The sequence below is a fragment of the Quercus robur genome, chromosome 5 (assembly GCF_932294415.1).
Source record: "Quercus robur chromosome 5, dhQueRobu3.1, whole genome shotgun sequence".
NCBI lineage: Eukaryota > Viridiplantae > Streptophyta > Magnoliopsida > Fagales > Fagaceae > Quercus > Quercus robur.
Genome location: NC_065538.1, coordinates 75,084,902 through 75,229,080, shown reverse-complemented (window position 1 = coordinate 75,229,080; position 144,179 = coordinate 75,084,902). Strand labels below are relative to the sequence as shown.

At 34.7% G+C, this 144,179-nt stretch overlaps 6 protein-coding genes and 1 long non-coding RNA gene across 19 annotated transcripts; 5 read left to right on the top strand and 2 right to left on the bottom strand.

Annotated features, from left to right (window-relative positions):
- Positions 1–29,878: 29,878 nt before the first annotated feature.
- On the top strand, positions 29,879–38,292 carry LOC126727088 (arogenate dehydratase/prephenate dehydratase 1, chloroplastic). The gene is made up of 11 exons (XM_050432578.1): positions 29,879–30,623; positions 30,916–30,983; positions 31,063–31,155; positions 31,282–31,482; positions 32,355–32,435; positions 32,529–32,624; positions 36,462–36,539; positions 36,615–36,704; positions 36,787–36,854; positions 37,282–37,363; positions 37,759–38,292. Exons 1-11 carry the CDS (start codon positions 30,335–30,337, stop codon positions 37,813–37,815), a joined length of 1,203 nt encoding a protein of 400 aa, XP_050288535.1. The 5' UTR covers positions 29,879–30,334; the 3' UTR covers positions 37,816–38,292.
- A 1,015-nt stretch (positions 38,293–39,307) lies between these two features.
- Positions 39,308–44,501, bottom strand: LOC126727089 (lactoylglutathione lyase GLX1). Its single transcript, XM_050432580.1, has 9 exons — positions 44,341–44,501; positions 42,527–42,656; positions 42,304–42,428; positions 41,462–41,526; positions 41,160–41,372; positions 40,695–40,742; positions 40,489–40,596; positions 40,207–40,359; positions 39,308–39,542 (listed from the first exon to the last, which is right to left on the bottom strand). The coding sequence occupies exons 2-9, from the start codon at positions 42,637–42,639 to the stop codon at positions 39,495–39,497; spliced, it is 873 nt and encodes a 290-aa protein (XP_050288537.1). The 5' UTR covers positions 42,640–42,656; positions 44,341–44,501; the 3' UTR covers positions 39,308–39,494.
- Positions 44,502–65,368: 20,867 nt separating this feature from the next.
- On the top strand, positions 65,369–68,335 carry LOC126727085 (5'-adenylylsulfate reductase 3, chloroplastic-like). The gene is made up of 5 exons (XM_050432576.1): positions 65,369–65,544; positions 65,632–65,790; positions 65,981–66,128; positions 66,825–67,629; positions 67,730–68,335. The coding sequence occupies exons 1-5, from the start codon at positions 65,493–65,495 to the stop codon at positions 67,958–67,960; spliced, it is 1,395 nt and encodes a 464-aa protein (XP_050288533.1). The 5' UTR covers positions 65,369–65,492; the 3' UTR covers positions 67,961–68,335.
- Positions 67,447–84,798, bottom strand: LOC126727087 (uncharacterized). Its single transcript, XR_007656143.1, has 2 exons — positions 84,691–84,798; positions 67,447–67,668 (listed from the first exon to the last, which is right to left on the bottom strand). It is a non-coding gene; the product is annotated as an uncharacterized LOC126727087 (long non-coding RNA).
- On the top strand, positions 83,898–85,374 carry LOC126727086 (5'-adenylylsulfate reductase 3, chloroplastic-like). The gene is made up of 2 exons (XM_050432577.1): positions 83,898–84,654; positions 84,749–85,374. The coding sequence occupies exons 1-2, from the start codon at positions 84,220–84,222 to the stop codon at positions 84,974–84,976; spliced, it is 663 nt and encodes a 220-aa protein (XP_050288534.1). The 5' UTR covers positions 83,898–84,219; the 3' UTR covers positions 84,977–85,374.
- A 25,465-nt stretch (positions 85,375–110,839) lies between these two features.
- Positions 110,840–113,001, top strand: LOC126727084 (putative disease resistance RPP13-like protein 1). The gene has a single exon (XM_050432574.1). It carries the CDS (start codon positions 111,445–111,447, stop codon positions 112,999–113,001), a length of 1,557 nt encoding a protein of 518 aa, XP_050288531.1. The 5' UTR covers positions 110,840–111,444.
- Positions 111,632–118,762, top strand: LOC126727083 (putative disease resistance protein At3g14460). 13 transcript variants are annotated; one of them, XM_050432573.1, is made up of 7 exons: positions 111,632–111,744; positions 113,336–115,164; positions 116,242–116,463; positions 116,583–116,973; positions 117,062–117,118; positions 117,546–118,131; positions 118,442–118,762. In XM_050432573.1, the coding sequence occupies exon 2, from the start codon at positions 113,350–113,352 to the stop codon at positions 115,132–115,134; it is 1,785 nt and encodes a 594-aa protein (XP_050288530.1). In that variant the 5' UTR covers positions 111,632–111,744; positions 113,336–113,349; the 3' UTR covers positions 115,135–115,164; positions 116,242–116,463; positions 116,583–116,973; positions 117,062–117,118; positions 117,546–118,131; positions 118,442–118,762. The 13 variants fall into 13 exon arrangements, with proteins under 13 accessions (XP_050288530.1, XP_050288525.1, XP_050288524.1 ...); XM_050432568.1 differs by lacking the exon at positions 111,632–111,744 and having other exon boundaries at positions 113,119–115,164; positions 117,584–117,633; positions 117,911–118,131; XM_050432567.1 differs by lacking the exon at positions 111,632–111,744 and having other exon boundaries at positions 113,119–115,164; positions 117,546–117,633; positions 117,911–118,131.
- The last annotated feature ends 25,417 nt before the right edge of the window (positions 118,763–144,179 follow it).

The window sequence follows — 144,179 nt, the reverse complement described above, 5'->3', positions numbered from 1 at the left end:
CGGCCGACCAACCAGCCCCCGCCTACTCAGGGTCGGGGTCCAGTGTCTCAGCCTCCTCCCCCTCCGCAGTCCGGACGGGCCCGTAAGAAGCAGAAAGTAACCGAGCAACCTTCAACGGGCCCGGGGGATGCCGCTGTCCAGACTCCTCCCCGACCAACAGGGGGAATTATTATCCGCGAGCCGCCAACCGAAGCTGGCACGGGGGGCGCATCCTCCTCCCAAGTGGCTCGAGCGTGGGAGCCAAAGTTCCTTCTGGACGGCAAGCCATTGCCCTCAACCGCCTCTGTTCGGATGTGGGATAAGGGCGAGGGCGGCCGTATTGCCCAAACCTTGGCCGGAGCTCTCCAACTTCCCGAGGACGTGCACGCCTTTGATGATGGGTCCGAGGAGTCCGTGGGGCGCCGGTTAGAGTGGCACGCCATTGCGGTAATTCTTTTGTCTATTTACTCCATGTAGATTTCCTTTTGTCTCTTTGCTAACCTTCGTGCTTGCTAGGCCGCTCAACTGGCTCACATTGTGGCTGCCCGGGCACGGGAGCTTGATGAGGAAAATGAGCGCGAGAAGGGGGCGCGGGAGTCAGCAGTAAAAAGGGCTAAGGAAAAGGTGAAGATTGCTGAGGCTGCTGAGAAGAAGGCTGCTGCCGCGGAGAAGTTCCGGGCATTGGCCGAAAAAAGGAATGCAGAGCTCCTGGCCAAGCAAAATGAGACGGAACTCAAACTAGCCGAAGCCCTCAGCCTCAACACTTCCCATGCCGACGAGATAGCCGATCTCAGGGCAGGCTTGGCGGCCGCGGAGCAAAAGTGGTATGACGTAGGCTTTGTCGACGCCGAGAACTCCGCAGAGCCGGTGGTGGCTCGGGCTCGGCATATGGGTTTCGAGGCTGGGTGGTTTGCCGCTCTTCAGGCAATGGGAGTTCCTGAAGATTCGCCGCTAAGAGACCCCAACCAGATTCCATTTCCGAACCCTGTACCTGCCGTCCAGAACGCCCCGGCTGCTTTTGACGAGGAGGAGACGGCCAGTATGAGGGAGTTGGTTGAGCAAATCGATTCTCATGCTGAGCCCGAGGACATGGAGGCCACGAGCATACCTACCGTGCAGGAGCTTCTTGATGAGGGCCAGCCTTTTCCCCTGACCGTCCAGCAGGAAGTGCCACCACCGACTCAACCTCCCAGCTGATTTTATTTTTACCTGTTAGCTTATTTTTATTTTACTTTTATTTGCCCATGTCACCGGGATATGGTGATTGAACAATTGCTTTAACTTGTCGGTTTTATTAGCCCATGTCACCGGGATGTGGTGATTGAACAATTGCTTTTATCTGTTTAATTAGTAGTCCGTTTTCTTTTTCCGTTTCAATTTGTTGAATAAAATTATCTCTATTTGTGTTTTGCTTGAATTATACCAGTGCTATGGCCGCTTAATAGAATGGTACCCCCGAAAACCTGTTGTGCGGCGCTGTGGGTAATTTGAGAGCGCTATTGGACTTAGTTTTTGCAAAAGGGTTAGGTTTTTATCAGGTTTTGGTTTAACCGAGAATTGTGTTTTCGTTCTTATAGATTTGATTGTAAGGTTCTCACCTGCTCGGCGATATTGATTGAGCCGAGGGTCAGGTTTCCGTCCTTAAGATTTATTTGTAAGGTTTTAACCTGCTCGGCGATATTGATCGAGCCGAGGGTCAGGTCTCTGTCCTTAAGATTTACTCGTAAGGTTTTCACCTGTTCGGCGATATTGATAGAGCCGAGGGTCAGGTTTCTGTCCTTAGGATTTATTCGTAAGGTTTTCACCTGCTCGGCGATATTGATCGAGCCGAGGGTCAGGTTTCTGTCCTTAAGATTTACTCGTAAGGTTTTCACCTGCTCGGCGATATTGATCGAGCCGAGGGTCAGGTTTCTGTCCTTAGGATTTATTCGTAAGGTTTTCACCTGCTCGACGATATTGATCGAGCCGAGGGTCAGGTTTCTGTCCTTAAGATTTATTTGTAAGGTTTTCACCTGCTCGGCGATATTGATCGAGCCGAGGGTCAGGTTTCTGTCCTTAGGATTTATTCGTAAGGTTTTCACCTGCTCGGCGATATTGATCGAGCCGAGGGTCAGGTTTCTGTCCTTAAGATTTATTCGTAAGGTTTTCACCTGCTCGGCGATATTGATCGAGCCGAGGGTCAGGTTTCTGTCCTTAAGATTTATTGGCGATTCTCTTGGTGTGTGGTTACAGGGTCAAAAACAGCACAGAAAAAAAAGTTCATCATGCTCTTAATCTTAATAGAATACAAGTTTTGGCTTACATCGATGGTTACGCGTAGAATTTCTTCAGGTTGTTGGCGTTCCATGGTCGGGGGAGCGGCCTCTCGTCCAAGTCCTCCAAGTAGTAGGCCCCTGCACCTGCGACGGCTGTGACTCTGTATGGTCCCTCCCAACTCTGAGCAAGCTTCCCTGCAGCCATGTCCCGCATGTTCCCCACTACCCTTCTTAACACTAATTCCCCGGCACTGAATTCCCTGGTCTTTACATTTCGGTTGTACCTTTGCGCCAGCTTCTGCTGATACTCGGCAAGACGTACGGTCGCGGCTTCCCTGCATTCTTCTAGCCAATCCAAATGCTCCATCATAAGGTCGGCGTTCTGTACAGGGTCAAACCCGGCGACCCGTGCACTGCATAAGCTTACCTCGGTTGGTATCACTACTTCTGCTCCGTATGCCAGAGAAAATGGGGTTTCCCCCGTGGATCTCCTGGGGGTCGTGCGGTAGGCCCATAAAACACTGGGTAGTTCTTCTGCCCATCTTCCTTTCGCTTCATCCAACCTTCTCTTGAGCCCGTTCAAAATAGTCTTGTTTACTGCTTCAGCTTGGCCGTTGCTCTGGGGGTATGCCGGGGTTGAATACTTGTTCTTGATGCCGAGCTCGCTGCAAAAGGTCTGAAAAGCGTTGCTATCGAACTGTAACCCGTTGTCTGTTACTAGTGAATTCGGCACCCCAAACCTTGTAACTATGTTTTTCCACACAAATTTTTTCACGTCAGTATCCCGGATATTGGCCAAGGCTTCAGCTTCAGCCCACTTTGTGAAGTAATCCACAGCCACCAGTACAAAACGGCGGTTCCCCGTTGCTCGGGGGAATGGCCCGAGGATGTCAAGCCCCCATTGTGCAAATGGCCACGGGCTGCTGACAGGATTTAGATGTCCTGCCGGCTGATGGATCATTGGGGCGTGCTTTTGACATTGTTCGCAACTCCGAACGTATTCAGCGGCGTCCTTCTGCATCTGTGGCCACCAAAACCCCTGCGTCATTGCTCTGTGTGCTAAAGATCGTCCCCCAGCATGCCCGCCACACACTCCTTCATGCAGCTCGGTTAGAAGCTCCTTGACTCTTTCAGGATGCAGGCACAAGAGGTAGGGGCCCGCGAAGGACCTTCTGTACAACTTTCGGTCCGAAGACAACCAGTACCTGGGAGCCATTCGTCGAATCTTGTTGGCCTCGGCCTCATCCTCTGGAACTTTATCTTCGGCAAGAAAGTCTATGATCGGGCTTATCCAGCATGGTCCGGCCACCGCCACCTGCGCAACCTCTACTCCGGCCTGGTCGAGAGCAGTCTTCACACAGATGCTTGGCTCCCTTATAAGTTCTATCGTGATAAGCCTCGGCGTGTCCTCGGTAGCCGATGAGGCTAACGTGGCAAGAGAGTCAGCATGCTTGTTTTGTGACCGGGCTATCTGGGATATCTTTACCGTTCCAAACTGACCGATAATTTGCTTTGCCGTACTTAGATAAGCTTTCATTCGGGGATCCCGAGCCTTGAAGTCCCCAGTGATCTGATAAACAACCAGCCGAGAGTCCGAGTAGATTTCCACGTCCTTTGCGCCCAGATGCAATACTGCCCTCAATCTGGCCAACAGGGCTTCATATTCGGCTTCGTTGTTCGAGGCTTTGAACCCCAATCTGAAGGAGTGTTCCAGTCGCATACCTTCAGGGGTGAGGATGACAATACCAGCCCCGGCCCCCATAGCATTTGATGCGCCGTCCACAAATAACCTCCACGGGCGAATCTCCGCACTACAGATTACCTTGCCTTCATTCTTAGGTGTAAATTCCGCGATGAAATCAGCGAGAACCTGCCCCTTCACCGAGCTTCTAGGTCGGTATCTAATGTCAAACGATCCCAACCGAGTCCCCCATTTAGCAATCCGTCCTGTGAAGTCGGATCTCTTCAATAGTGATTGCAATGGATATTCGGTCAGGACAAACACTGTGTGTGCCTGGAAATAGTGTGGTAACTTCCTCGTGGCGTGCACCAAGGCCAAAACCAACTTTTCAAAAGGCAGGTACCTTGTCTCGGCATCGACCAAGGTCTTGCTCACGTAATACACCGGCATTTGCACTCCCCGGTCCCTTAGTAACACAGCACTTACGGCATGATCGGTGACTGCAAGGTACATAAACAGATCCTCCCCGGGCTCCGGGGCCATCAGCCTCGGCGCCTTTGCCAAATATTCCTTTAGTTCTCGAAAAGCTTCATCGCAGCTCTCGTCCCACTGAAACCCCTTCCACTTCTTCAGAAGTTGATAGAATGGCCGGCAGCGATCGGCAAACTTGGAGATGAATCGGTTCAGGGCGGCCAACATCCCAGTGAGCACTTGCACCTCCTTAGGATTGCTCGGTGGTTTGAGGCGATTGACGGCCTCTATTTGGTCGGGGTTAGCCTCTATTCCCCGAGTGGAGATCAGATAACCCAGGAACTTGCCAGCCCCCACTCCGAAAGTGCACTTTTCGGCATTGAGGCGCAGCCTGTGTCGTCGTAGTATCTCGAATACTCCCTGAAGGTCTTCAGTATGCAGCGACTCTTTTCTGCTTTTTACCACCATGTCGTCGATATAAACTTCAACCGTGCACCCAATTTTTTCTCGGAACATCCTTGTCATCATACGCTGGTAGGTGGCCCCGGCATTCTTCAATCCAAACGGCATGACCTCGTAGTGATAGTTTGCGTTCGGGGATATAAATGCTGTCTTCTCTCGGTCCTCGAGCGCCAAGGCAATCTGGTGGTAGTCTTGGAAGGCGTCCAGGAAACTCATTCTCGGGTGCCCGTACGTGGCATCCACTAGCTGATCAATCTTGGGCATCGGGAATGGATCCTTGGGACACGCTCTGTTCAAATCGGTGAAGTTCACACAAACTCTCCATTTACCGCTCTTCTTCTTCACTACGACAGTGTTTGCTAGCCATCTCGGGAAGAATATTTCTTTTATGACCCCGGCTTCCTTCAGTCGCTGGACCTCCAAGTTTACTGCATCGACGTGTTCCTTTGATGCTCTTCTCGGCTTCTGCTTTTTCGGGGGAAATGATGGGTCCACATTGAGTTTGTGAACAATGAACTCGGGGTCTACGCCGGGCACTTCATACGGGTTTCACGCGAAGACATCTATGTTCTGCAACAGGAACAACAACATCTCTACCCTTTCCCGGTCATTCATGCTTGTACCTATCTGAAAGTATTTGTCACTATCTGGGAGAATTCTTACCTTCAGCACCTCCTCGGCAACGTCCGCCCCAGTTTCTCGGGGTATCTGTAATTGCTATGCAGTCTCTTTCTCGGCGTGCTCAGCTTGGCCGAGCTGTTCCTTTTCCCACCGGACCGCGGCTACGAGGCATTGCTTCGCCACCTGTTGATTCCCCCTTACCTCTACAACTCCGTACTCAGTAGGGAATTTTACTTTCACGTGAAGGGTGGACGGAACAGCCCCCATGGCGTGAATCCACAGCCTCCCCAGGATTGCGGTGTAGGGTGCGAATGATCGGACTACTATGAACGTAACTATAACTTCCTTGCCCTCCATGTCCACTGGGAGAGAGATTTGCCCCTCGGGAATCACAATTCTCCCGTCAAACGAGACCAATGGCGTGTCATACTTCGCCAAATCCTGGGTTTTTAACCCGAGCCCTTCGAAGAGGTCCGGGTACATAACGTCAGCCCCGCTACCCTGATCAATCATCACCCTTTTCACCAAGAATCCGCCTATCCGGGCTGTCACCACCAAAGCGTCGTCGTGAGGTTGGATGGTTCCTTCAAAATCATCTTCTCCGAACGAGATGTCCAGCCGTCCAACTTTCTTTTGCTTCTTGGATGATTCTCCCTCCGTGCAAGCCACTGTCATTACCCTTCTTGCTGCTGCTCCTCTTCTCGGTGCGGCATGAATGACGTTGATTACCCCCAGGGGTGGTGGAAGGGGATTCCTTTTCTGTTGGGCGCCCTGCCCGGTCTCCCGGTCAGTGGAATCTGCTACAAACTCTTTCAGGTGCCCTGCCTTCACCAACTGCCCGAGATGGTCTTTCAATACCCTACACTGCTCGGTGGTGTGCCCCTTGTCTCTGTGATAGGTGCAGTATAGGCTTTGGTTCCTCCGAGATGGGTCCCCCCCCATTTTGTTCGGCCATCTGAAGAATGGCTCGTTCCTTATCTGTTCCAGTATCTTGTGCACGGGCTCTTTAAACAACACATTAACCCCTTCGATCTGCACCTCTAGTTCCTGCATTCTGAAGTCCCTTTTCGGCTTTGGCGGCAAGATGCTTTGCCGAGATCTCCCCGTAAAAGGAGCTTTCCCCCTGCTTTGCAGCCGGTCATCCTCCAGGCGTTTGTACTCCTCTATGCGTCTCATCAGTTGCCTCATATCCTCCGGTGGTCTTCTTGTCAGTGACTCCCGCAGTTCAGAATCCTCGGGGAGCCCCATCCTGAAGGTGCTAGCCGCAATTTTCTCGTTTCCCCCACCAATCTCATTGTAGAGTTCCCAGTATCGGCTGGCATAACTCCGAAGGGTTTCCCCGACCCTCATTTTCATGGAAAGCAACGCGTCGACCGGTTGTTGCACTCGACTGCATGTTACGAACCTGCTGCCGAACTCCTGAATCAGCTCGGCGAAGCTGTGTATAGAACCTTTCCGCAACCCATTGAACCATCTCAGTGCGGTAGAGCCGAGACTAGAGGGGAATACTTTACACATCAATGCATCGTTGTGCGCATGCAAAGACATCATGTGGATGTAATGACTGACATGCTCCACGGGGTCTGTCCTCCCCTCGTAGGAATTGAATGGTGGACGCGTGAATCTGCTCGGCATGGGCGCCCGTTCAATCTCATCAGAGAATGGAGACCGGGCTGCCATCCGCAAGGCCCTGCTCATGGCGTCCATCGCGGCGTTGTGGTGCCGCCGCTCCTCTGGCGACTCTGACCCTTGGTTATCATATCCATGCGACCGGGAACGGTCCCGTCTACGACGCGTCTCCCGGGAGTGTCGATGTGACTCTTAAGAACGTGATCGGTCTCGGTGTTGTTGTGTAACAGATCGGCTGGAACCTTCCTCGCCACGGTTTCTCCTGGGCTGGGGGTTATGGTTCCTTTCGTGGCGCCGACCCCTTGCTTCCAACTCCAAGTCCATTACCAATCTGCGTAACCGCTCCAGCTCCCGGTCTCTATCATCATGTTGCCGATGTGCTGAGACGCTTGAAATCGTCCGGTGTGTCTGGGCCGATCCTTCTCCCAATCCGGACCTTTCCTCTCCTCTTGGATGCTCCCTATCCTCGAGCCCTTTCTGCCTTCTCTCCCTCCACGTCGATCCCCGAGAAGATCCTGCGGAATTGCTCGGAACGTGCCCTCCTGAACGCTCCTCAGACATCTCCCTTACTTGAGTCTCACTCAAACCACAGCTTCGTAGGAGAGCCCCACGGTGGGCGCCAATTGTAAGAACCAAGTGCAAGACTTCTGGACCTTAGGTCACTTGGACTCACAATTTATTTGTAGTGGGCTTAAGTATTTCCTACAATGGGTCGTTCTCGGCAGAGAGACTCAAAGTGACACCCAGTTAGCACCCTCTCCTTGACTGTTTTCTCTCAATTTTTCTGAACCCCTTCTTCTCCCAACTTTCTTCTATTTATAGCCAAGGTTAGTGGGAAGATCATGATTACAGTCACCGTTAGTGCTATTGAAGGTCCAGTATTATCTGGTTAAAGTGGTTGTTCAGGTGAAAGGGCGGTGCAGCATTTATGATCTTGGAACTTGGTTCCATTTTCACCGATTATGTTCGGCAACTCATGTTCCCGTGCATATCATGACCTTCCCGGATATGACTCATGCGCTCTACCGGGAAAGATTAACCGGTCAACTCTGGGAACTTAATACCCAAAACTTGTTTTTACTCTGAGGCAGTTTCAAGAAGGGCATAAGGTAACTGGAACTTTCTGCTGGGCCTGCGCCCAAGGCCGGTATGGGCTTAGGCCCGGGGCCTAGATGGGTCTGGGCCCAAGGCCAGTATGGGCTTTGGAAGCTCAGTGCCGTACAATATCCAATCTCTCTCCCTCAAACGGTTTTGCTTCTCTGCTTGTCCAGCTGCAAGCAAATTGACAAAACCTTCATGGTCATGCTCAATTCTTCTATCAAGTGTCCCATACTTGTAAAATTTTGCCGACAAACGCAATCTTGAATGATGGTAAAACACTCCCTAACGTGTAAACAAGCATTTTGTCCACATCGAAAAAAGCAGGGCATAAAGCAAAGAGATGTATAAATCGCAAAATGGCAAATTTGAAACTTTTGTGGGTAGTAGAAACAATAAGTACACTATACACCAATTAACAAGCTTTAGAAATTGCAGAAAATAATAGGGAATGGGGTAGTTCTTGGGGAAATTACAGAGCTTTGATAATACTTGTAGTTTTTTTTAATCCTAAAATTTAGCCATTTACGTTGGAAAAGGAATAAGGATTACAAAGCTTTTGATAAGTAATATTTAATTTTCATTTTAAATAATATTGAAGGCATTTAACTATAAAAAATTAATATTTTTTCAAAATATTTTTGTGTACAATAAATAAGAGTTGATGTATAATATATGGTATAGTACGTGTAGTTCACTTGCTATGGTATTGAACACAAAAAGTTGATGATGTTTCGCATAATGAATACATTTCCCAAATTTTTTATGAAATAAACTGCATTTATAATATTTGATAGTGCTATATAAGTTTTGGTTTTGTGTATTTTTCATATGGATTTTGATTAATTTACATTTAATAGTATTCATACTCTTTCATATCACGTATAATATGTGAACATCTTATGTAAAAATGTAAATATTGTGTGAAACATTAACCTTTTCATATAATGAATTTTACAATTTTTTTTAAAATTTTATTTTCTAGAGCCAAAATGAGAATTCCAAAATCTAAGGATTTTCATTTTAATTCTCATTCTCTATTAAAAAAAAAAAGTCTTTTCTCTTTCATTATTTCTTCTTTCACTCTTTTTTCTCTCTTCTATTTTGATTCTCTTTACAATCTCCCTCCTCTCCCTTTTTTCCCCCAATTATTTGGTATACATGATTTACATTGCAAAATTTTAATTTGTATTCCATTTTATCCATGGACAATGACAAAATATATTTGCAATGACCTGATATTAGTGCAACTATGCTCAACGTCGGTCCTTCCCTTGATGTTTCAGTGTGCATCATAAATGACCAATTCTGCTGTTCTTGTCTCTTTTGAATTTTCAACCGCGCTAACTGCCAATCATGCATGGCCCAGATATACTGTCCAGCACTATACTTACCAGTTCCCTGAAGGCAATTCCAATCTCAATTCATGCGTTGTCATTCTCGCACGGTTCCATGGAAGTGACTCATTTGGTCTAGAGCTAGCTCTCCAAGATGCTTCTTGGAACTTCTTGAATATTATAATCAGCTTCAATTTCCTTGAGACTTGGCAGTCTATAAATAGAGGAAGAGCAAGCAATTATGTTTAAGAACCCAAGTAAAAAAAATAACCAGTTCTCACCTAAGAACTCATTTTTGACAACTTCAAGAGCTAGCCTGCTTTATTTCCATGGCTTTCTTCTCAAGCTTATTTACTTGCTTCTCTGATTCTGGCAGCAGAATTGGATGTGAAGGAGAGGATTGGGCACATAGCAAACGTAGTAGTAGCAAAGCTGAAGCTGTCAATGAAGCCAAATCGAAGAACAAGTCTAAGAGAAGCTCCCCTCCAATTCCTGTATCTTACTTCCCTGTTGGGACACAATTTTCTCGCTTATGAGTCAGAGTCACAGAACATTCATCAGGAACCCCATGCACCGGTGTACACAGCTCAATTACTTTTGAATCTTTGATCGTGTCTTTTAGTTTTTTAATCAAATTCCTTATCTTATATATTTGGTAGAGAGATGTAATTGTTATTGCTATGGTTTTTGAATTCTTTTGAGAAAAGATGAAAGCTGGGATTATTTCATTTGTTATTTGTTAATTGTTACACCTATTCTCTATTATTGATGGTAACGCTAAGATCTTACTGTAATGCATTTTGCAAATACCTTTGCTTGTATTTTTTTTTCTCTTAAAATGAAAATCCCATTTATCACAAGGAAAAAAAAAAAAAAAAATTGCTTGACCCGACTGGAAAGATAGGAAATAGTTTTTGTTTTTGTTTTTGTCTTTTTTTTTTTTGGGTGATGTGGCTCGGACTTATACACCAAGAATACTTGGTTAACATCGGAGACGGAAACAGTCTTGAAGATAAGATACAAATAGATGAGGAATTAATCACACATTCACACCTCAAGAAACATATGTAGGTTTGTATATGTTTGGAAATTAATTACCCATACTATTTATGAAAAAACACCAATAAATTTCTACTTGGTGTATCCGGAATTCAATCTCGTGTTCATTATTCGATAACAAGAGATTATCAACAACCAAATTAGCTAATTAGAATTCATGAATAATTTTTTAAAGAAAAAAAATCTAGAATCCAATATAGATATACTATTTTCCAAAAATTCTGCGACCAACATTTACCACCAACATCATGTCACTAGTCAGGCAAATAATCAAATTCCTTTGTCCTTGAGCCATAGAACAAAGAAGTATATACACACTTAGTCTCATTTGGTATATGTGTTTAAACAATAGTTTTCATTTTTTTTAGAAATACGTATAAGTGAAAAAATATGTGAAAATGTATATAATATTATTTAAAAATTGAAAACAAGTATTTAAAAACATGTACCGGGCCCTTAAACGTTAAAACACAGGTTTTTCATCCACATTGGCCATTGTAGGAGACAGCATAGTATAAGGTATGTAACTCAGTTGTAAGATTGGTATGTTATGTCCTGTCCTGTCTATGACACAATCGGGACCTCAAATCTACTTAATGCTTCAAACTAAATGAGCCCAATGAGAAAGGAGACTTTGTATCGGGCTTATTTAGTGGAGTACCAGAGGGGGTGATCCAAAGTTACCATGACCCCAACATAGTAGCGGCTTGGGTAAATATTTTAGGAGGTCAGTAAGAAGATGCATTTTGGATAAAAATGTGAATCTTGTAGTCTACATGATTTCTTTATTACAAAATTTTTCATAATATGTACTAGTAAGAGAATAAAAGAAGAGAAGTGTTACATTTACAACATTTTCACAATACTTTTCTAACAAATTTTAGGTTATAAGTTGTTATTAGTTTTAATTTAAATTCATTATTGAAATTTTTTTTTTCCCATTAATAACAGTTAGTAACAATCTGCCACTTTAGCGTTGTTGTGAGTGTATTATAACCATAGCGTTTCTCATATAAACTATTAAACGTATGAATTATTGTTGTTAAGTGAACTCCAAGCAAGATCTATATAAAATAAACTTTTATGTATTAGTTTATTTCAAATTTGTTAAGATCTAAATGATTTTTTTTAGATTTAAGATAAATAAATTTATACTATTGTTGTTAGGCTTACTATTTTTTTCAGCATATTGTTGTTATTGGGGTTTTTTTTTTTTTTTTTTTTTGTTTGTTTTGTTTAAACAGACCAAGATATTGCCAAGATGATCATATTAGGCTTAATAAATAAATAAAAAATAGAAGAGGGTCTAGGGGGTTCAAAGTTTATTTTAGTACGGTCAAATAAAAAAAACTATATATAATTTATGTTTTGGGCCCAGCTCACGGGTTCATTTGAACCCGTGGACTGTACCTGGAGCCGGCCAGGCCCCAACAACCGGACTTGACTTTTAACCCGCTAATAAAAAATGTTTATCAAATGTGGGTCTAGCTTGTCTTGGTCCAATTGGGTTTATTCTATTGTTGCACTGACATGTTAGTTTCAAAGTCTACTTCATTAAAATAATTTTAAAAAAAAAGGGTTTACTTCATTATTACTCACTCATTTACTCTTTAACTATATGGAACATAGCCAACCTATCGTTGCAATTTTGTATCCTAATTAATGCTTTTGCCCATTATCTATGGCTCGACTGCCTTTTTTGATTGTATATGGAGAATTTGAGATTAAGTTTTAGAGGTATTAAACTTTGCCTATATCCTATGCTTCACTAGCGACTGATCCGATGTTTATAATTATTGTTTTTTTTTTTTTTTTTTTAACTGTAAAATGAAAGTTTTGAAATGGAGACATAGTGTATAGGTCCCAGTTCCTTTTTCTTTTTCTTTTGGCATGTAATTGATAATAGCAATAGCAGTGTATATGTGCATATCCAGAATGTGCAAACTATATATGGTTGCAACATCAATTTGTGCATTTTGGTGTCTAGATTCTTTAGCTATTTGTAGTGGTGTGGTGTGGTGTGGTAGCTCTTCTTCTCTTCTGGAAAAGGATTATTCAACCCATATTTAATACTATTACTAGGTAGTCCAAAAACCTTTGCCAAAATTTCTAAGGAAGCCTGTACCCGGGCCCACTGGGATTGTTGGTCACTTTGTTGCATGGCCCACCTTACCATACTCCCTGTAAACTCACATTTTTAGTAACATTAAATTCGATTCACAGCTACTTATCCAATTCCTTGCTTCAATGTGTGTGTATATATATATATATATTAAATTCCATAGCTTTCTTGTTGATTGTCTGCAAGGCTGCAACGGTGGGAAGAGCAGCAGTTTAGCTTGAGCAATAGGATGTTGGGTATACATGTAAGCGGAGATCTTACAAGTAGAAAAAAATAAAGAATTTGAGAATAATAATAATAATAATAATTGGACCAGATCCATAGATTTAAAATTTTGTACTAACTTATGTTCATATTTGTTATTAAGGCTTGAATTGGAGTTTCCTCAAAATGTTATCTCCCTACAAGTGGTTTAAGAGCTTTGGGTGGGGTGCAACAAGATTATCAAAAGTCTCTTTCACAATTGCAACTGGGACAAGGTGGATGTACTTAAAGTTCACACTAGTGTGCATCATACAAGGTGTTAGGGTCATATTTTTCATGTGTTGGTATATCCTCTGACAAAAACCTTTACTTGTAATTGGGTAGTTCTAAGTGGTTTCTAGAATATCATGAAGTATGTCTTAGAACTTAATCAAGTGGTATTATTGAAGACAAAAAGACTGCACCAAAAAACAAGTGACGAAAAAGCTGAAAAAGTGAACCTCAACACTAGTTTCGATACTAGGTCGACGCTAACATCTATCGAGAATAAATGAAGGGCCTTGATACTAGTCTCGATACTTCTCGATCTATCAAACTATGTAGATCCAAAATTCTCAGATCAAATTTTCGGCCCATGATGACATGGATTACTAGGGTTTCATAGAAGGTATAAAAGCTTTATTTTAAAGTCATCACAAATACAGAGACTAAATTGGAGAACTCACACTTTTGGAGAAGCTACTGTGTTCTTATGCGTCTTAGAGTTTTGTAACCAAGTACTTCCAGATCTTTAACTTGTATTAAAGTGAAAAACTTTGCATTCAACAACAAACATCAGTTGCTAGAAAGTTAGTTACGTACTAGGATCGATGCAAAGGAAGAAATCTCTACAAGATCAAGTCCAATTGGAGATTGATGCAAAGGTTCAACTGTAGGTTAGCACTTTAGGATAGTCTAGGATAGTGGTAAAATTCCTTATATTTGTAATCGCTTGTTTCTTGATTAGTTATTCTTGAGAATGGTGACCTGAAAATCACTCAGTGAGGCTTTTGCCTTATAAGAGGTTTTCCTCATTAGTCAATAAACCACCATGTCAAATTTAATTTCCGCTACACTCTAGTTTATTTGGTGATTTGTGTGTGCCTCCATGATTTGCATGTAATTTGACCTAATTAATCAACTTGGGTAATTGAATTAATTAACCGAAGTCAAACTATAACCCAACACAAGGCATAGAAGAACGACATAGTTCGAGGTTCCAATGGAGGTGGATGTACAAGATTCTCGTTGATGAGTGTATAGGGGTGAAATCTTATTCCCATGGATTGTGTGAGAGACCTTTGGATGACGTGCAGGAGAAGGAAGAATCCATAGGTAAGGGGTAGCTAGTAGGAACTTGTTGTCCATGGTCCATAGAGAGGCAATGACTTATACGTGAAGAGAAGATTGCTGGGTAGTGGGTATACATGTGTGCATGACTAGAACTCTGGAAGTCTCACATGGAGAAAGAGTAAAGAATTTAAGGAATTAATATAACATAATTTGATCAAAACTTATAAACTCAAACTTTTGAGTTAAATTGTATATATATATATTTTTTTTATGTTATATTAATGCCCGAATTAGGGTCTCCTTAAGATGCTCTCTCAAACATAGTCACCTCTCATTATATTTTATATCTACAATTGCTTAGATCATAAAGAATGCAGAATACTTTTTCTTTTCATATCTTACAAGAAACCTAACTTCGGATAATACGGGATGCAAACAAAGAAAGAAAGAGCATAAAAGGTTAGCACGCATACACAAACTTTATATTTACGTTGTTCAAATATATATACATATACACACCACCTTATTGCTTGGACTATACGCATGTAAGAAATTACAGTAAACAAAAACCTAAGGTATCTCAAGTGAATTCAAATATTGAAAATAATATACACTAAATAATTGTACGAACACCAAATTTATTCCATCTAGACTCTAGAGCCTCCTCTTGGGGGATGGTAACCAAAACAGTAAAATAGGCTCCACACATATCCCATCAATATGTTTCTAACAAGACCATCATGATTATAGTTCACAAGAACCATTCATGCACGAGTTAGTACAACGGTGGGAAGAGCAGCAGTTTAGCTTGAGCAATATGATGTTGGGTATATACATGTAAGCGGAGATCTTACAAGTAGAAAAAAATAAAAAATTTGAGTAATAATAATAATAATAATAATTGGACCAGATCCATAGATTTAAAATTTTGGACTAATTTATGTTCATATTTGTTATTAAGATCTTACAAGTAGAAAAAAAATAAAAAATTTGAGTAATAATAATAATAATTGGACCAGATCCATAGATTTAAAATTTTGGACTAATTTATGTTCATATTTGTTATTAAGGCTTGAATTGAAATCTCCTCAAAATGTTATCACCTTACAAGTGTTTTAAAAGTTCTAGGTGGTGTGTAACCAGTTTATTAAAAGTCTCTTTCACAATTGCAACTGGGACAAGGTGCATGTACGTACTTAAAGTTTACACAAGTGTGCATCACAGAAGGCATAGAAGAACGACGTAATTCGAGGTCCCAACGAAGGCGGACGTATAGTATTTTTATTTATAAGCGTATAGGGGTGACATGCATTTTATTCAAGAGACCTATGGATGACGTGCAGGAGAAGGAAAAATTCATAGGTTGGGGGTAGCTAGCTAATAGCAACTTGTTGTCCATTGTCCATAGAGAGACAATGACTTATACGTGAAGAGAAGATTATCAAGTATAAACATATACATGACTGGAACTCTTAGAAGTCTCACACAGAAAAAAAGGCAAAGGATTTGAGAAATTAATATAATATAATTTGACCCAAACTCATAATTGAACTTGAACTTTTGAATTAAGTTATGTTTTTATATGCTATATTAACTAGCATGTAACCCATGCAAATGCATGGATGCATTTAAAATTAAACGCAATTTTCATTATAGAAATATAAATTATTAGTCAAATTATTAGGAAAAAAAAAAGCCTGTAACACATATATACATATGGATACATTTAAATTAAACGCAATTTTTATCATAATAATATAAATAATTAGTCATATTTTTTTTTAAGTAAACGTAATTAGTCATATATTAAAATTCTTACTCAAATTTAATACTACTTATGATAATTTTTTTTTTAATTTTTTTAATAAGATAGAATGTGTGTTGATTTTTATTGAGTATGTGTGATTAGTTTTTTTTTTTTTAATAGTTTATTAATATTAGATTCTTAGTATTTTGTACTCATTAACTCACTTGACGCAAAAATTTAATTTAAATTTTTTTTTTTTGAGAAAGAAGATTAAAAAAATTTAAGTGGACATATGATAAAAACTTAAGTGGATAATTAATTATAGTGTGGTCCCTAGATAAATTTAGATACATGGCACAAAATTGGATTTTAATTTCAAATTCTAATTGAACTTTCTCTAAGTTTTGCCTAGGAGTATCCACATGAGTTTGTTGAGGTGTCTACACAAGAATAAAAACCTCTTTTATATTCTGTCGAGAGTTCGGATTGCTCCACCTAAGGTTTTTAGAGCTAGTTATATATCCAGTTACAGAAGCAACCCCATAGGTTTTTGCTTTCACATCTCTCTAAAATTGCAATCATGATAATATATACACACACACACCACCTTATTGCTTGGACTATACGCATGTAAGAAATCACAATAAACAACAACCTAAGAGAACTAGCAATAGTGGTGCTAAATAGCTATATAGATATTTTTAGCACCATCAAAACTCAAAATGTACCCTACAATAATGGAGGCAGAGCAATATTTTTTTGCTCCACAGCTACAGTGCACAGCCAAAAATGGTTGTGCACTGTAGCTGAAAGGTAAAAAAAAAAAAATTTATTTTGCGTTCACACTACTTTTCCTCTCTCCATGTCTCTGTGCAGTGATTTGATGGTAGTAGTTGTGTTTTGGTAGTTGAATGAATATTATTTTATTATAATATTTATATTATTTTATTGTGTTAAAAGCTAAAATAAAACCATTGCTGTTGAATGTGAGATTGTAAAATAGATAAAATGGCTTTTTGTGGTGCTAAAAAGCTAAAAATTTGGTTTCACTGTTGTGGATGCTCTAAACTATCTAAAGTGAATTCAAATATTGAAAATAATATACACTAAATAATTGTAAGAACACCAACATTACAATATTATATATATTTTTACACATTTTTTCATCCACACATATTTCCAAAAAATATAAATAACGTTACTAGAACAATGTTATCAAATAGCCGCCAAATTTATTCCATCTAGAGCCTCCTCTAGGGGATGGTAACCAAAACAATAAAATAGGCTCCACACATATCCCATCAATATGTTTCTAACAAGACCGCCATCATGACTACAGTTTACAAGAAACATTCATGCAAGAGTTAATTAGTACAATATTGACCCACCCCAACAACAGCGATCAAATTGGTTAGGTAAGTTCTAATCACAAACATATTAGCTACCAAGTGATAAGTGTGCAGTGCCCAATATAAGAAAAACCAGAAATGCAGACAATTCTCCGTTTTACGTATAGGGTTGAAACTCTCTCTTATGGGTTTGTTGAAATGTAGAATAGTTTCTATGGACAAAACGTAGGTACTTATTTTTAGATGTTGTTTTTCAGGTTTACTTTTTAAAATTCAGCTATATGGCTAATTAATTAAAGAATATACTTTTATCTTATAAGAAAAAATCTACATGACAAAATTTTAAGAGGGGAATCGAAGAAACATTATCTAATTACTATATATGTAAATAGAAGGTCTAATTACGTTTTCAAGTATAATTACGGCATAAGTTTCAACAATTAAAGTCGATAAAATATGGTCAAACATTCATGCACTATCAAAAAAGTATCAACCTAACATCAACAACAACAACAACAACAACAACAAAAGTGGTTTTTTTTTTTTTTTTTTTTTTTTTTAAGTTTGGATTTGGTGTCACAAACACCTTTAGTTAGGTGAAAAACGTGCAGTCATCATCATAAGAAAAATGAGGACAAAATGATGATGTAATTCAAAGATGCTGAAATTTCTTCTATATATGTATGTAAGAGTGGTCATTTAATCTTTGTTCTCCTCCAATAACAAAATATGTACTTTCTTTAATTTCTTTAAAAAACAGGTCTTGATTGTCATCATATATATATGTTTAATGCTAACCTTATTATGGATTTCTCTATGCATTAATGGGTGATTCCTAAAGTCTAAAGCTAAAATCTCAACACCTAATTAATACAGCCAATGAGAATGAGTAAGTGGAACAAACCTAGAGAAAAAAATAATTAAAGTTAGTTGGGGTCAAATTAAGGTATCATTCTCGGTGATCTTCCATGTTTCGTGATGAGTTAAAAGAGAATTAAATGACGCATTTCTGGGTAAATATTAATCAAAGTAAAACTAGTATATATATGGGAATTTATTACTTCTAGATCAACAATAATTTCTCACAGGAATTATGGGTAGACCAATAAGTTAATACCCTTTTTTTTTCCAATCGAATGGTGTACACTTGCATTAAGTCTATTAAACATCATTCTCAAAAAAAAAGTCTATTAAACATCATTTCTTTTTTTAAAGATATTAAAAACTATTTCATTCATTCACTTACTTGTTACTTTACTTGAAAACACAATTAAAAATTGAAAGAAAAAAAAACTAAATATTAAAAATACTTAATTAGTTGACTAAATTAAATTGTAAATATGTTACTAAATTGGAATATAATTAAAAAAAAAAAAGAATCTATGTCGTTCTTTTAATTTTGAATTTTTCATCCAAATTTGTAATACACCCATATCTGTCTATTTGTGTTTTCTTTTTCTTTTTCATTTCCATTTATATACTGATTTTTTTTAAAAGTATTAAAATTAAATGCACATAGATTTTGTACTGTACCATATTACACCGAACTTTTTTTTTTTTTTGAGAATATTAATTATTTTAATATATACACGGGGAAAGGGAAAAAATTTTAAAGAAATTTACAGTGATATATATACAAAAAGAGTCTAACTCTTAGATACAGAGTACAAGTTTTAAATCTCTTCAACTCAATATTCTTTTAAAAAAAATAAATAAATAAACTATGCACCGAACTAGTTAGTTGATATTGGAGATTTTTAACTAATTAAATCTCCACCAAGCTTGCCAAAACATGCCAACCCCACAAAATGAGAGCATTCACTTTCAGGAGAAGCTCTGCATGTCTAAAAAGTAAAAGATCTCCTCCATACCATCTCATTCCTTCATTGGTTATCATTAAATTCGAGCCTAAAATATCAGTTTTTTTTTTTTTTGGATGAAAAGTGAAGCATGGTTAATATACAGAAGAAAAGAAAATATATTACCTCGTTCCTATATCTATTAATAGGGTAATTAAACCTCAAATAATTTGTGGTTAGATGTTCTTTTTGTAGTTAGGAAAGGTATCTCATTAACATGCAGGCTGTTACTGATTTTCCATTACCAAATTTTTTGTTGCCTATAGGGAGAGGGAGAGCAAAATTAAGAATGTTACTAATTTAATTTGCATTAACTTACAGCTAGGGTTGCCTAAATCACTAAGTATATTTATAATTTATTCTATGCTATTATTCACAAAAATATAATTACTCAAACCAATAATATTGTTGGGTTTTCACCATTTGGAATTGGAAAGGGAGCATAATGTAGCGATAGGATATTCTTCTTTTTTGGCTGAATGTAGTGAGACATATTCATTGATTTTAAATCGTTACCATTTTTCTGCCAAATTGTCTCTAATTCTATTATTAGCAACAAAACAAGTCGTCAGGAGCAACTCACTAGTGCATGTGCCAATTTTACTTGAGCAAGAAATCAAAATTCTTCTTAAGTTTTTTTTTTTGAGAAAAAAATTCTTCTTAGTTATTCAATAGATAAGAAGAACAAAACAACAAAAAATGTCAATTTTACTTGAGCTGGAAAGAATAGACAAAATTTCGCGTGACATGACATGAATTGTAAATCTATGGATGAAAGAAACAAAAAGTTTGAGATTTTTTTGATTAGTATTGCACATGAAAGATTTTTACTTGTTTTCGGATTTTTGTTTGGAATAGCTTATTATATACTTAAAAAATAAAAAATGAAAAAAGAAAAAGAAAGAAAGAAAAGAAGTTAGATAAAAGCACATTTGCATTGTGTTTGGTTATCTTTGACTTCTCTGTTTTGTTAAACAATTATCTTTGATTTCTAATTATTGTTTGAGGGAATATTCTTCTCTTTGAAGGGCAAGTTGAATTTGCTTGATGAGATGGTGACATATCTAATCTTTGTTTTGTCCATATAACAAATCTCAACATTAAGCATCATTATTAAATTAATATAGCTTAGTTGGTGAAGATAATTCACAATTCGATGCATCTAATCATGACTCATGAGTTATGACATCCAATATTGATGTGAAACTGTAGGATAAACCGTTTCCTTTTATAACATGACATGAAGATGAAGATGAATTTCAAATGATAGTTTAATAATAATGGCATCTTCTATAATGTCTTATGTATATGATTCGAATCTCACCTCCCCCTCCCCTAATATCTACCCGACTACTTATTTGAAAAACATATATAGAACATGAAAATAAAATAGTTCCTTAGCCATAGTTTGGAAAGAGGGAAATAAATGGAATGGAATGGAAAGAAATTAAAAGAATAATTTTGAAATATTCCCCCCTTCCCTTCTCTTATTTGAGAGTTTTAATGGAGGAATAAAAAGTTCATTCTATTGTTTGGGAATTTAAGTGGGAGGGAATGGAATGGATATGGGGGAATACTCATTCCTCTCTAGTCCCTCAAATTTTCATTCCCCCCAAAATTAGGAGATTTTAGAGGGAATAGAATCTGAATTAATGAATTTTTTTTACTAAAACTCCCAAAATGCACCTATATATTTAGCCATTTATTTTAAAATATGGCTCTAATAGTAATATTGTTATAAACGATTTCATTCATTTCCCTTTATGTTATTCCAAACAAAGTTATTTATCTTTCATTCGTTTTTCATTCTTTTATTTTAAAACATCCAAACAATGTTACTTAATTCTATTCTATTTATTTCTTTTTCCCCTTTTTTTTAATGAAACATTTATTTCCTTTATTTAAATACACTTCATTCTATTCTGTTCCTTTCAATTTCATTCCCTTATAAATCGTTTCCTTATACATACATATATATATATATATATATATATATATAAAACAGGACATAAAGATGGATTTCAAGTGATAGTTCAGTAATAATGACATCTTTTATAATGTCTTATATATGTGATTCAAATCTCACCTCTCCACTCTCCTATTATCAACTTGACAACCTATTTAAAAAGCATATATAGAACATGAAAATAAAATAATTCCTTAAATTTCCATAGATTCTTGTAGATACAAAGATCGTTGTATGTTTCGGAATCCTTGCCTCTTCAACGTGAATTATTAACAAAAGCACAACCTTAAAATGATATAAAAACACATAAATATAAGAGCTAGGCATATAGCAAATTGTAATGGTAAAAGTTATATATATCTTCTTCTTTTTTTAATTTTAGATTGTACTAAAATTTATACTAAGTAATATATATAAATATATATATATATATATATATATATTATAGAAACAAACACATACAAAGAAGAGAAAAATGAATTCTAACACAAAAGCACACAACAAACTAAGTAATAATTTTTTTTTTTTGAAAGCCACAAACTAAGTAATAATTAGATACTTTCTTTCCTATAAAAAAAATTAAGTCATATCTTTTTCTTCTTTTTTTTTTTAATTATTATTAACTAAAGCGCAAATTAATCCCACAATGACAAAATTTAGCTACAAAATTAGTTGTAACTTAAGATTACAATCTTACTTAATATCTTTTTCTTGGAGGTGAATTTATACAAATCCACTATTGGATTACATTTTCTTCTTATATCCTCTATGCTTGCAAAATTTCTAGAAAATTAAAAATCAATAAATATGTGTTGATGCAAACACAATAATAATGGAAATAACACAACGAGAAACTAAATAATACTTTTGAATATTATTAATTTAAAGAGAAAAATTACACAACACTATTTAGACTTAGGCGCGGCACTCGCTCTCTTTAAGGAGATTCAAGTTCTTGGTTGGCTATTCATTTCCATTTTTTATATCTTTATCCTTCATCTCCCCCTTGCGCACGTATCTAGCCCAATATCCGATTCAATTCATATTAGCTCATTAATCACCACAATTAAAAAGAATAAAATAGTCTCTCTCATTTTCAATATAGGATTAAACATTTCACTAACTCCTCATTTTCCATATTCACTCTTACATCTTTACATTTATGTTATAATATTTATTGTTTCTCAAAAAAAAAATGTTATAATATTTATTCATTTTAATTAATTAATATTAAAATATTCCAACATTATGTCATCAATAACTTGTTTAAATTGTAAATTTTTGTAATTTAATATTATTCATAAAATATAATCTTATAAATCATATAGTAAATAATATCTTATTGACACAAAAATTTAACACGCGTATTAAGAGTATAAAAAACATACTATTCAATAGTTAGATTTTTAAATATATAATAATATTAATAATATAAAGTAAAGTCATAACTTTAAATTAATACCAAAATGTTGCAACTAAACTTTATTCATCCAATAATGAGAATTGGTGGAAAGCAACAACCACCACTGACAGAGCAATCTTAACGGGAAAAACTGTCCGTATGTATTTGGAAGTTTTGATTCGTTAACAGTTAGTCACAAAGAGATGAGAACGGAAATGACTGTAGAGATAGGTGGCGACAAAATTTGCCAAGTGGACTGGCTCCACCAAAGCTTGCCCTTTATATAAATTTTTTTTTTCTCACTTTTAGTTTTACACGATCTTTATATAAATAAATAAATATATATATATATATATATCCTATCTGGCAAGTTTCATTGAAAAAATATATATAAAGAAATATTTTTTATTATATCAATGTTTCTTAAGGTTCAAAAGTTATAAAAGAAAAATAAGGATAGAATAAAAGAGGGAAATAAAGAAGCAAAAGTTTTTATTTTCTGTTAATTTATATATGAAAACTTTATGTAAAGATAATTTTTCACCTTTCTAAATGTTTGATAGCACTAAAAAATATAGGATAACGATAGAAAATATATCTTTAATCAATGAAAACTCTACTATAAATAAGACATTTTTTAGAGGTAGTTTCCATTAAATTTTTTTGGAAAATAAAAACAATTCTATCTCATTACAGCTAAGGATGTCAATACCGTACCGGTTTGGCCACCGGTACGATATATTTCGGATACCGATCAATACCGGTGTACCGTTTCGGGTTTACTGCTATTTTATATATTTAATATATATATACACACACACAAAATCTTTATTTACCATAAAACAATACCTCAAAAATTCATGTTTACCATAAAACATTACTTCAATTAAGAACAAATAATTCATAGTTTTAAACTTTAACATCAACTAAAAAAAAAAAAAACACAATAGAGATTTTTTCCGGTACCCGGTACGATGCCAGTACGGCCGGTATTTTTTCCGGTACGAAATAGGAGAGTCGAGTGTACCGGATTGTTGGCCGGTACAGTATATTCCGACTGTACCGACCGGTACGGTACGAAATTGATAACCTTGATTACAATACGAAACAAATGAATAAAATAATATCTTTATGTGGCTTGAAACATGCTCAGTTTCTATTTATTCTTGTTGTTGACTTCTTTAATACCAATGATATTATAACTTTATGACAAATGGTTAGAACTTTCTCTCTCTCTCACTTACTTAAGCTACTAAAAATAAATACTATATACTTGATAGATGTTTAATCTTCACTATTAATAGAATACCAAATGTATTGTGTGTTTTGTTTTGAAATATCTCAATATTTTCTTTTGAGTCATATGAAGATGTGAGCTAAATATTCAAGCCAGTAGTTTACATTAGATTTTGTAGTAACAAAAGAAAACTAATATGATTTAGGCTTAGAAAACGTAATTATAGTGTCTTCTTTTTTAACCAAAACGTAATTATAGAGCCTAATAGAAGTTTTGATATGTCAAATATATGCTTAGTGGGAATCAAAAAAAAAAAAAAAAAAAAAATATATATATATATATATATATGCTTAGTATGAGAAATCTAAAGCACACCCAACAAAGCTTTAATCCCAACTAAATTTATATGTGGTTTTTAAATTTAGTTTGATTACATTAGTTAATTTATAAAGTATACAATTTTTTTATGATATGTAACCTTATTAAGGTAGGGCCCTTTGTACTTACCCTTGAAAGGTAAACCATGAATTCTTGTTTTGAATTATACAAAAAATGTTAATAATTTTTTGTGCATACCACACACCAGGAAATGTTTTCCTGCTTATTTTCAAGTTTGCTACTAAACATAGAAAAATATAATAGTTTTCCAAAAAATAGTTTTTAGAAAATCACTCATTAATTTTCTATAAAACTTTAATGTCGAAAAAAAAAAGAGAATAGAGAAAAAAATACAAAAAAACAATATTATTACCTTGCAAAAGTGTTATGAGTTTAAACTCTTTATGTGGTAACATATTATTAATTTATTATTAATAAAAAATGTGAAGAAGTAATAAAATTTGGAAATAATTATCTAATGATGTTCATAAATTGATAATGTTTTCAAGTTGAACTATAAAAAAATTTAAGTGCACAAATGGTTACTATATAGTTTAGAATTGTTATAGTTTAATCAATTTATGAGCTCAACAAAAACCGATATAAGCTTTACTTAATGTTTATCTAATTACAAAAAATCATTATATGAGATTTTTTTTTTTTTTTTGAGAAACCCATTATATGAGAATTAAAAGTGCAAATTTGACAATGAAAAATTACAACTTAGTTTATTTAGATAGATCAAACCAAGCAAGTTAATACAATATAATGAACATATATCCTTTTGTGGTTTTTAACATTAAAAAGCCATTTAATATTCACACAGGTGGCATTTGATTGTAAATATTGGTCTTTAAGTATTGTGTATGTGTGTGTTGTGATCGTACATGATGCGTATAAATCTAGGAATGTCTGTGAGTGTATAGAGATAAATGTATATTAGTTATAAATTTTGCTCCTAAAGTTAAATTCCAATTCCACCTCTTGATTAAAGGACTTCGACATCACACCCTCTTCCACCACATTAAACTTGAGGGCAATTTCATAGCTCATACCTTTATATATGCATGCAATAAGTATGTTGTCTTGCAAGAAGAGAACCCATAGTGGATTAATGCTATAGTTGAACACAATGTAATACAATTTTCAAGTGAATGATTTTTTTTTCTCTAAAAATAATGGTTTTTCTAATGTAGTCATCTATGGTTCAAATTCCTACACCCACAACTATCAAAATAAAATAAAATTCATGTTTTTGTTACTATTGGAGTTGGGTAAATGATAAAATATTGCTAGGTTTGTTAATTTAGTCTATTTAAACCTTATATATTAGAAACTTATAAACCTTATATAGTTGCAATAGATAAGGAAGTACTTCTTTTTTAATGTAAATCTTGTGTTTATCTTATAGAGTGATAGTAAAAATTACATAGACTTTAAAATTAATGTGTTAACTTTTAAAAACAATACAAATAATTATAAATTTATAAATTATGTAATCGGTGGCAATTAAACTTATTACCACGTAAGTTGGTAAACTTTTTATAATAAAATTGATAATAATTTTTTATTTTTCTATTTATATGGCTTGATATTGAATAAAAAAAGAGGTTGAAAAATCTATTATAATTGAGTGATTTTTTTTTTTTAAGTAAACAGTAATACTTATTAAAAAACGTATGAAAATAGTAATTGTGGGAGCATTTTTTGCTCTAAGGAAACTCATGTTTATCCTTAGGCAATTTTTGCTTGTCCCACATTGGAAAGATCTCATTCCTCTTCTACCTTATAAGGGATGAGCCAATGAGAAAGAGTACCATTAGTTTGGTTAAAATGCTCCAAGGAAACTCATGTTTATCCTTAGCTAATGGTACTCTTTCTCATTGGTTTATCCCTTATAAGGTAGAAAGAGGAATGAGATCTTTCCAATGTGGGACAAGCAAAAATTGCCTAAAGGATAAACATGAGTTTCCTTAGAGCAAAAAATGCTCCCACAATAAATGGATCCTTTTATTGTGGGACAAGCAAAAATTGCCTAAGGATAAACATGAGTTTCCTTAGAGCAAAAAATGCTCCCACAATAATAATAGTGTTTTAAATTGGGTTTAAGTCTGGCGAGAATAATATTCTACAACTAGCAATTCATTTATTTTCAAACTGACCCATTTACTATCTATTATTTGATTGACCAATCCTTTATATTGGAATGGGTGAAAAGCCAAATGTTTTGGTAATTCCTCATCACGAGGGAATGAATCAAGACCATTTTGAATTAGAGCTCTAGATTTTTGTTCATCCCTTATTGTAATAATATAGTGGGTTTTGCAACGATAACTTGGTATATCTACCATACAACCATTAACTAAAATATGTCCATGGTTAACTAATTGGCGGGCCTGGGGAATAGTCGAGGCCATACCCAATTGTAAAAGGATGTTATCCAAATGCATTTCAAGTAATTTTAGTAAAACCCGACCTGTTGACCCTTTGGCTTTTCCGGCAATACGAATGTATTTAAGTAATTGTTATTCTGTAAGACCATAATGAAAACGTAATTTTTGTTTTTCTTCTAAACGAATACGATATTGAGATTTTTTTTACTGAAATGTGATTGGTTTCTAAGATTGCTTTTGGCTTTAGGACATATATAGTTGCAATAGATAAGGAAGTACTTCTTTTTTGTGTAAATCTTGGGTTTATCTTATAGAGTGATAGTAAAAATTACATAGACTTTAAAATTAATGTGTTAACTTTTAAAAACAATACAAAAAATTATAAAATTATAAATTATGTTATTGGTGTCAATTAAACTTATTACCATGTAAGTTGGTAAAATTTTTATAATAAAATTGATAATAATTTTTTGTTTTTCTATTTATATGGCTTGATATTGAATAAAAAAAGAGGTTGAAAAATCTATTATAATTGAGTGAACTTTTTAGTAAACAGTAATATTTATTAGAGCACACATGAAAATAGTAATTATAGTGTTTTAAACTGAGTTTATAATACATCACATAACCAGAGTACAACTACAAAAAGGCATAACCTTTGTAATTGTAGACTAGGATTATAAACAACGAACACTAGACACACACAACCAATGTGGAAAAATTGAGTGAACTTTCATTTTGAATGTTAGTTTCTATTAAAAAAAAAACCAATTACTTCTTTCTTATTATGGTTTCTATTAAAAAAAAATACCAATTATTTCTTTCTATGTGATTTTGTACATTCATTAGTTGTCACGCATGACACAATGTAAATCAAGAAATATAAATATGCAATACAGCTTGAACTGTTAAACCCAAACCTGAAGAGCACTTTGCAATCTCCCTTTGTTATTAAAAAATAGAAAAAGAAAAAAAAAAGACTTTCTCACTTAGGGTTCGTTTGGTTGGGAGGATGGAAAAGTGAGAGGATAGAAAATTGAGAGAGGATGGAAAAGTTGGGAGATAGAAGAGATTTTTATTTCTCTCATTTGTGTTTAGTTGGAGGGTGAAAAAGTAGAAATATAGAAAATAGAGTTTGTATAAATTTACTCTCATGCCCTTATTACATAACTTATTTTATATAAATATTTTATAAAGGAAAAATAAAAAGAAAAAACTGGTTCTATGTAAATGTGAGTAGCAAAGAACCCAGGAAGAAAAAGGTTCAATGAAACCTAAGACAAAGCCAAAAAAAAAAAAAAGATTTTAAACAAAAAGAAAAAAGAAGCAAGGCTCAACGTCAGACAAAGAACCCATAAAAGGGAAAAAAAATAATAATAATAACGCAGCAAAGGAAAAAAGAAAAAAAGAAAAAAAATGTTAATGTTGAATTTACTTTAGAAGAGTAGAAGGAGGTAGAAATGTCATTTTTATTAAATCACTTCCCCTTTCCATTTTCTCTCCAATTTGGGGGAGCTGAAAAATGGTGGGTCATGAGAGAAAATAGGTGGGTCCCACCATTTTCTCTCCTCCAAAATCACTCCAACCAAACACCCTTTTCACCTAAAATCTCTTATATTTTCTCTCCTCTATTTTCCTTCCTCCCTATTTTCACTCCAACCAAACATAGTCTTAAGCTTAGTTTGTTTTAATTTATGGAACTTGAATAATTTTTTAAATAACATTTTCTAGAAAATTATCTAATTTTCTTATGTTTGATAGCTTCCTTTATTTATTTATTTTTTTTAATAATCATATTTGATAGTTACCTTAAAATGAGTTGAAAAACTATTTCTTATTGATTTTCCTTATTTAGTTTGACATAAAATAGAGTTATTTTTCAGAATTTTTTTTAAGAAAAATAACTTTATATCATATCAAGTTAAATAAAGAAAATCAATAGATAGTTTTCCTTTCTTCCAAAAAAAAAAAAAAAAAAAAAAGAAAGAAAGAGAAGACCTTACAAGGCTGTAACTTGTGACTTCTCCTTTTTTGCTGTCTATAAGAGCATCCATAACAGATGTGTTAAATGCTATAATATTTGGCATTTGGCACACCAAACACCAAAAACAGAACTTTATCAGATATGTTAAATGTGTCAAATATTGCAACATGCTATAGTACCGTTGCATTTTTGACACGGTACGAACAAGAATGGCATATGAGTTTATTATTTTTTTTATTCATCTTTCTCTCTCCTCTCACTTTTTTATTTGATTTTTCTCTCTTCTTAGAATCTATCTCTCTCTCCCAACCTGTGTTCTTCCTCTTCTCACAATCAGACACGAGCAAGAAGAAGGCGGCCACGGCGGTGGCCAAGAGAGGAGGAAAGGTAGCCGCAACTTCGTCGAAATCGACGGCGACAATGTCGGATTCGTAGAACGGAGCAGAGAAGTTGGCAAATGGGGTTGAGGCGCTTCTGATTTCTGATCTCTCTCTTTAGGTTGAAATTGGGTTGTGGGTTCACAGTTGTATGATGATGGTGACTACTTGGCTTGATTTGTTGGGTTTGCCATGGTGGTGAACAGCTAAGATTGCCTCTCTTTTGGGTTCATTGATGGTGGTAGATGGGTTTTAACAGCGGCTAGTGGTTGGTGGATTTGGTGGTTGAAGGTGGTGCTTGGCAGGTGATCTCACCCTGAGGCCATCGTTGATCTCACCGTCTTCCCTCTCCTCTCTATCCACCTTTCACTCTACCTCTCTCTAGTTGTGGGGGTTTTTTTTTTTGGCTTCAATTTAGGTTGATCTGATATTGGTGAGTGATTGTGGTGGTTGGTTTGCAATAAAGGTGTTGTTGCGGCCGTGGATATTGGTGGCTGGTGGTTATGCCGTTGATGTTGTTGTGGTTGTTGATGATAATGGGGAGGAGATAATATATTATTTTAATGTATAGAATTGAATAATAAAACATCTGATAAATGAGATATTGTAAAATGAAATGATAAAATAATAAAATAGACTTTTAGTATGTCAAAATGACATTTTTACGAAACATTTTCTACGGATGCTCTAAAAGTGCTTTCCCTTCTGCCTTTTTTCTTGCTGCACATGCTCTTTTTAGCTCTTGCCTTTTTATCCTTTACATTTTTCTTTTGCTAGAATTGGAAAACACTTTTGGCCAAAATTCATCTCGCTTCAAGTCTCTCACTCTCTCTCCATGCCTCCTCTCTGCTAAGCTGTAGATTACGCGTGTATACAGCCTCCAATACTGTAATAATAAAAAAACAATAAATAATTCTTTTCAGTTTCCTCTCTTTCTCTCTCACTTTCAGTCAGAGACGTCACCAGCATTTTGCTCACCTACCTCTCTCTCTCTCTCTCATATTTTACATTTTTTCTTTTTCTTTTTTCCTTTCTCAGTGATTTGGTCACTCTCTCAGAATGTTGAATCAAAGTATCAAACTCTCTCTCAAAGTCATACACCAAAAAAATTGAAAAAAAAAAAAAAAAACTCCATTTTCAATTGAGCAAAGTGCATAGTGGAAAGTACAGGCTGAATATAACATTTATTTTCTGTGGGGTCCAGACCCCACCACCATTCTCGTCCACCTCCTTGACAATGCTGCTACTGGGTTTCACCCAACTCCCCCAACAAACTCCCCCTCCTCACCAACCACAAAGCCTTTGCATTTTTGTCTAAATAAGCCTTTCTGTTCCTTTGTTTCCCAGATTGGTTTCTTCTTTCTATGTTTGTTTGTATTTGTGTTTTTTTTTATGGCTCTCAAAGCTTCTCCTATCTGGGTTTGTCCCAGAACCCCTTGTTCTGATTTGGGGTCCTCAGATTTGTGGTCTAGGAATTCTGGGTCAGCTTTCAATTTGAGGTTCGATTTGGAAAAGTCTCGCAAATGGGAATGTTGTTGTTTGGCTGTTTTGGCTCAGAGAGCTATTACTTCTGTGGAAGATGAGAAGCCAAACGTGTCTGGTGTTGAACCTTCTTGGGGCATTGAAAGGACTCAGGGCAATGAGTCCAGAGGATTTCACAAGGATTTGAACCTTCTTCCTAGTAAGTCAACTCAATCTCACATTTGTTTTTTAATTGAAGGTTCTTTGCTTTATCAATGTTTTATGTTTATTTTTTATTAGGTAGACAACATAGAATGGTTTTTTTTTTTTTAAATGTTTTCCAATCATTGAGACTTGTACTCTGTATGAAAGAACAGATTTTTGCCTATAATTGATTTGATAGATCATATGATTAGTTATTGGACAATGTAGATTGATATGATGTGATGTGATCTTTTCTTTTCTTTTTTTTGCAATCTGATGATGGCTTTGAATTTATGAATAAATTGCAGAACCTTTGTCTGCAAATGACTTATCTTCTTGTTCAAAAGATGGTTCAAAAGTGCGGGTTGCCTATCAGGTACAGTTCTTTATTATTATTCTTCAACATGCCCATGGCATTCTTGTTATTCTCATGTTGGTTTTATTGCTTTATGTAGGGGTTACCAGGAGCATATAGTGAGGCTGCAGCTCTTAAGGCATACCCCAAGTGTGAGACTGTCCCATGTGACCAGTTTGAAGAAGCATTCAAGGTTCATATAGTTGTTATTACTTACTTTATTGGTATTGAATTTTAAGATTTTATTGTTGTATGTTTGTCGGTATTGAATTTATTTTCCCATTATTGTTACCTTGATGTAGCTGGATTCATTTCACAGGCTGTTGAACTGTGGTTGGTGGATAAAGCAGTTCTTCCAATTGAGAATTCTGTGGGTGGGAGCATTCACCGTAATTATGACTTGCTCCTTCGCCATAGGCTGAACATAGTCGGGGAGGTGCAGTTGCAAGTTAATCATTGCCTTTTAGGGTTGCCCGGTGTAAGAAAGGAGGAGATAAAAAAAGTTTTGAGCCATCCTCAGGTCAGTTTCTGGTTTATATTTCAATATCATTCTTTGTCGTATTGTTGGGAAAGAGGACATATGTAATGTGGTCTGTGAACTGTTCCGTACTAAAGATAGGCACTCATCAATGTACTGTTAAAATGTTAGGCAACTTTGATTATGGCAATAGCTTTAGGATATGTCTCAATAAGGTAATCTTATTGTAATATGGTTAATCACATTTTACCTGTTGATTTGGGTTGAGTTCAATTTGCCAACCAACTGTTTAAAAAGTTGTATTTTAGTCTCCTAAGGTCACAGCCTTTAGTATTTTTTTCAACCCCAAATTGTTAAAATTTCATGTGTAAATCATGTGCCTTGGAAATAAAAAGACCAGAAAACATGATGGCAATTTCATTAGAACTGGAATACATTAAACTTATGAACCAAAACCAAAAGTGAATACAATTATATCTCAAGTATGTAAATTGTGAATTGTAAACCACTAGTTGGCAATTTGAACTAGACCCAAATAACAAAATGGGTATGATGGAATTTTCTGGTGGTAAAACTATCAAGGTTTTCTTTGGTAAGTAAACTGTTTATGGTTAGTTGAAAAGGTTTTGATACGACCCAACTGCAATATTGCATGTATATGATCTTTTTTTACATTTTAAACATTGGTTACTTTATAAGGGGAATAAAAGGGACGTGTGCTAGGTTGTAATTGGTGGAACATAAAGTGAAACGCTTAGAGTGAGACAGAGGATTTGTATTCATTTGGGTTCACAAGCCACACGCTTTTTGGAATAAAGCTGACTGTATTACACACATATAAACCTCATTAGATAGAAGACATGGGTCCCCAAAAGTCTTTCTTTTGCTGTTTTTAACAATATTCTTCGTTGCAGGCTCTTGCTCAATGTGACATAATGCTTAGCAATTTAGGTGTTGTCAGAATAAATACTGATGATACTGCCGGTGCTGCTCAGGTTATCCATGCAACTTTGGTTTATTCCATGTGTATTTTATTGTGAGTTACACTAGAAGCGGTATATATGTGAATGATTAAAACATTTGGACAGATGGTGGCGTCAACTGGCCTAAGAGATACTGGAGCTGTTGCAAGTGCTAGAGCTGCAGAAATATATGGGCTTGATGTACTTGCTGAAAAAATCCAGGTAACATTTCCCTTTCATTTTTGTATGAGCCAGGCATAATGGCATATATCAAATGTCACATGGGGTAAACATGTTCGGTTGAATTCTTGGGAGTTATTGATTACTTTTGATATGCTTCAATTTTTTTTTTTTGATAAGTAATAAGATATATTCATAAAAAGGAACACCCAAGTGCACCGGAAGTGAACAAGGGATAGGAAATCAAATACAAAAATTACAAGAGTCTAGGAAAACAATAAAAGAAGGGAAAGATTTATTTTGCAAAGCAAACAACCAATCCCTTAAAGTTCTAAAAAAGAGAAGCTTGAGGTCCGGAATAGATCTCTCAGAATCTTCAAAACATCTACTATTCCTCTCCCTCCAAAGGCACCACAATAAGCAATGAGGAATGATAGACCAAATAAAACCATTACGATGACGACCAAAGCTGCCTTGCCAACAACGCAGTAGCCCCAAAACAGAGTGTGGCATAACCCAAGAAACTCCAAAAAGACCCAAAACCATAGACCATAGATCCGAAGCAAAAGGACAATGAAGGAATAGATGGTCAATCGATTCACCATTTCTCTTACACATGTAGCACCAATCCAAAATCCATACCTTCCTTTTACGTAAATTATCAATCGTCAAGCATTTCCCTAAGGCAGCAGTCCAAACAAAGAAAGCAACTCTAGAGGGAATCTTCTGCTTCCAAATACTTTTCCAAGGAAAACCAAAGAAGGCGGAGCCAGCTAAAATTCTATAATAATCACTAACCAAGAAACCCTTAACTTTGCTAGGAATCCAACACAATTTATCCTCACCTAGCCCCCTTATAGAAGAACCATAAATGGTTTCCAAGAAATCAGACATAGCCTCTAGATCCCGAGCATGCACACCCCTAACGAATCTCACATCCCAAAAGCGGACACCATTGGTGGACATCATAAGCTCAGCCACACTAGCATCCTTATTCCTGCAAAATCTGAACAAGTCCGGATAACTAACAGCAAGAGAAGTCTCTCCACACCACCGGTCCTGCCAAAACTTCACTCTAGACCCATCACCAATATCATATAGAATATGGCGAGAGAAGGAAGGCCATCCCTGATGGATATTTTTCCATAAACCAACACCATGAGGGCCAATCACAGCTCTGGTACACCAGCCCCCCCACATACATCCATATTTTATCTCTATCACTTCCCTCCAAAGGGCATCTTCCTCAATCCCGAATCTCCAAAGCCACTTCCCAAGCAAAGCTTCATTGAAGAGTCTAATCTTCCTTATCCCTAAGCCACCCGAAGAAATAGGAGAACAAACAGTAGCCCATTTAACCAAATGAATTTTAGGATCATCTCCAAAACTGCCCCATAAGAAATTCCGCTGGAGCCTCTCAATTCTACATTGTTTTCCTTTATTAATTGATATACCATAGACTTACTATAAACTTCCAATTCTGCCTATTTTTCCCTCTTAATTGAGAATTAATGCTGTGCCTGTTCAGAATTATCTCTCCGCCCCTTTTTGTTGGCTCCTTTTCATTTTGGGATGTCCCAAAATATGGTCTTCTTAAGGGGCTCCAATGCTCCTTTCCTTGGAAAGGCAATTGGGGTGTGAGAGCATCTCAGAGGGTTTCCTTTTCTGTGATAATCTTGGGGGAAGATTCTCACTTGTGATAATCTCGTTAAGAGAGGTTACACTTTTGTAGGGTGATGTTGCATGTGACGGTGTAGTGGGGAGACAGTGGACCACTTTTTACTTCATTGTACGGTTGCATATAATCTTTGGAATCCATTGGGTCCTTCTGGGGAAGGTGATGGATGTCATGCTTGGTTTTGAGGAATTGGGTGGTAAGCATTCTTTGGCTATTGGAAATATGGTCCCTTTGAGTTTGATTTGGACTATTTAGAGGGAACAAAATCAGCGAACATTTGAAGATGTGGAATGTACAGGGAGTCAGTTGTTAGCAACTTTTTCTAGCTCTTTATTTCATTGGTCTTCTGCATGGGGCTTTACAGATTGTGATTCTATTGCAACATTTTAAGACTCAGTTATCTTTTGGTACATAATTCTCTTTCTGTAATTCTTTTGGCTCCTTCATGTCCTTTGCTTATGAAGTAGTCTTTTTTTAATAGAATTTTCTTATTCATAAAAAAAAAATGGTCCTCTTTGACAATTCAATGGACATAATCTAATTTACCATGTACTTAATTTGAAAGTTAGTACCCCTTTTTCATTTGCTTTATTTAAAGAGTGTAGTTTTGGAAACATGCTTATTTGATAGATAATGAATGAATTAATGTTCCTTAAAATGTAAATTTTAAAATAGGATAAAAAAGGGACAGAGAGAGTTTATATTATGTCATTATGGTTTGGGTGCCTGGAATTTAATTTGATAGGTATTCATCCAACAATTTCTTCACTCAGCATTTACCCTACTATCACATCTGTCTAATCTTCTTTCTTGCTTGTAGAAGATTGTCTGATTACATACTTTTAGTACATATTGCTAGGATGTATCCCTAAAGAAGAATAGGAACAGCCTCAGATTTTATTCATTGTGTCAGGTGGTATGGCACAAATTTTGGGAAATATGATAACAAATGATTATTTCTAAATGAAATCAGACATCTTTTACAAATGTATTTGAAACTTTTGGGAAAATAGAATTTAGGAAGATGGCGTTAATCTTGTTGTTGTTGTTGTTGTTGTTGTTGGAGTATCATTAAATATAGTCCAGCAAAAAGACTATATTTAGAAAAATTTTGAGAGTTGAACTAAACACACAGCTTGCACCAACACCAGGGGCCTTGTAGCTCAACTGGCAGTTCCTTGTGTTTCTAATGGAGACGTATAAAGTTCAAATCCCCCCTCTCCCAACTATCGAATTATCAAAAAAAAAAAACAGGGCGACTTGCATCATCTAATTTTTTGGCTGAAAACAATACATTGTATGAAAACAACCACATTAAAAGTGGACCTGTATCTTTTATCTCATTTAATCTTGGAAGTTAATTTGATGTTAGATTATTTTCCTCTTCCAAAAATTTTCTATGTTTTTTTTTTTTTTTACTATAAATGTCTTCTATAACAACAGGAATTAATTTTTATTTTTATTAGTTATATAAATTCATATAAGACAGATGAAAAAGATATAATAAACAGATGAAGAATTTGAATCACTAATTTGTAACTTTTTACACCATTGCTAATTAAATAATAGTTGGTATTTCGTTGAAATGGAGGGCTTGACACCAGGATCACTATCGGATGATTCGTGTGTTTAGAAATATGGTCAAAGATTAACCTGCAAGCTGTTTCTGAAGTGGTCTGGCATTCGAGAACAGTTAGAGGCTGTGTGTTGGGACACATTAATTTAGTGGTTACAGGGTTTGCTGTCTAAATGTCCTTAAATGAAAAAATCTTACCCTCTCTCAAGATCTGCCGATGTCAGATGCATGGCTGCTGCAGCCCTTACATGCATGGAATCTACATTGTTTTAAAAATAAATAAAAAAGCCTTGACCTGTGACACATGCAAACGCTTTACTAGTTTACACATCATTGATCGAATGTACTAAAGGCCAGTATTGTTCCACCCGAACTTGTTTATCTATAAGTATAAAATATGGATTCTGTCATCCCCAGTCCTCTCGTCCCCGAAAGAACAAGTGGAAATGATGTTGACATGTAATTGCATTATAGCAATAAATACTTTAACATCTTTAAGGCTTGTGTTTAATTCCCTATCTGATTTCTATTTTCCCATTGTGATTGTTAAGTATATAGAATGCTAGTTATTATGAATTATGGCAACAGCAACCTAACTAAATTGTTCCCGCCTTGTACTGGCCAGGATGATGACGATAATATTACTCGTTTTCTGGTGCTTGCAAGAGAACATATAATTCCAGGAACTGACAGGCCCTATAAGGTATATATTTTGTTATATATTTTTATGTCTTATCTGTAATCCTCCTAAAGAAGTATTTGTGAATTTTCTTCCTAGACAAGCATTGTTTTTACATTAGAAGAAGGTGCTGGTGTACTATTCAAAGCTTTGGCAGTGTTTGCTCTCAGGGACATTAATTTGACAAAGGTAAAGTCAGCTGTTGGTTGTTTTACTTTTATCAATGTATCAATAGACTTTGTTGCTATCATCTCCTTCCAACACATTTCAGATTGAGAGTCGCCCACAGAAACAGCGTCCTTTAAGAGTTGTTGACGATTCCAATGAAGGGAGCGCCAAGTGAGTAATATTATCTTTTGAATTGTGCTTTGCAACTGTGTAATCTGATATCTAAGCTATCGTAGAGTTTATATGCATATTAACTGGTGGTAAAGCTTATGTATACGTGATAATTATTTTCTTCTTCTTTTTCTTCTTTTTTAAATAATTTTAATGAAAATTAGACCAGGTAGAGATAAGAAACATCAATTAGCCACCAAAAAATTCATAAAAGAGGAAAAAAGAAGGACTAATGATGGCAACTTGATTAGTGTGGCAACATAATGAAAATTTTAAATTGACATCAGTTATTCAGACTTTGATACGTTCATTTAAGTGCTGTAAGTGGTTCTAAAGGAGTTTTCAAGATCATATTAAAAAACAGCCCTAGGATTTCAGGAATAGTAGTACATGTACATGTATACTAAATTTTTTATGCTGGTGGCAGGTATTTTGACTACATGTTCTACATCGATTTTGAAGCTTCTATGGCAGAGCCTCGCGCCCAATATGCTTTAGAACATCTGCAGGTCAGTATATATTTCATGATTTGTTCAGAGAATTCAGCAACCATCTGATTTCTTTATCTGATTTTTTAGTCTTTATTTCCTTTAGTTCTTGATTATACTGTATTTGTTTCTTGTTCATAGTGTTCACCATCGTGAGCATGCTGTTCAATTTTTTCAATAAAAGTCTTATTACCTAAAAAAAAAAAAAAAGAAAAAAAAAAGAAAGAAAGAGAATTCAGCAACTATCATTGTGCTTTTGACTTGTAAAATCTCTCCACTCATCCCAACACCAACACCACCCCCCCCCCGCCCCCCCCCCCCCAAAAAAAAAAAAAAAAAAAAAGGACCAAAAAAGACAGCTACCAAACAGGTGAAAAGGATCCAAGGATGTCTTACTTGTTCATTTGTTTGGGCAGGAATTTGCAACATTTCTTCGTGTACTTGGTTGCTATCCGATGGATACTGGTCTATAAAAGATCCTCTCTTGAGTCTATTATACTTGGGATGGCCAATTCTTCAATGCAGAAGTTCAACCATCGATGTTGTACATATATTTGATCCCTTCTGAAGCCAACGCCTGGAAGAGGTTCTTCTTGAATTAGAGCCAAGTTTCTGATCAGGAGGACATTTTCTTCTGCAGGATCATTCTCTTTCTCTTTCAGAATTCTTTCCATCTCCTAATGGAGGTGTTGTGGGATATCACAATTTCAGGCATAACACACAAAGGCATAACCTTATGTGGTTTATACGCACTTGTGCAGGGATTTTAGGATGTATTGAACTAATAATTCATTAGATTTTTTTTTTTTTGAATTTTTTTATTCTTATCTGCAAGACATTTTGCTTATCATGGTTTGTAAGCATTTACATTTCTTTTCTAGAGGCTCAGAGAAATTGACTTAATTGACCTATATTCTTCTTTTGAAAAGAAAAGAAATCACTTATCATCATTGTTGGCATAATGCTGTGGTTGAGTTGTGAAGCAAGATGCTCAAATAAAGTGCTGCCAGTGCCATCCATCATAATCAATTCCCAACTCTTTTTTCAGTTAAAAAAGAAAATGAAGTTACCTTCATATACGGCATACTGTTGTGGTACTCGGGACAAATGAACTCTAATTTATCAATTCCCAAGCGAACTTAGCAAATGACTTTCCAGCATTGCGTTGATAAAGATTAAATATTAATTTGATTTATATTTCAACTTTTAAGAAATGCATGTTAAGAATGATAAAATTATAATAACTTAAATTTAAGGATTTCCTGTACACCATCTAATTATTTATTGTTTTTATATTTATCACATCAAATTTTTTCAAAATAAGCATGTAGGTAGTCTATTGATGATAGTCCCTACAAGACTAACTACATTCTTATTGCAAGACCATCAACAATTGGAGTGAAAAAAGGTTGAATCATCCATGCATGTCTGAGAGTATTATCAGAATCCCATCATGCTTGCATGTTGGTGGAATTTGATCCTTTCAGTCAAGAATTCAAGGACATTCTTGTCCGAATGGTTCTATCACTTCTATGTCTCAGTGTCTTTTTTCTCGCATGCGCCGCCCCAGTTTGGGGGGGAGGGTGTTGGTGTAGGGTAAAAGGTCTAACGACTCTCATAGGTACCAGTTTGGGCTGTTTCTTCCGTTCAAGGCTTTTCTTATATAAAATATGATGTAAATATACATGATTAGATGGTAAAAACATGAGATTTTATACGGACTCCTAGTTTTTTAAGTACAAGGTATTAATCAAACCTTACTCATCCTCATCCCTGGCAACAGGTTCGTGAAGCAAAGAAAACTCTGGAAGAGAAACAATGGTTAGCCCTCAATACGATGGAGCAATGCTTAAGCCCTTATTTTATTGATCTGGCCATCAACACTCAATGAAGCTACTTAAGGGCATGTCAGCGAACTCTGAAATTGTAAACACACTTCCACAAAAACTACAGACAATAGTCAAATTGCCTACCACATAAACACCAGTAGATGCATTAATTAAATATGGTTGAAGTCACACATAAAACCATAAGACACATAGTTACCGTGCATATTTAAAGCGGCCTGATCGACTGATCGATGCTACACACTAACTTATTCAAAGGAAAGTAATAAGACATTTTAAGCGCTTAATCATATCCATTTACGAGATTATTCTTTATGCAGTTCCTTCAGAAAATCTTCATTGTCAACGAGGACCTACAAATACAAAAGAAAAACAATGGCTTGTTAAAAATGAACCAAATATATTATATATGAGCAAAGACTTAGGTACAATACTTAGGTGCTGTTCTTAGGTTCTTCCTTTAAAATTCTGTCATGTGGATTTTTTTCTTATTCGGAAGTATATTTTTTAATTAAGTAACCACATGACTGAATCTTAAGAGAGAAACCTAAGGAGCAATACCTAGAGTATTGTATCTAAGTTTTGTCCATTATATATTACCTTGAAAGTATGAAAAACCATTTTAAGCTGAGGCATTTTCATTTCTGACTCATAAATCCTATTAGCCACAGACAAAGATTTTAATTTTAAAAACCTCGAGAGATTGTTGCCTATATAACAGATAAATACTCCCAAGTGCATAAAAACTGAATATATTCCACAATTTATTCTAAATTTCACTTGGATTTTGAGCCCATTTCCGTTTTATCTGAGCTATACTTATACGAATATTAACCATCCCACCTCTTTCATGCAAACTTCTAAATTTATATCCCCTAAACTATAGTAACACATCATATACATAGAGGTCTCTCACATTATCTTAAAATGGCCAAATGTGAATATTGATAACCAATGGACAAACTATTCAAATAATCAAAAAAAGGCATCAAGTTATTAGTACTAAAGAAAACTTACAGTTTTCCAGCCATCGGGATCCAGGAAAGAGGTAATCTTGGTGTTGAGTCCGGGAATTGGCCCTGGTTGTCGAGTAATCTTTCCTCCAAGCTCTTGTGTGACCAGGTTGACAACCTCAGCACTTTTGTATACATCATCAGTGCCAATAGCAATCTGGAATGGATACCACAATAACCAAAAAGGGTTGAAAATGTTTCCAAATTGAAGAAACTTCAAGAAAGTTTTCTAACGAAGTTTCCAAATTGCTATATATATATATATATATATATCTCATAAACTGACCTGTGCATATGCATTCCCCTTGGTATATTCAGTCACACCATAATTGTATGTCAACTCAAGAACAGTTGTCTCATGTTCCTCTGCATAACCCAGCATGGCTAAGGTGTACTGTGACAAATATCAAGGAATTTCATAAGCTGTGTCACTTAAAAGACTACTAATACGCTTCTGCTAAATATGTTGAGTTAAATCACAGGAAAAGATACCTTGTACTCAGGTCTATCAACCTTCTTAACTACCCTCATTCCTAAGGCCTGCATGAAAGGGAATCCAATTCAGGAACAAAATATGGAAGAAAATAGCTGGATTTAATGAATACTGTTACATTAAGAATGGCATGGCTTTAACATGCTTACATAGTATACAACATGAAGATTCAAAAACTACAACCTACATAAAGATTTTAAAGCCTTCATCCCCATAGGCTGAGACTTACATTCTTCTTTCTTTCTTTATTTTATTTTTATTTAATTAAATTTTAGCACTAATTGAAACAATAATATTTCTAGATAGCATTACAATCTCTATAAACACGTATTGAAGAGAGTAAGTTTTGGATTTTTTTTTTTTTTAAAAAAAAAAAAAAATCAAACCTTTCAAATACACAACAAATGTTTTTAAACAAATATTGGCAGTATGTTCAATTAGAATGGAGAGGAACAGCTAATCACCTGTTCATAAAACTTGATTGAGCGATCCAAATCGCCAACACGAAGCATTACTTGACAGAGTGGCTCAGGAGTTGGACCTCTTTGGATAAGCTCAAAAACATAACCATCAGGATCCTTCACAAAGGCAATAACAGATTGTCCGCCTTTAACAGGACCAGGCTCTCTAGTGACAACACCACCCTTGGCCCGGATGTCTTCAACCAATTTGTAAACCTAAATGTTCAAGGAATGCATAATTCAGCCTCAACACCAAAACAGAAATTACATCAACAATCTTCCAAGAATATAAAAATGAAACTTACATCTGGAGTTGCAATAGCAAAATGACCAAAACCAGTTCCAATATCATATGAAGACACACCATAATCTGTGAAATCAATATCAAAGTAATTTTTCAGAAACCATACAGTAGTCATAATTAAAGTAACATTATCACCGAATTTGTCATTTTCAATATGTCTCAACTCTGTCACAAAATACCCTATGCATATTATCATGAAATACACACAATCTCTCTCCAAAGCCTCTTTCTGTGTCTGTGTGTTCCTTTTCCCCTTTTTTTAACTAGGACCACCAAAACAAGTTTACTTACTTGTGAGATTACATCCCTAAATCAACCCTCAAGGAGAAAAAAAAAATTAAAAAGGTTAACATTCTCTTTTTCTTTGCTTATCTCTTCATATTATATGTGCAAATCCATCTTTATTCCATTGCTGCATCTAATTTTCTTAGGCCAAGCTTCTTTACTGTATCAAATTGAACTTAAATATGCATAATCCACATAGCCTCTAAGGTCCTTGTGTATGATTGAATTTAGAAGCTAACTAAAATGTACTTAGTCTAAACAAAAAGCATATACACCTAAACTAGTTCAAAATCAAATAAAGTAATTTTAAAAATTGTTTAAAAACCAAACTAAACCATTTTTTTACTTTTTTAATCAAACGCCTCACATTTAAGCCCCCCCCCCCCCCCCACCCCCACAAAAAACACACACAAAAAAAAAAAGACCCTAAGGTCCTATCTCCGCCATGGAAAGAGCGGCACAAGACTGAATTAACAAAGTCCATCATGAGTTGAACTACTCAATCTATCATAATTCTTAAGCTATAGAGATCAAAATTATAAGTCTAGGCAAACTCACTGTATGTCAACTCCACAACAAAATTAGTCTCTTCTGAGCCAAAACCAAGAAAGGCATTGGAGTATTTCTCTTCAGGAATGTCTCTTTTCCTCAGCAACTTCATCCCAAAACATTCAGTATAAAACCTGGACCCAGAACAAGTTTACAGCACAATAAGAAAATTCTAGCATGCCCAATATATAAATTCGTCAAAAACTTCAAAAACAATGTCCTCAACACATACTTGATGGTACGATCAAGATCACCAACACGGTACACAACATGAAGGAATCTACGCTTGTCCTTCTTAGGCCATTCCAATAACTCAGCATTAGGAGCAGCATGTGCCTCGGCCATATTGAAATGAGATTTCTCTGTCCAATTTAATAAAAAGTGAGTAAGCCTTTAAAAAAATCTTGCATATACACATACTTTGGGACATATACCTTAAAATTATTAGAAATCACATCTTAGTTAAATATTTCTTGGAACCCAAGCAGTGTCCTTAGTCCTTACACACACACGTGACCAAAAAAAAAAAAAAAGGTTGCCCAAAAAGAAAATAATCATACTACACCAACAAAGACTTAGAACATTCACATTAGCTCATGCAAAAACTTCTGTCTATTTTAGCAGTAGAATCTACTTTTTCTATTTTATATACTCACTTTTCAAAACAACTCACATCAAATTATCTATTTTATACTACATTTCATTAAAATATCAATTTTTATTGATTTTTTTAATTGTCCATCCTTTTTCCACACAAAATCTACCACCCATTTTCTTCCTTCATTCTTGGGATACATAAAGAAATAATAAAACACTAATAATCCGTTTGGATACAGCTTATTTTGCTGAAAATTGAAAATGAAAAACTGAAAATACTGTGGTAAAATAATTTTTAAAGGTGTAAATAGTACCATGGGACCAATTTTTAATATATTTTTTCTGAATAAAGTGGTTGTAGATTCTGTGAATGGTACATAAACAGTGATGAACAGTGCTATTTGTCTCCAAAATGCAGAAAACGAGTGAAAAAAGAGAAAAAGAGAGAGAGAAAAACGCAAACGCAAAAACATAAAACGCCAGATCCAAACACCCACTAAGTGTACGTTTGGATTGGGATGAAAAATTATTTTACTATTCAGTTTATTTTTGGTGCTATTTATGAGTTAACTGCACTTTTTGATACTATTCTAATGCCCATGGTACTCTTTCAACTAAATTTTACATTTATATATAGTAATTTCACTGATAAGTTTTCAGTTTCAACAAAATAAACGGTATCCAAACACAACCTAAATGCAAAATGAAGCGTAAATTTACACAGTTACAATTTACAAACACTACGGATGTAAGTCATTTTTAAGCAAATCTATATAAATTTTACATATTTATCAGTGAGTGCTCTTAGTATCGACTCTGTTACACAACATTAACATATACTTTTTATTTTTGGCATCCATGGATCTAGATCTCACGCAATACCTTGGATATTGCATGGGATGCAATACTCATGACTCTCAGCTGTCCGATCATTGAAGAAAAGGTAAGTTCTTAAGTTCTAAATTTTTTTACTTTTTTTAAGATTTTGCCTTATCTGATCGGAAAGTTTTCAACTTTTCATCTTGACCATCCATATATACAGGAACTTGGTCCTCCTATCAATGTTATTTTATATTTAAAACAAATATAAAAAATAAAATAAACCAACAACAACTTTTTGAAGTGCTTTAACATTAAAAAAAACTGCGATCTTCTTCTTTTCCCAGCAATTTTAGGCAATCAAAGACATCATTTTGAATTCTCAAAAAAAAAAAAAAAAGACATCATTTTGAAGACACGGGAAAACAACATTCTTGAAACCCATATACATTGTTACAAACAATCATAGGAATTCGAAACACAAATGATCAATCAGAAGTCAGAACCATAAACAAGTAAACCTTGTACAACTAAAATTTTCCATACAACAACAAACTCAAAATCTTCAAAATCCTACACTTTCAGACACTCACAGAGACAGAGAGAAAGACAGAGAGAGAGAGAGCTTACAGAGAGTGACGAGGAAATGTGAGGAATGACCTAGAATGATCGTGTAGAGACAACGCAACAACGCTATCAGATTTATATTATCTTCTTCGGCCAGGCAATCCTAAAGTAACAGTCCTTGCTGGTTTTCGAAAATGACAGTCCAACCAGTTGTATTCGTTGTCGAAAAACGACGGGTCGTTTAGTCTCTGGGAGAGGAGATTAACCAATGAGAGATGACAGACAGTCAGTCAGTTTAGCTCAACTATTTTTTGGAATTTGACCTACGGTTGTGTTTTCTCTGTAGTCTGTAAGTCCAAAGTCCAAACCTTTGTAACGGACAGTTTAATATAATATTGTACACGTGGCATTTAATTAATCTGCCACGTCAACTAATATTCTTTGTCTTTTTTACCGCCACGTTTTTTGTTCATGAAGTCTAGCTGGGGTTATATATGTCTTTTAATCTGCTAAGTTAAGGGTGTTTTAGGTAACTTGCAAAAAAAGTGAATTTTTTTTTTGAGAGTAACTATCATAGTACATATCATGATTAAAGACACTTTAATTGTAGGGTCGTTTTTGTGGTAAAAAGTTGTGGTTATTAGGAAGCCACTTTTGAGTTTTGACTTGCATTTTGATTTTTTGCACCTGGACCTCTCTTTACTCTTGACAAATAAGCTAATGAATATGGATCATATTTCTATTACCATCAAAATCCTAAAACAACACCAACACCACAATATTCCTACAAAATGCAATGCATCTTCTCATGAAATTGTTATTCATGAAAGGAAACTCCAATTGCACTAGGAAAAAAAATAAAACAAAATAACAAGAGCAAAAGAAATCTTGATTGAATATTCTCCAATCACCATTGCTTATAAGATATTTCCATATTAGAAAATTGTAATATGCCACTAATTAAGGTTTAGGGCTTTAAGAATCTCTTTACTCATAATCATAAGTTAGAGGCATATTCTCTAACCCGAGTGTTAGGATAAGTACACATTGAACAACATCAAAGAGAGGCATTTAGTTGGCGATCATGGTAGCATTCAAAGGCCACCTTTTGGGGTGCTCACAATTAGGCCTAAAAAAACAATATATACATACAATATAAGTGTGCTTTAATGTATTTTATTTTCTAATATGTACAATTTTTAAAATTTTTTATTATAAATGGACTGATTAATTCTAACTTCTTGTTTAATTTTCATACAAAACTAGTATATAACCCCATGTATATGCATGGGTACATTTAAAAACAATCACAATTACACACATTTATGAGTTCAAATTATACCTGGTGTAAAAATTACAACTTACACATTTTTTAACTCATGAATTTCTAAAATATGTAATTGTTTCTCATTACATATATATATATATATATATATATATTTTAGAATCTAATTAGATTTAGACTCTTCAATTTTTGCATTGAATAATTCACTTATTATAAAAATTAAAAAATTAGATGGAACACGTGACACAAAATTAAATTCCAATTGAAATTCAATTTAAAATCTAATTGAATTTAGACTCTTTGATTTTTGCATCTAATAATTCACTTCACACAAAATTTTAAAAATTAAATGGGTACGTGGTGCAAAATTGGACTCCAATTTAAAATCTAATAGGATTTTCTCCCAACTTTGACTTTAATATATATATTGTTGGATTTTTTATAAAAAATATTATATTTATTTTAATACTCATTTATGTGTATAAACTATCTCTTAATGTCAGGTACGTTGATTGCTAAATTTTGAAATTCAAATATAATTCAAAATTTGAATAGCTTTTGTCAATGGTTTTAATCAGGAAATTTATGAACATTAACATGATATTAATACCATAATTGCCAGCATATTTGGTTTTATTACATATATATACTTTCTATTCTAAACGTTTTGTATTCAAACGTTCTTATTTGAATATAACATAATAATGTCATATATGGAAGATATTTCAGCACTTAAATGTACAACTATATATTACTGAATTATTTTATATTATAATAAGTTACCATATATACACAAGTGTTTACTATTTGGTTTAAAGAAAGTAAAAAACAAATGGCAATATTTATGCATATTTTGAAATTGTACTACATGGTTTGGCTTCTAATCTTCAGCCACTTTATGGGACATTTAATGTCATAGCATCATGATTCTTTCTTTTTTTGTTCTCAACGTACGGAAGGTTTTGACCGGTTTATATATATTAATTTTAATAACTTTATGACTATTTAATTGATATCAAACGTTTTATTTTTTGGCTAAGGATAAGCAACATGTCTGGTTCTATATATATGGAAAGAAATAAAAGTTTCATATACACACATTTTTTATTTTTGAATTAAAAAGTTGTAGACTTTTCAAAAACAATTTTTTATTGTCTTAAACATTTACCATCTATTGTTTCTTACTACTCACAAAAATATTCTATCTTTTACAAAATTTTATGGGAAAAGAAAGTACTATAGAGAGCTTATATCCTACGAGCAGTGTAGGTTTGCAAGGATAATCAGCAAAGGTGGCTGGGCTATTGTATCCTGAGGGCAACATGCAGAAAATATTTGTCTAACTACATCGAATATACCATAGACGGCACGATTTGTCTTAAGACAGTGACTTAGTCCACGCCTCATCTCTGCCACCTCTTTTTGGTAAAATCAAATTGTGTAATTTCCAAGGAAAATTCAAGTATTATCTCTCCTTTATTTCCAACATATATATATATATATATATGTGTGTGTGTGTGTGTGTGTGTGTATATATATATGTATATATATATATATATATATATCCGCTCCTGATGATAACTCTTTATCATCAAATCAAGATATCAATCGGTTTTTGGTAGAATTGAACCCTAGATCTCTTATTCAACCATCAGTTGTTGACATCCCATTTTGCAACTTGCATTTAACCTCACATGGAGGGTAAAAGGGTAATTTCACATTGAAAATAGGCATATTAATTGTGGCCATTAGATCCTTAATTTCATTTCATTAAAATGAACTTGATGTTGTAATGATGAAATCGACTTGTCATAAGTCCTAATTGGACCATCAGATTGAAAGTTATTATCAAATCAAGTTTTAATGACCCAGATGCACTATCACAAATTGAGTCCGATTATATGTGATTATGAACAATTGATTCTAATTCGTTATAATTATAATCAATTTGAGATTAATGACGTGTCATAATTTGATTGGTTAGGACTGCATTTTATGGTAAAGTTGCACACACTTAATTAATTAGATAGTTAAACATTAATTATTCAACAAGTAATTTGTGCAATTATCTCTTTAATTATGGTAAATTTGAAACTAATTAAGTTTGAAATGAGAGTGATTGGAGTCTATTAATATTAATTGGAAACTAATTTGGAACATATTAATGTTAATTGTGCTGAAATTATTTTCTAACAAATGACATCTGCTCACCATTTCATTAATATCTCTCATAATATTTTGTATGTGAATGAGGTTAATTTTCTCAGAAACTAGACATTCGGGACTTCAATTTAAGTACCAGAACAAGACAATTCCGATCAGAATTGAGTAAGATATGATTTTTTTTGAATTTGGCTCTTCAAGCTGTTAGAGTAGCTACAGGAAAACTGAATTTTGCTTGTTTATCACTCCTACTAATCTCTACATTTAATGCACCAACTTTCCCCAAAGTCTGAAATAGGGTCTAGGTTCATGATTCTTTTTGAACATTTGTTAACTCTCATTAAATGACCTTCCATTCATATTTTCTCCACCATTACTATATAAACTCTCCCTCTCCTCCATTCCAACACAGAAACACCGTCTTTTTTCCTCTCTTGAGTTCTAGTGAAATTGAGTAGTTTTATCATATCTTGGTCTTCTTGAGACTCAAGATTTTGAGTGAAACTTATTCTCTCTCTCCTAGTTCTTCTTTTCTGCTCCACCCTTAGGACTTCCACCAAGAGCCTCCTCCTCCATCGTGTGGATCTTGCATGCAAGTATAATCTCCATTCTTAACTCGTTTTTCATGTTACCATAATGTAAATTTAAGATTAAAGCATGCTAGTGTTTATTTAAATTTCTTGAATATGTTTGAATGTTCTTAAATGTTCTTATGTGTTCTTCACATGTTCTTGGTTGTTCATCACATGTTCATGCATAACACTAGTTTGGATCTTAAATCCACATAAAAAATATGAAAATGATGTTTGTTTCATAATTTTTTCAAATCCTTGTATCTAAGATATCACCATCCACACACATTCACTAGAATTTACTTTTCAATCCAAATACAATACTTAATAAATTGAATTAGGGTTTACCATATGCACACACATTAAGTTCAACATGCAAATTGTTTGACATATTGAATGATATGATACGAATGTTGGTCACCATAGTCTAGAAGACCGGTTTCACTGGACAAGGTGGGTGCCTAACACCTTCCCACCTTGTAACATAGCCTTTGAGATCAAGGGTTGATAGATTAATATTTATTTATGTAATTTTCAATTTCTGGATTGTAACTAAGAAACAAAGCCACGTACTTTATCTTAGATTGTATTTAGGACCCAAAACCATGCAAATTTCTATGATCAATGTAAATTCAATTTCAAATTTATAAAATTATGAATTTTTCAATTATGGTTTTCTTATTTTTTCCAATAATTAAATAAGTAGCGACTTTATTGTAAAACTCTTAATCTAAAGGGGAAAATATAATTAGTCAAACCTCCATTTTGAGAGGCAATAACACGACTCCACCCGTTCACATGAGTTTCACCCAACATCCAAAAAACGGGCCGGGGTTGCGGTCTCTCACACAATGACTTTACCAGTTGAGCTAATTGGAACTCATACTTTGACTTTACTGGTTGAGCTAACTGGAACCCATACTTTAATATATATATATATATATATTGAATGTTTTAAAAATTAAATATTATTTTTTAATTAATACTTATTAAAAAAAATCATAATCATAATCATAAACATAAACATAAAAATATGGTGTTTGTTTTATTTTGAGTCCATATAAATATTTCAATCTTTATTCAAATTTGAGAATCGGGAAATTGAAATGTCTACATATTTTGCACCCATAGAGGTATTAGCCTATTTATTCCTCTTCATCCTTTATTTTTAAAATTCAAATCAATTTTGATTACAGAGCATGGTTTTAAAAATCAGACTAGACCATCCAGTTCAACCGGTTTGACCGTGAATCGGTGCTAATATTAGTCAGAATATGTATGAAAACCAAAAATTCACAAAAACTGCTCAAACCCAAAGAATCGACGGTTGAATCGACGAAATAGGCAACTGGAATGGTTGAACTGGTTCTGCGTGTGGAGAGATATTTCAGATCTGAGATCTTTGGCCAACGATTTGAATGGCTGAAGTGGTCTAGAAGAACGCAAATATAAGGAGAAGCTGAATTTTGAATCTGAAACTGCAAACGATTTCACTGGATAGGAATCTCAAGCCGTGGATTTAAATGTATGCAAAACAAGTAGCATTGAGAACCGAGTCTACTGACCAAATATCCTCACCTAGTGCTAGTATTATTCTTTAAGACTTATTTTGTTAGGTTCTAGACTTTAGATGGCCCTATAAAATATTATTTTTGTGTGGCTTTCATTTTTTAGCATTTTTTTAAAATTAATTTTTTTGTTATTTATTCTTTTGTACGGTTCTCTTTCTACTTATTGTTGAGGGAGAAAATTTTGATATTCCCAAATAGAATATGGGGTAGCCAAGCCGAAACTCGACGATGAGCTCTTGAAATAAAGCCCAAAGGTTATCGGTGTGGTGTAAGTCCGCCCAAGCAAGAGATAGAGGTTGCACCCTAACAAGAAGACAACAATAAAGTCCAATAAACACATTAGTGTTGTTAGTTTGTTATATTATTAGTCTTTTTACAGCGTTATAGTTCAAATCAGTCCTCTAGCGGTACGATATTATCTCCAGCGGTAGGGGTGAAATTATACTTAGAGTCCAGCAGTCAGTGATTAAATAAATTTAGGAAAGTGTTCACTTTTGGGGGTCCTTGTGTGTATTGGTCAGGGGAATTTATAGTACTTTCAGCCATCATTACATCAATGTGAGGGAAAAATTCTATTATTACAAATACATTATATTCTTCATTATAATAATAATAAACAATGATTAAAGGCTCCATAGTTACAAATAAAAGAGGAAAAATAGGATGGAATGAAGGGAGAGAAAGATCCCCAACTCAGTGCAACAAGTATTAAACTAAGATCTTGGTGAATGTATAATTATAAGGCATGAATGTGGTGAATGTGGGCTATTTTGAGTGAGTGAGATGGGATTAACACTGAGATTGAAGCTTTTTGTGAGTAATGGGCTGTTTATGTCTAGTTGGAGGACATTTTTGAGCTGTGGTTGTGTAGATGGGTGGGAAGAATATCTGGGATTAGATGAGTGTAGGCTGAAAATGATGAGTGGTGAGCTTAAAGTAAGCTAAACCACGAGCAAAGTAGTAAATAAACCAAGGGTTTTAGAGGGAGTGGCTGTCCTAGTCAGTTATGGGACGTTTATGAAGTAGGAAGGTGTAAGCAAGGTGGTGAATGTTGGTGTTATGGTGACTATAGGCTGAGAAAAGTTGTGAGTGAGCTCAAGAGAGCTTAGGGAAGTTTAAAGAAAGAAAATAGGGATTGAATTTCTGCAGAGTGTAGTTAATGACAGAAATTTTTAGAGAGGCTTCCCCTTCTTGTGAGCTGAGGTGTGTATGTTTTTATAATGGTGCTTAGGGAAGCATTGATTGATAAGAATCCAAAAACGCATGACTCATTAGGGGTGATGAATCAAGGTTTAACTTTCCTGGGATCTTTGATCAGAAGTAGGAAAATCCACTTTGAGGGGTTGTCTTGCTTCTTTGGGTAATGATGGGATTTTAGAACTTTTTGCATTAAATGCTAAGATTGCTGAGATTGTGTTCAGCCAATGGGATTAAGGCAAGTATCAAGAACGAATCCTAATGCTGCAACTGAGATTTGGACTCCCAAGAAGTAAGATTTCAACACTCCAAGCCAGGTGTCAAGCTCTAAGTTCACTTCAGGGGGTTCCGCTGGAGATCCCTTTATGCCTTCCAAACCACATGTTCCCAATTTTTCCCCTTTAAGATTCATGGGCTTGGCACATGAATCACGTCTTGAATGTTTTTAATATTTATAGCATAAATTTGTTGAAATTTGGTTTCAGCTCCCCTTCCGCTGGAGGTGCAGTCTTGAGGAAGATGATAGAGTCCCTTCATCCTTTTGACTTCAGCTGATATGACAGCCCTTGTGTATTGTTCACGTCAGGTTGGGGGTGGCAAAAAACTGATGGGACAGCCCTTAGTCCATTCTCAAAGGCTTGGTTCCCTTGTATAAGTACCTAGTTGCTCTTTTTGGTTATAAATGAACAAGGGCTGGTTGCTCACTTTCAAGCCTCTTGTTGGGGGACCTTTTTGGGCTGAAACTCTTCTCCATTTCAGCACTTTTAGTTGGGGCACATGGCCCTTTCTTTGCTTTGGCTTATTCCCTACTTCATGAGATTCTTGAGCCTACAAAATGGGCATTAAAGACATGCTTTACCATGGGTTTTTTACTCCTTATGGGCTTTAGTTTTTAGTAGAAATAAAATGAATCCATGAGCTTTTATGAAATATTTATGATATATTTTGGGTATTAATTTTCATGGGCTTTAAATAACAACTTGTATAGTTTCTCTATAGATAATCATAATGGACATGTAGGATGAATAATTACCATGAGTTTTGGTAATAAATATTATGAATGTTGTGATGTAAGATAAATAGTGACCATTAGTTCTTATATAAATTCCATGGGTTTATATTATGGTTGAAATAAATAAATGTCATAGGTCCAAAATAAATAATCATAACTTTCCATGAGCTTTTATATTAGTAACACAAATTCATAATTCTCCATGGGCTTGATATTTGTTTGCCATGGGTTTTGGAAAAATAAATAGTGTTACGTAACATAAATACTTACCATGGGTTTATAATAAGGTATGAAATAAATAAATATTATGGGTTTAAAATAAATCATAACTTTCCATGGGTTTTTATATTAGTAATACAAATTCATAATTCTCCATGGGCTTGATGTATGTTTGCCATGGGTTTTAGGAAAATGAATAGTGTCATGTAACATAAATGGTTACCATGGGTTTTGTAAGATAGATTTCATAGGCTTGTAATATTGTAGTAATAGGTTTAAGAACTTAAAACATTGTTGATCATTGGACTTTTAAGTGAAATAATTATGATATAGTATTTTGTCAAGTATTAATAACCTTGGGCTTTTGATAGAATAGTGCAAAGTAATTAGCTTGGGATTTTAAATATTACTAGTGAGAACTGGGCTTTGATATTGCCAATGGGAATTGGGCTTTTTTGTGATGTTTTATATCATAACCCAATTTTAGATAATGAGATATGAAACATTTGTGATTAACATAATAATAGAACAAAAAATATTTGAGAAAATCCAATAACTTATTAGTGGTGTTTGAAAATAAATAAGTGGTACTCAAATAAAATTAGGTGTAAAAAAAAAGTATCCTAACACTTATAACACTGTACAAATAGTAACACGATGTACAAACTAACTATTAGGTTCTTCTCCCACATCTAATATTATATTATTATCCCAATATATTGTTATATATATATATATATATTGTTCAAATAGTCCTAAAAAATATTTTTATTTTTATTTTTATATTTCTTTGTTTAAACATTTTCAATAGTTTAGGGACGGAAGATAGACTTTTCAATAGTTAGGGATGAAAATGAATTTTTTAAAGTTTAGAGAAGAAAAATAAACTTTTGGTAAAGTTTAAGCACCAAAATAGTATTTTATCCTAAATTTTATTTATTATTTTTTTAATTGGTAGCTAATGAATTATAACTTATCGTTTTTATTTCATATATATAATTTTTTATTAAAAAAACTGAGAGTGTTGCAAATATATCAAAGTAATAATAATTTTCTAAAATATAATATTCAACATTATAGACATAAACATAAAAATTAACATAACAATATCTGTTATTTTTTATTCATATAAATATGACATTATATGAAAAATTATGTCAATTAGTGAATTTATTAGGGTCTTTGCACCTATGGGTTCTAGTTAGCTCAATGGATAAAGTCTTTGATGGTTGAATAAGAGATTTGATTGGTGTCTTGCTTTGATGATAAAAAAGCTAGGTTGAAACTATCTTTAAAAAAAAGAAGTTGTTTGCACCTCCTCCTCAATTGTTTTTAATATATAAAATAATTTTAAACTGTATTTATGAAAGGTGCTTAAGAATAAAATTATTCAAGCTCCAAACAAGTTTCAACACCTAAAGATAATTTGGCCTTGAAACTATCTTAAAAAAAAAAAAAGTTGTTTGCCTCTCCTCCTCAATTGTTTTTAATATATAGAATAATTGTTAACTATATTTATGAGAGATGCTTAAGAATAAAATTATTCAAGCTCCGAACAAGTTTCAACACCTAAAGATAATTTGGCCTCACTTTAGAGTATCATTCTTTGTATAGCTTTCATTGATTGAGGTAAAACTTGTGGCATTAGAAAGATAATTCAAAATAATTTTTTTTTTCCTAATTTGGACATTTACTATCCCAAAATTGTCTCACAATAAGAGTGAAAACAAATTTTTTTTCCCTTCCTTTCACTATTTTGACAAATTTCTAATATTTTGAGTTTCATCTGACTCTAGGATCTAAAGTTTAGACATTTTAGGACTAGAGAGTAGAGAGTGCTAATGGATATTTAGGATATGATTTATTTTAGGGTATAATATAATACTATTTTGGATTCTAAAATTTACCAACAGATTTTCTTTGTCGCTAAACTTTAAAAAGTTTTTTTTTTTTTTTCATCCTTAAAATTTGTAAAGAGTTTATTCAATATTTTTGAGACAAAAATAGGGATGAAAAAGAAATTTTTTTTTCAATAGTTTGAGGATGAAAAAATAAAAATCTTTTTAAAGTTTTAGAGCATAAATAAAAACATTTTCAATAGTTTAGGAATGAAAGACTAACTTTTAATAGTTTAGGAACCAAAAAATAGATTTCTTAAGGTTTAGTGATGAAAATCAATTTTTTAGAAAAGTTTAAAGACTAAAATAGTATTTTGCCATTTATTTTAATTCAATCTGTATCTTTGAGTGATTTACTTAAACTATCATGTATGATGGTGCACCCCTATCCTATGTCTAAACCATTGAGATTATGACACATCAATAATCATAACTAATTCTTTAAAAGACCAATCATAATTTATTGACTATAATTGCACATGTCTAGTCTTAATTATAGGGATGCGTATTACGTGCTACAACTTGATTTGGTTATAACCTTTTAATTTTGTGTTCCGATTAAAGCATGTGTATGTCAAAGCCTAATGTATAAATAGGAAAACACGTGCACACATAGGACTTGTATGATTATCTATCAAAACTAGGTGACATTGATTCTCTATTGTTCTCGAAATCCAGAAGTGTCACTTCGTACTTGTAAGTGCATCAGATTCACCTCACATGAAAGTTTTATTAAATTGGGTAATGTGCTTAGCGTGTTCCCTATATGAGCTTCGGTACAATTGCTAAAAAAGTTCCTCATTTAATATATTATTTGCTCTTTAATTTTTCGTTACAGGAATCAAATTTACAATTGGAGGAACCCTACCAATGCGATCTCCTACAACAAAGAAGATTGGGTTGAATTTGATTGGGTTTCACTAATATTTGTAGAGTTACATTCATAAAGCCATTTAGTTGATTGTTTCTGTCGGGGTTAACTAGCTCACTTGGGGGGAAATTGGGCTTTTGCCCTTATTTTGCAAAAAATCCAACTATATGTCCTTGTTTTGAAACTATTTAGGTCCGTGTCCCTGTTTTGGAACTCGATTTTAAAAAAATCGAATTCCAGGAATAACTCGATTTCATGATTGTCGAGTTATGCAAATTTTTTGCCATGGTGGATACTCTAAAATGGCTTTTCCCATATAAAAATTCCAACTGGAACTCGATTTTAAGAAAATCGATTCCCATTCAAACTTGCAACCAAGTTTTGTGTTATAAAAAAAATATTGTTATATATATATATATAAAAGATTTGAAAGTCTAACTCGATATTGCAGCCCCAAGGTCCACTCTCTGCTTTAGTCGCTTTTCTCCCCCTCTGTCTCCTTCAGTCGCATCGAAACTCTGCTATCTCCCCGAAATCCCTAGACCGAAACTGAAATCCCAAGCCCTCTGTTCACTCTCCCTTGCTTAAGGTAATGTATTTTACGATATTGTTTTTATTTTGTTTTTGTGTGTTCTGCGATATATGTTTGCTGTTCTTGTCTAGGTGTGACTCTTTTTCCTAGTTTTTACTCTGAGTTTTCTGGATTGGTTTTGGTTGTTTTGCTTTGAATGTTAGGGTTTCGTGGGATTTGTGTATTTGATTATGGGTTTCATGGTGCTTGGATGATGGTTCCAATGTAATTGATATGAGTTTCTTGTATTTGATTATGCTTTTGACATATTGGATGATGGATCTGATTATGATGGTTCTGAATAGCTTGATAGTGCTATTGATTTTGGTGTTTTGGTTCTAAGATCAGATCATAGCAATAGAAAGCCAAAACTGTTTTCTATATATTGTTTTTATTTTGTTTTTGTGTGTTCTGGACATGAGATAAAAGTCCAGTATAACTTGATATTTAAATATCGAGTTTCACATCAAAAATTGTGAACAACTTGGCCTTTTTAATATCAAGTTCTGATTTGAAAATTTTCTGAGTAACTCGATTTATTTTGGTCCAACGTGGCAAAAAATAGCATGTAACTCGACAATAGAAAAATTGAGTTTTATGGGAAACTTGTTTTTCAAAAAACCAAGTTCCAAAAGAGGGACACAATGCTTAATAGTTTGAAAACATGAACATTGTGCTAGATATTTTAAATATTAAGGGCAAAAGCCCAATTTCCCCGCTCACTTGGTAGTAGTGAAATTTGTAATTTCCTTATGTGTCTCAAGCAAATCCGTGCACAATGTAATTATGTTTTGAGGATTAATTAAGCCTTTCAATTTTGGTTTTTCATTTGCAACTTAGAGTGCATGTGGATATGTTGTTGAAGAAGGAAGGACAGTGGATCCTTAATGTTCCCTCTTATGTCTCCTGCTCTTTTTTATTTTATTTTATTTATTTAATATTTGAATATATAAATATATATCTATATATATCTACATATATATTAATGTTCCCTCTTATGTCTCCTGCTCTTTTTTATTTTATTTTATTTTATTTAATATTTGAATATATATATATATATATATATATGGGCAAAACTTAGGTACAGTACATTAGGTTCCTTACTTAAAATTTTGACATTTGTCCAATTTAATAACCCAAACAAACGGCATTAAAACTATTTTTTTTCCCTTCTTCCTTCTTTTTCCTATATTGCAACTGCAATAGAACCCACTAGCTTAAAATCTCCAAAGAAGAAGAAAGAATCATAGATCAGAAAAGAAGAAGGAAATAGATACATATACATACACACACCAAGAGAGAGAAAAAGAATCATAGATCAGAAAAGAAGAATCATAGATCAGAAACGAAGAAAGCCTCATAGATCAGAGAAGAAGAAGGAAACATATACACATACATACACACACCAAGAGAGAGAGAGAGAGAGAGAGAGAGAGAGAGAGAGAGAGAGAGAGAGAGAATCATAGATTAGAAAAGAAGAATCATAGATCAGAATCATATATCAGAAACGAAGAATCATAGATCAGAATCATAGATCCAAAACGAAGAAAGCCTCATTGATCAGAGAAGAAGAAGGAAATAGATACACACACGCATATCGAGAAAGAGGGAAAGAATCATAGATCAGAAATGAAGAAAGCCTCATAGATCAAAGAAGAAGAAGAAGGAAACAGATACACATACATACACACACCAGACAGAAAGAGAGAATCATAGATTAGAAAAGAAGAAAGGAAGCAGATACTCACCGAGAGAGATATGAGATATTCTTTTCTTTTCTTTTTGTAATGTTGTTTGCTTAAGGTGTTAAATTGGACAGATGTCAAAATTTTAAGTAGGAAACCTAAGGTACTGTACCTAAGTTTTGCCCTATATATATTTGTATAAACAATAAAAACTAACTAAATGATAAAGATAGAATTCCACTTCATTAAAGATTAGAAAGGCTTCCAGTACATACGATAGATTTAGATGCATCTTGACTAAATAATTTACTTATAAATTAGTCCTGTAGATTCTTGCAATAAATATTAACGAACTATGAATTATTTGTCAAATTTTAATCCTTTTGTAAAGTTGTGATTTACAACTATATTTTATGTTGACTTTATTTTATGATAAAAAGTGTTGTAATTGCATTAATTTATTTCCTTATATTTTGTGGGATTTTATTATATTGGGTTTAGTATTAAGTTGGTGAAGAATCAAGCATGCAATGAAGATCATTGCAATTTCACGACTAGCTCACAAGAAGTTCGCAAGTAAAGGTTCCTACGAAAAAGCCACATGAGAAGCATATGCTGAAAATTGAAGAGTCAAGTGCTAGGTTGCATTTCGCGAGTACTTTGCGAGACAGGCCATCTCGCGAGGTACTCGTAAAACTCTTTGCCTGAAGGATTTTAAGTGTAACTTTCTTACCTTTCACCCATACTATATATATCCTCATTACCCACAAAAGTAAACAAGAGGCTATTCAAAGAGAAAACCCTAAATAGATTTCTACAACATAACACACCCACCTTTTAGAGAGAGAGCTACTCATCCTTAGTGAGAAATTCTTGTAGTCTCTTTTTCTTTCTCTTTCCCATTGTTATAGCTTGAGAGGAGATTTGTACCCAAACATAATCCACACTTTTTCAGAGTGTAGAGAGTATTTTGGAACTTAGAAAGTTTTGGAGATTTGCCAAAAGAAGCCAGTGTCGCTTGGCGGATGCAATCAGGCGCATTGCGGGATCCGGATAGCTAGTGAAGACAAGACTCCGAGAAGTCCATTGGTAGCAGGAGCTTGGAGGGCTTAAGTACATTGGGTAGATTAGGCTTGGAGGGTCTTTTGTTATTTGTGTACTCTAACTTATTCACTAGTAGATCGATTTCGACTTGGAGGGTCACGAAAAGGTTTTTCGCTAAGTTCTTTGGTTTCTTCTTTGATAATATGTCTTGGTATTATCTTGTGTTTGCATCTCTCTTCCCTACTTTTTAAGCTTTTATTTTATTGTCAATTGTGGATGGATATGGCTTAGAGTAGTGTTATCGGTTTATTGTACATATTTACTCTTGTTCCACACTTTGATTAAGTAAGAGTAAAAGTAATATAGCCGTAATTTTTAATTAGGAGTATAAACAAGCTTGTGTGTTTTCACACAAATCTGAGCTTTCACCTTATCTAAATGAAAGTTTAAAAAAAAATTTATATTAATAAAATCATATCCAAGAACTGCAAAAGTGACACCTTTTTTGCTTGAAAAGGCAAGAAGAATTGCTTGACACATTTTCCATTCATCCCAATTTGAGATTTATGTGTTTCTTCAATAATATTATACATTTGCAAACTACTGGTACAATTAGAATTGTCATGAGACTAATTCCAAAAAATGAACACTAAATAGCATTGAAATCATTTTCAGAGTTAACCTCATGACACTCCTGGCTATATTAGTAGTTAGCAAATGAGTAATATTATGAAAAAATGTGTAAATCTTAATTTGAGATGAATGAAAAATTATGACATATCTGAAAGTTCAAAAACGTGTACAAAAACACTTTTGAACGTTTAGACCCCCAAAAACCAATTTAATCAACACACGCAATATGTTAAACAATAGTGTGCGGAAACTTAACATATGCTATAACATGGTATTGATTAAACAACTATCTAAGCCACAACAAAATAAACCACAGCAGATAATGTAAAGGCAGAGATAGAGAGGAAGGAAGATGCAAACACAGCGATAACACCAGATATGTTATCGAAGAGGAAACCGAAGACCTCGGCGAAAAACCTCTCCGCCGCCCTCCAAGCGGTAATCAATCCACTAGAAAATACAGTTGGGATACAAGGACAGCAATAGACCCTCCAAGCCTAATCTACCCAATGCACCTAAGCCCTCCAAGCTTCTTGCTCCAACGAGGTTGCGCCGAACCTTTTTCTTTTCTAGCTTTCCGGATTCCGCTACTTCACCGTAGCATCAACCAATAAAGATTGGCTCCTTCCTAACTGCTTCCCAGAACTCCAAACGACTGTCTCACAGAGATGATAATGGTGAGAACCAGGTTTGGTATAAAGGCCTCTCAAGGATTTGACAATGGAGAGGAAGAGAGTGAGGGATTTTGATGAGACTCTAAGGTAGAGATTGTGGGTAAAACAATCTGGTTTTTCTTTAGGGTTTCTCTCTCAAAATTCTCTCTGGAAGCCCTCTTTCAATCGTGGGTTAAAAGGGTATTTATACTGAAGAGGAGTGGAATGCGAAACGTCAGGTTTTTCCAAAACAGGGGTGGCTCGCGGCTTGACCTCGCGGCTTGACTAAGTCGCGAGTTCCAGTCGCGAGTTAACCGTATGGCCAGTTGTCCTGTTTTGTCCTGTAGTGCTCCAGCTAGCATGACTGTTCATCTTCCAGCATGCTTGGCACGTGTGCAGATTCTGGCGGGTTGAAGCCGCGAGTCCAGTCGCGAGTCCCAGCCGCGACTCTCTGTTTTCTTGCACACTCTTGAGCAATCTTCACACTATCTCACTCACTACCCTTACAACAATCCCACCTAAATACAGGGTTACTAAATGCTGAATTACAAGCAAATTTGGCACGGAATAAAGCCAATTAGATGGTTGAATAAATTCAACCTTACAATATCTCTAAGTGATTTAATTAAAATATAAAAGTAAGACTATTATCCATTAGAATTAAACTATCCTACGAATGATGGTGCACCCCTATCCTAGGTCTAGACCATTGAGATTATGACACATCATTAATCATTACTAATTCTTTAAAGGACCAATCATAATTAATTGACTATAATTGCATATGTCTAGTTTTAATTATAGGGATTCGTATTAAGCGCTAAAACTTGACTTGATAATAATTTTTAACTAGTGTGCAACCCCGTATAATGCATGAGTACAATTAAAAAAATCATAATTACATAGTTCAAATTATACATTGGACTCTAATTGAAATTCAATTTAAAATCTAATTGAATTTAAACTCTTCGATTTTTACATTCGATAATTCATTTTGCACAAAAACTAAAAATTATATAGGACACGTGGTACAAAATTGAGAATCTAATTGAAATATAATTGGATTTTCTTTGAGTTTTAGTTTTTAATATATATATATATATATATATATATATATTTGTGTTCCAATTGAAGTATGTAAATGTCGTTTTAGTCCTTAGAACTTCTAAATTTGTTTTAAATGAAGAATTTGGAAGTACAATAGTCGAAACTACATTTTTTTTTTCTTTATAATATTGTTCCTTTTTGGCCTTTTGCATGTTCTTATATTGGTAAACATATAAAAGAGCATCCCAAGGCAAGCCCAGACCTTGGGTGTGAGACATTGATTAAGTTTGAAAATTTTGGGCTTAAGTGTTATTGTGCCTCGTTTGAGATCGATTCAGTGTAAGGAGCACGTGACAAGAACAAAAACAATTACTACAAAACGGTTTCTAGATGAATATCAGGCAAAGTTCGTGGGAAATAAGGCAATTACAATACGACACATGTCAATGGAAATGAAGATAACAATTAAAGCCTAATGTATAAATAGAAAAACACGCTCACACACAAGACATGTATAATCATCTATTAATACTAGAGACATTGATTCTTCAGGAGGGAGATTCATACACATATACACTTAAATTAGGTTATTATAGAATTCTACCTTGTATCCAAAAAAACAAAAAAATAACTTAGGTTTTTTGTAACTTAGGCATTGTAATTTTTTCTATTACTATTATTATTATCAATAAAATATCTTTTAATTTCTTTATTATCAATTTTAACTTTAGCATTTCACAAATAAGTTCTATGAACCAAACCCATTCCTCTTTGTGCGAAGTAAGTTTACACAAATGTTATTGCCTCATATAATATATATATATATATATATATATATATGTGTGTGTGTGTGTGTGTGTGTGTGTGTGTGTGATGGGCAAAAAGTATAGCTAACGGATTAAATGAATTTTAACATACTATCTTCTGCTCACACAATTAATTTTAGAGATGGGATGCAAGGTCAATCTACAAATACTTGCGATAAGATAAATAATAATAGTCAGATAAATCTCACGTGTGATTGAATGTATTCAATTAGAAAAAGTCTAGAAATGGATGAATGTTCGTACTCAGGTTCAATTCAAGGAAAATGTTACAATTGGATAATCTCTCTCTTTCTCCCAAATCCGTCTTTCCTTGTTCCAGGTGCTTCTTGGTTTTATATAATTAGCCAAAATGCATATGGACATTACATTTGGAGGGTTAGGATCAGACTTCCTTGATACTTATCCCATTAAGACCTTGTTAGAAGATTTTACACTAACATGTGAGTTGTATGGGTACTATTTATGGTCATTTCCCCATTAATGTGGCTAGCTAAGTGGCTGCTTTGTCCTTTTTTTTTTTCCCCCCTCTTCCTTGTTCTATGCTAAGTTACCCTTTTCTACTTTCGGGTTGCCCTGTGCTCCTTTTAACTATGACTCTCGACTTTCTGAGGTTAGGTGGATGTCCTTTGTGCCTTCACCAACTATGGCCGCTCAACCTCTATATAAGTTAGGGGAGTACTTTCCAAAGACATCCCACCAATACTCCCCAAGGTCTACCTCCTCGAAAATTCCCTCACCCCCTTTATCAGCTATCTTGGGATCCTTGTCACCCCAAAATATATATATATATATATATATATATATATAAACCTTCGCCCATCATTTTCTACATGCATCATCTTGCATTTTGCAACTCGATTGTTGGGTTATTATTATTATTATTATTATTATCATCATTTTGATAAAAGATTGCTGGGTTTCATCTGTTGCTTAAATTAATCAAATAATTTTTTTTTTTTAAAATGACAAAAGCAAAAAGGTAATCATGACTTCATGTAAGACATATATATACATATGTATGTATGTATGCATTTTATTTAACTTAGTGAAAGGTGCTTTATCTCTCAAAATGTTGTGGTTATAACACGAAGTACCATGGAAGATGGAACCGTTGAGGGACCAATAAAGAATATGCCAATGACAAAGAGAGCCATTATGAGAATTGATTGCGATATTGTGGGGTTCACTGGTCAAGTCAAGTATCGTACAATAAGTGCTATAATTGAAAAGTGCTAGCTTTAAGACCACAGAACAGGGGAAGTGTTTCTTAAACTTATATTTGAGCCTAGATTGACCAACATTTTTTTTTCATCATACCTGACCTCATTTGGCAACAAATACAGTGACTTTAATAACAGGGGCGGCTCCACTTGGAGCCCGGGGGTTCAAACCCCTGCTCTGAAAATATATAAATATAAATATAAATATAAATATATATATATATATAGTAGTTACGGTATTTAAGTGTTTTTCTTTAAGTTTTCTTTTTAAAATTTTGTTATGTGAATTTTTACTCATGAAATAAAAGTGTATGTTTTAGTTAAGTAGCCATATGGTTGAATCTTAAAAGGAAACCTAAGAAATAGCACTTAAAGTACTGTACCTAAGTTTTGTCTATATATATATATATATATATATATAAATAAAATATGTTTTTTTTTATTCCTAAAATAAAAATTTGAACACCCTGATCCCAGATTTTTTTAAGCCCAGTTGAAATAAATTTGAATATGATTTTCTTAACAATATCTTGGTCTTTTTAAATACAAAAAAAAAAAAAAAAAAGAAAACCAATCACAAACCAATTTGATATAAAATCTAAAAAAAATATTAATAAGCCCAACAATAAAAGTAGAAATTTATTAGTCTTGAACCTTAGAAAAAACTCATTTAGAACTTAATAAATTTGAAATAAAATCAATCAAGTGGGAGTTCAATTGATGAATGATTGTTTGACTGTGTACATTGAAAGAGATGTATTTTGTAAGATTGATAATGAAAATATCATACAACAATTTCAAAATATGAAACATCATAAAAGACAATTGTAAGATTTTATATATTTCAATTTTTTTTTCAATGTTGATATATTCAAATTTTCTTCTATTTAAAATTTTATATAATTTATGTTTCTTATTCACCTTCCTAACAAATAATCCTAAAGCCATCCTAGGAGAAAGAGCCACGAAAGTTGGAAGAATTATAATATTGATTTCCTTTGAGAAGTTGCAATGCCAATAATAGTTGGGAAAGTATATTCTATTTTACTGCACGGAAAGAAAAGGTTCATTTCAGTGGCTTATTTCGTTGCTTTTTTTTTTTTTTTTTTTTTTTTTTTTTTTTTTAATTTTATTGATAATTTTTAAATTTTGTATTCCTTGTAACTTGTAAGTGATCTATATAGCAACGAATTCCAAAAAAAAAAAAAAAGTGTAGTTTGTGACGTGAGATATTAAATATAAGTGTAGTTTGTGTTTCTGGAATTATTTTTCAAAATAACAAAAAAATAGTGTTTTGAGATTATTTTTTTTCACAACTGATTTCTACAGTTTCTCTTCAAAATATTTGGCAACTTAATACTGATTTTTTTTTAAAAAAAAAATTTTTAGAATCAAAGTCTTACCTTATCAAATGAAAATAATTTGTATGGATAAATTACGATTTTGGACTCTAATGTTTGTCTTGTATCAAAATAGTTTCTAACGTTTCAAATGTTTTAGTTTAGCCACTAATGTTAAGCGGTGAATATAAAAAACTGACATAGCTAACTATGATATTAAAATATTACATTTATGCCATCTAAGTTGTCACATGTTTTTAATTGAAAAAATTAAATATTTTCAGGTTTGATTTGAGGGTTTAAATTGATTCGATTTTTAAAAAGTTAAAAAGGTTCAATGTGAAAAACTAATAAAATTTTAGGCTTCAATTTAAAATTTTTAAAGATAAGAAGCTTTACTTTAAAATAAAGTAATAATTTATGATTATCTTAAGAGTTAAATAATAAGCTTTACTTTAAAATATAGTAATAATTTATGATTATCTTAAGAGTTGCCAAGGATCTTAATCATAATCATAATTATAAATTGCTGACAAGGTTCATCTAGGTTGAAGTGGTTCATGTGTATAGAGAAGGCAATCGTTGCGCGGATGCAATTGTGAGATGGGGTAGCACCATGGCGGAAGTTTTTGATAACCCGCCAAGTCTTGATGTTGTGCATTTAGTTAATATGGATAATGTTGGCATGTTTGTTAATAGAATGACTGAACTTGATCTCACCGCTACTATGAGATAGTTTGTTATTTGTATTTCCTCTTAACCAAAAAAAAAAAAAAAATCATAATCATAATCATAAATAAATTCATGATGATCTCTTTCCATTTATTTTGTGCCACATATGTGAAGTACAAAAATGGGAGGCCAAGAAAATCCAACCCATCAAATTCAAAAAGTTCAAATAAGAGACCCACACTTATTGCAAATTGAATCAAAATTTTCCAACCACAAAGAAAAGAAAAGAAAAAAAATAAAAAGGAAAGAAATACTGAAATAGTAGTGAGTAAAAGAAAAACAGCTAGAAGAATGTGAGAAAATTGACCACGAGAGCCGTGGTCCAATTCTCAATCAACCACACAAATGGTAGTAGTATTTAATAGCTCTCTTTTTATTTGCACGCGACGTGACGAAATTGCTGAGCGACACGATTGGGGTCTCTTCAAATAAGAACCAGCCACGTAAGCAAAAAAAACAAAGGCTGCACATATACGAAATAGCGTCTAGGTTCAATGTACCACGAAACACGCCTTTCCCCCCTCTTTGGTTCCTTATTTAATCCGAATTCATTGTTTCACAATCTTCACCACACTGAAAATTTTTAGAACTCAAATCGAAACAGAAAAATCTAAAACCCCACAAACCCAATTCCTTAAACTAAGTTTGTTAGAGAAAAATTTTCTCGAAATCCAAATGGCTCTCGCTGTAACTTCTTCTTCTTCTTCATCTACTGCAATTTCTAAAGGTAGTTCTTTGTTTTTTTGTTTGAATGGAATTGTTGTGTTTTTAAGGTTGTTTGTTTGTTCTGATTAACGTTGTTTGGTTTTTTAAGGTTTACAACACGGTTCGTTTAGGCTATTATCGGATCGGCCTAAACCTCGGACTCATGGTTTGAATTATTCACAAAGACGGTTCTCGGTGAAGGCTTTACACGCAGAGCCCAAACGTAACGATTCGATTGTGCCTCTTGCTGCTACTATCGTTGCTCCTGGTGAGTGAGAAGTGAGAGTTTCGAAAATATTTGAAATTTTTTTTTCAAAAAGTTGTAATCTTTTTCTGTTTTTTGTTATGGGTAATTTTGAAAACTGATTAATTGTTTAATTTAAAAAGATTATGCATTAAACGACACAGTTTTTGAAAAGTTTGGGTTTTTTTTCTTTTCTTTTTTTTGGGTGTTTTAGAAAGTGCAGAAGTGGTGGAGAAAGTGGAGGTGGAGGTGGAGGAGGAGAACTTTGAGCAATTAGCTAAAGAGCTTGAGAATGCATCTCCTCTTGAAGTTATGGATAAAGCTCTTGAAAAGTTTGGCAATGACATTGCAATTGCGTTCAGGTATTATATCTTTTTTTTTTATATTTAGTTATTCAATTATGATTTAATTTTCATTTGTTAATGGGTTATTGATTAATATAGATTTTGTTGATGTTGGTTACTATTTGGGATTGAATGGGAATATACTATTGATACCTTGAGATGAGGAATATACTTCGGATTCCAATTCGCTCGATTAGTAAATTTTTTTGTGGCCAAATAGTCTAAGTTTAACAAAAAGTAATCATCATAAAACATATGGCCTAAGTCAAATTCCATAGTATTTATACTTTCTTTTATTAAAAAAAAAAAAATTATTAAATCGAGTATTTTATTTATTTTTGTGAAGGAATGTTGGAGAATAAAACAAGTCAAAATATGTTTATGATGCTGATGGGAATCATACTCTTAATAAACAACTCCTGTTAATTATCTTAATAGCGACGAGTGACTGTAAAATTTTAAAATTTTCACCATCTTTACTAGCACCCCTTGTGTTTCAAGAATCTTTTAGTTGTTCTCTTCTCTTGGCTATACCATTAGTAAATTCTCATTGTTTAGGAGAATGGTGAAGTGGATTTAAGGCGAACTAGGAAATAGGAAATAATCGTTATTTATTTTTTATATATAGTTCTTCTATTGTATGACTTTGTATTTTTGGTAGAATTACTGAATTGGACATTTTACAATCTGTTAACCAAATATCTATTCCTGCAGTGGTGCTGAAGATGTTGCTTTGATCGAGTATGCACATTTAACTGGTCGACCCTTTAGAGTGTTCAGCCTGGATACAGGGAGGCTGAACCCAGAAACATATCAATTTTTTGACACAGTTGAGAAGCATTATGGCATCCGCATCGAGTACATGTTTCCTGATGCTGTTGAAGTACAGGCATTAGTAAGGAGCAAGGGTCTGTTCTCTTTCTATGAAGATGGGCACCAGGAGTGCTGCCGTGTGAGGAAGGTTAGACCCCTGAGGAGGGCGCTTAAGGGGCTTCGCGCCTGGATCACTGGCCAAAGGAAAGATCAGTCTCCAGGTACTAGGTCTGAGATTCCTGTTGTCCAAGTGGACCCAGTTTTTGAGGGGATGGATGGTGGGATTGGCAGCTTGGTGAAGTGGAATCCGGTGGCAAATGTTCAGGGTCAAGACATATGGAAATTCCTTCGTGCGATGGATGTGCCTGTGAATACATTGCACTCACAAGGTTACATCTCAATTGGTTGTGAGCCATGCACTAGATCGGTCCTACCAGGGCAACATGAGAGAGAGGGAAGGTGGTGGTGGGAGGATGCCAAGGCAAAGGAGTGTGGCCTACACAAAGGAAATATTAAGGAGGAAAATGTAGATGGTAATGGAAATGGGGCAGTCCATGCTAATGGAACTGCCATAGTTCCTGATATATTCAACACCCAGAACTTGGTTACCTTGAATAGGACTGGAATTGAGAATTTAGCGAGGTTGGAGGACCGAAAAGAACCATGGATTGTTGTGCTCTATGCACCATGGTGCCAGTTTTGCCAGGTAAACAATGTTGCAGGCAATTCAGAATTCTTATTATATCTTTTTTTTCTGGATTTCTCTAAATGGATTTTTCTTTTCTTTTTTTTTGAATTTTGAACAGGCAATGGAAGCATCATATGTTGAATTGGCTGAGAAGTTGGCAGGGAGTGGCGTGAAGGTGGGAAAGTTCAGAGCAGATGGTGATCAGAAGGAGTATGCCCAGAGAGAACTGCAACTAGGAAGCTTTCCCACTATACTTTTCTTCCCAAAACACTCGTCTCGGCCAATAAAGTATCCCTCTGAGAATAGGGATGTTGATTCCTTGATGGCTTTTGTGAATGCTCTCCGGTGATAGGAATTGAAAATCATTTATGGTGTTGAACACTGCAACTCATTCAAGAGGAAAGTCCAAGACTAAAGTTTGGTTTCACCGAGTCCATTACTTTTAGGGGAAGGTAAATAAAACAATTGAGTAGTCAAAGAATGATTGTGAATCAGCCCAGCCGAATTGGTACTTAAATGTGCCAATGGTATTTCTCAGACTCAAGAGTGTACGAGTTTTTGGTTTAGTGTCAGTTTTCATGTTTTTCTTGTAAGAGTTCCTTTAGATGTAGGAACTTGCTTTGATGTTTTGTAGGGAAGAGATTGTATGCAATTGGTGGAACTTAAGGTGTATATAGTCTTTGTAATTTGCGATTTTGGAAATTTATTGCCTACTTTGTATTCATCTGGTGCTTTATTAGAAGACAAATATTCAGACTATTCAGACATTTTTTTAGAGAAATAAGGACCATCCAAATGTTGAGCTTGTTATGCAAAGCAATCAACAACTTAGTCATGTTTGGTTTGACGTAGAAAGCATTGACTATAAAATATTTTTATTGAAAAGAAATGTTTTTCAAGTGTTTGATTGCATTATAAAAAATGCTCTAGAAAAAATTTGAAGAGATTGGGTTGTGTTTCTAAAAATGCTCTAGAAAACACGTTTTCTATTAGTTTCCCACATTTTTCTCAACTTCCAAACAAATATTATAATAGAAAAATTCCAAACCAGATTGAGAGAGAGAGAGAGAGAGAGAGAGAGAGAGAGATCCGTTAATGTGTGGGTTGATGGCTCTATCTAGAGGTGATGTCAAAGAGGTTGGTTCTAGGGGTGGGTGGTCACGGTTGTCGATGTTACTAGCTGGGTGGTCCAATTGGTTCATGGATAGGTCACTTGACTGGGTCATGGTGGTCCATTAGGAAATGGGTGGGTAGTTCGACTAGTTTGATTGGCTTTGTTCTCTCTCATTGGTTTGTGTTTTTCCGAAAAATTGAGATAATGAAAATAGAAATGTAAAACAATTTACCCGAAAACCAGCCTTATTTTATGACCAAAGAGAAATCAATTTCAAGTTGACGGGATTTTCAATCCATTCAAACACCTGTAAATGTGTAAAATATTTTTCTTAAAACATTTTTTAATTGAACCAAACACAGCCTAAAAGCATTTTTGGCAGTTAGTTATGTTGATTGGAACATTTTAATCAAAGTATTAGAACTGTGTTGATGCTCATTTTGGAAGCCCAATAGCAAGAAGAAGCCCAAAAATATGGGCAGAAAAGAGTTAGTAGATTGATATAAAAAACCATTAAGCCCGAATGGTAGAAACAATGGATCATAGGCCTATAAAGTGAATAAATGGGCTTTGAGGAAAGCAAATGGGCCTAGAGGAGCCAAGAGAAAGAAGTAGTAAGCTCATAGGTATTATGTGATGTACAAAAGTAAGAATGGGCCACAGCAAGGTCGAAGTAATGAAGTAAGGAAGTAAGGGGTTGATGGAAAGTTCATGAGCCTCAAGGATAAAGGATAAGGTAATTGGGCCAGGGAAGCCCAAAAGAGTTAGTAAAAGCCCAAGGAAATGCAGAATTAGAAAATGGGCCGAGGATGCCCAACGAAAGCAAATGGGTTGAAGATGCCCAAGGAGAAAGAAATGGGCCAAAGGAGCCCATAAGCAATGTAATGGGTCAAGAAAGCCCAAAGTAGCATGAGTATAAATCCAATGATCATACTGGGTCATTGTGACCAATTGAGAGAAAAACATGCAATAGGCTCAAAAGAGGCCTAGCAAGCGCAGGTCAAATAACACTACAACAGGAATAACAGAGTGTTATGGCAAGAATGTCAACAAGATTACGGAAGGAGCAAAGAATGGGCTAAAGAGAGAAAAGCCCACAATCAAGTAAGACCCAGCCCTTGAAAGGAGCAAGCCAATAAAGAATGGAAAATCAGAAGACAGTTCACGCCATAAGAGGTCAAGGATGAGTCGCAAGGAGCACGTGCAAGGCCTTGAAAGGAGCACGCGCAAGGTCTAGGTACTACCAACCTGTACCCAGCTAATACAGGAGTGGTGGGTCATGGGTCAGAGGTAAGAAAGGGTATGGTTTGGCGGTGGGGAGAAGGGAAAGCCTATTTTGGGGTTCATGCTTAGATTCTTTTGGGGGAGATGTCTTGCTGAAATGACATACCACCCAAAAGAAGGAATGATGAATTGAAACTACTAGGTGCATGCCATGAGGGATAGCAAGAGAGAATACCCACATTGTGGTGGATGAGAATGCCATGGTGAACAAGCAAACAAAACAGTCTTCTTTATCTGGTAATGGGGAGTGGCACAGCCAGCACAGGTAAGTGGTGGTGGTTGGGAAACTGACAAATCAGTGGGTGGTTAGGAAGGACACCATAATCCAGACAAAAGTAGTTAAAGGATAAAATGGTAAAAAACAGTCACAACATGTAGTATATAAAGGGTCCTTGTTGTGCATAAAAAACATCGCAATAGTAGTAACCACTAAGAGAGAATCACAGCACCACCATTACTCTATATGAGTAAGCACTAAAAAAGAAAGAAAAGAAGGGGAAAGAATTAAAGTAGCAAAAACAGAGCGAAAGAAGCAGAGGATTAGGAGGTGAAAGAGAGAGTGTAGAATGGTAGACATGCACCAATAGACTATTTCCTTCTCTCCCTCTAAAAGCCTATCCTCTGTTAAGGATAAATGATTTGTTTGGGCATAAACCATTTAGGTCTGTTCCCTCAAAGTGGATAATTTCTATAGCAAGATTCCCTTGTGAGGTTGTCCACGTTGAGGCAGTGGTTCCCTCTTTGGTCTTAATCTTGTAGCGCAACTGAACACGGCAGACTAATCTTCTTTCTTTGATCTGATTATTATTTCTTTTCTTGTCTTTGCAATTTTACTTATGATACGAAGTCTGTTGTTTTGTTGTTCTTTTCATTAAGAATCCTTTATTTGTCTTTCCTGGCAATAAACACATCCCTTTCATTATTGTTTTATTACATTTATCTGCTGTAACTTTTTGCAAGAGTTTCATTTTGTCTAACAGCAAGTGTGTCGCCTTTACTGTTGCCCTATTGTATCGGTCTGCCATAACTCAGTTGTAACAGCTACGTCTGTTATGAGCATGTGATCAAAGTTTCAACAAAGAGGGGCATAGTTGTCGGACCAAGTGAGTTGCAATTGGACCGGTTCTGACTCTCCTACCTAAAACACTTGGGCCTCCGTGCAACGGGAGGCAGCCTAGCCCAACATCTTAAAAAGGCCCACCACAAATTGTTTCCACTTAGCAAGAGTTATTATTTACCTAGGTTGGGGAAAGATCAAATTGTTTCCAATTTGTATTTTTTGTTTTGTTTTCCAAACTGGACATAGGCCATCAGATTGAATTATGTAACTCTCTCTCTCTCTCTCAACAACCAACATATGTTAAGGCCAACATACACTCAAAATCTGTTCATGCATTTTTGGCTCTCATCTTAATGACATACTAGTCGCGGATCCGCATGTTGCGCGTGATCATATTTTTAGGATGATCTCATTAAATTTATTTTTTGCAATTTGAACTAATTTAATAAATAGTAATGTGTTTTATAATCATATTTTTATTTATTATAGGAACAATCACAAATGTAATATATATATATATATATATATATTTTTATATATAATTTTTGTCATACTAAAATGAAAACAATACAATTTTTCTCAAGAATTCAAAAGGTAGCAAAAATATTAATTTTTAGTAAAAATTATTTATAACATTTTGTGTATCATTAAAAAGTATATAAAATTTGAAAATTATTTTTTTTAGTTTTTTTTTTTAAAAAACTTTTTCAAATCCAATTGTATCTACCGTACAATCAAAAACACCAAAAAACATTATAATAAAAAAAAAAAACTACAATTCAAAAAAAGAAAGGAAAAAATAAAAATCACATCAAAGTCAAACTTATTCTTCTAAATATGTAAAACATTTCAAACGTGATGTGATCAAGCCAAATATTCAATTCATAATCAAATTCAAAATTTTTAATAAGTTATAACTTTATATATAATGATTGTAACCAAGAGTACAAAGGGAAAATTTAGAGAAATTATTTCGTAAAAATAAGAAGTATTGTGTTAATACTATCATAATATAATCTAACACCTAATCCAAGATATGAAAAATGAATGGAAAAATAAATAATTTTAAAAATTGAATTTTTTTCTTAAAAATCTCAAAGAATACACAAATGAGATAAGATTGTGAGGATACAAAATATTCGTTGTAAGGACTCAATTTGTAACGACCCAAAATGATATTGGGTTCGCACATAAAAAGGCCCAAACAATATCATTTGTAGAGCGTGGGTTTGAAAGGCTAGGCCTTGGTCACCGGACGGTGGTTAGTCGTGGTGTTCATACAGAATTAAACTGTGTTCGCTCGAGGAGTCTTTCTCCTTGAGGCGGTCTGGGAGGCTCTGATTCTTGGCCTTTTTTCCCAGTCTCTTTTTCCGGATTGCTTGCTTCTCCTTTTATATTAGCTTGTATTCCTTACCCTACGTCCACGTGTAGGTTCGACTTTCCAGGACTGATACTTGTCCCATCAGCCTATACCCAAAGTGGTTGAGGGTGGTTGTAAAAGCTGAAGAGTATGGCTCTGTCAGGTGCAGAGTATTCAATGGCAGTAATAGCAGCTTTCCCTTTGTCTTTGATCGTTATACTATCCAACATCCCTTTCTCTATTAACATAGATATTTTAGGTTTTTCCCAAAACTGTTCCTCTACCGTTCTTGCCATTTCTTTCAGGGGGACCTCGGATATGCCGAGGACAGAATTATCCTCGGCTATGTCTCAAGACTACTTGGACTTTTATTACACGTCTTTGGCTATACCCCTCCTCAGCTCGGGCCTTGGGCCCCAATGTAAAAATGGGCCAGGGCCACAAATTCTTGGGCCCCACAATAGCCCCTCAAAATCCTGCTGTCCGACCTCTTAGTCGGAGAGGAGGGTTTTGGTGATGCCAAGCCTTTATTACAGCTCGTTTAGCTCTGACCTTCATTAATGTTGGTGTCCCTTCATCTATTTAGGAAATGCGCCGGGTTACGAGACATTCGTCCAGATTTTCACACGGGGCGCTCCTGCCGTTTCAGTGTATGAGGCGCATCTTTAATAGATTTACATTACAAGGCCGATCAAATCTGTCGGTTATAGATGATATTGGGGAGTTGAACAGACGCTACCTCATTTGCAGATCTTCTTGGAAATCTGTACGGATTAAATGCCACTGAACTTACCTTCCATATAAGAAGCCAGACGAGAGGGCATTCCCTTCGCGTAAAGACCCTTTATCCTTTCTAAAGTCTTAAACCTCAAGCTATGCTCAAAGTTTTCCTTATCAGCACAGTCAAAGCTTATAGTGTGACACGTTTGAGGTAGAAGCGGGGATGAAAAGATCACATCCTTCTCCGAAGCGTTATGTCCCTCCGAAGCTTAAAATGGCTCGGTCAGGGCAGGGTTGGCAAAGACTCAAGATACTTCCCACCCTCCTTTAGCCAAAATCCGAAGTAGGTGCTAGTCGCATCAAGCTTTTGGTGCGATTGAGCTGGGGTTATCCATTATCAGTACTAGATGCTCTCCTATGAGTATAGCTAATATGACACCCGCGTGTTAGGAGTCAGGGCTGACGCAGGGATTAAGTATCCCTGCTTCTTCCTCTGTTCCTTCACTGGTGCCTCCTTTTGCCTCCCCTTCTTCTTCTTTCCCATCACCAGATTCATCCTGGTGCTTTTACTTCTTCCTCTTCTTCTCCTCTTCCATCAAAATGGGTCTTCCTCTCAATATGGTGGCTACTAGAGCAGAATTTAAAAAGACTTCTTATTGTTGTTTGTTTTGTTTTGTTTTTTTTTTTTTTTTTTTTTTGTTTTTTTTGTAATTTGTTTCCTATATAGTCTTGTTTAAGCCCTTCATTGTACGCTGTACTACTTCTTTACATTAATAAAAGTTGCCATTGTTTTATTCTATGTATTCTTTCTTTCCTGCAATGGTTATGCCGTGAATGGACGTACTACTGTATGACTTCTTTTCATTTTTATACTCTAAACAATGCTTAGGGCCGAAATCCCTGTTAATAAAAAGACCTTACTCTGCGCTTACTGAAATTATCCAGCACAATAATGCCGACTTGAACAAATGATACTTAGGGCAGAAACCCTTACAAAGAAAAAAGATGTTATTATGAACTTATTAGAGCTGTCCGGCATAATAATGCCGACCTGAGAAAGCGATACTTAGGGCCGAAACCCTTATAAAAGATGTTATTATGAATTTATTAGAGCTGTCCGGCATAATAATGCCGACCTGAGAAAACGATACTTAGGGCCGAAACCTCTATAAAAGATGTTATCATGAACTTATTAAAGCTGTATGGCATAATAAGGCCGACCTGAAAAAGCGATACTTAGGGCCGAAACCCTTATAAAAGATGTTATTATGAATTTATTAGAGCTGTCCGGTATAATAATGCCGACCTGAGAAAACGATACTTAGGGCCGAAACCCTTATAAAAGATGTTATTATGAACTTATTAAAGCTGTATGGCATAATAAGGCCGACCTGAAAAAGGGTTGTATACCCCAAACTGAACGAGATGATGGCTGAATGCTCGGTACTGTGCAGGAGGTAATCATCTGAGGATATGTAACCCAAAATGAACAGCCCATGCGGATCGTCGAGTACTAAGGTGTTTCGCCATCTTCCTAATGACCTTCATAGCCTTAGTCTTTTCTGGTACTTGGTCCGAGGACTGAGCGACTTAGAATTCTCCTTAAGTGGCTGATTTTTCTATAGGTTTGAGTCCGAGGACTATGCAATATCTTGGTTCTGTCCAAAACTCGGTTTTTAAGTAGTTGGTTTCCCCATAGGTTTGAGTCCGAGGACCATACAATACCTTAGTTCTGTCCAAAACTTGATTTTTAAGTAGTTGGTTTCCCCATAGGTTTGAGTCTGAGGACTATGCAATACCTTGGTTCTGTCCAAAAATTGATTTTTAAGTAGTTGGTTTTCCCATAGGTTTGAGTCTGAGGACCATACAATACCTTGGTTCTGTCCAAAACTCGGTTTTTAAGTAGTTGGTTTCCACATAGGTTTGGGTCCGAGGACCATGCAATACCTTGGTTCTGTCCAAAACTCGGTTTTTAAGTAGTTGGTTTCCCCATAGGTTTGAGTCCGAGGACCATGCAATACCTTGGTTCTGTCCAAAACTCGGTTTTTAAGTAGTTGGTTTCCCCATAGGTTTGAGTCCGAGGACCATGCAATACCTTGGTTCTGTCAAAAACTCGGTTTTTAAGTAGTTGGTTTCCCCATAGGTTTGAGTCCGAGGACCATGCAATACCTTGGTTCTGTCAAAAACTCGGTTTTTAAGTAGTTAGTTTCCTCATAGGTTTGAGTCCAAGGACCATACAATACCTTGGTTCTGTCAAAAACTTGATTTTTAAGTAGTTGGGCGAATTAACCCCTCGGCTATGGCGTGGGGCATTGGTTTAGAGGGATTAGCTCCTCAGCCAAGCCCCTAGAACCATCCGTGCTACTGACGCTTCGAAGCGTAGCCCCTATTGAAGAAACGTAGCCCCTAGTAGAACTTTATGCTAGAACACTACAACCGGCTATTGGAAATGATGGGAGGACTGTCTCAACCCACCGCCTGTGCCAACACACAAGCCTTCCCCACAGACGGCGCCAATTGTAAGGACTCAATTTGTAACGACCCAAAATGATATTGGGTTCGCACATAAAAAGGCCCAAACAATATCATTTGTAGAGCGTGGGTTTGAAATGCTAGGCCTTGATCACCGGATGGTGGTTAGTCGTGGTGTTCATACAGAATTAAACCGTGTTCGCTCGAGGAGTCTTTCTCCTTGAGGCGGTCTGGGAGGCTCTGGTTCTTGGCCTTTTTTCCCAGCCTCTTTTTCCAGATTGTTTGCTTCTCCTTTTATATTAGCCTGTATCCCTTACCCTACGTCCACGTGTAGGTTCGACTTTCCAGGACTGATACTTGTCCCATCAGCCCATACCCAAAGTGGTTGGGAGTGGTTGTAAAAGCTGAAGAGTATGGCTCTGTCAGGTGCAGAGTATTCAATGGTAGTAATGACAGCTTTCCCTTTGTCTTTGGTCGTTATACTATCCAACGTCCCTTTTTCTATTAACATAGATATTTTAGGTTTTTCCCAAAACTATTCCTATACCGTTCTTGTCCTTTCTTTCAGGGGGACCTCGGATATGCCGAGGACAAAATTATCCTCGGCTATGTCTCAAGACTACTTGGACTTTTATTACACGTCCTCGGCTATACCCCTCCTCGGCTCGGGCCTTGGGCCCCAATGTAAAAATGGGCCAAGGCCACAAATTCTTGGGCCCCACATTCGTAAATGCTTAAAACAATTATTCAAGCATCTAAAAATATCATATAATAAAGACATAACAATTTCTTGCTAATTTGTTCAACAAAATATTTATAAATAATGAAAGGAAACTACACAAATACCATTTTCTTCAATTGCATTAATTGTTCATCGTCGTATTGTCCAAATAAACAAAAACCTGATAACAACACAAAATATGGACATATTATAATATGATTTTCCCCTAAATCTGGTCAACAATATTAAAACTATTTTGTGTTTTAAATAAAATGATAAAAAAATACTTGCATCACGTAACGCATAAATTAGTCAATAATAAGACAATGGGAGTATAAACCTCATAAAAAATCCAACCAAAAAAAAAAAAAAAAAAATGAGAGAAAGGGCGAGAAATAACCTTTCTGTGTGGGAAAAATATGCATAAAATGGAAGAGAGTGACACATTTATAGTAAGAGGATGAGAATAAGAAAAGTCAAAATAAAAGAAGATAAAGGGACAAAATTATATATAAAGTTAAAACCGTCTAAGAGGAATATGTATAGACGATACTTAGTTATAACATCAAAATTAAAGTAAGTGAATATGTAAAGTTAACCCCTTATGATGAATTTGTAAAGCCAATGTGTTTATATATTTAATATTGTTAAAAAAATTATAGGTAAAAAATAAATATGAAAAATAGTAAATGACATGGCAATGACATGGAGGATGAGGTGGCTTAATACGAGTGTAGCAATAATAAATGCTACACTTTAACTTTTAGATATATATAGATTCTTGTTGTTCTACCATATCCTAATTTGTACTCAACTTATATTCTGGTTACTTTGAACCATAGTATGCACCAAAAAATTTGATATGAACTGAACTTCTTACAACATTCTTATTAAGACTGGAGTTATTGGCCATTAGGATTGCGGGATTGATGATGTATTAATTGTAAATGGTAGTTTTTGTCTTTTAATTAGGGGTAAAAATCAAAATTCTTTCTTGAGGTTTAAGTTAATATAAGGTAGACCAAGAATTTTTAAAAATGTCAAATTTACTCAATTAGCACAAAGAGTGATTAATTTTACTGTCTTTGTATTACGACAATTATAAGTGTGAGGGAGTGTCTAACAATTATATTATAGTTTTTAAAAAAAAAAAAAAATCCTTATTTGATGATTTCTAAATTTATAAAATATAATTTAGATTTGAACTTTTCAAAAGTGTAATATATATTTAGTCAATTTTAAGCCCAATGAAATTGGTATTTCCTTTGTCAATTTTGTTACTATTCTTTATTTTCCCCTTTAATTTAGAAGGATAAAATTCAAAAAAACTTATGAAATGGTATTATTTTACCAAAAACCTCATGTGGTTACATATGTTTAATTAACTTTTTATGAGAACATAGGTTTTAATAAATAGTGGTTGTAGGGCCACGTTTCGGGGCCCAGACCCAACAGGTATGGGGTTCTGGCCCAAGGAGCCCTAGACAATGAATTTGTAGAGAGCGGGTTACAGAACTAGGCCCTAACAAAGTGAGTGTTAGTTAACTTTGGGTCATGCAACAATTGAGCATAAGAAAATCCCCTTCATGTCCATTGGATATTTGGTCCGAGGAGACGTATGGGGTGCATCTCTGTTTCTTTATCAAAGGCTATGGTCTTTTTCTCCTTCTTCTGTTCTAAGTTCTTCTTTTTTCCGGTGTCCTTTTTCGTAGGGAGTCCCCTCTCTTATATAGCCCCTTTGAAGTCATCAGAACCTTACACTTGTTGATCATTTGGACCTTCACTTGAGTGCTCGTCCCATCGGACATCTCCCCCATCTTTCTGTGAGTTGTATTGGCCAAGGTAACACTGTTCGCCAGTCCTCTTCACATTAATGCGGCCAGAAAAGTAGCTGCTATGCATTTAATGTGGCAGCTGCAGTCTTTCCCTTGACATCATATATTCTCTTCCCTCTCATAGGCTTGTGAGACTCATCCCTGCCACTAATATTCGTTGGAGTGATTCTTTATTGCTGGTAGGGTGCATGTTTGAGCCATACTTGGTACGTCCGAGGAGACATTTCTCCTCGGACCGCCTTTTGAACAAGTTTGGGCTCATAAGAATTGGGCCGGGAGCCTTTTTGGCACCCACACCTTCTCCTCGAACGTGGTCAAACTTCCATATGGGGCCCAAGGCCCTTTGTTTGATCTGGGGACTTTACCCCTATAGTGGTAACATATGATAATGCATTTCTCATTTATAAGTGTAAGGGAGTTTCTAACAATTAATTATTAATTATATGATAAATTTTTTTATCCTTGATTGGATGATTTTTGAATTTATAATATGTAGAATTTTTGAAAATGTAATATATATTCGGTAAATTTTAAGCCCAATGAAAATTTTATTTTCTTTGTCAATTTTGTGACTATTCTTTATTTACCCATTTAATTTAAAGAGATAAAAATCCAACAAACTTATGGAATGGAATTATTTTACTAAAAAATGTCATGTGATAACATATGTTTTAATATATTGTGGTAACATATGTTTTTAATGAAATCTTGACTAGAACAATAATGTATTTTCTACATCAGAAATAAGTATCAAAATTTTCTACCATTTCCATCACATTAAGGTCCCGTTGGAAAGAGAAGTTACCTAGAGTTAGATTCGATGAAGATTTAGTTGAAGATACTGTTAATATCAAATTAAACAATATCAAAGTGCCTCAAATTTGAAGTTGCAATTTTCCCTCAGCATATGTATGGTAAGTAGTTTTTTGCTCACCTTACTCAATGAATACATTGGCCATAGTAAGGGTTCATAATACTTATAAACACCCCATGAACCGTATCACATAAAAAATTAATATGCAAAATATTGTATGATTTCCATTGCGTCGATTATTAGAGTCTATATATTTGGCATGCAAGATGCAACGATTACCAGAGTCTTGCTGGCTGTGCCAAACCTGGACAAGCTACGATTATTCTCATCCTCCTTCATGCATAAATTCTACAAAATTAAAAAAAGAAAGAAATAGAAAAATGAGTTGTAATTGTAAAAATGTCAAATTTAGGAAGTTGTTGTAATCACAAGTAATGCCTTTTGACTTTTAATTAAGGGTTCAAATAAAAAATCTTCCTTCAGGTTTGGGTTAATATAAGTTAATACCAAGACTTTTTTAAAATGTCAAATTTAATCTTTATTTTCCCATTTAATTTTGAGGGATAAAAATATAAAAAAAACTTATGAAATGTTATCATTTTACCAAAAAAACCTTAGGGTAACATATTTTTCAATAAATGGTGGTAATATATGTTTCAATAAATATTGGTAACATATGTTTTTAATGAATTTTTTACTAGAATTATAATGTATTTCTCATTCATCTTTATGTTAAACAAATAGGAAAATTTTTGGGCATTTCATGAATGAATTGGCAAGTTTATGACAAATGTTATATAGAATCCAATTCGTTGTCAAATTTCTAAAGTTTCCAACGGTGTAAGAAAGGGGAGCAACCCCAAATGGTGGGTTCAGTTTTGCCATCATTGTATGTGTACATTGGTATGGATTTATACTCTAGGTGTACCTCACCTGGGATTCAAATTTTTTAAATTGCTCAGAATCTCAACCCTTTTTCTAAAGTATCATTTGTTTTGCTAGGTCAATCAAACGGGAAAAGTTTGGCTAACAAAAAAATAAATAAAAATCAGGTGGTTTTAATAAATCAAATATTTTTAAAAAGAATTTAGCATGGCCCTGCATTCTTTGTCATTCTTTGGGCATATTACCAGTTTGGCAGTGTCGTTGAGGAAACTAGTGGAGTGGTTGATCAGCATTATGTAAATTTATTTCAAACAATTGAAAAATGCAACATAATGTAAAATTCGAGGTTCATATAGTTCTTTATCACAATATTTTCTTCTTCTTCTCTGTATATAGTATATCTCCCATGACAGAACCTTATGACTTATGAGGGAATGAGGGAAGGAGGTATTTATTTTTGGGTAGGGGGAGGTTTGGGTCTTTTGTTTTTATTCGAGGATAAAATGAAGAGAAAATTATCAAGAGTTTGTAGGTTGTGGCGTTTGGAAGGAAATTGTTTAGGGGTTTAAATTATCTCTCCTCAATTATTGAATTATAAAAAAATAAAGATAAAAAGTATTTTTATTTATTCTAATTTAGTTTGTTTTTTCTTTATAATATATGTGCAACATTCTCCAAAACCGTCTTTCATAAAATACCACAAAATAATATGTGCATCGCACGTGTAATTTACTATAATAATTAATTTAGAATATGACATTCTTACTCATGTTTAGATGCTTTGACAATATTTGACACAAAAACCATAAAAATTAAATATTTGTGAATTTACACAATCAAGAATGTAAAAAAAGAAAAGAAAAGAAAAAAGAATAATATATGCATTTTTTTAGTAAGCATGAAACATGCTTATCGATATCAACCACTATATCATGCAATTTTCAATTTGCGAACACATATATAATGTGATCAAATCACTACACTACTCTTAGTGTCTTTCTATTTTGTCTATAAAATAACTAAATATTACAATTTTTTACAAGGAAATTCATTGAATTTTTTTAATACATTGATAGTTGGGGGATCTGAATCATGAATGTCTCTATTGGAAATTAAAGTGTCAACCAATTAAGTTACAAGATTTTTGGTAAACTTATCGAAATATTGGAGAAAACTAATACTAAGTTGCACCACACATTATGCAAGAATTCACTGGTAGAAGCTTAAATATGGAGAGTTGAATTAATTGACATAAGCCAATAGAAATAGCGAAATTTATTATTTCTTTCTCTCAAGGTGTCTGCCATCATACATTTCAATACCTCTAGAAAACAAGTAAATATTAGAAGAAACAAACAAACATCCTCTATCAAGCATTCAATTGTAAAAAGCATGAAAACTGAAAATCTAAGAATTTCAACTTCTAATCTATAATTCTCAAAACAATGCATACAAGAAGGCTCATAACAGAACAATCATTGGCATACCCTTCTTTGAGGCGCATTATACGGTCATCACCAGAGAGGCCGCGGTTAGCTAGCCAACGTAAAAAGCTAAGTCCTCGTTTTCCTTTGTGACTTCAACTGCAGTTGCTGGTTTTACAAATAGAGTAAACTTAGCCCCATAACCAGCCTTTACTAATGCTCTTAACCTAGAATAGAAGTCTGATATGTGAAAGTCAGCCACATATTTCTGTTAGATCCTACGACAAGCAACAGTGTTTAAGATTTGCAGATTTTCTATCCAATCCCTTATATTCATAGAGTTTTGTGGACACATATAAACACCTAGGTATCTTTTGGTAGGATGAATCCAGAGGAATACAACCACAAGTAACAACCTATTTAAAGAGAGAAATATGATACATTATTTCACTTGAAATAACTTATATAAAAGAATAAACTGAAAAATAGGAAAACAGAAAAATTATCCTCTCTAATTTTCCTCCCTCTCAATCAAGACATTAAGAATATAGTTATTTAATCATATAAAACGTATATTGATAAGAAACTTCTACAACCAGTAAAATTTCAAAACCAGCTCACGTATTATGCTGCAGGAGATGAATTTAGAGCTGTCTGACTGACAACAGAACTTCCGAAACTTGATAGGATAAACCTTTCTAAATGCTTCAATAAAACGTGTCTTCCCACTAAACTCACATGGGAGATTACTTGGTAATGAGTAGAGTGTACATCTGCTAAATCAATACTCAATATTCACAATGATCCTGTTTGAGCAGAACATTCTTCTGATATAAGGAGATAGAATATTTGAGTAGAGTGTACATCTGCTAAATCAAGCTTAGTAAATTCCATAGAAATTATATTTCTCTATTCAATTTCTAAGAATAATCCTCTGCCATTCGGACTATCTCAACAGATAATGAAATGGCTAAAATAGCAACCTCTAAACCAAAACAGCTAACAGGATTTCTTATACAACTTATTGATATTCTTCCTCATAAAGTTGTAACTTCAATTTTCATATCAACCAACCTAACCGCTTTATCATGGAATTAGAAACCAGATTTATTGATAAAGACAAGATTCTAACGTCTATAATTTCTTCGTTCCTTCATTTTCTCTCTCTAAGCCACCACCCAATATAATTTTTGCCTTTTCAAGCTAACCAAAAAACGATTCCCTGAGTCTCCATCCAAGTTCATTCAAATCTCAACCAGAATCTGCCATATATTTTCGACATGATTCTTATGCTTTCCAAATTAAAATCAGAGAAGGGATTCAAGTGATAGCCCTATAGTTCAGGCTGAGCATGGGTTGTATCAGTTCTAATTTCTTGCATAACCATCATCCAATCCAATCTCAATCAGGTGCAGAAGATTCAAACTGTTGCCAACCATAATGGGTTGGATTCTTGATCGAGATTCCTCTTTGATTCGGCAGTCAGATTGCTCGGTTTCCCTAGGTTGTGGGTGATTGGTTGCCAAAGGAGGGAGATCAAGCAAAATTGGCCGGATCTGATGTGGTGACAATGATCCGGCGCCAAATTTGACTCAGTTTTGCACCAAAAAAATGGTGAGTTGTGTCAATGAGGCCAGATCTGACGCTGTGTGATGCTGGTGAGGGGCATAGTGGGTGAGGCGAAAAAGGGACTAGGTGCGCAACGAGGAGTAAGGCACGACACTGGGGAGGGGGGTTTGTTCGGATCAGTTTCACAGGTTCCTCTCGTGCCTGCCAAAACTAGGCAGGTTTTGAAATACAACTAAACCCCAGATCCAACGTAGTATTCCAACAGAACCATCTGTGATGGACCAGTTTGGTCCGGATCAAACAGGTTAGGTTCAAACCCCTAGCTATCTAAAAAATAAACACAGAGAAGTTTCCCCAGTAACAAGTAGAAAGAAGAAGAAAAAGAATGCATTGTTCATGTGGTGGACCGGAGTAAACAAGGTGGCTTGAAGTTCAACAAAGTCTTCCACCTTCATCTAACAAAATATGAGACATTACGTCAGCTTGTTATCTTAATAGCGACGAGTGAGTGTAAAATTTTAAACGTTTCACCATCTTGACTACCCCTTGTGTTTCAAGAATCTTTTAGTTATTCTCTTCTCTTAGCTATAACATTAGTAAATTCTCATTGTTTAGGAGGACGGTGAAGTGGATTTAAGGCTAACTAGGAAATAGGAAATAATCGTTATAAAAAAGGAAGCCTTATCAATTAAGCTTTTGACTTTAGAAGTAGGAAACCATTGCCCTCACTAATGGTGTAGAAATTGTTAAGGAGTGACGCCAATTCAATATTTTAGGATTGCTTATAATGTTAAAACCATCACCATCATTGTCGTTGATGACATAAATTATTCAGAATTACAAGAAGTGATGCCATTCCAATATTTTAGGATTGTTTGTACTGATAATTTTCATCATTTTTGTATTGAGTGTGATATATGATGGAACAAAGTATTTTTGGTAGAATTACTGAATTGGACATTTTACAATCTGTTCACCAAATATCTATTTCTGCAGTGGTGCTCAAGATGTTGCTTTGATCGAGTATGCACGTTTAACTGGTCGACCCTTTAGAGTGTTCAGCCTGGATACAGGGAGGCTGAACCCAGAAACATATCAATTTTTTGACACAGTTGAGAAGCATTGTGGCATCCGCATTGAGCTGTTGAAGTTCAGGCATTAGTAAGGAGCAAGGGTCTGTTCTCTTTCTATGAAGATGGGCACCAGGAGTGCTGCCGTGTGAGGAAGGTTAGACCCCTGAGTAGGGCGCTTAAGGGGCTTCGCGCCTGGATCACTGGCCAAAGGAAAGATCGGTTCCCAGGTACTAGGTCTGAGATTCCCGTTGTCCAAGTGGACCCAGTTTTTGAGGGGATGGATGGTGGGATTGGCAGCTTGGTGAAGTGGAATCCAGTGGCAAATGTTCAGGGTCAAGACATATGGAAATTCCTTTGTGCGATGGATGTGCCTGTGAATACATTGCACTCACAAGGTTACATCTCAATTGGTTGTGAGCCATGCACTAGACCGGTCCTACCAGGACAGCATGAGAGAGAGGGAAGGTGGTGGTGGGAGGATGCCAAGGCAAAGGAGTGTGGCCTCCACAAAGGAAATATTAAGGAGGAAAACGTAGATGGTAATGGAAATGGGGCAGTCCATGCTAATGGAACTGCCATAGTTCCTGATATATTCAACACCCAGAACTTGGTTACCTTGAATAGGACTGGAATTGAGAATTTAGCGAGGTTGGAGGACCGAAAAGAACCATGGATTGTTGTGCTCTATGCACCATGGTGCCAGTTTTGCCAGGTAAACAATGTTGCAGGCAATTCAGAATTCTTATACCTTTGTTTTCTGGATTTCTCTAAATGGATTTTTTTTTTTTTTTTTGAATTTTGAACAGGCAATGGAAGCATCATATGTTGAATTGGCTGAGAAGTTGGCAGGGAGTGGGGTGAAGGTGGGAAAGTTCAGAGCAGATGGTGATCAGGAGTATGCCCAGAGAGAACTGCAACTAGGAAGCTTCCCCACTATACTTTTCTTCCCAAAACACTCGTCTCGGCCAATAAAGTATCCCTCTGAGAATAGGGATGTTGATTCCTTGATGGCTTTTGTGAATGCTCTCCGGTGATTGGAATTGAAAATCATTTATGGTGTTGAACACTGCAACTCATTCAAGAGGAAAGTCCAAGACTAAAGTTTGGTTTCACCGAGTCCATTACTTTTAGGGGAAGGTAAATAAAGCAATTGAGTAGTCTAAGAATGATTGTGAATCAGCCCAGCCGAATTAGTACTTAAATGTGCCAATGGTATTTCTCAGACTCACAGTGTACGAGTTTTTGGTTTAGTGTCAGTTTTCATGTTTTTCTTGTTAGAGTTCCTTTAGATGTAGGAACTTGCTTTGATGTTTTGTAGGGAAGAGATTGTATGCAATTGGTGGAACTTAATATTTGTAATTTGCGATTTTGGAAATTTATTGCCTACTTTGTATTCATCTGGTGCTTTATTAGAAGACAAATATTCAGACTATTCAGACATTTTTTTTTTAGAGAAATGAGGACCATCCAAATGTTGAGCTTGTTATGCAAAGCAATCAACAACTTAGTTGTGTTTGGTTTGACGTAAAAAGCATTGACTGTAAAATATTTTATGGAAAAGAAATTTTTTTCAAGTGTTTGATTGCATTCTAAAAAATGCTCTAGAAAAAATTTGAAGAGATTGGGTTGTGTTTCTAAAAATGCTCTAGAAAACACGTTTTCTATTAGTTTTTCACATTTTTCTCAACTTCCAAACAAATATTATAATAGAAAAATTCCAAACCAGAGAGAGAGATCTGTTAATGTGTGGGTTGATGGTTCTATCTAGAGGCGACAACAAAGAGGCACCTCAAATTTAAGGTGGCAGTTTATATAGGTTAATTGAGGGTAGCCATTCCCATGGCTACACATTGAGATACGAGCCAAAACAAGATGTAGAATCACTAATGGACACCAATGAATACTATGACATTGAAAATGAGTACAAAATCTTCAACCATTTCCATCACATTAGTACCCCGTTGAGAAAGAGGTTACCCAGAGTTGGAATCAAGGAAAAAAGATGCATTACATCAAATGTAATCAATTAGTTCATAAGCCATGTAAAAGCGCCTCAAATTTGAGGTATCGATTTTTCCCGAGCATATATACTTCCTTGTATAATTTGGAAAATTATTGTGTATTTATTCCCATAACTACCCCTGTGAATGTGTACTAAAATGTAATGTATATGCTTAACAACACCCCATGAACAACATCACATACAAAATTAATAAGCAAAATATTAAACAATTTTCACTATATTAGTAATCGGAGTCCCAATGGCTGCGCCAAACATCAGGGTAATAGACAAGTTAAGATTATTCTCATCCTCTTCATGCATAAAAGTCTACAAATCAAAAACATTTCATTAATTCTTTATATTTAAAAAAAAAAAAATTTTGAAAGAAAAAGAAAAATGAGTCATAATTGTAAAAACGTCAAATTTATTACGATGTTATAATCATAAATGATACTATTTGACTTTTAATTAAGGGTAAAAAAACAAAAATCTCCTAGAGGTTTGGTTTACTATCTGGTAATATCAAGACTTTTTAAAAATATCAAATTTACTCTTTATTTTTTTTTTTCATTTAATTTAGAGGGATAAAAATATAAAAACTAATGAATTGTTATTACTTTACCAAAAAAAACCTTGTGGTAACGTTTGTTTCAATAAATGAGGTACTGTATGTTTCAATAAATATTGGTAACATATGTTTTTAATAAAATTTTTATTTGAATGATAATGTATTTCTCATTTATCTCTATGGTAAACAAATGGGAAAATTTTTGGGCTTTCTCATGCAAGTCTATTACATACGTTACATAGGATCCAATATGTTGTCAAATCTCTAAAGTTTCCAACGGTGGAAGAAAGGGGAGCAAACCCAAATGGTGGGTTCAGTTTTGCCAATCATGTCATGTGAGAACTCATGGTACACTCCTTAGGATTTCAATTTTAAATTGCTCAGAATCTCAACCCTTTTTCCAAACTAAAGATTTTCAAAATGAATTTAGCATGCCCCAATCCCCATGCTTTGTCATTCTTTGGGCTATTTAGTAGTGGAGTAATTGATCAGCATTATACATTCCATTCTTATACCTTTATAGAATTCTCTGTTCTATATAAAGAAAATTTTATTCGAGGAATCCAGATGAGTCCTATTTCCACTTTTTTCTCCTTTTTAGTTGACAGGAACTATCTTAACATGACACAATTAATCATAACTAATACTATTATACTTTTCACTAATTACTATTGAAAAAAAAAAAACGATAATAAACTATCAGCGAATTTTGGGCAGAGATTTCCAGCTTGGGTTGAGGCTTGAAGCCTTGAATCCAAGGTACCCAAGGTAACAAGCACCCTTAACAATGATATCTTTTACACCCTTGATAGCTTTCCATATGGGAGAGGCTGATTTGGGTGGGTCTTTGCCGAGCCAATCCTGCTAAACTTTATATTTAGCCCTCAGCATGGTCATGCATAAACTATCTCTTTTAGAGGCGACCATTCAAGCTAGTTTTACTAAGTACTGCTCTATTATTGTCTTTGGATTTTTTGAGACTAAGACCGTCTTTACCTTTTGGAAGGCAGAGCTTATCCCATGGTCCTTGAAGCTATGTCAAGGTGATCACAAATCTTGGAGGGGATGTTGAAGGATGACATGACATATGTCGGTGGAGTTTTGGGCCATTGAATTGATGAGGACACATTGCCTAAGGCCCCCAAGTGGAAGGAAGTCCTAACATTTTGAAAAAGAAGGGGTAGTTGAAAAAAAAAAAAAAAATTAGTTTCAGATGAAACTCCAAAAAATATGATGCATCTTTGTGACCAAAGAATAAAAAATACTGAATATCCTTGTAAACATTGGTACCCAAAAAAATTCTTTGGTCTAAACAAAATCAATTATCCCAAAAATATCATCCTTAACCTCTAAAGAAAGAAAAATTGAGAAGAAAGAAGACGAAAACAAAGTTGAGAGTATAAGGAACTGAGAAGAAAGAAGTATTGTAAACTTACTAAACTATAAAGAAGTAATCAATAAATATATGAGAGAATAAATGCAATGGGAAAGTTGAGGAGCAGAGGTGGCCACGTGGGTGAGAGCTTGGGAATGAGAAAAATGATTTGGAAGGAAGGTTTTAGGAAGGTAGTTTTATTTACTGAATAACCAAATTTGTTCTTTTAAAAAAAATAAATTTGACTACTTATTTTGAATATTTCAAAACACTATTATTTTAATATATAATTAAAACATTATATTCAATAATCCATATAATTTATCTATTATAGCAAAAAGTAATAATAACAATATTTTTTGTTAATCACTCTAATATATATATATATATATATATATATATATACCATAAAGGGGGAAGGGGACACGCTGCTGGAGAGAAGGAGACGGAAGCACAGTAATATTGTAAATGGAAACAATGTAAAGAACTTGAAAGTAAATAGCTTGAAAATAAATAACTTGAATGTAAGAACAATAATAAGGCGGTAGAACGGGGGAAGGAGACACGCTGCTGAAGAGAAGGAGACGGAAGCATAGTAATATTGTAAATGGAAACAATGTAAAGAACTTGAAAGTAAATAGCTTGAAAATAAATAACTTGAATGTAAGAACAATAATAAGGCGGTAGAACCAGCCAAGCAGTATATAACAAAATAATTCAAAGTAAATAAGAACAATAGTTCAAAGTAAATGAAAGCAATTTAAAACCATCCGGTATGGCGGTAATCCGTCCAAGGTGGTGATAGCAACAAGTAAAGTAATGAACATAAAACTGAAAATACTTGTTATTGAAAGTAGGATAAACACTTACAGTAGTAGTAGTGAATACAAGATCTCAACAGTTACAGGTTAACAATTACAAAGCTTGAACTAGTCCTAGTTACAAGGTTTGTAGGATTACAAAGTTTGTAGTGAACAAGGATGAACAAGGTAGTAGTAGTAGAAGTAGGGTGAGTTCTCTCTCTAAGAAGGCTAGTTCTAAGGGAAGAGAAATCAGAAGTAAACTTGACTTGAAAAACTCTGAAATTTAAGGGACAACCCCCCTTAAATAGGCAAAATTTCGGAGTGAACAGTATCATGAACAGTGATCCGTGAACAGTAATCCGTGAACAGTAATCAGTGAACAATAATCTGTGAATAGTATTTTTTCACTTTTTGAAATAAAAACTTCTGAACTTTTGTCATTTATTTGGTCCAACATGTCAGGAGAAGCATGGCAAAAGGCAAAAGGAGAAGCATGCATGCCTCCACCAAGTACGTAGATGCTCCATTCTTTTCAAAAAGTCTTCAAAGGTGACATCTTGTGATGGCCAAAAGAAAGCATTTGTCAGAGCATCATCTCTTCTCTTCACAACCATCATGGCCCGTGCCTTTCAAACCATTTTGAATATTGTAATAGATCTGGCCGTTGTGCAGGCTAGACAAATAGTGGCTGTTGTGCAGGCTAGACAAATAGGGGAATCAGAATCTCCCGCAAAATCCGGAGTATCATGAATTAGTTCCGGATTTTCCGCAACATATTTGTGAAGGACAATAAAATATTTTGGCTGTTGTGCAAGCCAGACAAACAAAGTAACACCAGTCTAGAAATAGTAGTGACCTCATCAATCAGTAGAGGGAGCATCGGAGGGATAACCGTCAAAAGGATCAAAAGGACCTTGTGGAGAATCACATACATGCTCATGGTAAATAGCATACTTATTACAGAATCCACAATATAAAATTGGCTCAAACTTTGGAGTTTTTCCTGGGATAAGGAGACTATTTAGATTAGGATGATCTTTTGTTTGTAGGTGAACAAAGGCATCAGCATAGGGTTTGGGGCCAAAAACAGCAATTCTACCTGTGCTTCCTATGAAATGATAATTTTTCCATAGATCATGAGCAACTTCACGAATTTGATTATTAAAATAATTTCTCCAGCATTTTGCAAGACCAAAAGGATCTTTAAGGGACAACTGAGAATTTCCCTTGAACCATGGCCCTTGGTGAGTATAGCCATTAATGAGGATGAGATGCTTTGAGGGGTTAACATTCATCCAGTTATTTTTCTCCCATTTTGGTAGAGTGCTCCAGCATCTAATGGTAACAAAAGGTCTAGTGGAAGAGTTTTCAAATCCTTTAATAGCATTCTGAATGATCTGTGGAAGTTGGCTAGCCTGTTTATGACTTGTCAATTTTACAAACCTAACAAAGCCATATTCAAACATTTGGGAAAGCCAGCTAGAATTAGGATCCTCATCATCACTATCATCTGAATCTTCATCAGTGAAATATGAACCATCATCAAAATTAATAAGGAGACCAGGAAATGGATGTTTCTTTTCATATACTCTGAGACTGCTCCCAAAGTGATCTTCCCATTCAAGCTGAATAAAGACATTATCACCTTCGTCTATTTCATTAGGGTCAGGAATAGTAGCAGTAACAAGTTTTCTGAAATACTTGGACCATAGGTCAAAAGACCGAGACATAGCCTTGCTATCCAGAATACGAGATTGTAAATCTGAAGTCAAGTTGGCAACAGCACTTCTTAACATGGATTAGGTCTTAAGACTCAATCTAGCATAGTCAGTGCCCATTATAGTCTTTTTATCCATCGAATGGATTTCCTCTTTGCCAAAGAGTTGACTAATGTAGGCTTTAAGACGGCTCACAAGAGCCTCATTTTTTGAAACAAGGTTATTTTCTGGAACAAAGTCAATAATGGCTCATATAAATCTCGTTTTGAGCAGTAAGGTTAACAAGGTGGATTTCAAGGGCTCTAAGGGTTTTGTGAAAAACATTACTGTGGTTTTTGGTAAAAGCAAACTGAAGGTTATCAAGAATGAATTTAATACAATCTGGTAATTCTGAATAGGTACCATTGTGGAATTGTAGATTTTTTGACAAAACTTCTTGTAAAGCAATTAATATATCACCATTGGAGTATGTCACCTCCGTCGGGGCATCTCCTTGAAGGGATGTTGATCCACTGGGTTTTACACCAGAAGATGCGCCTTCATGCATTTTAAAAGGTCGTCCCGCTGGGAACCTTTTGCCTTGGGAATAGTCATGTGCAGGAGCTTTTCCCTTGTTTTTCCTTTCCATGATAATCCACTTACTAGTGGTATAAATATGAATATTATTATTATCCCACTTATTAGTGGTATTTATCCACGCGTCATTATCCGATTCCTGCAAAGAATCATTAATATTGTTAGGATAATGGATAGGTTTTAACATTTTAGTGTTATGAAAATCACCTTTAGAATCATCAGAATTCATTATCAGTTCTTGAACAAGGTCATTCATGGGAGAGTCTTTCTTATAAGACAGATTATCAATATCAATTTCAAACTTTGAAGCAAATTTGAATTTTACTTTCTGTCCAAATGGATCAGTAGTAATTCCATCATGTTCAACAAGAAAGGGATACAAAGAGTTAATAAATGGCAGACCAAGAATCACTTTATCAGTCATATTTTTGACAAGAACATAAGGAATCTTGAAACAAACATCATCATGGCACACCTGAGCATTATTCAATTCATACTTAATTTTCATTTGGGAACCATTAGCAGAAACCAATCTTTCAGTAGATTTCTCAAAATATTTTGAGGGAATTAATCTTTCTTGGATACAGTTCATATCTGCACCAGAATCAATCATAGCAATAACAGTGAAATGATAATCAGGAGAAACAACAATTTTAACTTTTGTAAACCATTTTGGAGGAAATAATTTATTAACAAAAGCAAGTTGGGGATTAGTGAAAGTATCAGGAGTACCTTTATCAGAAAGAAGAGCCTGTTGACTAGAATCATTTCCATCACTGTGCTCATTTTGTTCGTTACTGGATTTATTAAGATCTTTATCAAGTTTTAGCATTGTCAATTCTTGTTTAAGATTATGGTTATCACTTTTCATACTTTTAAATTCATGTTTTAATTCATTTATCTCTTGTTTAACAATATGAATTTCATTTTGGAGATCATTAACAGTTAAATCTTTAGATTTCTTTTTATTAAATCTTTCTAAAGTTTCTTCAAAACTTATGGTTGATTTTGGTTTTTTACCAATTTCTTCTCTTATCAAGTTTTTCTTAAACCTATCCAAATAATCTTTCTGGAGTTCAGGGTTTTGAATTTGATTTATTAGCTGAATTATCAGTTTTTCATCTTCTTCACTCTTGGTGAGAGCATTAATAACATTGCAACAGGAATCTCTACAACCAATTTTAATATTAGGAGAATCAGAAGAATCATCAGCAGATTGATAGCAAGAATCAGATGAAGAAGAAAAATCATCTTCCAAAGAATCAGACGGAGTGTTTGATTCAAGGATTCTAAATAATTCTTCTTGCACATTATCATCAATGTTTAACATGTTGAACTTGTTTTTTAACTTACCAGGTTTTTCTTTACAATCTTTACTAAAGTGTCCAGGTTTACCACAGTTAAAGCATTTACCTTTACTTGGTTTTTGTTTAACATGTTTTTTAGAAACATTTTTCTTCTTAGCATAGAAATCATTAGGTTTAATAAAGGTATTTCTGTATTTTTTATGGCTTTTATCATGTTTTTTACTTTTCTGCCTAGAAGGAGCAATAGGAGGCAGACGATATTGTTCACAGAAATTTCCCATTTCATATTTAGCTTTTCTTTTATTCTTTAATTGGTGTTTTAACAATTTTTCATCATTGCACATATTAATACCAAGTTTTTTAATAGTACTGAACATATCACCATAAGTTAAATTATCATAATCAATAGAATCATTTTTACCCATTAATTCTTGTTTTACCTTATGAGCAAAGATAGGAGGCAGGCCGTCAATAAAATTTTCTTTCCAATAAGGCTTATGGCAATCTTTCCGGAGCATCACCCTGGAAGTAAAAACATCTTGATACCATCTGTAATCAGACACAGTTGGACAACTCAAATTATTTAGATAATCAGAAACACAGGATGAAATATTGGATGGAGTACCAACAAAATGTTTGAGGATGGTATAGATCAAGGTATTAACACCATCAGGAATACCACGACCAATACTTTCATCAAAAATAGGCAAACCTTCTTCATTCTTTTTAACAGCATGTTTAATAGACTCTTTGGATTCTTTAGTGATGTATGAATCCCACCATCCACGAAGAGTACCAGAAAAACCAGTAAGAAGCAAGTTAACAATTTCAGGTTGATCAAGATCATGGTTGTTTTGATAAGCAATACCAACCATAGACATGTGGCTCATTTTATTAATGATTTCCTGTTCAGACAAACCATCAATATTCCATTCATAGAGCTTATCAGCAGAGACAGAAAACTGTGTTTGAAAAGATCTCTCTTCAAACTGCATATCAGGAGGAGTAGGTTTTGGATACCAATTTTTTGTAAAAGACATGGGTTTGGAGTTCCCAACAAATCTTTTAATTTCTGGGAAATCATTATCAAAGATTCTTTTTGCAGGAACAGAAGAAACAGTATCAGAATCTGTGTTTACGTCAGAAATAATTTCTTTTTTGGAAATAGTGAGAGCAGTTGGAGTTCTTGTAGAAGTAGTAGTGCCTTCAGATTTAATCTTTAGATTAGAAAGCATTTTGTCAACAATTTCAAGAGTCTTGGACTGAGAAGTTTTAAACATAACTTTTTCTCTTTGACTGGGTAAATCAATCAAAGGCTTCTCAGTTTTAACAGGAACATGTTTTTTAGAAACAGAAACAGATTTTTCAACAAATTTTTCTTCAATACGGTCAAGCTGTTGACCAATAATATGCAAAGATTGATTAGTAAAATTGTTTTGTTCAATAAGACTAACAATAGGAGTTTGATCATTAGCAATTTTGAAAGGAGAGGCTTTCACTTCCTCTTTTGTCACTTCATCTTTTTTTGTAGTTATCAAAATTGAATCAAGAGGAGGATGACTAGACCTAACAATGGTTTTATCAATCTTAACAAAATTTGATTTCTTTATCACATTCAAATGTTGTTTTGAAACCTCATTATTTGGAACATAATGGTTTTCAAGAAAATCAAAAAACAAAATATGTTTTTTCAATTGATTCATCATTTCCAACCATTTTCTTTTAACACGGTCTTTATCAGACTGAGCAAAATTATCTTGGAAATATTTTCTCTTGGTTTTGTTTGAAGCAAGCATAAACTCATTGTACAAAGAATCCCAATCAATTTCAAAATCATCATTTAAAACAGTCAAAACTCTTAATTGATTTTGGTAAACAGGAGGAGTTTCAATAGGAGAATCAAAATCAGATGGAGTAATAGAAACAGTGTCTTCCTCATCTTCATTAGCAGTTTTACTAAATGGAGTGGAAGATTCAGGTTTAGTTGAATAGTAAACAGAGCTAAATTGGGATTTATCACTTGAAATACCTTTTAGCTTTAAATCAGAGGATGTTTCCAAATTCTTTTTCAAAAATTCATTGATCTCGTGATCTCTTTTTGAAATACTTTCAGATCCAGCAAAGGAATGTCTTCCTTCGTTGATCTTCAAAGGTGGATTGTTTTGAAAACTTATTTTAACAGTACCATCAAGATATTGTTGAATATGGGTGAGATCAAGCTCATCAAAAATGGGTTTAGCAGGAGGGGTTTCTTGTTCTAACAACCAATCCTTAGGAAGTTTAACATCTTGCCATTGAATCATTTTTGGAACTTAGATTTTAGCATCAGGAGTTGAACATTTAATTAACATGGTTTTACTTGAAGGTTCTCTAGGCATTATAGCATAAGGATTCATTTGAGTACCCATTAGTTTGTAATAAATGCGATAAATCAAAGCAAAAGGCTTACTACCCTCTTCCATGTGATATCCAGATGAAGCAATATTCAAAGTTAAAGCTTTAACAATATTAGGATCATCCAAATCAAGAGTAAGATCAGGATAGCAGTTAAAATAAACAGGACCATCATACAAAGAAGCAGTGATCATTCCAAGAATGCTATCTTTAAAAATCTTAAATCTAGCATCTCTTAAACACATGAGAACAGAAGCATTAATACCCTTTTGGGTAAGTGGTTTAATAGCAACTTGAACCATACCAATATGCAAATAACTGAATTTTTTAGCAGCAAGGAAGTCATTAATATTCTTTTTAGTAAACAAACAGCATTTTTCATGAATTCTCGAGATAGAGAAAATTTGTTCAACAGTTCTAGCTTTGTAAGCAGAATGAAAAGCACTTTCAACAAAACTAGTTTTATAAATGGTTTTAGTATCAACTTTAGGAATAGTCCATTTACGAAAATCAGGGATCACCTCATTATCATCAATAGTGTGATCTTCTTCATTTACAATATCAGGAGGACAACTAGTCCTGGAGCTGATAGAGGAGTTGGATCTCCACAACTTATCCATACTATCCTAGGTTCAACACTCAGTTATCATGTTTTTCTCACAACCGTTGCATTTCGTAACACATACCCTAACCAACCTCATACCTCTCATGCCCTACACGCCCTCTCTTGGCTCAAACGGGCCTTACAGCTAGGTCCTAGGAATTCACTTTACGACTAGGGTGGCGCCAACAACGGTAAGAAGGGAACACAACAACGGAATATCAAGCGTTCGGGTAGACACGGACAAGAAGACAAAGAACACAACCACACTACCACCGGCCAGAAAAGAGTGGCTCTGATACCATATATATATATATATATATATATATTAGAGTGTGTGTGTCTAACGCATAACCCCAAAACGGTGCACTTGCACACACCGGTACTAGAATATTTCATTCCCATAGCCAATTCGGAACTACCTCCAAAACAGAATTCAAAACTTGCTATAGATCAATTAGACCTCATTTCTTATTTTAAATGATATAGAGAAAATAGATTTACATATGCTGTGAATTCATCTAAGAATTAAAATTGTATCTAAAATAGAAATAGAACCTATATTTCCGAGAAATGTATAATTCATAGAAAGAAACAATTTAATGAAAATATGCATAATGAGACAACATGATCTGCTGAAGAATCTTTTAGAATTGATTGTTTCTTATGTATAGTAGATAAAGCAATTAGTTCAATTGAGAATAGGTTTGAACAATTTCAAATATATGAAGATATTTTTGGTTTTCTATTTAACTTCAAGAAATTGAAATCACTGAATGATGATAATTTGCAAAAATACTGACTTAAACGTGAATCTTTTCTCAAACATGATGTTTATTATAATATTGATGGTTTAGATTTATTTTCAGAGTTAAAAGTTTTAAAAGAAATTTTACAAATAAAAGACTATACTCCAATTGACATACTAAATTATATAAAAATGTTAGATTCATTTCCAAATACATGCATTGCTTATAGAATTTTACAAACAATACTTATTACAGTTGCTTCTGCAGATTGAAGTTTTTCAAAATTAAAATTAATAAAATCATATATAGCTAAGATCAACAGTGTCCTAAGAAAGATTAAGTGGATTAGCTATATTATTGATTGAAAATGAGATGTTAGAAGAACTTGAATGCAAAACTTTAATTAGTCAATTTGCATCTCAAAAGGCAAGAAAAATAGATTTTAAATTAAATATATTATAATATAAAAATATTAATTTAATTAATGCATAAAAAAAAAGACCTCATTTTAATTCTATCCTAAGACCCCAAAATGTATGAGGGCCAACCCTGCAAGCCTGTAGCCGATCTGAATATATTTGAAGTCTTTTAAAGGTGATCTAGACAGGAATAAGGGGGCACCAAAATAAACATCGACTTGTTTAAGCCCCTTCATTTGGAGGACCTGCTTAATGGATCTCCGAGATTGACGGTGATGTTTAGTAAAGAAAACACTAGATTTGTTTTTGTTGAGCATTTGACCCAACTAGTTGCAATTCCCAATATGATTAAAAACACTTATTTCATTCCATTAATTGGAAATTATTATATGCACTCAATAATTACATTTTTTTTTTTTTGCACATAAAGGTGGATGGTCTTGGAGCTTATATTTCTTATATATGTGTAATTATTCAATGCAACTTTTCTCTCACATCAATGGTCTCCACATGTAAATCCATACTTGGAACCCACATTGAGTCTTTCTAATAACACAACAAAATTTTAAAATAATTTTACAACATTCTCAATTTGTTTTTTTTTTTTTTAAATGGATAATCTATGCACCATGGTGCTAGTTTTGCCAGGTAAACAATGTTGCAGGCAATTGAGAATTCTTTTACCTATAATATCTGGATTACTATAATTGGATTTTGTATGAATTTTGAACAGGCAATGGAAGCATCATATGTTGATTCCTTGATGGCTTTCGTGAATGCTTTCCGATGATGGGAATTGAAAACCATTTATGGGGTTCAAAACTGCAACTCTTTCAATAGGAAAGTCCCAAGACTAATGTTTGGTTTCACCAAGTACATTACTTTTAGGGGAAGATAAATAAAAATATTGAGTAGTCTTAAGGATAATTGTTACTTAAATGTGCCAATGGTATTTTGAGGATAGTTAGAGACTCATAGTGTATGAGTTTTTGGCTTTGTGTCACTTTTTGATGTTTTTGTTTTCATGTTTGTTCTTGTAGGAGTTCCTTTGGATGTAGGAACTTGCTTTGTTGTGGGTATTAGAATAGTTTCCACTTAGTCAAGGTTACCATTTACCTAGGTTGGGGAAGCATAAAATTGTTTCACATCTGCATTCTCCTTGTTTCCCAAATTGGATGTATTCTCTCTCTATTTTAGTTTTCAACAACCAAAATATTTTGAGGCCAACATGCACTCAAATCAATTCTTGAATTTTTAATTCTCTTCTTCATAGGAAGATCCATGTTGTTTTGTTATATGCTAAATTGTACTCATCTTATATTCTAGTCACTCTGAACCAAAGTATGCACCTAGTACTTATGAGCATTAGCATTCGATGTGGATTCATACCCATATCTGTGAGGAGGCTATTTGGTGCTTGGGAAGCAGTTAGTAAGGGACCAATTGATATTGGTTGATGGTATGGGCTATAGCGGAATCCGGTAAGCTAGAGAAGACAAAAGTTCGGCGTAACCTCGTGAGAGCAAGAAGCTTGGAGGGCTTAGGTACACTAGGTAGATTAGGCTTGGAGGGTCTTCTAGTGTTCATATATCCCAACTTCATTCTCTAGTGGATTATTGACCGCTTGGAGGGCGGCAGAGAGATTTTATGCATTAGACTTTGGTTTCCTCTTTGATAACACATCGTTGTGTTGTCTTTGTGTTTGCATCTCTCTTTCCTTAATCTTTGCCATTTAATTTCTGTTGTGGTTGTGATTTTATTTGGTTTAGATTGTTTCATCAATTCTGGTTTAGCTTATTTTCATATTTCGCACATACATTGTTAGATAATAAGCTTGAATTGGTAATTTGTAATTTGGGAGTCTAAACGTTCAAAGTGTTTTACACACTAATTGAACATTCACACATCTATAGTTTTCCAAATCTAAAATCGCTCAACTATAAGGGGTTTCAACAACTCACCTCTCTTAAAAGTTAAAACCCTAAGGATTAGGTTCTACGTTAAGCTTAAGTTCTTTTCAAAAGAAGTTTTGCCCACCTCACTTTCTCAACTAGAAATCGTTAATTGCCCTTTGTTGAAAGAACGGCATGAGAAAGAGAAAGGGGAGGATTGGGTCAAATTGCTCACATTCCTAAAATTCACATTAGTTGAGCTATGAGTCAATGAATGCTTCTGTGCAGGTACTTATTCTACACTAATATTACCTTCTTTTTCTTGCTCAATTTTGTTTATTCCCCTAAATCTACCGTCAGAGTTTTGTTTGTGATTAAAAAAAATTTCTTATCAAAGAATTAAATTTTTTAATGGGCAATTGAAAATTCTAATGGAGGTCCTCTATTCCTCAAGCATGGTAAATCCCATCAAAATAACTTACATCAATACTTTAAATATTTTTCACTCAAAATCAATCTATTTCATCTAACTTTTTAATGACAAGCATTAAAGTGTGTGTATATATATATATATTAATATATTGGTGAAATTTCATTAAAAGCCTTTTTCTATAGAGGAAATGATAGTAGACTTTATCTTAAAAATATGATTATACAACCTATACAAAGGGATAAATAAAAATGTTTGTAATGTATCTAGGAAAATATTCATTTTCCCATAAAGAACATTTTTTATTATAAAAAAAAAATAGATGGACCTACTAACAAACAACTAACTGCAGACTACCAATCAATCTATTTAATAAATTGGGAAAAAAATTTATGAATTTTTTTAAAATTATTTTAGTGAAGTTTTAAAGGATAAAATTAGCAATGGGAAATGAATAGTTGTAAAAAGAAATAAAAATGATTTTATAATAATTTATTTAGGTTATGTTTATAAACAGTTAATCATAAACTCTATAGAGCATACATCATGAACCACAATTTTAGTTTTAGTTTTAGTGTGTTCTTTAATTGTAAATTATAGAAAAACTTCACAATATCAGAACTATATACATATATAAAGACTAGAGGGCTCAGGGCGGCTCAAGGGATTTTGGAGTTTAAGGTGACATTTAAACCCGGCTTTTTATATATTTGAATTTAATTAAATAACATCTTTTATTTAAAATCCATTCTTCTAATTTATTGAGATGCAAAATAGTTAATGATTTTTTTTTGATGAATTTTTTGTTCATTTGTGAGTTGTTTAACTAATTTTTTTTATTTGTTTTAATATTTTCACCTTTATTATTATTATTATATTGTGTTCATTACAAGTAAAAATTATCTAAAGAACCCTCTTGGGACTTGATTATTATTATTATTTTTTTGTTTTTTGGCTAACAAATAGTATATAACTATATTTATAAAAAGCTACAAATAAATAAATAAATATATTTTTTAATAAAACAAAGAAATGAGTGGACAATGGTCCTACCACACTTAAATGCCAATTCTCAGGAAAATTAAAAAAAAAAAAAAAAAAACACTGTGGGTCTGCTCTTGCCTCATTATACATTCACTACATGTCTACTTTGGACTTTTTGAAATACAAAGCGAAGACTTTTGCGGAAATGTTTAACCCAAGGTAATGCAATATTTCCAGCAAATGTATTTGATGATCAACACATTCATTTAAAAAGTTAAAAAGTATTTTAATATGGCATGCTATTTAATCTCAGGTAGACGTTGGGATTGTAGAAAGCTAGTGTTGTTTGTTTACCTTCAAATAGTAGCTGAAAAACCCAGCTCATGTCAATATCAGCACTTACTAATGTGGTTTTTAAAGCCAGAGATGCTATTTTCTTCTTAGGTTTGTTCTATTAAGCTACGTTAATTTGTTGGTATAAACAATTATTCATTCACCACATTCAAATCAATTCAATGGTTGACACATATACAGTGCTATAGGGACTTTTCTTTAGTTTAGCGAGACCATGTTTAACAAGAACCGAAATTTTAGCCATCATATAAGTAATAGTGATTCTTTTATAGTGACTATAGTAGTTCTACCAAAACCTGTAACCCACGGCCCACTAATGTCTCTCAAAATACCACCATGTAGTTAGGCTTAACAACAACTTTGTTCTCCTAAACCAAGCTTCGTGAATGTTATTAGAATTTCTCTTATTCCAATGGGTTCATAATATCCAAATCCCCATAAGGAAAAAAAAAAAGAAGGATTCTAAGGCAGAGAGAAACTATGAAAAAACATTGAATGGTTCTGATTTGACTGAAGTTGCAATCCTTCATCAGCCAAATTTAATGGGCCCTCAAGCAGTTTTCTTAATGGACCAACTAAAAAAGCTAGCCAAAGCCCATTGTGTATCATCCATTCTTACACTTTGGCCCAAAGCCTTGAATAGTTTAGCCTATTACTATTTAATGATATACATTTCATAAAATTGAATTAATTAATACAAATGGACTCATAATCACAGCCCAATAAGAAAAACATAAAAAGGAAGAAAAATTGGCTATCTCAGTGGGCCTGAAGTCCAAGCGTGAAATATGCAAATCTCCTTCTTAGACTTTTCAGATCAGTGTGTGGACGGAATAATTTATCGTTTAAAAAATTGCTTTCGCTAGTCAGCAAAATCGTTTCATTGGTGGTAGACAAAGTTTTAAGCAAGTTTCTTGAGAGGAGACTTTATGCATATTTCTGTGATTTTTTTTTTTTTTTTTTTTTGGGGGGGGGGGGGGGGGTTGGTGTGGGTGGGGGGAGAAAAAGCACCTTAATTTATATATATATATATATATATATATATATCTGAAACATAACATTTATTGTTGCTACGCTCAAGTTAAGCCACATCAGCACCACATCATTGTTTATTTTCTTTTTTTAATTTTTAATTTTTTTTATTTACCAATAGACATTTATTGAGCATTTCTTTAAATGCAAGTGTTACACTATTTCCAACTTTACTATGTGTCTCTCCATTAGCCCAAACTTTTCAGATGTCGTTATTATATGGAATTCTGATAGTCATTGGTAGATTGCAACCTCCTCACCTTTTTTTTTTTTTTTTTTTTCTTTATAAATTTTCAATTTTTTTCTGTTATTATATGGAATTCCAATAGTCATTGGTAGATTGCAACCTCCTCAACTCCTCACTTCGTCTTTTTTTCTTTATAAATTTTCAATTGTTTTCTCGCCACAAATTGATCAGTATGGCCTGTAATTGGATAGTTTCTTGAGTGTTTTTCCCGTTCTTTTGGTCATGACTCAAGTCCATTGTCAAAACTCAATCAAATGAGTGCAAGAGAAGAGAGTGACTGTAGAGCTTGTGAACGAAATTGAAGCACACGAGAGGTGAACATTAGTAGCTCATGTCCAATGGGTATGAACTCAAACTGAGTTTTGTTATTTTTATTATTCTTATTTTTATTTGTTTATTTCCATCTCATAATATAATTCGATTTTGGGATTTTATGATGAACGAGTTTGAGTTTTCATGGTCTCAAAAATATTCAAATATATTTTTAGCTTTTTCAAAATTGATTTCAATTGGGCATTTGATCATGTTTGTTATAAATTGCTTTGTAGTTGCCCTTCTTGAGATTGCAGGAATGTTACTCTCAATATGTTTGCTATTATGTTTTTGTAATTGATAATTAACTTCAATGTGATGTTTTCGTTTTGGTTTTTGTTTTTCTTTGAGAATTGAGTTAGAGAAACAAGTAAAAAAATCTTTTTATCAATGATTCGAGGATCTCAACTTTGATTTGAATGAACTTTGTTGGGTCTGTGGTAAATAAATGACTATCTACTACCTCCACCAATTTGCGAAATGGGTTTTGTTTTGGGCAAGATTTGCAAAATGGGTACATGGACTAGAAATGGGTTTCAATTTTGGGGTTCTCTCGCTATATATTTCTTTGTAGGTGTAGTGATTTTGGTGTTTGAATCTGGGTCCTATTTTGTTATGGGTATTGTGCTTGGAAATATTAGTAGCGCAATTTGCCTGTTTAGAATAGTTTAGTTGGTTGATCAATATTGTGGTTTCTGTCAAGGCCTCATGGAGATTCTCAAATGATTCAATTTTGTGCACATATAGTGCTTGTTCTTAGACATTTACTAGCTAACGAGTTGAAGGATGCTTTAAGAGATAAAATAATGAGTGTTGGTGATCTCATTTTACATGTCTTAATTGTTAAGTTTATATGTATCTTCCTAAAACTCCTCAAGTAACTACATATTCTGGGTTTGGGAAGAACATTGGGAGAAAGAAAAATGAAATTTTGTTTGATTAAGGAAAATGTAAGAAAATAGAAAGGAAAAAAAATTGGTCCATAAAAAAAATATTTTTAGAAGCTGATGTGGCATTTTTTGCCATCTAAGCATTGATAAGGCATAGCAGCTAATACAATTTGATAATTTCCCATAGCCATTTAAAGTTCATGACCTAGAATGCTAATAGACATCTTCTCCAAAGCAAAAACAATTGGCTAAGTTCAACAAGTTTGCCACTGACTTTGATCACAATGTCATGGCAATACAAGTGACTCACTTAGTTATAATTTGTATACTTACTATTTTGATTTTCTATGGAAATTCAAAACATTGATAAAATGAATGTAATGACAAGTGGGTGATTTGTATATGGACACATTGATGAATGTGTAATGGACATGGGTGGTGGACATAGGTGGAATCAATGGAACATTACTGTTTGACAATTTGGTCTTTGATGGAAATTGGTATAAGTGAGGGTCTATTAAATTTGATCATTTTGTTGAAGTAAGGTTTGTTTAAAACATATTTTATTTATTTACCTTATTGTAAATAAGTTTTTGTAAATAATGATTCTAACCTACTAAACCTTACTTTTTTTTTTTTTTTTTTTTGGTATTATCCTTTTCTGTTCGCAACTAACTAGACATCACTTTTAGGAATTAAGGATGCATGTAGCTGGTACAAAGGATGCACCTAAAAATTCAAAAGAATTAAAATATGATACAATCTTATCACGTGAAGAAAAAGCAGAAATCTAACATTGTATTGACATGTCCCTCCATTATTATTGGGTTATAAATATCGAATCTAAAAAAAAAAAAAAAAAACCAAACTAATAAAATGATATATTTGTAGAAATAGAGATTTGGAAAAAAAAAAAAAAAACTTTTAAAAATAGTTCAATTTTTTAGGAGAACAAATTATCTTCAATAAATTTTAGAGAGAATAAATTATGGATTATATCATATTAAAAATAATTATATGTTCTCACGCATCGCGTGGGTCTACGACTAGTTTATGTAAAACTTGAGTGATCGTTAGGTGTTACTATGCTAATTGTTTTGCCAAACAATAGAAGAGCTTTGAACTCCACAATTTTGAGCACTTGCAACATGTCGAATCCAAGAACTTGACCATTAATGGTGCAGAAATACACTACCCTAATGAGGCCACTAGTTATATGCTATTAATTTTAGTTGCAATGCTTATGGTCCATATGAGCTGATGCCAAGGTTTCTGTTGGTGCATTTTCACCGGTGTAAAAGCTTTCTATTAATTAGTGTCTATTCATAATTTGTTGTTCTACACTTAGATGTTGGATTGCTCTCATCATTCTTGGCTTGATATGGTTAAGTATCATTTTTAGCTTGTTATGTAATTTTCTTCTATTTTGATTGTTCTACTCCGTATCTCTCTGTTGATGTTTTAGATAACGTTAGGAACGTTGGATCAAGATGAATCTCAGACTGAAAGGGTCATCAGACCATACATGAACACAACCAAGAAAAGGAAGTTTCTTGGGGATTGATGCTACCTTAGAGAAAATATTACTCTTTGTTTTGCAGCGATTTTGGCCCCAGGTATGCTTAAGCTAGTTGCTTGTTATCAAGCTCATTTTCTTTTTCACTAAAAGATTATCTATTTTGATTTCATCACACATGCTTTGCGCATCCAATAATACTTTTTTTTGTTTTTTGTTTTTTTTTTTTTTTTTTTTTTTTTTTTGTTTTTGGTTTAGTGTTATAATGTTTAAAAGTGATATGCAAATAACCGTTTGTATTTTCTTTTTTTTCTTTTTTTATTTTTTAAGAATGAGATAAAGATAGTGTCCTAAGTTTTAGGTTGAATGGAGAAGATAAACGGAAAAGTTTGAAAATTATTTAACTAAAAAATAGGGGTATTTTAGAGAGTTTAAGAATTTGTGTGGGAGTATTTTAGTATGCAAAATGTTGAAACCACTCAAACAGGGATCTTGTTATTAATAGTATAGATAAATAGCCCTATCTGATACCTTTCGTTATCACTTAAAAAATCAATAAAATCGATTATTCCTATGGTTCTTCAATCTTCTTCTTTTTCATGAACAACCTTATCAAATTTCTTCCACTTATGGTCTGTTTGAATTAAGGGGGAGGGAGAGGGAATAAAGGGAGAAAATGGGCTTTTGCCCTTTTTTTATTTTAAAAAAAATCCAGCATTTTGCCTCATTTTCTAAACTAATTAGGGAAATGCACCTGTTTTGAAACTTGATTTTCTAAAAATCGATTTCAATTTAAAACTCAATTTTTGGGCAATTGAGTTATAGCAAATTGAAAATTAAAAAAAAAAAAAAAAAATTCTAGAACTCGAGCTCCATGAACTTGAGTTCCATGCAATTTTTTTTTTTTTTTTTTTTTTTTTTTTTTTTTAAGTTTGATCGCCCCATACCTATAGTTGCATTCAAGGAGACCTATAGTGGCATTTTAAAGCCATATAGTGGCATTTTAAAATGGAATTCGAGCCCCAAGAACTCGAGTTCCATGCAAGTTTTTTTATTAAGTTTGATCGCCCCAAACCTATAGTTGTGTTCAGAGAGCCCTATAGTGGCATTTTAAAGCCATATAGTGGCATTTTAAATGGAACTCAAGCTCCAAGAACTCAATTCCATGCAAGTTTTTTTTATTAAGTTTGATTGCCCCATACCTATAGTTGCGTTCAAGGAGCCCTATAATAGCGTTTTAAAGCCCTATAGTGGTGTTTTAAATGGAACTCGAGTTTCGTGAACTCGAGTTCCATGCAAGTTTTTTGTTTTTTGTTTTTTGTTTTTTGTTTTTTGTTTTTTGGTTTTTTTTTTTTTTTTTTTTTTTTTTTTTTTTTTTTTTTTTTTTTTTTTTAAGTTTGATCCTATAGCTGCGTTTAGGGAGCCCTATAGTGGCGTTTTAAATGGAATTCGAGCTCCATGAACTTGAGTTCCATGCAAGTTTATTTTTTATTTTTTAAGTTTGATCGCCCCATACTCGATTTTCTACAAATCGAGTTTTATATTGAAACTCGATTTTGAGAAAATTGAGTTTCAAAATAGGGGCATTTCCTTAATTAGTTTGGGAAATGGGGCAAAGCGCTGGTTTTTTTGCACGGAAAGGGCATTTGCCTATTTTGGCTGGGAATAAAGGGGAGTAGAGTAGATTTGGATGGAAATTAGCCTAATTTTTGGCAAACTCTACTCTACTCCCCCTTGCTTCCCCTCCCTCTCCCCTCAATCCAAACAAATCATTAACTTTTACTTTTGGGAAGTAAACTTCATATAGTTCCTTCCACAGAAAAACATTTCATTCCACTCAGATATTTTTGGTAACTAAACTCATGGTTTTAAAAACCGAACCGGACATAAAACCGTTTTTTTTGGAATTTCCGGTTCAACCCCGGTTTTTGACCGGTTTTGGCCGATTTTCCGGTTGTTGACCGGTTTTTGACCGGTTTTGGGGGTTTTAACCGGACCGGATTGGCTCCCGGTTCCCGGTTGAACCGGTCGGACCGGCCGGTCCGGTCTGGTTTTTAAAACAGTGACTAAACTTCCTTCCAACTAGTCATATTTGTCTCTTATAAAAAAAAAAGAAAAAAAAAACTAGTCAAATTTGTCCCTTTTTTTTTTTTTTTTAATCTTCTTTTTCAGAAACAAGTAAGCAATTTCCACTACATTTGTTATTTATTTTTAGGAACTAAAGTTCCTTCCACTAGCTGAACAACTTGACCCGGCAATGAATTTTCTTCACATAAAAGTCACAAACATTACAAGAAAAGACCCTTCAATTGTAACCTCAAAATAATGGTTTGAGTAAATCACACCAACCATTCTACCTGTTCATTAAGATCCTTTCAACCTAAAAAAAAAAAAAAAATGTTGATCTAAGATCAAAGCTGGATGTGTTTATTTCCATTGCTTCTTTAGTTTTTTTCTAAGTGAAAATGTTTAAAATTGAGTAACTGTAATTTTGTATCATAAACCCACGAAAATAAACTCAATTAACTAGAAAAATTACTTTGTCTCACACACTTTTTAGTAGTTGATAGGAACCACAAAGACTGATAGGCAGCACAGTTGCACAAAGAGCCATATATGTCAAATTCTTTCTCAATTATTGTGCTTATAACATGTTTATGATCCACCACAATGCGCAATTATTCAATCACCCCATTGAATTCAATTCAATGGCTATCTAGTAATACCTCCAAACCCCCAAGTTTTCCTCGAACTCGAAGGGCCAATTTGTGTTGTGCCTTTGTTTAGCCTGGATAGAATCTCAGTCTCTCTCTTGTATGAGGTATTTGTTTTTTAAAAACAAATAAAAAGTATTTTTTATATATATTTTTTTAAAATAAGACAAATACACAACTTTTAAGAAGTGTTTGCTGGCATGCTACACAAATTTTTTTATAAAATTTTTTACAAACAATTAACGTGGTGGATGATTAATTATTATAAGTAAAGTTGTTATTTCCCTAAAAAAAGAAGAAGTAAAATTGTTATATTTGTGGTAGGCTCAAATGCGAACAACCTATTTATAAATATATTGTAAAATAGTTTGTGCACGTAACATTTTTCATTATATATTTGGCAAATAAGTGCACAGGCTATCACTTTGCAAACCATTCTCTTCTGGTTTTCTGCCTAAATGAATTTTATTTATATAAGTTAAATGAGTTTAGTCGTGTCAAAATGGGTCAATCCTTCTTAATAGAGATAATAAATCAGATCATTTGGGGCTATTCACATTATGTTGGAGAATGAAAATTAGCTATAAAAATTCACATTATCTTTGGAGAACATGTGGTTAGTGTTATCCAATTGATAAGATTATCTAAAACTCAACAACTCATTTCCTTTTTCACTGAAAAATTATCTATTTTGATTGATTTTTTTATGAAAAATAGCCATATACAATTCCTTTTGTTTATCACTTAAAAATACAATAGAAAAGGAATCAGGTAGTCCTATAATTCTTCAATCTTGTTCTTTTTCATGAACAAACTTATCAAACAACTTCCACTCGATTTCTTAATTTTTACTTTTGGGAAGTAATAAACTTCATAGTTCCTTCCACAAGAAAACACTTCATTCCACTCAGATATTTTTGAACTAAACTTCCTTCCAACAAGTCAAATTTGTCATTTTCTTTTCTTATCTTCTTTTTCAGAAACAAGCAACTTCCACTATATATTTTTAATTTATTTTTAGGAAGTAGAATTCATTCCACTAGCTCAAAAACTTGACCCCACATTGAATTTTCTTCGTATAAAGTTACAAACATTACTAGAAAAGATGCCGCAATTATTGTAACCCAATGGTATTAATGGTTTGAGTACCAAGTACCAACCATTCTACATAATGATCCTTTCAACCCCCAAAAAAAAAAAAAAAAAAATGTTAATCTTGATCTTTTTACTACTCCTTTCTATTATCAGCAATTACAGAAAAAGACACCTCGCTCCAATTCTAACTCAAGGACCAACCGTTCAAAGATCAAAGCTGGATGAGTTTATTTCCATTGCTTCTTTAGTTTATTTGTTAAGTATAGTTTTTTAAAATGTATAACTCTAATTTTATACAATAAACTGACGAAAATAAACTCAGTTAACTACATAAATTTTCCTGTCTCACTCACTTTTTAGTAGTTGGTAGGAACCAGACTGTTAGGCAGCACAGCCGCACAAAGAGCCACATATGTATATATATGTCAAATAAAAATAATTTTTTATTTTTTTAAATAAGACAAATATAAAACTTTAAAAAAGTGTGAGTTACCATGTTATACAAATTATTTTATAATTTTTGTTTTCAAACCGACTAATGTGGTGGATGGTTAATATAAGTAAAATGGTTATATTAATGGATGGCTCAGATGAGAATCAACAATTTATAATGATGTTGTAACATAGTTTCTGCACTTAGCATTATTCATTATATATCTATCACTTTGCAAACCATTCTCCCTGGTTTTCTACCTAAATTGCAATCGCTTCCCTTTGGCTTTTTTATTTCCTTCTTCTAGCAACAAGAGACCATGGCTGTCTTCCTGGGACAAGCACTTACCACTTCAATTTTCTTGTCTGCACAAAACGCAAATGGGATCAGATGAAACACTTCTTCTTCTCAGGTTATCCTTTGTAGGAAGAGAATTGGAGCCGATTCTCCAAAGTAACATCTTCACCCTCTCTGGAGCTCTGAGGTTCCATAGCCTGGACCAATGAATTTCTATGCCGTTAGGAGTTTGGTCAGTGGTGACTCAATACGCAGATCTTACTGAAAATTTTCTTTTAGGATCAGGTGTTAATATGAGCTTATCCGGTCTAGCCCTTGTTGGTAAATGAATAAATAGAATTGCTTGGGCAGATTCTAGTTCAAAGATTTCGTGGACGAACTCAGACTTCCACTTGTTTGAATTATGATTGATTAGCTAGGAAACCATTAGAGGGGATGAGATGGGCTGCTCTGATTTAGGCCTTGGGATGAAGCCTTGCAGCGATGGTACCATTCAAAAAACTCTTTACAAAGTTTAGGGATAAAAAAAGAACTTTTTAAAGTTTAGAGACAAAAAACAAACTTTTAATAAAATGTAGAGACCAAAATAATATTTTACCCAAGAAAAAGTATATTTTGAGTATTTATAATGTAAAAAATTGTGTTTGATACCATATTTTTATAACTTTTTTGAAAAAAACTGAAATCACACACTCAAGTGTTTTGCATAAGAATTTTTTTTTTTTTTTTAACAAAAGTGTGTTTTATGTATTTTTCAACATCTTGTGGGTCCTATGATTTTGAAATTAATTATAACTATGTCATTCAAAATTGTTACTTGAAAACTAAGTGTATATATGTGTGTGAAACCCCTTTTTAGAGACATGAATCACAACCCTTATTTCTCAACCCACAAGAATTTGTACTTGTGGAGTGATTATCACGCGAAGAGTGCGTAACAGTCACAATTTTTAGCACTTAAAAACTGAGAACTGTAGTTTAAATCTTTCTACCAAACGCGCCTAAGCCTTACATTTCTTAGTCAGATCAAGATTTTTAAGAGCTCTTTAGAGTACTCTACCATGTAGAGTTCATTTAAATTGGACCGTTCAATTTGTTAACCAATAACTTATGTTATAAAATGTCATTAATCCACCGAGAAAAGCCTTAAATGATAATGTCATATTAGCTATTAAAAAGGAAAACAACTTGTAATGTGCCTTTTGGAAGACCAAATAACTGTGTGGGATCTACCACAACGTGCAATTCAGCCACCCCATTAAAATCAGCTGTCCTATCTCTTTCATCTTCATTTTTAGCAATCAACTTCCACTCGATTTCTTGATTTTTACTTTTGGAACCTAAACTTGTTACTTGACATCCTTCCACAGAGAATAGTTACAAACATTACGAGACATTTGTCTCTTGATTTGTCTCATTTTAAAAGAATCCTCATGTAGTTAGCCTTTACAAGTCAACAACTATGTTCTCCACTTCTCCTAAAGCAAGTTACATGAATTTTATTATCAATTTCTTCCTCTTACAAATTTTCTTATTCTAGTAGGTTCATAAAAATCCAAATCACCATAGAAAAAAACAAGATTCCAAGGTCAAGAGAAACAGAAACCATGAAAAAAGATTGGACGGCTTTAATTTGATTCAAGAAGTTGCTAGGAAGCACCATAGATAGATAGAAACATTCCAATTCAAGACGCAATAACTTACAAAAACTCACAATCCTTCATCAATCAAATTTAATGGGTCATCAAGTCGTTCTCTTAATAGACCATTAAACTCCAGTGATCCAAATATCACGAAAGGCCCATTTCTTACACTCGGCCCAAGTTCTTAAACAGTTCAGCCTATGACTATTTAATGATTTATTAAATCATTTGGGGTGTGATGTGATGAGGTATTTAGTGTTCACTTGGGTCCCTAAGCTCGTTTGGTTTGGAATTTAGAATTAAAAAGTATAATAATTTTTTTTAAATTATATTTTGAGTATTCATAATATAAAAAGTTGTATTTGATACCATATTTTTATAGCTTTTTTGAAAAAAATTGAAATCACACACTCTAGTGCTTTGCATAAGTTTTTTTTTTTTTTTTAATAAACAAAAGTGTATTTTTTTTAATGTATTTTTCAACATCTTGTGGGTCCCATAGTGTTGAAATTAATTATAACTATGCCATTCAAAACTGTTACTTGAATACTAAATATATATATGTGTGTGAAACTCCTTCTTAGAGACATGATTCACAGCCCTTATTCCCCAATCCACAAAAATTTGTACTTGTGAAGTAATTATCGCGCCAAGAGTTTGTAATAGTCACAATTTTTAGCACTTAAAAACTGAGAACTATAGTTTAAATCCTTCTACCTAACCACCTAAGCCTTACATCTCTTAGTTGGATCAAGATTTTTAGAATTCTTTAAAGTACTCTAACACGTAGAATTCATTTAATCTAAACTATTTAATTTTTGGATCCGGCTTCTATCTAGTGGCTAGTGCCACTAGACATGTTGAATTGCGGACATGTGTCTAAGACTAGTCACATGTCCGTACCCTAAGTTCCTGACGGGTCCAGTGGCCATTGCCATTGGACATTTTAGTAGTTGATAGGAACTACACAGACTGATAGGCACAAAGAGCCATATATGTCAATTTCTTTCTCAATTGTTGAGCTTATAACCGGGTCTGGGCCATTCATTAAATATCTATCACTTTGCAAGCCATTCTCCCCTGGTTTTCTACCTAAATTGCAATTGCTTCCCTTTGGCTTTTTTATTCCCTTCTTCTAGCAACAAGAGACCATGGCTGTCTTCCTGGGACAAGCACTTGCCACTTCAATTATTCAGGTGGCACTTGATAGACTGGCTTCTCATGAGGTCATAGACTACTTCAAGGGAAGGAAACTCAATCAGAAATTGCTACAAAACTTGGAGTTTGTGCTGTTATCTGCTAACTCAGTGCTCATTGATGCAGAGGAGAAGCAATTTACAAACTCAGCTATGAAAAAATGGCTGGACGAGCTTAAAGATGCTGTTTATGTTGCAGATGACCTTCTTGATGAGATTGCCACAGAAGCTAAATTTCAAACTCGCACTAATAAGGTATGGCGCTCCGTTTCTACTTTATTTGACAAAAAGATACAGTCAAAGCTAGAAAACGTTCTAGGTATATTACAAATACTCATAGAACAAAAGAAGGTCCATAATCTGAAAGTGGTTTTCGGTGGATTACCACTACCACTACGACAATTAACAACTTCTTGTCCTGAAGAATATGGTGTGTATGGTAGAGATATTGATAAGGAGGAGATATTTAAGAAGTTGCAATTAGATAATGCAAGTGGTGATGAGATATGTGTTGTTCCTATAGTGGGCATGGGTGGGGTTGGTAAAACAACCCTTGCTCGGCTTGTATATAATGACAACCGAGTAAAGGAGAATTTTGATCTCAAAGCATGGGTTTGTGTTTCAGACACATTTGATGGTTTTAGAATAGCAAAAACTATTCTTGAAGAGGTCACTTTGTCTAACTGTGACATTTCTAGCTTGAATTTATTACAAATTAGAATACGAGAGAACTTAAAGGGAAAGAAGTTTCTCCTTGTTTTAGATGATGTTTGGAATGAGGAATATATTGCTTGGGATGATTTAGTTAAAATGTTTAGATGTGGGGCACAAGAGATCAAAATCATTATCACAACAAGAAGTGAAAAAGTTGCTTCAATTGTGCACCCAATTTCAATTCATCATCTAATGCAATTGTCTGAAGAAGATTGTTGGTTGTTATTTGCAAAGCATGCATTTAAGAATGGAGAATCGAGTGAAAATTCAGATATAGAACTAATTGGTAGAAAAATTGTTTGTAAGTGTAAAGGTTTGCCTTTAGCTGCAAAAACACTTGGGGGTATGTTGCAGTCTAAACAAGACCTAAGAGGGTGGAATCAAATTTTGGAGAGTGATATATGGGATCTACCAGGAGGTGAAAGTTCTATCCTTCCAGCTCTAAGATTGAGCTACAACTATCTCCCATCGCATTTGAAACGATGCTTTACTTATTGCTCAATCTTTCCAAAGGATTATGAATTTTCAAAGGAGGAGTTAGTCTTGTTGTGGATGGCAGAAAATTTATTGTTGAAACCCGAGGGAAATGAAAGCATGGAAGAAATAGGTGAACAATACTTTGATGAGCTAATATCGAGGTCATTTTTTCAACGATCAAATAATGATGAACTATGTTTCATAATGCACGACCTTTTTAATGACTTGGCAAAATTTATATCTAGAGAATTTTGTTTTAGGATGGATATTGATAATTCGTGTGAAATTACAAAAAAAATGCGCCATTTGTCATATTTTTGAACTAAATTTGATGTCCCTAAGAAATTTGAGGTCTTTTATGAAGCCAAGAATTTGCGAACCTTCTTGGGAATAGAATTGCCTTCTGCGTCAAATTTTCGGATTAATTTTATATCAATAATGGAGATAAATGATTTGTTGTGCACATTTAAGTGTTTACGAGTGTTATCACTATCTCTCTACAAATTCATAAATGTGTTGCCTGATTCTATTGGAAATTTGAAACATCTTCGCTATTTGAATCTTAATGGCACCGATATCAAAGGCTTGCCTGATTCTGTGTGTAGTCTGTACAATTTGCAAACATTGTTATTGAGGAATTGTATTGGGCTTGTAGGGTTGCCAACCAACATGAGAAGACTTGTAAACTTACGTCACCTAGATATAAGGGGGACCCGTTTGAAAGGGATGCCAATACACATGGCTAAATTGAGAAGTCTCCAAAATTTAAGTGCTTTTTATGTGGGTAAAGGAGAACATAGTGGGAGTAACATTAAAGAGTTGGGAGAGCTTCCGCATCTTTCGAGCTCATTGTGTATATCAAACTTGGAAAATATTTATCACACAAGAGATGCAAAGGAGGTTAATTTGAAGGATAAGAAGGGCTTGTCAGAGTTGGAGTTGAAATGGGGAAGAGATCATGAGAACTATGATTCAGAACATAAAAGAGACGTGCTTGAGCAGTTGTGTCCTCATACGAACTTGAAATCTCTCTCTATCATATCTTATTATGGTGCAGAATATCCAAATTGGTTAGGAGCATGTTCATTCTCTAATATGGTGTCCCTAAAGATTGTCGATTGTAAATATTGTTCCTCCTTGCCTCCACTTGGGCAGCTACCTGCCCTTATGGAACTCTCAATTGAAGGTTTAGATGGAGTATCATGTGTGGATAGTAAGTTCTATGGGGATGTCTCTTGTACAACCAACAAGCCATTCAAATCCCTTGAAAAATTAACATTTAAAGGGATGCCAGAGTGGAAGGAATGGTTTGTATTTGAAGGTGAAGGTGAAGATGAAGGCGGAGTTTTCCCAACCCTCCGAGAGCTTCGCATTATCAATTGTCCCAAGCTTACAGGAAATCTGCCCAGTTTACTTCCTTCTTTTAGTGTAATTGAAATTGAAGATTGCCCCCAACTTGTTGCTTCACTTCCTAGCCATTCGGCTCTCCATGAATTGGCCTTGACGAATTGTGATAAGGTGGTGTTGAAGGAATTATCACCTAAGCTGCAAAGTCTCGCAGTTGGAGGTTGCCATACGTCTCTCCCTGAAGGTGGTCTACCCTCTACTTTAAAAACACTTCAAATCAATGGAGTACTTCAGTTGCCTGGGAGACGTTACTATCCATCAGTTGAGAGCTTGGAGGTAAAGAGAGGTCCTGGTTCACTTTGGTCTTTGCCATTAGAGTTTTTCCCAAAACTCAAATCTCTCGAAATAAGGGGTTCTGATAATCTTGAATCTATTTCGGCATCAGATAAATCTCTCTTGGATCTAAGTTCTCTCACTAAATTGATCATCTTTGGGTGCCTTAATTTTGTATCCTTTCCCAGCGGGGGATTGTGCGCCCCAAATTTGACACAGATTTCTATTTCTTACTGTGAAAAGTTAAAGTCACTTGCTGAAGGTATGCACGCCTTCCTCCCATCTCTTCTATATTTGGAGTTGTGGTACTGTCCAGAACTGGAATCATTTCCTGTGGGGGGTTTGCCCTCTAATTTACAAATACTTGAAATCGATTCGTGTGACAAACTCTTTCTCAGACACATGGAGTGGGGTTTACAGAGTCTTCACTCTCTCAGAGAAATTAAAATTTGGTATGATGGTAGAGAAGTGGGTTCCTTTCTAGAGGATGCGTCGTTTCCCCCTTCTCTCATCCGCCTCACCATTTCATTTCCACAACTGACATCACTCAATGGGAAGGGATTTCAACATCTTACCTCGCTTAAAGAGTTGCAGATTGGATACTGCGATAAGCTACAGTGCTTACCAGAAGAGGGCTTTCCCGCCTCCCTTTCTACTCTAGATATTTGGAACTGCCCTTTGCTAAAAAAGCGATATCGGAGAAAGAATGGAAAAGAATGGCGCAAAATTTCTCATATACCCATCATAATGATCGACAATGAAGTCATCACATAAGCTAATGAGTCCAGAAGAACTACTGCCCAGGTATTTGTTTCCGCACTAATTTGTACTTTCCTCTGTTTAATTCTGAATTTTGTTTGTTCCCACGAACCATCGCAGCCAGTGTTGCAGTTCTCTTTGTTATTTTCGTATTCCAAAAAAATCGTTTTTTAAATGGGAATGACTAGCTAGCCTCCATCAAAATTAAACTTGTATTTGATTTGGGCAGCGTAAATTTAAACCTCAGACTCATACAACATATTTCTTAAATTTATTCATATTGCACATTATTCCAAAGAGTATTTGTCTATTCATTAAGCACCTTGATATATCCAATATAAAAATAGCTTCATCAATATTTTCAAATCTTTTGCACAAAATCATTTGGGTTCATATTAATTTTTTATGAGAAGCTTGAAAACTATGATAATATAATGGATAAATAATTGGCTGCATTTGGGCAAATTTCAATTTTCTTTCTCAAAAAATAATAAAAATGGCCTACAAGCAAACAACTAACCCAAACTAGCTTTTGGGCAAAATTCAATTTAAAAAAAAAAAAAAAAATTATTTGATTGTAGAGAGTGGATAACTAATGGCTGTTTGCTATAAAATTCTATATTATTTGATTTTTTAAATGATAATGTAAAAAGTTTTTAAAAAAGGGTTTTATAAAGAGAGGGGGGGAGTGTTAATTTTTTCAAACTTCAAGAGAGATGAGTATTTTTTTCCATTACGGTTTGAAGTGGAGTGTCATTCCCCCAAACCTCAAGAGAAGGAAGGGTAACTACCCCTAATTTATTTTTAATACGTTTGTTAGTTTTTTGTTTTTTTGTTTTTTTTTTTGTTTTTAATGTTTATAAAGGTATCACATGGCCTAATCATCATGATTCCAGTCTTCTTTTTTATTTTTATTTTTTTGAATTATAGAAAAACTTCAAGATATTTAGAATGAGGCTCAAAACTCTTTTAATTTGTTTAATAAACATCGAAGTAAACCTTTGTAGTAATATAAATATTTTTGGTACACTTATGAAAGAGATGCTGTTAAATGTTTTGGGTCTTGCTACAATTAAATTCTTATGAACAAAGATTCTCATTCAGTTGCTTTTTCTATTGCAGTGTCATTTTCAGTTGTCAATAACAAGAGACACACCTTCCGTCAATTTCATGCCACTGCTAGCTGCTTATCCTTTTACGATGTGTATGAACTCCTATATGTTTTCAAGTCATTATAAAGTCCTTTACTCTCATTATTGCTGGAGCTGCTTTCGCCTCGTTATACATTCATTGCATTTCTAGTTTGACCTTTTGAAGTACAAGACAGGATTCATTTAACCTAAGGTAGTACAGTTTCTCCATCGTATTTATTTGTCAATGAACAAATTCGGATTGTAAGCTTAGAGTCTGTTATGTTACATTATGATTTGACTTGGGCAATATGGCATGCTATTTAATCTCAGGTAAGAAACTGGGGCAGTTCAAAGCTAGTGCTGCTTCAATAGCTGCTAATAGCAGTTGAAACTCGCTACTCATGTCTTGATGGGGACTTGTTCAGACTCTCTCTTTTTGAGTTTTGGGAAGTTTTGGTGAATGGGGGAAGATGTGAAGTCATCTCCAAAGGACAGGTTGCTGCTTTTGGTTCTTTGTTCTCTTTCAAAGTTAAGAGAGTTCAAAAGGCTCAGCACGTGACCGCTCTTGTAGAGACAATGGTGTCAGAGGCAGAGGGAGAGAACTGATCAAAGTCTGGGAAGGTGCTTTTACATGACAAATCAAGTCCGATCAGAACACTCATGTTATTACCAACAATCATTATCATGCTTTTTAAGGCTAGAGATGCTCTGTACTTCTTAGGTTTGTTTAATTGATTTGTGTTTGTTGTTAATAAACATTGGACCTATAATCATAAATGATTTCTAATTCTTTATCAATTCTTCTGCAGGTTTTCAGACACAAAATGTGTGAATGTTGAGGCCTCAGAAAATAGCATACAAGCCAAGTAAGCCTCCTGCAACCAAAACTTCCAGATAGCTAAATTACATACGATGAGCTGCAATGACATCTGTCCTGCTAGCATGTTCTGTTTACTTCATGTTTGGACTGTATATACATTGGTGTAATGTGGAGAAATGAAGAGAATGATGCCTCATAGCTCCAATTTGACTGAAAACATATCTTTTATGAATTTATAGGATATCAATTGTGACCGTAAATTCATGATGCCTTTAGAACTTCCTCATTTTTCATGTGAGTTTACTCAAATGTCTTCTGAATATTCCTAAATTCGAACTTTGGTTTGAGTACTTTTCCAATGGTATTGAGTATTAGGCTTACTTCTTGTATTTTTGTTCCTTGTCTAAGGATTGTGTGTTGTTTTCATCCTACATAATTTGGATCTAAAATCCTCCATGGTTTCACTGATGTAGCTCTTTTTCTATCTTCCACGAAAACTCTGAAAATGTAGCTGGAATCTGCTGAGAAGACATGGAAAGAGTTATCGATACTGTAAAAGTTGTAAGTAGATTGATTTCAGAATCATGTTTGTTTGTTTGTGTGTTTAGGGCCAATTATATATTTATTGAATTAATTTGTTGTCTCTGTACTTGTATGTCCTTCAACATCCTTGCATACATATGGATGATGAAATCATTACATGAACTAAAATCACAATGTGACCCTGTTTTATAGTCAGGTAATGTGTTGTAGTGTTGTACTCTACCCATTTTAGTTAGATTACATTTATATTTATTCGTCTATTTATTTTTTGATAAATATAGTACATGTTATCCAGAGAGATGGGCTGCCTACCTCTGTTTCTTCACTGAGGATTGGTGATTAGTCTCCTTTGTTGAAGGAAAAGTGCCACGATGAGAAGAGGGGAAAAGAATGGAGCAAGATTGCTCACTTCCCATCATATTAATTGCTGATGATCATATGAAACTGAAAATGTAGACAAAAGTCCTCATCACTTGTTTTCCTCATTCACATGCAGCAACATAATATTACAGTTTGGTATGCCCTTCTTGTTGTACAGAACCCAGCAAATTGTCATATTGATTTAGTACCATAACTCAAAAGTGCTTCAAGAAGCAGTAAAAAAATGTTTTTTTGAGAGAGAATTTCTCTCTCCCAATAATCAGTTCAAGTCACTAAAATGTTCCCTAGCATTGAATTTTTTGCTTTTGTTATTAATACTAAAGTCAACTAAACCTTAGTACTGATTAAATGATTTGATGCATTTATTGGCTTATTATTTATTTGAAATAGTTTGTTAGTGAACGATAAAAATATGATTGTTATTTATTCTCTTTTTCTTTTGCAGAAATAACATTTTATTGACCAGTCGCAGGAAGAGGCTATGGACTTATCAGCTCACTACCAGCCATTGCAGTTCAGCTTTTAAAATGTTCATGGGATTGGCATGAGGAGGCACGGATGGCTATATATCTGGAAGTGAACTCTAGGCAAATCTTAAGCGGATGGATACAAGTTATGCCTTGGAATGAACGACAATTTTGAATCCGCTTTGATTTTTATTTTTTTCTTTACTTTTCTTTCTTAATTTATTTTCAAGGGGTGTTGCACTATTCTACACGTTTTTCAAACAACAATATGCTATAAATAGCCATATGAGATTTCGGTTTGTGATTTTGAAAATTATTACCATGCTTTTAAATTCTAGGGCAACTGCAGCCAACCAACCCAACCTCTGATGTAGGACAACCAACTAACAATAGAATGAAAAAAAAAGATAAACCCTAGGAGTCAGCACCTAAGGGCTGCTTGGAGTCAGCACCAAGCAAATTGGAGTCGGCACCAAGCAAACTGGAGTCGGCACCAGTGAAGGAAAACACACGTTTTTTTAAATAATTCTCAAAACTGTCTTACAATAATCTGAAAAAGTGTTTAAATAGCTAACAATAAAAATGCATAAAGAAACCCTAATCATTAAATGCTCGGGTTTGCTTAATTTCAAGCCCAATAACTAGTATGCTCCATCCATAAGGCCATAGGTTGGGCCATCTTCTTTTTGCTCTTCCTCCTATACGTGCATGTAATTGGGGGTTTGTACCTCGTGTCTGCACCAACTCCCCCCGGGTGAGAAGAACTCGACCCCGTCGAGTGGAAATCTGAAGAGCTCTGATAGTACTCCAGCAAATCAGGATCCAGTCGTAGTAGCTCATCTCGAGTAATCCATGTGCAATCAGAAACTGGTTGCCCTTGCCACCGAACTAAGAAACGATGAACTCCTCCATCCCTGGTAGAAACAATCTGCTCATCTAAAATAGCATCAATAGATTCTTTATGTGCATAGGGCAAATTTAAGGGTAAAGGAGTGGGAATAGGGACATCAATAGGATTAGGCAAAGACTCATCAAAAGGGGTATCAGGAATAGCTGTGGGGCTTTTATAAGCAACTAGATCCTCAATATTAAAGGACGAGCTAATACCATAATCATAAGGAAAGTCAATGACATATGCATTTGGGCCCATTTGTTTCAATACCTTGAATGGTCCGGCATTACGAGCTTGCAATTTCTTGACGGTCCCAGAGGGAAATCGTTTAGGTCGAATCCGAATCATGACATAATCCCCTACCTGAAACTCTACATGACGTCGATGAGTGTCAACATGAATTTTATATTGAGAATTACTTGCCTAAATTTTTTTGTGAATCTCATTATGCAAATCATGAATATGTCGAGCAAATGCCTTAGCAGACTCAGAAATCCTAACATGTGGGGACATGGGCAAAAGATCTAAGGGCTTCCTAGGTGTATATCCATGCACAACCTCAAAAGGACTAGCACCTATAGACCTATTGACAGAGCTATTATATGCAAGTTGGGCTACAGGAAGAATTGAATCCCAATTCCAATTGGCTTCACCCACTAGACACCGAAGGAGGTTGCCTAGACTACGATTAACCACCTCAGTTTCACCACTAAATGCCACAAGGTCTTCCAAAAATAACTCATGAAGCGAACATCGCAATCAGACACTATGGTTTTGGGAAGACCATAAAGTTTGACAATCTCATCAAAGTAAAGTTTTGCAATCTTAGAAGCATCAGAGGTCTTAGAACATGGTAGGAAATGAGCCATCTTGGAGAAGCAATCAACAACTACTAGAATGGAATCATGCTTCCTAAAGGTGCGTGGTAAACCTAACACAAAGTCCATACTTACATACTGCCACGGGCAATCTGGCACAGGTAGAGGTGTGTACAGGCTAGTGTTTTGCTTGCGATATTTGGCTAGTTGACATGTACGACACTGACCAACTATCTTGGCAACGCCCCTCTTAAGACCAGGCCAATAGAATGGATGTTGCACTTCCTCAATTGTCTTGTCTTGGCCAAAATGACCTACAAGACCCCCCGCATGTATCTCCCAAACTAGGAAATCTCTCACTGAAGACCGAGGGATACATAACTTGTTGGCCTTGAACAAGTAACCATCTTGAAGGGTATAATCATCTAGGATTGGCCGTAGGGCATTACTTAGGCTAGTGTAGAGGTCCCCAAAATCTAGGCATGACTCATAATCATCCTTGAGTTGTTCAAACCCAGTAACCTTAACACTCATGATGGATAGCAAAGACACCCTTCGACTTAGTGCATCAGCAGCCTTATTCTCAACTCCTGCCCTATGCTTCACTACAAAGTGGTAGCGCTGCAGAAATTCAACCTAACTACCGTGCCTAAAATTCAACTACTTTTGGGAATGGAGATAGCGCAAAGCTTCATGATTAGAGTAGAGAACAAATTCTCGAGACAACAGGTAATGGCGCCAATGCCAAAGAGCTCGAATAATGGCATAAAACTCTTTGTCATATGTGGAGTACTTTTGCTTAGCGTCATTCAACTTTTCATTGAAATAAGCAATTGGGTGATGCTCTTGACTAAGTACTCCCCCTATACCAATACCTAAGACATCACATTCCACTTCAAAAGGCTTGGTAAAATCAGGGAAACGCATGACAGGTGCCTCAATCATCTTTTGCTTTACCTCATTGAAAGCCTTAGCAGCAGCTTTAGTCTAAACAAACTCCCCTTGTTTCATGCAGTTAGTAATGGGGGACATAAGGGTACTAAACCCCTTGATGAATTGGCGATAAAAGGAAACGAGCCCATGAAAGCTTTGAATTTCATGGATATTTTTGGGCTCAAGCCACTCCACAATCGCTTGAATCTTTTGGGGGTCGGCAGAAACTCCCTTAGAGGATACTATGAAACCTAGGAAGACGACCCTATTGGTGAAGAAAGAACACTTCCTGAGGTTGCCATATAAACTCTCCTTCCTAAGGGTAGTACAAACTTGAGTTAGGTGGTCTAAGTGTTGCTCCCTAGACTTACTATAGATGAGGATGTCATCAAAGTACACAACCAAGAATTTCCCCATAAAAGGCTTGAGCACTTGAGTCATCACTCTCATAAAGGTACTAAGAGCATTGGACAATTCAAAAGGCATTACCATCCACTCATATAAACCATCCTTCGTCTTGAAGGTAGTTTTCCACTTATCACCTGAACGAACCTTAATTTGATGATAGCCTTTTTTAAGTCTATCTTGGAGAAGATCATTGCTCCAGCCATCATATCTAACATGCCATCCAACCAAGGGATAGGAAATCGATATTTCACAGTGATCTTGTTTTTTGGAGTTAAGAGTGCAGGGACTGCATAAGGACTCATGCTTTCACGTACAAAACCCTTCCTAAGTAGTTCTTTTACTTGCCTTTGCAACTCGGCATGCTCTGCAGGGTTTATCCTATAAAGAGACAAGTTAGGTAGGGCCGCTCCGGGCACAAAATCTATGGCGTATTGTATGTCACGCATGGGAGGTAAATAATCAGGGAGTTCCTCAAGGAAAACATCCTTAAATTCCTGGAGCACTAACCTCACTTCCTCAGGTTGCTCCTCATTGATCTCCCTATGTAGTTCCCTGGCAACTAAGACAAACATAATGGATTCTTGAATTGCTACCCTTTCAAATGTCTTTGGACTTATGATGTTCAAGCCTTTCGCCTTTGGTGCTTCTGTCTTCTTGCTCATGTCAATTGGCTTGGGTTTCAAAGGATTGAGCACAATCTTCTTACCTTCAAACATAAATGAGCAAGAATTGGATCGCCCATGAAGGGTGACATCCAGATCATAAAGCCAAGGTCTACCTAAGATGATATGCCCTACATCCATGGGAATTACGTTACACCATATTTTAGCCTTGTAGGTGAGGAATTGAAGTAGGACAACACATCTTTCTTTTATGGCTATGGAGGAAGTATCCACCCAAGAAACTTTATATGGGTTAGGGTGTGGGGTCAATTTCAAGCCTAGGTGGGAAACAACGCTAGAAGACATTGCATTAATGCAACTTCCACTATCTATGATAACCTTGCAAGTTTTGTCTCCACACTTAGTGTAAGTTTGAAAGATGGCACTCCTTCGCCAATCATCAATGTCTCTTTGCTCTGCCAAAGCACACCTTACCACATTCACTCTAGGGACACCAAAGTTCTTGAAGTCATCAACTTGGGGAGAAATGGCTCTAATGCATGCGAGATAGCTAGGATTATCTTCCCATTCTGCTTCAACATCGTGGGAGTCAACATCTAGGCCTTACTTGGAGTCAACACCAAGCAAGGAAACCACTAGGAGTCAGCACCTAGGGTAGACTTGGAGTCAGCACCAGACCAAAAGAGACCAAACGGCCATTATTTTCATTCATCAAAATATCAACTATCTCCTCAAGGAGTACAATAGGTTGCTTATAAAGGATTGCTAAACCCTAGTTCTAATTGGCTAGGAAACCCTAATTGCCTTATTACAAAAATAATCTTGCTTCCCAAATTAAAATACTAATAGCCTAATAAACTACTAGGACCTAAAACATATAAATACAATTGACTTGCAAACATAAATAATATTAAATAATAATTTTCTTGCATCTCCAGCATCATTCTCCTCTGGTTGGAGAAAACTCGACCTCGAGTTTTAAAACATTGAAGGATTAGAATGGTGACAAACAACACTTGTTTCAAGTCTGAAATCACCTTAGGAGCACAGGGAAAAGAAAAACCTTGAATTCCATCACATCAAACTCATTTGGAATAACAAAATCAATGTGTGGAATCAGTATAACCTCTTCTTGAACCTTATGAATCATAGGAAACACTATGGTTTTAATCTCTTCAACTTCACCAAGATGTAGATCTTCAAGGACTGTGGAGGGTTGATCAGAAACACATTCAACAACTTCAACTTTCACATCATGTGCACCCTCTAACATAATATGCTCTTTAGGCACCATCTTTTCATCTTGCTGCTCTTCAATAGATATTTCCTTGCATGCATGTTAAAGCAACACTTGTCGAGGCATGTACGTCTGTGTCAACATTAGGCTTTGGTGGTGCTGGAGGATTCTCCCTGACCAAGATATCACCATCAATGTTGTCTTCTATGGGGGCAGCAGTAAGTTCATTGTGATCAATTATCCTTAGTTTCCTAATTGAATCGGGTTGAGTCTTCATTTGCTTCAGCTGAGCAATTATTTCTTGAACATTTTTCATGAGCTTTATAGATAATTCCTTTAATTCCTTGGTAGATTGTTCAAAAGTGTGCTGAGGACATGATATGGGATGAGGATGAGGATTCATCACATTTGCTTCAACTTGAAAAGTACCACACTGAGATTGGGGTAGATACTTAGCTTGATAGTATGGTGACAAATACTCATCACAAAGTTTTTCTTTCATATCTTCCCACACAGTAATGGCAGGTTCATAATCCATATAGCAGAAATATTCAAGATTCTTCCAAAACCTTTGTGCTTTACCTATTAACTTCGACTTGGCATATCTAACCTTTTTGTTACCTGTAAAATTTGCTTGCTTAAAGAATTTCTCTATCCCATTCATCTAGTTGATAAAATCTCGTAGATAAGTTTCATAACCATCAAAATAAGGTGCTTCTAATATTACCATAGCTCACTAGGCAAAAAAATTTTGTTCAACTTGCCTGGCTAAGTATGGCCCACTAAAGAAGAAATTGTGATGGCATTAACCAAATAAAGCTTCAATGTTTAAAGTTTGAACACCAATAGAAAAACCAATGCATCCACGTGGATTGGACTGAAGGCCTAGAAGGCTAGACTTGAAATTTTTTTTTTTTTTTTGGGTACACACGTAAAGAATATATTGACAATATTTCAAACAAACCAGCAAATTAAACCAAAAGAGAAGAAACTTCTAACCCAAAGTGGCGTGGCCCACTTAGGGCTGATGGGTTGGCTCTGTAAGTGAACTCACGTGTCTGCCTTGTCCTGAGGTGACTAATAAACACAAACAATAAAACTTCAAAACGCAATATAGGTTGTGTAGACTCAGGTGAGGCTCGCAATAGGTCTCGGTAAGAACAACAGTGAGCTTTGGTTAGGTTTGCATCGAAGTTTGGTCCGGCAATGGCGCACTAGATGAAGGGCTTCTGGCGGTGCAACAGTGATAAGGATTAGGATTGGGCTCGCGGGTTGATGGAGATGGTCTGGCTTCGATTGGAGCAAGTGAGCAGATGGTGGGTTGAAGGCTGGATCGTTGTTGTGTGGTGTTAGACAACGAAATTGGAAGTTGCCGATGTGATGGGAACGCTGCTGGTGATGGAGGCTGATGGCGGTGCTGACTTCTTGTGGATTTGAATTGTGATTTGATGGGATGAGAAACACGGCAATGAATGAATTTTTTTTTTTTATAATACTTTTCTGGTTCGTGACTGTGGTGATGCTTCAAAAAGATTGGTGTTTGCTCTAATACCAAAACTGACGTAGGACAACCAACTAACAATAGAATGAAAAAAAGATAAACCCTAGGAGTCAGCACCTAAGGGCTGTTTGGAGTCAGCACCAAGCAAACTGGAGTCGGCACCAGTGAAGGAAAACACACGTTTTTTTTAATAATTCTCAAACTTGTCTTACAATTATCTGAAAAAGTGTTTAAATAGCTAACAATAAAAATGCATAAAGAAACCCTAAAGAAACCCTAATCATTAAATGCTCGGGCTTGCTTAATTTCAAGCCCAATAACTAGTATGCTCCATCCATAAGGCCACAGGTTGGGCCGTCTTCTTGTTGCTCTTCCTCCTATACGTGCGTGTAATTGGGAGCTTGTACCTCGTGTCCACACCAACCTCCCTCCACACAGACCACACCCAATACTTCCTGTAAGTATATTAACTGCACCACCTCATCATTCTTTCAATATTTCTACACAAAAGTTTCCTAAGCTTCTGTATTTGCTGAAGCTGCAGGTTGGCCCTAAGAGCTTGTGTTTACTTTTTTTCCAAACAAGACTCCCAAGAGCAATGGCAAGAATGGCCACAAGTGGTCCTCATTTTTAGCACTGAAATTTAATTAAAAGAACATGTCCTTCAAGCCAATCGAGTATGAATCATGATCTTGAAATGTCTACAACTTGATTATTTTCTATGTGAAATATCAAGGGACTTTCCTGCAATTATACTGTTGTTCCTATTGCACATAGGTGTTGATTTCCATTTATATTCTGTAGGACTCGTTGTTTGCTTGGTAAGAGAAGTGAGGTTAGGAAATTCAGGAGAAAAAGTATTGTTAAAGGAGTATTAACAGTGGTAGCACTCCAAAGCTAACCTGGTACTCCAACTATCACTGCACTTCCAACTTGATTTGATTTTTTTTTTTCTAGATTTAATTAAATAGTCAAGGCCAGGTAGGAGTTTCACAAACTCTAGAATACATGTTGAAACTTTAGAGTAGGATTGTTGTGATCCAGTTCTTGAATTATTATTTTTTTTTTTTTGGGAGGGGGGGGGGGGGTGCTGTTATGATGGAAAGGATGGGAGTTGTTATGAACCATAGGGATTGTGCATTTATAATATCTTTGGTAGATCCTGATAAAAGTTCTCTCAGCAACTTTGGGGTTGACTATGATCTTCATAATGACCTTAATTCATTGCTAATTATCATTGATTGAAATAATATGAAAATTGAGAAACTTCTCAGAATGTTGCTTATGTAGGGCTTGTCTCCATGATATGTTTAATACAGTTTGAGTTTAGCAACTGACATGGTGAATTAAAGGGGAGTAGTTGGAAGAATAAATTAGTTGATACTCTAAATGTAATAGAGATATAAATCTATCTGGGTGCTCCATGACCAAATATACATATTTTTTCATTTTGTATTGAATATTTCACATACCTACTCATTTGTGTTCTCATTATTTTCGCCTATGGCCATTGACCTCAGCGTTTATTGTTTATATCCTGCAGAACTCTGGCCAGATTTTGATCCAAGTTTCCTTAACAAATTAGGGCTTTGGACAATGATCTTATTGTTAGTTACTCCAACTCACTTCTTTTTTTCTTTTCTTTTTTTTTTCAACAATGGGAGTCACGAACCCCATCTCCAATAAGGGAATTTTAGCCAAAGTAGCTTAAAATCTCAGCCTCCATATTGAGAAACAAATATATTATTTATTGATTCATAGCATACAAAACATTAATAGAAACTTCTATGGAAGAAATTGGCTTTGCTAGCTAAGTTACTAATGTCAGTCTCTTATTATCTTAAAACATTCAGATTTGATCTCAGCAGGACTCATTACTCTAGTGCCACCTAAGGCTTCAACAAGTCCATTACTGACATGGTGTGATCCAAATTCTTGATATGAATACCATATGCAAGGAAGGGGGCATTGGACTTATGATTGCTATTACCTTGAACATAAGATTCAAGACCTCATTGACTAGGACCTCTAGAGTCTGTATGTTAGTCCCATCAGTCTTCCAGAAAGAGAGGATGCAATACCACTTACACATTACAAGGGACAATGACATGATCGATATTAAGAGCTATGGCCAGCTAACCCTATCTCCAATAGCTTCTAACATTCACAAAATTGTAGGCTTGCCACATCAATTGAATGTTGTAGTCAGGTATATATTCTACACAATCTGGTATAGTATGCCAATCCGGTATAGTATGCTTTGATTGTTGTCATGTATTTAAAAAGTGCTTCACATTTCTTTAATTCTTGGATTCTTCTTATTTGTGGATGCTTAACTCTGGTTTTGCAGACCCACTACATGCTTGGAGTATATTGCTGTTGCACAACCATGTTATTTGTCAAATACAAAATTTCATTTTACAGCCAAGTACATGCTAAAAAGACAAGGATTGACATCAGTTTTCTTTTTTGTTGGTACTCGTGAATCATATTCTTGACCATCACCTATCCTTTTAATTCTTTCTATACAACACATTGTCAAGGCCAAAATCAAAATGACATTAGCTCATATACTTTAAACCATTGAGGTGATTGTCATTGTTATAGAAATAGAGAAGAATTTGAGTACTTGGAACCCACATTGAGTCTTTCTAATAACACAACAAAATTTTAAAAAAATTTTACAACATTCTCAATGTGTTTTTTTTTTTTTTTTAATGGATAATCTATGCACCACGGTGCTAGTTTTGCCAGGTAAACAATGTTGCAGGCAATTGAGAATTCTTTTACCTATAATATCTAGCTTACTCTAATTGGATTTTGTATGAATTTTGAATAGGCAATGGAAGCATCATATGTTGATTCCTTGATGGCTTTCATGAATGCTTTCCGGTGATGGGAATTGAAAACCATTTATGGGGTTCAAAACTGCAACTCTTTCAATAGGAAAGTCCCAAGACTAATGTTCGGTTTCACCAAGTACATTACTTTTAGGGGAAGATAAATAAAAATATTGAGTAGTCTTAAGGATAATTGTTACTTAAATGTGCCAATGGTATTTTAAGGATAGTCAGAGACTCACAGTGTATGAGTTTTTGGTTTAGTGTCACTTTACGATGTTTTTGTTTTCATGTTTGTTCTTGTAGGAGTTCCTTTGGATGTAGGAACTTGCTTTGTTGTGGGTATTGTAATAGTTTCCACTTAGGCAAGGTTACCATTTACCTAGGTTGGGGAAGCATCAAATTGTTTCCCATCTGCATTCTCCTTGTTTCCCAAATTGGACGTATTCTCTCTCTATTTTAGTTTTCAACAACCAAAATATTTTGAGGCCAACATGCACTAATTCTTGAATTTTTAATTCTCTTCTTCATGGAAGATCCATGTTGTTTTGTTAGAGCACTAGCATTGAAAAATGCTAATGCCATATTTAGGTCCTTTTTAGCATTTTTTGGTTCAAAATGTGCTGCATCAAAGGATGCTAAACACAGGAATGGTAAAAAATTATACCATTGTGCTACAGTACAATTCTATCTTTAGAATTGTACTGTAGCACAATTGTAAAAAAAATATATATATTTTAATCAACCCAAAATTTCTCTCTCCTCCCATAAATTCTGTAATCTTCTCTCTCCTCATTCTCTCTTTCTCATCTGCTCTTTCCGTTCTCTTCATTCTCTCTTTCTCACCGCTCCGTTCTCTTCATTCTCTCAAGCACCGGTCACCGCTCCGTTCTCTTCATTCTCTCTTTCTCATCGGCTCATCTGCTCTTCAAGCACCGGTCACCGCTCATCTGCTCTTTCCTCTTTCAAACCCAAACATCATCCATCTTCTCATCTGCTTTTTTTTTTTTTTTGGCTATGACCGGGGCTTAAAAGAAGTGGTGGGTATGGCTGAGGTGAGTTGTGGGTCACGGAGATCGGAGTGGGTCATGGCGTGGGTCACGGAGATCGGAGATCGGAGTGGGTTTTTGGCTGTGACCAGTGTTTTTGGTTGTGGTTTTTGGTTGTTTTTGGCGTGGGTCAGGTGTTTTTGGTTGTGGTTTTTGGTTGTTGTTGTGGTTTTTGTGCTTAAAGGGGTTGTGGGTCGTGGTTGGGTCCGGGGTTTGGGTCTTGGTTGGGTCGTGGGTGGGTTGTGGGTCCGGTGTTTGGGTCGTGGGTGCTGGCGTGGGTGTGGTGGTTGTGGTTTTTGGCTGTGACCGGTCTTTTTGGGGCTGATTTTTGGTTGTTTTTGGCTTGGGTCCGGTGTTTTAGGTTGTGGTTGTGGTTTTTGGTTGGGTCCGGCGTGGGTTCGGTGTTTTTGGTTGTGGTTGTGGTTGTGGTTTTTGTGCTTAAAGGGGTGTGGGTGGTGGTTGGGTCCGGGGTTTGGGTCGTGTTTGGGTAGTGGTTGGGTTGTGGGTTGATCAGTGGGTTGATCGGTGGTGGGTTGATGTTCAAAACGGCGGTGTGGATTCGGATCGGTGGTGGGTGTGGTGGCCGTTGTTGGCTTTGGTTTGATGGTTTGTGTGCGGCTGTGTGTGGGTCACTGTGTTGGTTCTCTGTTTTTTTTTTTTTTTTTTTTTTCCTGGCTATGACCGGTGCTTAAAGGGGTTGTGGGTGGTGGTTGGGTCCGGGGTTTGGGTCGTGTTTGTGTAGTTGTTGGGCTGTGGGTTGCTCGGTGGGTTGATCGGTGGTGGGTTGTGGGTTGCTCGGTGTGTGGCTCTGTTGATGGGTTTGTGTGGTTCTGTGAGAGGAGCTGGTGCTAGAGGTTGAGGGAGGCTGAGGAAAAAAAAAAAAAAAGAAACGGTTGGAAAGCGTAGGAAAGTAGAACTGAAAAAATAAATTGGTTAAAAAGAAATAATAAAAAAAGATTAAAGAATAATATTTTAATAAGAATAGAGTTTTAGGATGTGGGAGGTATTGTAAAATGGGATGGTATAAGTAATAAAGTGACTTTTTGAGATGGTATAATAGTATAGGATAGCATTTTTCAATGCTAGTGCTCTTATATGCTAAATTGTATATTCTGGTCACTCTGAACCAAAGTATGCACCTAGTACTTATGAGCATTAGCATTCAATGTGCTAAAACACACCAAATGCAATTTTAGCACAACAAATACCAAAAAGTGGCCCCCAACTGGTGCTCTACATGTAAAATCCAAAAAACTTATGAAATGGTATTATTTTACTCAAAAAAATCTCATATGGTAACGTATGTTTTCATTAGCTTCTTGTGGTAACATATGTTTAGCAAAAAAAAAAACATATGTTTTAACTATAAAGTGGTAACACATTTTTTTAATGAATTCTTTAATAGAATGATAATGTATTTATCATTATTTGTGAATATTTTTTGCTTATAAAAAAATTGTAGGAAAGAAAAGTTATCCCAGAGTTAGAATCTAAGAAAAAAGATGTAAAAACATCCATTGTCATCCAAAATTTCATGAGCCCGACCAAGGTGTTTCGAATTTAAGGTACAAAATCTATGAAACAAAGAGAAGTTACTCTACAATCAAATTCTAGGAATAAAAGATACAAAAACACTTATTGTCATCCAAATGTTCAATAGCCTGATCAAGGTGCCTCGAATTTGAGGTGGCAATTTTCCCCCAACATATACAGGGTAAGTGCCATGGCTACCCCTCAAAATATATAAGAAAGATAAGCTACCATTGATTTGGAGTCTAGGTAAAAGGATTTAAAAATACACATTATTATTCAAAAGTTCTTGAGCCTAGCTAAGCACCTTGAATTTTAGGTGGCATTTCTCCCCAACATGTATGAGGTAAGTGGGGGTAATCTTATAAACAAGGAAAGAGAATTACCCCAGACTTCAAGATAAGATAACACGATACAGAATGAAACTTGTTAGCCAAGATAATGTGGAAAAAAATTTGCCCCGGCCTCTAAGTCTTGGTAAAACGATTAAGGGAATGATTGGATTCCATAATTCCAATCACTATACCCAAAAAAACATAAAAACACTTATTTTCATTCATAAATTTATGAGCTTGGTCAAGGCGCCTCATCCTTTTCATGTATAAAGCCTACAAAATCAACCAAAAAAAAAATCATTTTTTTTTATATTTTTGAAAAAGAATGAAAGAAAAAGAAAATTGAGCTGTAATTGTAAAAATGTTAAATTTATGATGATGTTTTAATAGTAAATGGTGCTTTTTGACTTTGAATTAAGTGTAAAAAACAAAAATCTTTGTTGATGTTTGGGTTAATATTAAGTAATACTAAGACTTTTTAAAAATGGTAAATTCACTCTTTATTTGCCCATTTAGTTTAGAGAAATAAAAATTTAAAAAAAAATCATATAAAATATTATTATTTTACCAAAAAAAAAAAAAAAAAAAAACCTCATATGGTTACATATGTTTCAATAAGTTGTGGTAACATATGTTTCAATAAATAGTGGTAACATATTTTTTTAATGAGTTTTTTTTTTTTTATAGTTTTTTTTGATAGAGTTTCAAGCATACGCTCCTGATTATTGAACCCAAATTTTTTTTATTTAATTACAAAAGACTTTATTAGTTGAATTCTTTACTTTAATGTCAACATATTTATTATTTATATATAAAAAATATAAGATTTTTTTTTTAAATTTTTTTTAAAAATGTGTGATTTAAAAAACTTTTATTAAATGGAAGAGATGACAAACTTACAAGCTGATTAGTTGAAATTTGACTGAAGTTTTAGTTAATATAAACCTCATAATTACCCCCATTAACACTGTGAGTGAACAATTAATAAAATAGAGGGTTTAAGCCCAATTCTAATTAGGGATGGCAAATGAGAGATTCCTCAAATTATTAGATTTCGCCCTAAAGATTGAATTTTACAACAACATCCACATTAAATAAGTGTTAACTAGTATCAATTTTCGTTGGAGAATATATTTAAAAATAAAATTATTGATGATTAGTAGCGGATTTGAACAAAGCTTTAGGACTTTGACTGATTAGATAGTCCAATATTCCCTAGAAGTGATTGACATGACTCTACCAAAAAAAAAAAAAAAAACCAATACTAAACTAGATCTATAGACTATATAGCTGTATAGAAAACTTTCAACTCATTTTCAAAAAAAAAAATAAATAAATAAATAATTAAAAAAAAAAAAGAAAAAAAGAAGAAGAAAACTTTCAACTCGTGTACAATACATAAAATTCTTTTGCAAAAGTAGGTAAATTGAGTCCCTTAATCATCAACCAGACTTAACCAAAAGCAAAAGGTCTTCCCTGGCCTAGAGAAACAATTCGTGCAGATGACCCATAAACCCATTTATCTCTATGGTAAACAAATAGGAAAATTTTTGGGCATTTCATGAATAAACTGGCAAAGTGTATTACATATGTTACACAGGATCCAAAACGTTGTCAAATGACTCAAATCTCTAACCTATGGAACATTGCTATGGTTTTAAGCTCTATTCTAGGTGTACCTCACTTAGGATTCAAATTTTTAAATTGCTCAGAATCTCAACCCTTTTTCCATAGTATCTTTCTTTTGCTAGGTCAATCAAACAGGTAAAGTTTGGCCTAACAAGAAAAAAAAGAGGTGGTTTTTAAAATGAATTTAGCATGGCCCTGCATGTTTTGTGATTCTTTGGGCATATTACCAGTGTGGCATAGTGTGGTTGAGCAAACTAGCGGAGTGGTTGGTCAGCATTATACATTCCATTCCTATACCTTTATAGAATTTTTTTTGTTCTCTATAAAGAAAGAAAAATATATTCAAGGAATCCTACATGGGTCCTATGTCCTTTTTTACTCCTTTTTAGTTGATATGGACTATCTAAACATTACACAATTATAACTACTACTATTATACTTTTTACTAATTACTATTGTTAAAAAACCGAAAAATAAAAAATAAAAACAACGGAAATGATAATATAAGTCCCATGATCTATATCTTATTATGTATTAAACCTAAAATATAATAAGATATTAAAAGAATTTTCCTTCGAAACTAGTTTAGAAAAAATTTCCTCCAACCTGTTGCATGACAGCTCAAATAAGTATCATTATATTTAGTCATATAACTTATTTCATATTTATGTGATCTAATTAAATGATTTAATGAGTCATGTGATATAATGTTTATTTGGGTAAACACAAAAAGTGTTTGACTTTTTGTCTCAATCTTTTTTGCAAATAATCAAAAATCAAAGAAGCATGATTATGATGTTAGAGTTTCAAAATTTATAATTTATTTATGCCAATGAAATAAAAATTGGTGCTTGTGAAATTAAGTGTCATGATTTTTTCGTTGAATACTTAATGTGTTTTTCATTATATTATATATGAAAAATATAATTAGTATTGTGTGGACATGTGCACTGAGCACCTTATTGGGATATGGACCACGCCCGAGGATGGGAGAACACCTGAGGATAGTTAATTGATCCATACAGACTCAGAATAATGGGCCAAGGAAAAAGGAGTCAAGGTAACTGAAGATAAACCTTAAATATTCTTTTTTTTTTTTAAACCTTTACACACACACACACACACACAGATATATATATATATATATATATGATGTGAATCTTTACACATATCTTTAAGAAAACTCTATATATTCCTTTTTTTTTTTTGGATGCGTAAAATTATAGACCACTACTCCATAATGTTAGTGGCTAATTAATTTTATATATATATATATATATATTTTTTTTTTTTTTAGTGATCTCATTTGCAATGCTTCTTACCATTATCGTATATTTACTAACTGATGATTTACATAACAACGACATTAAATGAGAGGTAGCATTGTTCATTAGATTTTCAAAAGTAATAGTGTATGAAAATTATATATATATATATATATATATATATATGTTACTGTAATTATTTTGATTTTTCAATCAAGTTGGCCGGTGATACCGCCATAGTTATCCATTATTTTGTGGTTATACATTACTTTGAAGTATGTTATCTCTAACAAACATTATTTTGTTTTACATCTATTTTCTGATAGCACTTCCACTCCTATATGTTGCATTTTTCATCTACTACTTCATCTCAGTTTGTAGTATCTGTTCTTTCTTTTGGTGGTAGGCTGAGCCTCCCGTTCATTCAATCTGTTTATTATTTTGTGATTATCTGTTTGAGCTAATCCTTTGCTTCCCAGTTATCTTTTCCTTCTTGTCTTTGTTTCTTTCCCCACAATTTGTTACAGATGTGTACTAAACCAGGTTCTGTGAGGAAATGTTACCCTGTAAGTCTAGGAGTAAGTTCCAGTTCTGTGACGGTTCTGTTGCCCGGTAAGTCTAATCCCGAAGGTTAGTGTGAACTAAGGCCAAGCGATATTCCCCTGTTAGCCGTTAGCCAGGAGGGCGTTAGGCGTTTTTGAGGGACAAATGCAAGGTAAGGTTCGTATACACTAATAGCTAGGTACAGCGGCGGTTAGTGGCAACAGAAGTCACGGAAGGCATCCGGAAACAGCCATAAGTGGTAGCATATCATAGGAAGGTAGACATACACTCCCTGTTTCAGATCTAAGGTTAGATCCAGAAATTGGAAGATAAAGGTAGTCTAGGTTGTAATTGATTTCTTAGGCTTGTAATCCAGAATGATAAATAGGATGTTTAGAAGGAGTGACTCTTCCACTTCCATCAGATCTAGCAGTACAAACCCTCCTGAGATTCCACAAGAAGATGGAACAATCAACTCAGAGTCGTACCAGCTTTCAGATCTAGATCAGAAATTAGGAGATTGGAACATACCCAAAGTTCCCACAAACCAAGTCTATAAGTCTTCGTCATGGTCCTTGAAAAAGTCTTTCAGGGGGGTAAGCTACAATTGAAGGGTGCCGTTCAGAGGGCACTGGGAGCAGAAGCATAAATAGGTTACAAGTGTAGTTCTAGTACAAGTATAAACTAGGGGAGGGGAGAAGAGAGCCATTCTGATTACAAAATATTTCAGAGTACAAAGTAAAAAGCTCTAGAGGAGAGGACTTAGGGGAATTAAGCCTGCTGAAGACTGAGGAGAAGGGTCCCTTTTATAGCAGGAGGGAAGGAGACCCCTGGAATCACGGGAGGTGAAATGCTTTTACCTTCAGGTGAATATCTTTTCAGCCGAAAGCAAACAGTGATTTCTATGATTCTGTCTGGGCACTGTAGAGTGAACAGTAACTGGTCACTGTTTATGAACAGTGTCTTGTCCCCTTGCTTTTCTGAAATAGTAACTCTGCATAGTGTTCTGGACTGTGCAGTGAATAATGATTTGTCTGCATGCGGGTACTGTTCTGAATAGTAACCGGTTTCTTGCAGAAGTGGTTTCTGAGCTTCTGGAGGCCGTTCTGGGGCTTCAGGAAGTTTGTATGGAACTTAATCAGTATCATGGCCAGAAGAATAACCATCATAAGGATCCCATGGAGGATCGTAGTCATAGTTATGCTCATGGTATCTGGCAAACTTGTCGCAAATGCCGCAGTACAGGATAGGTTCATAATCTGCTTGCCACAGGATTATCTGTCTGGGCTCAATGTAGTCGATCCTTTCGGTATGGATAGCTTCAGAATACGGCCTGGTGGTAAATACTGTAATTCTTCCAGTATTTCCAACAAAGTGGTAATTCTGCCAGAGTTCGCTGGTGACATCCAAAATCTCATTGTTGAAGTAGCCACTCCAGCACTTTGCAAGAGCTTCAGGGTCTTCATCATGGAGATAAGAGTCTCCTTCATACCAGGGACCATTGTGAGTGTACCCATTGATGAGTACAAGATGGTGCGCAGGTTGGACAATCATCCAGTTGTTCCTGTCCCATTGGGGAAGAGTACTCCAACATCTGATGGAGACAAATGGACTCTTGATTTTTGAGACAACCTGTCGGACGATCTGTGGGAACTGGTTGATCTGTTCATGGCTGGTTAGCTTAATGAACCGGACGAACCCATATTCAAACATTTGTGAAAGCCAGCTTGGATTTTCTTCAACGGACCAATCTTCATAATTGATAATTAGGCCGGGGAAGGGATGTTTCTTTTCATAGATCCTTTGGCTGCTTCCAAAGTACTTTTCCCAGGTTGATAGGATGAAAGCAGCATCTTCTGATTCATCGTAAACTGGAAAATGGGTGATGACCATGATTTTGAAATGCTTGAACCATTGGTCACATGATTCAGTCATAGCCTTGCTTCTAAATATACGTTCTTGTATATCAGAAGGCAAGTTGGCAACAGCACTTCTTAGCTGGTTTTGAGTCTTAAGACTTAACCTAGCATAATCGGTGCCCATAATAGTCGTTTTATCCATTGAATGGATATCCTCTTTGCCAAAGAGTTGACTAATGGTATTTCTTCCAATCTCAATTTCTGCCTCAAGGTTTACTAGGTGCAATTCTAGTGCTCTGAGGGTTCTTTGGAAAAGATGATTGTTGCTTCGGGTATAGGCTCTTTGAAGGTTATCGAGGATAATTTTAATGGAGGACGGAAGTCCTGTATATATTCCATTTGAAAATTGGAAATTCCTGGATAAAACTTCATGCAAAGTGATAGTCCTATTACCACCTGAAAATGGTATTTGAAGCGGAACATGTTCAAGAAGGGATGTTACTTCCCTGGGTTTTGATCCAGAGGAAGCGCCTTCATGCCTTTGAGAAGGAGAACCCTGAACAGGGGCTTTTCCTTTGTTCCTGCTTGAAGAAGCCATTTTCCCCTTACTAGTGGGGCTAGTATGGAAAGTAATTTGCTTTTCTTCCTGCCATGTATTAACAAAATGGTTATTTCTGAAAACATTTTTGTTAAAATCATGAGATGTCATGGAGCAAACACTTTTATGCATAATATGATGAGATGATAATTTATGAGGTTTATGGGGACTCAAAGAATTATCAAATATGGAAGGTACAATTTGATCAAGGTTCTGGGCTTGATTTGGACCATATGAAGAAGTTTTTGCATTGATGAGGTTAAGATTTTTAGAAACAGAAACTTTTTGGAGACACTCAATCTCTCTTGGATCAGGGTTTCTAAGAAACTTAAACTTGACTGGTTGGCCAAAAGGGTGGGTAGTGATTCCTTCACTATCCGTAATGAAAGGATACAACAGACATATGAATGGGTTTCCTAGGATGACCCTATCTGTTATATTTTTGACAAGAACAAAGGTGGTTTTAAAACACGCGTTGTCTTGGCAAACCTGTGCTTCTGGGATTTTGAATTCAATCTGCATTTTTCCACCACTTGCAGAAGTTAACCGTTCTTGGGTTTTCTGGAAGTATTTAGGGGGGATGATTCCTTCCTAAATGCAGTTGAGATTGGCGCCTGAATCCATTAGGGCGACTACCTCTAATTCAAAATCTTTTCCTATGACAATCCTGACTTTGGAATGCCATTTTTGGAAGTTAATACTACTGATGGTTTGCAAGAACGATCCTTTGGATGGTTCGGGCTCCATATCTGCAGTAGGATTAACAGTTTCATCTACTTCATCATCGGAAGGGTTTTGTAATGAGATTCTGTCCCCATTGCCTTGATGAGAAGTAAACTCTAGGTTTTTGACTCTCAAATCCATGAGACCATGATCAACCCTAAGGACGGTTAATTCCTGTTTAAGGTTTCTCATTTCTGCCTTGTGATCCTTGATCTCTTTCTGGAGATCTTGGACGGTCACTTCTTTTTTGGATTTGGTAAACCTGTTGTAGATTTTCTCCAAATCGACTAAGGGTTCTTGAAACCTAGGTTTGGATGTACTGGCTTCCTTGACTAGGGTTTTGTGGAACTCACTAAGCCTCTGAGCTTTCTCTTCTGGGTCCTTGATCTGTTCTATGAGATCGAGGAGCAGCTCTTCTTGTTTAGAAAGAACATGGACAGCTTTGTTTCTACAACAACTATCCTGACAGGCTAGGATTTCGTCTGTGTCACTAGAGGAACTGGAAGATACTCTAGAGGTTTCAGAGGATGTCCTAAACAACTGTCGTTTCTCTTGGTCACTAGACTCACTGCTTAGGTGATCGAGTTCTAAGAGTTTGAAGATCTCATCCTTGTTGGCTTGGTCACTAATGAGTGTATTGATAAGGGTTTTGGCCTTAGCTTGACAATCTTTTCTGAAATGACCTTTCTTTCCACACTGAAAGCATGTTCCTGATGCTTTGGGTGTGAATTTGCCTGTGGGTTGGGACCTAGATTGGGATCTGCCTTTCTTATAGAAATCATCAGTCTTGAACCTTTGTTTCCTATAATGTTTGGAGGCAGGTTTCTTCCTATGGGATTTCTTAGAGGGTTCTTCTCCTCTGTGTTTGGATTTCCTTTTGGGAAGGATTGAAGGTAAGCCATATTGGGTACAGAAATTTCCTATTTCGTACTTGGCTTTGCTCTTGTTGGCTTGGCTCTGGATCTTAAGGTCTCTACACATTTTCATCCCTTCATTTCGGATTGTGCTAGAGGTATCTCTGTAAGTTAGGTTATCATAATCTATGATACCTAAAGAGCTGGCAAGAGTTTCTTTGACCTTCTGTCCAAACAATGTTGGTAAGCCATTGATAAACTTCTCCTTCCAAAATGGAGAGTTACAATCGCTTCTATGCATGACACGGGTGGTGAACACATCTTCATACCACCGGTATTCTCCAAGGTTTTTACATCTAAGATTACTTAATTGGTCGTAAATCCTGGATGTGATATTGCTGAGTTTACCTATGAAGTGTTTCATGATCGTGTAGATCAAGGTATTGACTCCATCGGGAACACCTCTTCCTATGCGTTCATCAAAGATGGGGTTCTCATTCTCATCTTTTTGAACAGCATGCTTAATATCTTCCTTGGAAGCTGCTGTCATACAGTTGTTCCACCAGTGTAACAGTTTCCCAGTGAATCCTAAAACAATGAGCTCTACAACCTCAGTATTTGGAATACCATCATTTAGATAGTTATTTGCTACCATGGTTATATGCTGGATCTTGTTTTGAATTTCTTGTTCTGCTAAGCCATCTATGTTCCATTCATAGAGCTTGCCACTGGATACTGTAAACTGCATGGTTCTTTCTTCAAATTGGAGGTCAAGTGGTGAGGGCCTAGGGTACCAATTCTTGGTAAGGCTGGTTGGCGTGACCTTGGGTTGGTAAAGCCTATTCACCTGTAATCCTCGAAATTGGTCTTCTATTTGTTCTATCTCCTTTTCAGTTTCTGAGGAGGTTCTACTAGAACTGCGAGAAGATGTATGGGCATGTAAGGTTTCAAGCCTTTGGTCCCTACTGGTTGAGGTGGGATCTGGTGAAGGGGTGACTGGTTCCATTTTCACGAGATCATTAAGCTTTTGGGCCACTACTTCTAAGGCTGTTTGGTCCTTAGGTTTGAGGCTAGTTTGTCTGGTTGTGGGAAGCTTGACTAAGGGTTTTTCTAGACTCTGGATTGGTTTGCTAGGGTTTCCTGGTTGAAGGAGAACCTTGTTGTCAATCCTATCCTCTATCCTATCAAGCTGTTGTCCTATGACTCCTAAACACTGGTTAGTGTAGTTGTTTTGCTCTATTACCTTCCTGACCACCTTTTCTTCTAGGGTTGTGGCACATTTGAAGGGAGAAGCAATAACATCTGTATTACCAGTTTTAAAGAGTATGTTTTCCTGAGGAGGATGGCTAGACCTAACAATCTCTGGTTTGCTAGTGCTTGGTGCATCCTTCTTAGGGGGTATTCTCCAGTTGGTTTTGGTAATGACGCAGTTCTTTTTATGCCATTGGAAATGTTTCTCAAAGTATTCAAAGAAAGGATAATCTGCTTTTACCTCTTTCATGAATAACTTCCATTTCTCCAAAACTTCAACCTTTTGTTCTCTGGTATGGTTGGCTCGATAGGCTTCTCTTTTAACTCTGTTCTGCTCAGAATTAAATTCCTTTTCAAGCATGTCCATATCAGGGATGAATTCTTTGGTCAACACTAGGAGCTGATGGTCGTATTCAGTTTCTTGCTGAATAGGATTCTTGAAATCAGATCCTGATGGTGAGGGAGGCTTAAGACTGTCTTGACTGTTGCTGTCTTCTTCTTGATCAGCAACTGAGTCTTGTTTGGCTGTGTAACAAGGGGTACTAACCTGGGAGTGGTCTTTGACACCTTTAAACTGTGGACCTAAGTCTCTTCTAGATGTAGGAGCTCGTGTTCTAGACGAACTACTATACTGGGATGCAGGTCTATCTTTCAAGAGGATAGTTGGCTGCCTAAAGGGTTGGCGTAGATCTACGGATCTAGACCTTGGTTCCTGGTATGTTTCCTGGTGCAGATCTAAAGAGGATCTGGGCCTGGGTTCATCATACTCTAAGGGTGATCTAAACCTAGACTGGTCGAAGCTTAGTCTAACTAAGGTTAAATGAAAGGTCAAAAAAGAAATTTAAAAATTTTCTAAATTTATTTCTTATGTAATTTCTACTACTACCAAAGAACATCTTTTTTTTTTTTTCTTTGGTTATGATTAATATGGTTTTCATAGTTAGAGTTTGATTAGTTTTAAATTTAAATTTAGTACTATGATTGTATTTAATTATTGATTTAATTTTTTAAATGAATTTAACAGTTTATTTTACTACACTGTAAAGTTTTTAATGTTCTCCACATGATAATATCTATTTTATTTTTTACTTATCCTTACAACCTCTTTGTTTTCCAATCAATGGTTACTAAGCTTTTTTTTTTTTTTTTTTTTTCTTTATCTACTCTTTATTACTCTCTCTCTCTCTCTCTCTCTCTCCATTGGCAACCTATTGTTACCAAAATTTGATGATGATTCTATGACATTAAATATGCATTATTACTTTTTTTTTTTTTTTTAATTTAGTATTTCTAACTTGATTTGTTTTGTATTTCATTTTTCCATTGATGCATTGGATGTGAGAATGAGTGTTTTACTAGCATTACTTCACTTAATAAGGACAATTTTATTTATATCATTTAGGCAAAATATTATATTTTAAATTTTTTTAAAATTAAAAAGGAGAGGAAATATAAATAATTTAATGATATATATGGGGGATGTGGGTGAATTTAAATGTTGAATAAAATTATATGAGAAAAAAAATAAAAATAAAATATATAACAGTAAACACTAACTTATCCAAATCATTCAATGTAATATAATAATAGTATATTCTTATATACTATCTTTAATTCTTTATAATACAATATGATAATGTAGGGACAAGGGCCCAAAATAGTATATTGAGCCTTGGGCCTTATCCAAGGACATTGATAGGTCCGAGGAAGAGCAAGTAGTTGTTAAACGTTCTCAATTAAAGTCTCAAAGATAAGGAACAAGTGAGAGGTTGTCCGATGAGGAATTCCTCCTCGGATATGATGAATGTAGTTCATAATATGTACTCCATCTGTTAGCATAATCCTCCAAGAAGTTCCAATGATAGAGACATACTTCATGAACATATAAGAAGGAAGGAAACCTAAAAATATCTAAGGGAAAGCTGGCACCATCGCATTAAATGCACTGTAGCTACTTTTCTGGCCGCATTTATGTGGAGAAGACCTCTGAACAGTACTACCTTGGCTACCACAACTCACAGAAAACCAGAGGGAGTGTCTGATGGGACAGATACTCAAGTAAGAGCTCGAATCAATAGGTGTAGGGTGAAGATGGTCCAAAGGAGGATATATAAGGGGAAAGACTCTTCATGGAAAGGGGATCGGAAAAATAGAGAGAGAATACTGTAACAATCTAAATTGTCTCTGTATCCAACTATGATCAATACATATAATTATGGCCTTCTCGGACTGAAAGTCTATTGACATCAATACTTCTTATTTGTGCTTGATTGTCATTTAATTCCATATTAGCCGTTGTTCAACTCATTAGGACCTAGTTCTTTGACTCACTCTCTACAAAATTATTGTATTGGGCTTATTGGGCCAAGATCCCATATTCTTTGGTTTTGGGCCACAAATCGGGACTCTACAGATAACATTTTACAATCAAAGTGATAAAAGGAATAAAAAACTTAAAACACAAAACTAAATTTCATCAAACAAAATAGAATTCTAAAGAATACAACATTTTACTAAGCTAAAATGGAGATGCAAGAAAAATAAAAATAAAATCCACCAAAAAATTGAGGGAGAAAGAGTGGGAAATAACCCATTTTTTGTGAGAGAAAATTATGTAAAGAATAGAAGAGTGAATGACAAATTTATACTAAGAGAATGATACTAAAAAGAAACAAAATAAAGAAAGATAAAAGAAAAGAGGAAGAGTGATATCAAGGTAGAATGTTTAAGGAGATGAAAAGGTAAAGGGAATGAGAAAGGTTGGAGAAAGTGTAAATGTTAAAAAAATGAGTACAATTTGATGAGCACAATTTTCTTTTATTTGAATTTAAGTAAAATATTACATTTTTTTATTTTTTAAAACAAAAAAGAGAGAGAAAATATCAATAATTTAATGATAAGAAGGATGTGGTTGAATTTGAATATTGAATAAAATAAGATGAGAAGAAAAAAAATAAGAAAAATTAAAAGATATAACAATAAACACTAAATTATCCAAATTATGCTATGTAAAGGAATACTATTATATTTTTATCTACTATCTTTAATTTTTTATAATGTACTTCGATAAAATTTAAAGATCAAAGAGAAAAAATAACAATAATAATAATAGTAACTTAAAACACAAAACTAAATCGTATTAACCTAAATTAGAGTTCTAAAAAACAAAAAAATTTATCAACCTAAAGCGTAGATGCAATAAAAATAAAAATCCTCCAAAAAATTGAGAGAGAGAGAGAGAGAGAGAGAGAATCTTTTTTGTGAGAGATAATTATGCAAAGAATGGAAGAGAGAATGACAAATTTATAGTAAGAGGGAGTGAATAAGAAGAGACAAATAAAGGAAGATGAAGATAAAAATGAATAGTGATATTAAAGTAGAGGGTAGTGGGAAGATGAAAAGGTATGGGAAGAAGAAAGATTGAAGAAAGTGTAAATATTTAAAAAAAAAAAAAGTGAATGTCAAAAAAAATTATAGGAAAATTGGAAATAAAATGGAAATATATATATATATATATATATATATATATAGATGTTAAAAACAACAAAGATGAATAAAGTTAATAATTTATTTATATATTTTTTTGTAAAAAAAATAATAATAATAATTATGTGGCAAATGATATGGCAATGAGGTGGTGCAACAGGAGATCGCTCAGTAGCAATAAATACTACGCTTCAACTTTTAGTAATATATAGATTAAAAGCTAAAAGAAAAAGCTCTTGACCAATAGACATGAGTCTTTCTAATGAAGTTATCCAAATTCAAATCCCTTGTTACCAAATAGCTACCTAAACGTAAATTAATTTGAGAAACTATTTATATAGTTGTTGATATAATGCTTTAGAAATATTTCTATTTCCTAAGCAAAAAAGAGGGGGGAGAAAGGTTGTCAATGTTCAAACCACTATAATTTCTATGAAAATTCATTATTCAAACTGTATATGTGTGTGTTTGATTTTGAAAAAAAATAATAATAATAAAGAAGGTAATTGTCTCATATTTCTTAAGAGACTGTGTTGTGTGTAGTATGACTTGTTTCATCTTCCTTTAATAGTTACAATAGTTTTTAAGTAGAGTTTGTAGTATGTTTTTGTGTTTAAACCCTATTCTCACTCCATTGTATGTGTTTATTTCTCAACCAATAAAAAAAAAAAAATTCACAACATTCTCAACCAATAAAGCTATGTGAGAACTATATAAAGCTATGTGAGAACTATATAGGGTATGCAAAATAATTGCTTCTTTTTTCCTCAGGGAAACAAATAAAAGCTGTGATCCAATAAAATTTTACTTTGAAGAAAATTAATTCAATTTGTACAATTATGCATTATGCATTGGCCGGCTAACTAATCTATACCTTTCAATATGTTTAAAGATGCATTGTCCTACTAATTATAATTCACAACTTGGCAGGCATAGCACCACTGAGTTATACTTTTCCTTCTTTTCAAAAAAAAAAAAAAAGAGTTAATACTTTTCCTTTGGTACAATTATATTTTATTGATTTGTTTTCTCTCTATCATCAAAATTGTTATTGTTCAATGATTTTTTGTTCTCTCAGATATAGCACCATAAGGTTTAGCTAAAAAATTGGTTGTAGCCTAAGACTATAACTTTACTCAATAAAATAAAAATTACAACATTTTTTGAAAATCTAACCGTTGAATTGCATGTTCTTTAGGCTCTTAATATACATGTTAAATTTTATGTCAATTGGATATTATTTATTATATGATCTATAAGTTTATATTTTATGCATAATTTTAAACCACAAAAACTTACAATTTAAACAATTTATTGATGACATAACTATTGATTTTTAATT

Excerpts from the sequence above, each read along its gene's own strand:
- LOC126727088 (XM_050432578.1), top strand. The coding sequence starts at position 30,335 with ATGGCTCTCAAAGCTTCTCCTATCTGGGTTTGTCCCAGAACCCCTTGT. Across the intron at positions 31,156-31,281 it reads AGTTTGAAGAAGCATTCAAG|GCTGTTGAACTGTGGTTGGT; the intron begins GTTCATATAGTT and ends TTCATTTCACAG. Across the intron at positions 36,705-36,786 it reads GGGACATTAATTTGACAAAG|ATTGAGAGTCGCCCACAGAA; the intron begins GTAAAGTCAGCT and ends AACACATTTCAG.
- LOC126727089 (XM_050432580.1), bottom strand. The coding sequence starts at position 42,639 with ATGGCCGAGGCACATGCTGCTCCTAATGCTGAGTTATTGGAATGGCCT. Across the intron at positions 42,429-42,526 it reads GATCTTGATCGTACCATCAA|GTTTTATACTGAATGTTTTG; the intron begins GTATGTGTTGAG and ends TTCTGGGTCCAG. Across the intron at positions 40,743-41,159 it reads CAATCAAGTTTTATGAACAG|GCCTTAGGAATGAGGGTAGT; the intron begins GTGATTAGCTGT and ends CCTTTCATGCAG.
- LOC126727085 (XM_050432576.1), top strand. The coding sequence starts at position 65,493 with ATGGCTCTCGCTGTAACTTCTTCTTCTTCTTCATCTACTGCAATTTCT. Across the intron at positions 66,129-66,824 it reads GACATTGCAATTGCGTTCAG|TGGTGCTGAAGATGTTGCTT; the intron begins GTATTATATCTT and ends CTATTCCTGCAG. Across the intron at positions 67,630-67,729 it reads CATGGTGCCAGTTTTGCCAG|GCAATGGAAGCATCATATGT; the intron begins GTAAACAATGTT and ends AATTTTGAACAG.
- LOC126727086 (XM_050432577.1), top strand. The coding sequence starts at position 84,220 with ATGGATGGTGGGATTGGCAGCTTGGTGAAGTGGAATCCAGTGGCAAAT. Across the intron at positions 84,655-84,748 it reads CATGGTGCCAGTTTTGCCAG|GCAATGGAAGCATCATATGT; the intron begins GTAAACAATGTT and ends AATTTTGAACAG.
- LOC126727084 (XM_050432574.1), top strand. The coding sequence starts at position 111,445 with ATGGCTGTCTTCCTGGGACAAGCACTTGCCACTTCAATTATTCAGGTG.
- LOC126727083 (XM_050432571.1), top strand. The coding sequence starts at position 113,119 with ATGGAGATAAATGATTTGTTGTGCACATTTAAGTGTTTACGAGTGTTA.